Below are 119,625 nucleotides of genomic sequence, written 5' to 3'. Positions count from 1 at the left end.
GAGGGGCTCTGCTCCGCACAGCCACTCAGCGCCAATGGCAGCTCTACCATCTTCAGCACGTGGCTTCCAGGCACGCTGCTGTCACCAGTGAAGCCAGCAGGGAGGGGGGAAGGCCATGGAGGAGGCTGTGGCCCTCCAGGTCACTTCTGCTCCAGTTCCACTGGCTAGAAGTCAGCCCCGTGCCGGCACCTAACTGCAAAGGCAACTGGGAAATTTGCACATATCTGAAACATCAGGAAACATAGGATGGACGGACTTTACAGCAATATTTTAGATACATTTTCAAATCACATCCTCCATACGTTTTCTCCAACTTTTCTTGTGTGTGGCCATGGGCCCAGGAAGGAGCAGGTGGATTGTGGTGGTCTTCCTCATTCCTATTGCTAAAGATGACATTATTAGCCAAAAGTGCTTATAAAGCAACATTCCCTTGTTATCTCTTGTATCTTTCCTCCATTGGAAAGTGGAAGTGAGTCAGATGGGTATTCTTTTTCTTTAAGATTTGATTGATTGATTGATTGGTTGGTTGAGCACAAGCAGGGAAAGGGGCCAAGGGAGAGGGAGAATCCCAAGCAGAGTCGGCACCAAGCACAGAGCCCACTGCGGGGCTCGATCCCAGGACCCTGAGATCGTGACCGGAGCCGAAATCAAGAGTTGGATGCTCAACTGACTCAGCCACCCAGGTGTCCCCAGATGGGTGTTCTACAGGCATCTTTTGTCCCACCTGACTATCAAAAGCACTGAGTCATTGCTATAGAAGAGCAGTTTCAATCTACAACTTTGGTGGCTGAAAATTAGCAGGTGGAGATTTTAGCTGAGGCATACAAAGGACCTTGTCTCTCCAAGGACTCGGGCTGAGAGAGAGGGTCTACCTAATCTGAGGCTAAAAAAACGAAAGCAGAAACAGCCATATTCACCTGCTAGCACTGACAGGTAATATTACCTGTTTGATCAAACTACCCTTCTTTGGCTTCTCTGTCATCGTTTAAACATGGAGACTGTCCTGATCCCGACTACAGTGGTACGTCACCCAGCTCAGCACACCTGCTTGCCTAGGGTCCCAAGGGCCTGTGGCTTCCTCCACAGATCAGGTCAGCATGCATCCTGGATCCTGCAGCAGTGTGCCCACATTTCCTTCCCAGCTCTACGAGTTGTATTGTCCCCCGGAAGCAACTATAGTGAGTCAGAACTCACTGTCCCCCATCTTGCATACATCGGCCTGGGGTAGGCGGAATCCACGTGCCATGGTCTGCAACTTGGTTGGCTCTCCCAGCCCTTCCTGATCATCAGGAGACATGGCGCTCCCAGCAGGAGGAGCGGACCAGCAGGGTACACAGCAACGTGGGGGCCGGTCAGTACCAGATGGGAGCAGAGCCAAAGCAGGTGCAGGAAAGGGAACTCTAGAGGCATCAGATATAAATTACACTTCCCTTAAAATACTACCTAAGCCTGTCCCATCCTCACCAAGGGGCCATTTATTTGTTTTTGTAGTAAAAAAGGCTTTGATATATCGTGGGCTTTGGGTATGTTCACTTTGATTTACAAATTCCTGCCATCTAGTGGCTAAATTAAGAATACATCTTCTCTTTCGAACAGTGATCTGATCCCTGAAATGTGAGCTGGGTTGTTGGGGTTTTTTTGTTTTGTTTTAAGTGCCTAATGCAGAGTAGATGTTCAAAATTATTTGACGTAAAATGAAATGTGGTTCAACCAAAAGTTTCAAGATATGGTATATGAAACACACAAGGATGTGAAAGAAAACAGACAGAATTGATGGCTAAGCTCTTGTCTGTTCTAATCCAGTAAGAATCTCTCCTAGGAGAGGTTTGTCTAAAGAAGGGGGTAGAACTGGACTACCCCGATGGTTTTGACGTCTGTCTGGATATTAGCATCACCTGGGATCTTTTAAAAGATTTTATTTATTTATTTGACAGAGAGAGACACAGCAAGAGAGGGAACACAAGCAGGGGGAGTGGGAGAGGGAGAAGCAGGCTTCCCGCCGAGAAGGAACCCCGATGCGGGGCTCGATCCCAGGTCCCTGGGATCATGACCTGAGCCGAAGGCAGACGCCTAACGACTGAGCCACCCAGGCGCCCCTCACCTGGGATCTTTTAAAAATTCCACAGCCCAGGCCACAACCCAGACCAATGTCCTTCATTTCAACGTACTTTATTTAAAGCAAAACAAAGGCAGGAAAATCCAAATTTTTCAATTATATGGGATGATTATTTACTTCGTGAAAGGCTTCCTCTCTTTATGAAAAAAAAAAAAAAACTCACCACAGGATTTCTTAAGACAACTGACTCCTTTTCTAGAACTTAAATTAGTTAGTTAAAAAACCCGATTCTATATTCACCTACTTGGCAATCCTTTTTTTGGGTTAAAGCGAAGCACATCAAAATATTTGTCCAAGTCACTGGCTCTTTATTTTTGTACTTGTTCATCAGCAGACAGGAAAACAAAAAGAGGAACTTTCCCTCGGGTCTGTGGTGTATGGATACATAGGTTGTGCACTGCACAACTCCAGGAGGCCTGTGCCACGTGGCCAGTGACGTGAATCACAGCCCCTTGTTTGTGCAACATGGTGGGGCTGCTCTGACGCTAGGTATCACAGAAGGAAGAAAGGTGACTTGTGTTTCTACATAAGAGCTGGTGGCCCACCAGCTCAGTTTTGCAAGACCCCCCAGCCAAACCCAGTGGCTGTCACTTCAAGGCCAGTACTATTTCTCCTGGGATGGCTTCCTGCTGGTTCAGGTCATTTCTCCAGGTACATGTAGAACATCTCTCTCTCTCTCCTTTCTCCTTCTAAAAAATACTTTCTCTGAGAACGTTTTTGAAAAGACTTGCTCCAGCTCATCCATATTCAAGAGAACTTCACGCCTTGTACTCTAAACATGAAAAACTCAGCTAATAGAAAGATCTTGTTTACTCCCCTGAACACACACCATGACTCCTCGTCGACCTTCAGTGTCAATCTTGCCTCTATTCTTCTGAGCAAATACCAATTCCCCCCATATTCAAGTACAAGTTTAACCTCGTCTCAAAAATAGGATCAGTTTTGTGTTTCAAACGGCCTTTGAAATGTGTTTACCTGTGAGGGGAAGCCTCTCTCAGCTGGGAATCACAAAGCAGTTTCTGGGAGGGAAAGGGGTGAACCTCACTTGCTGGCTTGGATGGCTTGGCCTCACGTATAATAGAGGACTCGTAAAATTGATGTATTAAGAGCAGAGGTGCTGAGCTGCTTCAGCTTCTGGCCAGGGGTTCCTTTCATTTCTCCCTGCAACCGGATCTTTAGTAAATGTCAGAAGCTGTCTTGCAAAATCCTGAGTCGGGGGGTGCCCCCCATCTCCAACGTTGCTCCAGGAATCGTAGACTCTACTTTGCCTTCTTTGCCTCTCTCGGCTGCCTGGAAACTCAGAGCCATTTGGGGTTTCCAGTGTTCTCTATTAGCTTGGCTTTCTAATGGAGTTCTTCCAAACCCACTACGTCTTTTGAAGCTGTGTTAGTATGTTCAGCTTTATGATTTCTGTGCTTTTTCTCTTCAAGCGGCTCCAAAACCCTTTAGGAAGGGGACAAGAATAAACAAACACCTGACTTGGAAGTAAGCATCTCTAACTCCGAGCCTTTGCGATCTGGTTATGAGGCAGGCACTAGGGAAACGAGGGACCAGGAGACCCCTGGACCCCGCTTCCTGCTCACGGAGGTGGAAGGGGTGGCCAGGGACAGAAACACACTTTTGCTCTCCTTTTTCTTAACACACAGGAATCATGGAACAGAAAGCCTAAGCAGTAAGTGGGGACAGTGTGTACAGTAGCTCAGGTGACAGGCTCGGGAGATCGGATCCACCTGGGTTCAAACCCCAGCTCTGCTGCGTGCTATCACACGGCTTATTCTCTGTTCTTCAGTTTATTCATCTGTAAAATGAGGATAGTAATTCATACTCCTTTGGTTTTTGTGATGATTAATTGAAATAATAAACGCAGACACTTGGCACAGTCCTTGGAGAATGCATAATAGGGGCTTAATACATAGTATAGCCAAAGATGTAAGTATAGTTTTATCATTTTGTTTCCAGCAGAAAGCTGGACAACACTACGTGACTGGCTATGCTATTATTCATCATTCTAATAGTAGGAGCATTTAAAATTGTTCTCCTTTGTAAGAAGGCGTGGGGGCTATGGAAAGAAAAACTTCTAGGAAGACCTTCTTTCTCTCTTTAGAAGTTTCCCCAGTGTTTTTTTCTGAATTTTTATACCTGTAATGTAGCTGTAGTGAAATACTAGTTTAATAAGACAGTTAAAGGTTTGATTTGCATATGGTGATCTTTAATTCAAGATAATTAGATGCTTTCTTTGGAGTTTTCTTTTTCCCAAATTTAAAAATTAACAATATATGATCTCAAGACACATATAACCAAGAGGTAAAACATTCTTACATTTCCTTCACTTTTAGAAAAACAAGTTTGCTGGAAGTTGCTCTATTTCAGAAACCTCAAATTGAAAGTTCTGGTTCCTTCCCTTCTACAATGCCGAATTCACCGTGAGACCCACGCGTGCCATATTTTACTTTTCCCAAGTCAGAGAAAATGCCCAATAAAAAATGAAAATTCTTACCAAAACAATGATGATTCAATAAAAGCCTTTTTCTAGAAGACAATTAAAATATAAACACATTCCTAAAATAACTGCTGTTTGGGGAGTGAAGCTAAACGTGCAAATCTCAGTTAAGATAAACCTGCACATAATCCAAAAGGAAAGGAAAATTGCCAACCAACAGTATCTGAAACAAAAATCGAAAGGTAGACAATTCTACTGTTACTTGTTTTCTTAAGGATGCATTATTTATTTCATAATTGGGATTATATTTAATTCTCTAAAAGTACAAGGCAGCAGGGGAGGGAGGGGGCAGATCCTTTGCCATAAGGAGCACATATCCGTTAACAGTCTGGGTCTCTATTCCCCGACCTCAACCCTGCTGTCAGGCTCTGTTGGGGCCAGTGCAGAAGCACCTGCTTCATCGCCTCCATATTAAGGCAACATTTATACAGACGTATTCGATATGCTCTTTGTTTGTTTGTTTTTTTTTTTTCTTCAACAGTAAAAGCACACTCCCTCTCTAGGAGGATAATTAAATTTCTCCAGATGCGTGCATGTCCCAAGCTGCAGGCCCAGGATAATTGGAGCCAGGCAGCTATTTGTCCTTTAATTTAAATGGGTCCTAAGGCTTAGAGGTAGACAAGGAAAATCAGCCGCCTTCAAGAGCCAAGACGGTGATGGAAATGTGCGGTGAGGGCATGGCGTAACGACAAACAGAAGCACAATGTTGATGAGAAAGGACACTTGACATTTGACCTCCATGGGGATAAAATAGAGACTGCTGGGGCATGGCAGAGGGGAGACTGCTATCCCCCCAAAAGGGGACAGCCTTGACCACGGGGTAAACAATTGTGGCTCGATGCCAAAGCAGGACTAGTGTCCAGATCTTTGGATTCTTCAAGAGAAGTCCTAGATCTGGCTTTTCTAGGAACTGGTCTCTGTTTTAAAAGTTAGCAACTTGGGGTGCCTGGGTGGCTCAGTCGGTTAAGTGTCTGTCTGCCTTTGGCTCAGGTCGTGGTCCCGGGGTCCTGGGATCGAGCCCCGCATCGGGCTCCCTGCTCGGCGGGGAGTCTGCTTTTCCCTCTCCCTCTACTGCTCCCCCTGCTTGTGCTCTCTCTCTCTCTCCCTCTGTCAAATAAATAAATAAAATCTTGGGGCACCTGGGTGGCTCAGTTGGTTAAGCGGCTGCCTTCGGCTCAGGTCATGGTCCCAGGGTCCTGGGATCGAGCCCCGCCTCGGGCTCCCTGCTCGGCGGGAAGCCTGCTTCTCCCTCTCCCACTCCCCCTGCTTGTGTTCCCTCTCTCGCCGTGTCTCTCTCTGTCAAATAAATAAATAAAATCTTTAAAAAAAATAAAAGGAACTATATAAAATAACATGTGAAATATGTTCACTCAGTTAATTCATAAAACACATATTGAGGGCGCCTGGGTGGCTCAGTCGTTAAGCTTCTGCCTTCGGCTCAGGTCGTGATCCCAGGGTCCTGGGATCAAGCCCCACATCTGGCTCTTGGCTCGGCTGGGAGCCTGCTTCTCCCTCTTCCTCTGCCTCTCCCCTGCTCATGTGCGCTCTCTCTCTCTCTCTCTCTCTGTATCTCTCTGTCTCAAATGAAGAAATTAAAAAAACACACACACACATATTGAACAAGCAGGTTGTCCGTGAGCATCACCATGGTAAGTGTAGCAAGTAAGTAGAAAATAAGGGTGGGGCGCCTGGGTGGCTCAGTTGGTTAAGCGACTGCCCTCGGCTCAGGTCATGATCCCAGAGTCCCGGGATCGAGTCCCGCATCGGGCTCCCTGCTCAGCGAGGAACCTGCTTCTCCCTCCGGCCCTCCCTCCACTCATGTGCGTTCTCTCTCTCTCTCTCTCTCTCTCTCTCTCTCATTCTCACTCTCTCAAAATAAATAAATAAATCTTAAAAAAAAAAAAAAAGAAAAGAAGGGTGAAAACACAGCTGAGTTCCGGTATGGGTAAATGTAAAAATCCCAGAAAGAACAAGATATCTTAAGACAATTGGGTAAACCACTGTGGTTGAGGAAGAGGATCTGTTAGGGGAGGTTTTAGGTGAAAAGTCTGGAAAAAATGAGGGCCAGCTGCTATAGACCTGGACTCCCTGTAGGCAGTAGAGAACGGCATTACTCATTTGTTTTCTCTTTCTTTCTTTGTTTTGTTTTGTGGTCTGTTTTTTTAAGTAGGCTCCACACCCCACCTGGGCCTTGAACTCAAGACCTTGAGATCAAGCGTCACACAGTCTACCGACTGAGCCAGCCAGGTGTCCCAAAATGTTGTTTTATAATCACAGTAGGGTTGCTTTTTTTTTTTTTTTATCTGTGGTCTACCAGTTTCCTAGCTTCTGGTTTCCAATTGTTTTGTCTTTACCAAGTTAATGAAATACAAGTTGTGTACTAGTCGAGATTCAGCACAAAGGAAGGGCCCGAAGAAACTGAGTGATGTGAAATGCAAGCGAGGGCAGCACACCCAGGTGTGGCCAGCTAGTCGACAGATTAGCCTAGAGCGGGCTTTCTCAGCCTCAGCACTACCGGGGGAGTAAATTGCCCTGCTTGAGAACGACTGGCTGAGAAATAAGCATGTTTATCTCCATCGGGGAGCCGATTCCACAGGTATACCCCGTACCGCCATTCAAGTTGTTAGAACTGACAGGTGCAACCACACATTTCGAAATTGCTGTTTGGGCCGGTCAGAAATGGTTGACTGTCAGCCATTTCAGAAGTTTCAACCTGACATGGATATATGTCTGTGCTAATTGGTAAATAGCAACGTAGTGACTGCTAGCAGTAGTAAAACCACTGAAGAACTCGCCTTCTAATACAAACTTGTTAGTGGACGGTAACTGCCCTGTCATTGAACGTCATGATAACCAAGCGTTGTAGTGGCTGTGTGTCTCAGTAGGTTATAGAGATATTTTTTTTAAGATTTTATTTATTTATTTGACAGAGAGATAGACACAGCCAGAGAGGGAACACAAGCAGGGGGAGTGGGAGAGGGAGAAGCAGGCTTCCCGCCGAGCAGGGAGCCCGATGCGGGGCTCGATCCCAGGACCCTGGGACCATGACCTGAGCCAAAGGCAGACGCTTAACGACTGAGCCACCCAGGCGCCCCGGTTATACAGACATTAAATATATTAATATCCCAGCTAGGAAAAGCAGCTGAAAAATGTTTTCATCAATTGGCTGTGGGTTCATCAGAGGCCGAGAGTAAATTCATTGTCGAGAATAACATTGCCGTTAGCACATACTCTGCTGATTAGATAAGAAGTCACCAGATAATAGAGCTTACTGGCAGCTTCAAAGGCAGGCAATGGGATGTGGGGGTGGTGGGGTGGAGGGTACTTAGTGATGGCAATGGGGCGGGAGTGCCCAGCAGGCTGGGGCAAGGGGTGTCGGTGGCCTCCTGATCTGCAGAGCCATAGTTCTGGTCCGTGCTGTGCCAAAGAACGTCATGGTATTCACAGGCTCAGATCTGGGGCACCCAGGCTGCTGGTCCCTGGGCCGCAACAAATCCAAGATCTGGCATTGGGGCCCACATCCATTTAAGGGGACCATCACTGGAAGAGTTCGATGTGGTTCTTTGTGTTAAATCATGGCTCGGACAGAGGCACCATTTGGCTGATCATAGCTGCATCAATCAAAAGAGCACATCAACCAATTCTAAAAAATCAGAAATTATTTGGAAATTATTACGAATTCCAGTGAGCGATGTGCTACCACTTAGACTACTTGGCAAGCAGTTTGGGGCTGGTTTAGTTTCATTTATTTAGAGTATACAGGGAGCACACTTATAATTTTATGTGTGTATGGATTTTTATATTAATTTTATTCCCACTGCAGTTGTAAATATATTTATTTCACTGGCGGCTGTCATCAGGTGTCTAGAATCCCACTGGATCCCAAATCCAATACTGAAGAGTGAGCAATTAGATTCTGTGTTTCAACATATAAAAAAAATTGGAACATAGAAACAGAGAGGGGAGGGGCGCCTGGGTGGCTCAGTTGGTTAAGTGCCGGCCTTCGGCTCAGGTTATGATCTCAGGGTCCTGGGATCAAGCCCCACATGGGGCTCCCTGCTCGGCAGAGAATCTGCTTCTCCCTCATCCCTCTACTCCTCCCCCCTACTTGTGCTCTCTCTCGCTCTCTCACTCTCAAATAAATAATCTTAAAAAAAAAAAAAAGGAAGAAGAAACAGAGGGGAGTTCAAATGCTTGCCCACCACTCACCTTGAATGCCTCACTAACCTTCTCTGAGCCTCAGTTTTCAATAGCCCACGGGGTTGTGGGGACAACTGAACGTCTGTATGTGAAGGAGTGTGGCGCATACTAGGGACTCGTGCTCCCTCTGGGGCTTGTTTCCGTTAATGAAGGAATTCACGAGCAACCTTTTTCTATATTAAACTGAGATGATTTATACCCAATGCTTTGTATTTCACCCAGTAGGAGTGTTTATTAAATATATTCTATTGACTGAATTTAAAGCACCTGAAATTTAAAGGTCTAAGTATTCCGGAGGCGTGTTTGAACGAACATTCCTGATCTTGGCTACGGCCCTTCTCTTCCTTGTGCGAGCGTAACCTTGAAGGAGTGCCAGTGGGCTTAATAATTGACTAAGCCTGGCTTTTTCCCCAAAGACACTTGAGCTGAGACTTTTTCAAGCCTGAATAAGGTCACATTATTCTTCTTTTAAAAGATCAAGAAAATCACATCATGCTTTTGAGAACTGATATGTAGATCGTTGTCATAAATTGGCATTCAGAAAAAGGAACTTTTTTTTTTTGCTAAAAAGCTGTGCTTGTAAATCAGATTCTTATATATGATAAATCTTCAGAAAAGTACATTCTGAGCTCTTTCACCCCCTTTACAGCTCTATGCTGGAGGGAAAAAAAAAGTTTTCAAAAATTACTCATTTTCTTTTTTTCAAAAATTATTCATTTTCTTTATAGAAAGAAACTTTTTTAAAATAAAGGGGTTTTTTAAATAAACACGAGGAATCATTGATCTCAACACTTCCCCACTACCTTTGCTAAATTAATTATATGGCATAAACAGTCTCTTTTTAACAGACACCTCTGAGCCTGAGGAACAAAAGAGCTTTAGCGCAGGAGAACAAAGAGAAATCGTTTTACCATCACAGTTCTGATGACTTGAATGGCAGTGGGAACCGAGGGAGAACGGCTGGCGCTGGCGGTGTAAAGGACAGTGTCAAGAGTCAACAGAGCATGCGCATTGCTGACTTGGGTGCTGTTCTTGTGGTCAAGACCCGCTCCTCCAAGGAAAAGGGTCTCCGTGTTCTGGTGAAAGAGAAGAATAGGTTGGGGCAATTCAGAATCCAGAGGGACAAAAAGCCAATGGTAAAACTGGAAAGATTTGGGGTGTATGTGTGTGTGTGTGTGTGTGCGCGCGTGTGTGTGCGCGCGCGCGTGTGTGTGTCCCGTATTATATAATGATCAGATAGACATGTTTTGTTGAGTTATTCGTCATCTCTCTAAGAAGTTTCTAGGGGTCACTTGATATTAATTCCTATTTCATCACTGGAGTATTTACGAGAGTGGCCGTGTCTGCACAACACAGAGGGAAGTGGATCTTTCAGAAGCTGCCCAGCGATGAAGGGACTTTTGGCTGTGGTCTATATGGATCATGTCAATTGCAAAATAATCACATTTGTGTCTAACCATGCGTTGCATCCTCTCTGAATGCACATTTAAGGAGTATTGTTTGGAGAACGTTTCTCATTTTTAAGTTCTTCCCTGCATGTCTTCTCTATTTCCAAAAAAAGAAAGGAAAGAAAAAAATTGGGAGAATCTGCCAAGCAATGTGCTAGATGAGGGGCTGGCAAACTACTTATGGCCAAATGCTTCTGTACAGCCTTTGAGCTAAGAATGGTTTTTACAGTTTTAAGTGGTTGGAGGCAAAAAAAAAAAAAAAAAAAACACCAAAAGAATAATATTTCATGACACATTAAATAAAATGACAGTTACACTGCAGTGCCCATAAATAAAGTTCTACTGAAACACAGCCGTGTGCATTGGCTTCCCCGTGTGGCTGCTTTTGTGCTACAGCAGACTTGAGTATTTGTGGCAGGGACCCTATAGCTGGCAAAGCTGAAAATACTTACTCTCTGGCCAAACCCTGTGCTGGACTCTGAGGACAAAGCTGTGACCAAGACTGACCCAATCTCTGACTTTGTGCTACTTACGGTCTAGTTACTAATGGAACAGAGAGGCGATGTGCACATAAAAGCAGTAAGATGATAATTACAGATTAGGACAAATGCTATGATGGCAGCCCACGCAGGGAGCAATGAGAAAAAGAGAAACTGGAGTGGTGGTGGGAGAGGAAGGAGACCTGTAGTTTGAGGGGAGGTTAAAGAAATTACATTTATAAACTGAGACCAAGAGATCAAAGGAGTCAAGCCTGTGATGGAGGAGCCAGTGGAAAGAGCTTTGTGAGAGAGGAAGGCACATATTCAAAGGTCCTGTGGCCAGAAGACTTATACGAGTTTTAGTCAGGAGACTAGAGAAGCTGAAAGTCAGTGAGGGAAGGGCACATGAAGCTGGCAGATTAGACACAGCCCTGTTCTAAGTAGCATCGGAAGCCGTAGGTGGGTTTTAAGCAGGTGGGTGACATAATACAATTAGCTTTGATTTTAAAAAATCATTCTGATTTCTGTGTGGAAAGGGGCTGGAGGAGGCTAAGATATGAAAATACTGTGGAGGAGGTCCACGCTGGGGCTGGCTGGTGGCCATGGACATGGAGAGAAGTGAACAGGCTTGGATCGAGACTTTACAAACGGAATGGACAGTCTCAGCACATGAAAAGCAGGGGGAAGGTCAGGATCAAGGATGCTTCACATATTTTTGACTCGAGCAACTGGATGGTTAGTGGTGCTATGTAATGAGGGAAGAATGGGTTGTTAGGAGGAGAAGTATCAAATCAGCAGATGAATGAATAAAGATGTGTGGGGCACCTGGGTGGCTCAGATGGTTAAGTGTCTGCCTTCGGCTCAGGTCATGATCCCAGGGTCCTGGGATCGAGTCCCACATCCGGCTCCCTGCTCAGCGGGGGAGTCTGCTTCTCCCTCTCCCTCTCCCTCTGCCCCTACCCCCTGCTCATGCACGCGCTCTCTCTCGCTCTCTCTTGTTCTCTCTCAAATAAACAAAATCTTAAAAAAAAAAGAAAGAAAAAAGATGTGTGTGTGCTTGTGTGTGCACACACAGTGGAATATTATTCAGCCACGAGTAAGAAGGAAATCCTGCTGTTTTCAACAACATGGTTGGACCTTGAGGGCATTGTGCTAAGTGCAATAAGCCAGATTGAGAAAAACAAATACTGTATGGAATCTAAAAAAGTCAAAGGAGTGCTTGGCTGGCTCAGTCAGTGGAGCATGCAACTCTTGATCTCAGGGTTGTGAGTTCAAGCCCCACGTTGGGTGTAGGGATTACTAAACAAATTAAAAATAAATAAGCCAAACTCAGAACAACACAGAGCAGAGTGGTGGTTACCAGGGGCCGTGGGGTGGGGGAAACGGGGAGGTGTTGGTCAAAGGGTACAAACTTCCAGTTATAAGATTAACCAGCTCTGGGGAGCTGATCTACAGCATGGTGATTACAGTTAATAATACTGTCTTACCTACTTGAAAGTCGCTAAGAGAGTAGATCTTAATTGTTCTCACCACAAGACAGAAATGGTAATTAATGTGACATGATAGAGGAGTTAGCTAATGCCACGGTAGTCATCATTTTGCAATACATAAGTGTATCAGATCAACACTTTGTACACCTTAAACGTATATAAGTTACATGTCAATTTTATCTCAGTAAAGCTGGAGGAAAAAAAAAAAATACCTTTCATTGGAGAGGCCCGGCTTCTTCTGTAAAGGACCAAACAGTAAATATTGAGGCTTTAAAGCCGCATGATTTTTTTTTTTTTTAAGATTTTATTTATTTGACAGAGACACAGCGAGAGAGGGAACACAAGCAGGGGGAGTGGGAGAGGGAGAAGCAGGCCTCCCGCCGAGCAGGGAGCCCGAGGAGGGGCTCCATCCCAGGACCCTGGGATCATGACCCCAGCCGAAGGCAGACGCTTAACAACTGAGCCACGCAGGCACCCCTAATGCCACATGATTTCTGCCCCACCTCCTCAACTCTGTTCTTGTGGCCATAGACAATGACAGCCGGAGGCAATGGATAAGTGTGTGATTTTGTAACACTTTATTTACAAAACAGGCTGTGAACAGGATTTGGCCTTAGCTTGCGGAACCCTGTTGTAGAGTTGGATGTTCAAGTCTAGCCCTCGAGAGAGATCGGAGCTGGAGATATAAATGTGTATGTTAAGTCATTGGGATTCAGTCATGGGCCTCGATGACGGTAAGGAGAGCTTATAAAAAGAACAAAGAAGATAAGAAAGCCCAGGATCATGCTTGGCGTTATTCCAACAACATTCCAGAAAATGTTGGGTGGATGGGATAATCTTTATCAAAATTGTGTTACTGGGATTATTTAGGAGCAGGAAACACTATCATAAGGAAGAAGTACTCTTTTTATAAACCACATTGATCCAAAATTGCCAGCCTTCTTCAACTGCTCCCACTTACATAATGAAGAGGCAGTAGGTAAAGCTGCCTGGCTCCACTACGAAGCTGTGTGACCTTGGGTAAGTTACTTAACCTCTCTGTTCCTCAGTTTCTCTACCTGTGAAATGGGGGTGAGAGTAATAGGACTGATTACATAGGGTTGCTGTGAAGGTCTGCCATGTAGTAAGTGTTATATACAGGTCTAATATCATTATTCCTTCTCTCAATGGCTACCTTATTCTAGAAAGGATCTGCAGCAACTTGCTCTTATTGGTCCCTACTTAATTTAGACCCTCTACTCTGTCAGTTTGGCTCATGCTAAAATGAAGCTCAGTTTAACTGACCCTGTTGCTCCTCTCATCAGAACATTACCCCACCTTCTCACAACAATGCGAATGGTGTATCCATTGAAAAAGCTTCTAGCTCCACTGCTGTAAAACCTCCTCATATTCCTATCTACACACCCTGGTTGGGAATTCCATGCCTTTGACTCCTCTGATTGAATCATGTATGCTGTATCTAGCTCTCTTAAACCCACTGAGGGCACCAGAGCCTTTATCTTTGATCTAATTTCCAGAAGTGACTGATCTGACCTACATGGAAAGCATCAGATGATATGTAATTACCCAAGAAATCAGTTAATTCCAGCTGCACTTTGCCTCTCAAGAAAGCTTACTCTTTAATGGCCAATTTTCATGGAAAGGACTTATCTAATATTCATCTTCATTGGGTTCACGTAAGGTTTACTTCTCTTTGTTTTGTTCTGGTTCTCATTTAATTGAGTGTCATTGTAGACTCATTGATTTTAACATATTTGGTACATTTCAGGCAATTGTCATTCCACGAATTATTGCTCTTCACACTGTCCTACCTTTGATCAGTAGCAACTCCTTCAAGCTGGTTTCTTTATCCTCTGGACATACTCCTCCTTGTCTTTGATATAGCTGAGGCAGGATGTCCTGGCTTACATTGTCCCTTCCCTGCCGCAGACCTTGGATCTACCAAATCCACAAGGATCTCTGGTCCCTTTTAGTGCTAGGTAGCATTTAGACACCAAACTCCTTTCTCTGAAGATTGATAATTAAAGGGAAGAAAATGAAACTTTTGTCTTGCATTTCCTGTACGAACTCTATTTTGGGGTAACCAAGGAGCCCCAGAAGATGAAGGGAAGCTCTTCTGTTTTTGTTTTTTTTTTTTGTTTTTTAAGCTCTTCTTTGGAATTCCAGCTAGTGTTTGTAGATAGGAAGGAATGATAGAACTGGAAAACTAGCATTTTGCAGGGTAGAAAGCCTTATTGTGGAGAACTCAGGCCGTCACCACCTTAAACCAGTGATCGGCTTCAGTATCACTGATAGCAGGACAATGACTTTTTTTTTTTTTAAGATTTTATTTATTTGAGAGAGAGAATGAGAGATAGCACGAGAGGGAAGAGGGTCGGAGGGAGAAGCAGACTCCCCGCTGAGCAGGGAGCCCGATGCGGGACTCGATCCCGGGACTCCAGGATCATGACCTGAGCCGAAGGCAGTGGCTTAACCAACTGAGCCACCCAGGCGCCCAGGACAATGACATGTTAATATGTTAGATGTGATCGTAGTGTTGGAATCGTGAAGAAAAATGTCCTATAATTTATGTACCATTCAATTTGCCCATTTAAAGTGCAAAATTCAATGGCTCTTAGTATATTCACAGAGTTGTGCATCCATCTCTACAATCCATTTTAGAATTTTAGAATATTTTCATTACCCCCAAAAGAAACCCCATACCCCTTAACCATCACCTGCTAGTGCCCCCAGCCCCCAGCCCCTGGCGACACCTCATTTACTTTCTGTCTATAGACTAGCCTATTCTGAACATGAAATCAAGCAATATGTGGTCCTCTGTGGTAACTGGCTTCTTTCACTTAGCGTACTATTTTTAAGGTTCACCCATGTCATAGCATGTATCAGAATTTCCTTCCTTTTTAGGGCTGAATGATATTCCATTGTGTAGAGGCATCACATTTTGTTCAGCTACTCATCAGTTCATGGACATCTGGGTTGTTTTTATCTTTTGACTGTTGTGAATAGTACTGCTATGAACATTCATGTCAACTGTTTGAGCACCTGGTTTCAATTTTTGGCTATACACCTAAGAGTGAAATTGTGGGGTCATATGGTAATTCTGTGTTTAACTGTTTGAGGAACTGCCAGACTATTTTCCAAAGCAGTGGCACCATTTTCAATTCCCACCAGCAGTGAATGAGGGTTCTAATTTCTCCACATTCTCACCAACATTTGTCTTACCTGTCTTTTTGATTATGGATATCCGAGTGGATATGGAGTGGTGTCTCACTGTGGTTTTCATGTGCTTTTCCCCCGATGGCTAATGATGCTGATCAATCACCTTTTCATGTGTTTGTTAGCCCTTTGTATATCTTCTGTGGAGAAATAACTATTCAGATCCTTTGCTTCTTTTCTTTTTTTTATTTCTAAATGTACTTTGTTGGTGTTTTGTTTTTTAAAGAGCAGTTTTGGGGGGCGCCTGGGTGGCTCAGTCGTTAAGTGTCTGCCTTCGGCTCAGGTCATGATCCCAGGGTCCTGGGATCGAGCCCCGCATCGGGCGCCCTGCTCGGCGGGAGGCCTGCTTCTCCCTCTCCCACGCCCCTGCTTGTGTTCCCTCTCTCGCTGTCTCTCTCTCTGTCAAATATATAAATAAAATCTTAAAAAAAAAAAAGAGCAGTTTTGGGCTCACAGCAAAATCGAGTGGAAAGTACAGAGAGTTCCCATCCATATACCCCCTGCCTGCACACTCGGCACAGCTTCCCTGACCATCACCACCCTGTACCACATTTGTTACAAATGATGAACCAACAATGACACATTCTTATCAACCCAGATCCATAGTTTAAGTTAGGGTTCACTTGTGGTGTACGTTCTACGGGTTCGGATAAATGTGTAACAACATGTATCCAACATGTATCCACCACCATCCAGCAAGGTTGCGAAACCTGCTCTAGACCAAGATCTTGTCAGAACAACCTGGGTCCTCTGGGTAGCGTCATACAGGGTAATTTCACTGTGCTGAAAATCCCCTGTGCTTCGTCTCTTCATCCCTCCCCCCCCAACCCCCCCCCCCCGCAACCGCTGATCTTTTTTTTTTTTTTTTTTTTTACTGTTTCCTTAGTCTTGCCTTTTCCAGAACATCCGCGTAGTTGGAATCATACACTATGTAGCCTTTCCAGATTGGCTTCTTTTACTTAGTAATATACATTTGAGGTTCCTGTGTGTCTTTTTATGGCTTGATAGCACATTTTGTCTCAGCACTGAATAACATTCCATTGTCTGGATGTATCACAGTTTATCCATTCACCTACTGAAGGACATCTTGGTTGCTTACAGTTTTTGGCAATTATGTATAAAGATGCTATAAACATCCTTGTGCAGATTCCTTTGCCCATTTTATAAATTATTTGTCTTTCATTGGGTTGTGGCCATTTTTTATACATTCTAGATATAGTTCCCTCATCAGATCAGTTGCAAACATTTTCTCCCATGCTTTGGGTTGTCCTTACTTTCTTGATGGTATCCTTTGAAACACAAAAGTTTAAAAGTTTGACTTCTAGTTTATCTATTTATGTTGTTCCTGTTGCTTGTGCTTTTAGTGTCATATTAAAGAGATCGTTGCCTAACCCAAGGTCATGAAGAGTTACATTTTCTTCTGAGAATTTCACAGCTATAGCTCTTACATTTAGGGCTTTGGTCCATTTTGAGTTACTTTTTATATATGGTGTGATATCTTTATCTTTTTATAGACACAGACTAAAGAATTTAGAGGTGGGCGCCTGGGTGGCTCAGTTGGTTAGGCAACTGCCTTCGGCTCGGGTCATGATCCCGGAGTCCCGGGATCGAGTCCCACGTCGGGCTCCCTGCTCAGCAGGGAGTCGGCTTCTCCCTCTGACCCTCTTCCCTCTCGTGCTCTCTATCTCTCCTTCTCTCTCTCTCAAATAAATAAATAAAATCTTAAAAAAAGACTTAGAGGTGAATATACAATGACTGTAATTTAGTCAGACAAAACAGATGAGGCAAATATGGCAATTTTTTTTGGATTCATTTCATTTATTTAAGAGAGAGAGAATGCAAGTGGGGAGAGGGGCAGCAGGGGAGGGGGGAGGGGAAGCAGACTCCCCACTGAGCCCACTGAGTGGGGCTGGATATGGTGGGGGGTGGGATCCATGTGGGGGTCGATGTGGGGGTTGATACAGGGCTCCACAAGAGGCTCGATCTCGCCACCTTGAGATCATGACCTGAGCTGAAATCAAGAGTCGGGAGCTTAACTGACTGAGCTACCCAGGCACACCAAATCTGGCAAAATTTTGATAGCTGCTAAATCTAGGTGATAGGTTTATGGATGTTAATTCCACTCTTCTCTATTAAAATTTTTTTTCTTTAAATGATAGAAAATAAAAGGAAATGATATAGAAATAAAAATCAGAAAAAAACTTGATGAGTGAAAATGTCACTAATAAACTTGTATTTATTTTAACTTGCATTTTAAAGTAAATTATTTATAAACTCTAGCAGTTTATAATCAGTTAGAAATTATTTGCCACACTCCTAAGAAAAACACCCAATAGAATGGATGCATCAGGGTATCTTGGCACTGCTCTTAAGAACCAGTGTTCTGGAACTCCTTGCTCTTATAGCAACTGCTAGCCACATGTGGCTGTTGAGCCCTTGAAATACAGTGAGTCCAAATTGAGACGTGCTGTAGGTGAAAAGTATACACTGGATTTCAAAGACTTCATATGAGCAAAAAAAGAATGCAAAACATCTCATTATTTTTTTTTATATTGATTACATGTAGGAGTGATAACATTTGGGACGTATTAGGTTAAATAAAGTGTGTCATTAAAATAACATCACTGGTTTCTTTTTACTCTTTTTAAATATGGCTACAAAAAATGTAAAGTTTGTATGTGGCTTGCGTTATACTTCTTTTGGACAGCACCGTTCTGGAGAGAAAAGGACTGAGTTCAAAGGCCTGCATTCTGATTCCTTTGCTGCCTTTTATTAGCCATGTAACTTTGGGCCATTCCTTCCATTTCTCAGCCCTAGGATAGTTGGGAATAAATTCATTCTGCAAATATTGAGGGCTCTAACTATATACAAAGATCTTGGCTAAATGATGTGGGGAATACACGATGAGAAACTGTTCATGAACTCAAATCAGTGTTTTCTCATATTAGCCCTATTGATGAGTCAGTGAAGGTAGAAGCCAACAATGGAAATATCTTATTTTCTCCCCTAACATTTTATCTTCAAATAATGAATATTTTACAATATGTCCAAATTCTGAGATCACGTATACGTATGGCATATGTTCAATTCATCCTGAGTCTTGAATCTTTGTACGTGTGTTCCATTTTCCTGGAGGCTCTCTCAACTCCACATTCTGTCCAAGAAGTACACTGTGGTAGACCATTGGTGGACTAGCAGACCTAGTATTGACGCCCGTATGTGGTCCCATACCATACCGATGCTGGTTTTGCCACATAACTTGCTTTGACCAATGGGACATTGGCAAATTTGATAATACCAGAGGCTCGATAAATATTTGCTCATTGAGACTTATCTTCTTGGAACACTCCTTCTTGGAACCCTGCAGCCATTCTGTGAGGAAGCCCAAAGAGCCCTGAGGAAAGGTCCATGTGGAGGAAAGGGACAGGGGTTCGTTCAGACAAGTGGTTCTCAAGCTGGCATGATTTTACTCCTTAGGGGACATTTGGCGATGTCTGCAGAGACTCAGTTGTCACAACTGGTGGGAAGTGCTATTGGCATCTAGTGGGTAGAGGCCAGGGATGTTGCTAAACATCCTCCGATGAACAGGACAGCACCATTGCAAGGAATTACCTAGCCCAAATGTCAATAGTGGCAAGGTTGCGAAACCTGCTCTAGACCAAGATCTTGTCAGAACAACCTGGGTCCTCTGGGTCAAAGATAAAGGGCTTCAGAGAGAAAGTGTTTGCACTTAAATGAAATCACCTACAACTGTTCTTTAAAGCCTGCACATTTACCAGTGACAGCTTTCTGGGCAGTCTGCTACTCATGATGATTTTAGATGATCCCAGTGGTACATTTCTCCTTGTTTACCCTCAGCATTCAAGCCTAGTAATTCATCAAAGGGTTGAGCCAACAACCATTTTCTTAGTTGCCCCCACCTAGATCTTGCTTCTCCCTGGTAGTATGGAAGTCATGGTTTGTGAGGATTCAACCCTAGCTTCCAAATCCCTAACCATTAACATTCTCAGAGACCAGGGGCTTTAACTTCTACTGTATGACAGAGTCCATCAGTTTTGTTAGCGAAGAACCATGGCCCTGCCATGCTAACAAGAAACCACTTTCCCCCAGAAAAGAACATGTATATAGCTTGTCTATGAGAAAAATTTTAAGGACATAAAAATTACAGTAATATTGTTAGTAGAAAATTTTATTAGGAGAGTTTAAAAATAATTACATTAGCAGACTCATTCAATAAAAATTTTAGACATATGGTTGAGTATCAGTATAAATCTCATTGCTATGGTAATTAACTGTAAAACACATAGATAATAAATCATTGCAAGTAGGGTTGGGTTTTTTTTTTCTTTTTTAATAATAGAGCACATACACGTCTCCAGGAAGAATGAAAAAGGGGCAGAAATGCTGCCAGAATTGGTGCTTTTGGACAGCTTTTTGGTAGGCAGACCGATTGAGGAGTTTCAAGAAACACTTGATGTGCTAGGTAATCAAATTTGAAAAGTACATGGGCGCAGATGAAAAATCCCAATTACATGAATAATCCCAGGAATCCCCCAAATCCCAATAATAGGAAGTCAGTTTACAGTGGGCTACAAACCGCCTGCAAGTAGCCTTCTGTGTGGATGGAGGACCAATTCTTGGCAACGTTAGGTAAAACCCAGCCATTTATCTGACCTGTTTAATCTGTTGCCATTGAGAAGCATTAAATTGGCCCGCATCACTAACATGCGGGTCCTCCGTTGCCACATAATACATTCCTTTCCCCTACATTTGATTTGTGCCCAGGGGTTGGCTCCAGGACTGCATTTGCTTGAGAAAATCTTTTTTGCTCTGGTCTGCAGGGAGAGAGGGGAAGGCAGTCGGCTCCAGGGCTATGGAGAGCCGTGGGGGAGGGGGGGGTGGCGCGGGACCACCTGGTGGGAGTGGGGGCGCTGGGGGTGAGGTTCCCGGGGTCAGGCCTTTGAGAACTCAACAGGCAAGAAGTTTGCAAAACTGGCCTGATGACTACCTAAAAATGAGGAATCTGGAGGGGCCTTGGTTTGATCCAGTTCACCATCACCATGGAGAGCAACCTTGTCCCTCGATCTGTGCTCAGGGCTCAGATGGCCACCGGCATTGTGGCTTTTTCAAGGACACAGGGCCATTCTGTAGTTCAGGCACCAGCGAATTTTAGCTAAGGACTAGATAGTAAATAATTTAGGCTTTGTGAGCCACAAAGCAAAATGGAGAGGTTATTATGTGGGTACTTACATAACGAGAGAAAACAAATTTTCACAATATTTTTATTGACAAAACATAATAATTTAGTACAACTTTTTGCAGTACACACCTACTAATGAGAGGAAAGGGTTGTGTTTTGTTTTTTTTTTTGGAAAGGGATACTGTTTTTCTTAATTGGGTTGCGAACGTAGTACAGCTATGAGCACATAGATTGCAAATGTTCATGTGTAAAAACAGTGCTTAGGTCTCCGGTACAAAAAGGCAGCGCTGTGGATCTGGCCCGCGGGCCACAGTTTGAGAGACCCTTGTAGATGCACACCAGTCGTCTGCGGTGGGTTTGAGGGTATTCCGGAGTGTGGGGGGGGCAGCTCCTGGTTGCTAGACACGTCCGTCGCCTCTTCCTGCACCTCCCTCGGTGCCCAGTGAGGCTGGTCCATTGGCCCTCCCTCTCCAGGCAGGGCAGAAAGGTCAAGAATGGGGCCCAGAGCTCTCCCTCTTCAGCCCCTCCTCCCCCCAGCTCCGCCCCCTCCAGCTCCTCCTCCTCCCGGTCCCGCCGCGGCGCTTTCCCGCTCCTCCGCCCCCTCCAGCTCCACCCAGCCCCGCCCCCTCGAGCCCCGCCCCGACTCCGCCCCCTCAGCTCCCTTCCACTCCGCTCCTCCTTTGGTCGACAGCCGCGCTTTCCCGCTCGCGTCGCAGCCTCCGGTGCCACCGCCGCCTCCGCCATGCCCAACATCGTGCTCTTCAGCGGCAGCTCGCACCAGGACCTGTCCCAGCGCGTGGCCGACCGGCTGGGCCTGGAGCTGGGCAAGGTGGTCACTAAGAAGTTCAGCAACCAGGAGACCAGGTGGGGGCCGCGCCGGCGGCCGGGCCGGGCCGGGCCGGGAAGGGCGCTGGGCGCGCGGCTGGGGGCCGGGCGGGGACCGTCGCCCGCCCGGGACCACTCCGCGGCCGCCCGCTCCCCCTTCCGGGGCGGGACGGCCACGACGCGGCCTCCGCGCCACCGCTGCGGCGCCCGGGAGACGCGGAGGAGGGCGGCCCCTGGCCCGGAAGGGCGACCTCGGGGCGGTCACAGCGTCGAGGAGAGGTGGGCGCAGGCCGGCGGGAACCGCCTCGGTGCCGGGCACGCGGCGAGGGACGCCCCTGGCTGTGCTCGTCCGGTTTCCCCGTCCCTTCCAGGCTGGTCCCAAACCCCGGGCGTGCGAGGGACGTCTCCGCCCACGTCCCCAGCCCCGGCAGCGCACTGCATTCACCTGGGGTCGTTTAGAAAGCTGCTTCCCCTCCCTGCCCCGGAGCTTCGGATCCCGCGGGCAGGGCGGGGTGGGGGGGGGTGGAAATCTGCGTTTTCAAAGCTGGCAGATGACTCCCCAGCAGCCTGGGCGCGGACCTCTGGGTTGAGCAGAAGGGGGTGTTTGTGCGGAGGGTTTAAAGAGCGCGAGAGCACCAGAGCGCACGTGCTGGTTCCCGTGGGCTTCCTCTCATTTTTCTGCCTCAAGGCCCGGGCCCGGCGTAACTGCCACCCGGGAGCCGTGGTCATCTCGGTTCCGTTAGGTCAAGCCGGCGCCCCCTCCCCCCGACACGAGACAGGACTCCGTTTTCCACCTGCCCGAGTCCGCAAAGCTCTTTGACCAGTTTCAAGTGGGTCTCCTTTTTAGCTCTCTCCCGTAAGTGTCCAGCACTCTACGCAGTTACTGATCATTTCTGTATCTGGCACAAGTCCAAAGCAACCAACACTTTCAACAAGTGGTGCTAGAAGAAACGGTGTGAGCTGCCAAAACGGCAACAAAAACCAGATAGACTTCCCACCGTTTCAAAACTGAACTTGAAATGGATCGTAGACTTAAATGTAAAGCCTAGAACTAAACCTTTGTAGAAGAAAACCTCGATGACTTTTGGATTAGTCAAAAAAATTTCTTAGATACTGAGGAGTTAGATTCATACATATGGGGACGATGGTGTTTGTTGAGTCAGCTTTATAGGATCTGTGAAGCCCTTCTTCCAGGGGGGGAATCAGCATGCATACGTACCCCTGTTGCTAATGTAAGTGAAGAAACGTTTGTGAAGGAGTAATAGGTGCTATACCTGCCAGGAGTCCTTGAGCCAGACATTTCCGCTTTGCAGGGTTTAATACAGAAGTCTGGAGGCACGGTGGAGGGCTCTGGAAAAGGATAGTGTAGCTAGGTTCGAATGCTGTAATATCTTGCCAGTCCTAGTTAAGTTTGAGTAGCTGTTAAGAAGAGTGGGATAATGGTTTCTGTTCAGGAAGTGGCGTCGTGTAAGTAGAGGAGAAATTCTGGGTGAAGTGGATTTGAAAGCAAATACGTTGCCCTTCCATGTTCTCCCCGTGCAGCGCCATCCTTTACTGCTGGAGCATAGTTAATCTAGCTCAGAAGTCCTTTGCGAAGTCATTGTTGGATTTCTGCTCGAATGAAGTCTGGGAATTGCTTGCATAGTTACATTGTGTTTTTTTATTTTGTTTTTGTTTTTGTTTTTAATTTTTTTTTTAACAATTCACTCTTCAAAGATATTATGTATTTCGAGGGAGCTTAGAGCGTGCTCGAGAGCTCACGTGATCAGGGGGAGGGGCAGAGGGAGAAAGAATCTCAAGCCGACTCGGAGCTGAGAGCTGAGCCCAGAGCCCAATGCGGGGCTCAGTCCCAGGACCCTGAGATCATGACCTGAGCCGAAATTAAGGGTCGGACGCTTAACTGACTGAGCCACCTGGGCACCCCTGTTTTGTTTTTTAAGTAATCTCTGCACCCTCGGAAGGGCTTGAACTCAACGATCAAGACTCACATGCTCCCCGACTGAGCCAGCCAGGCGCCCCAACATTATATGTTTTTATTATTTAGAATATAACAGGTTAGCTTCCTGACTTTTCTTTCCCATGAACTGTCTAGGTCCAGAGGGTGATTTTTACAAGCCATCCTCTCTGTACTATGTATTGTACTTACGATCTGATTTGTACTGTGTGGTCCTAGAGATGAGAAACGGGGTAAAAGGAAGAGAAAATTGATTTAGTTCATTTAAGAGGCCCCTTCCTGAACCTCTCCCCTGAGCCAGAACCAGAACCAGAAATCTGCTTTGATGTCTCCTGGTCATCACTCCTTCCATTACCTTTTTTTTTTTTTTTAAAGGTTTGGATTTTTCAGTAATCTCTATACCCAACGTGGGGCTCAAACTAAGAACTCCAAGATCAAGAGTAGCATGCTTCTCCAACTGAGCCGGCCAGGCGCCCCTCCCCCCTCGTTCCCCATTTTTTTTTTTTTAAGATTTTATTTATTTGAGGGGCACCTGGGTGGCTCAGTTGGTTAAGCGACTGCCTTCGGCTCAGGTCATGATCCCGGAGTCCCGGGATCGAGTCCCGCATCGGGCTTCCTGCTCGGCGGGGAGTCTGCTTCTCCCTCTGACCCTCTTCCCTCTCGTGCTCCCTCTCATTCTCTCTCTCTCTCAAATAAATAAAATCTTAAAAAAAAATAATAAAATAAGATTTTATTTATTTGAGAGAGCACAAGCACAAGCAGGGGAAGTGGGAGAGGGAGAAGCAGACTCCCCACTGAGCAGGGAGCCCGATGCGGGGCTTGATCCCAGGACCCCAAAATCATGACCTGAGCCAAAGGTAGACACTTAACTGACTGAGCCACCCAGGTGTCCCTCATTCCCCACTTATTTTATTTTATTTTTTTAAAGATTTTATTTATTTGAGAGAGAGAGAGAGAGCACATGAGAGGGGGGAGGGTCAGAGGGAGAAGCAGACTCCCCGCCGAGCAGGGAGCCCGATGCGGGACTCGATCCCAGGACTCCAGGATCATGACCTGAGCCGAAGGCAGTCGCTTAACCAACTGAGCCACCCAGGCGTCCCCTCATTCCCCACTTTTATTTATTTATTTATTTTTAAAGATTTTATTTATTTCAGAGAGAGAGAGAGAATGAGAGATAGAAAGCATGAGAGGGAAGAGGGTCAGAGGGAGCAGCAGACTCCCCGCCGAGCAGGAAGCCCGATGCGGGACTCGATCCCGGGACTCCAGGATCATGACCTGAGCCGAAAGCAGCCGCCCAACCAACTGAGCCACCCAGGCGCCCTCATTCCCCACTTTTAAAACACCACTTAATCAGACACAGGGCCTCCTGATTTTCCCTTCCATCTCTGAATCATTTTACTGATTTATTTTGTTGGTTTTTAAGGATTTTATTTATTCATTTGAGAGAGAGAGGGAGCATGAGTGAGCACGAGTGGGGGGAGGGGGAGAGGGACAAGCAGACTCACCTCTCAGTGTGGAGCCTGACACAGGACTCCATCCCAGGACCCTGAGATCATAAGCTGAGCCACTCAGGCGCCCCTGTGAATCATTTTAGATACGCACAGGGATGTCTGCACCAGCTTCACTATAGACCACTGAAATCCCACCATGAAGGTGTCTGAAAGTCTGTTGTAACATTTTATTCTGGTCAGTTAACCTGCCCACAGAGTGGTTAGGTGTCCTGAAAGACCCAAAGTTTTGGTTTTCTGTTGTGTAACAAATCACCCCAGAATTTAACAGCTTAAAACAGCAATTGTTTGACTCACAAACCTACGGTTTGGCAGTGCCCTGTGTGATGGCATCTGGGACAGTTAACTGGGGCTGGAGGGTCTGCTTCTTAGATGGCTTGCTCACGTGGCTGGTAAGTCGGTGCTAGCTTTTGCCTGGCAGCATGGTCAGGAACCTCAGTACCTCTCCATGGGGCTGCTTGAGCTTCCTTATAGCATGGAAGACAGGAAGTGGAAGTTGCCAGTCTGGTGAGGTCTGGACCCTGAAGAAGTTGGTGCATTGTCACTTCCATTGTCAAGCAGAATCCTCCCAAATCCAAGGGAAGGGGAGTGTAGACTCCACTTTTTTTTTTTTTTAATTTATTTATTTTAGAAAGCTTGCTTCCCAGCAAGCAAGGGAAGGGCAGAGGCAGAAGGAGAGAGAGAAAATCTAAAGCAGACTCCTTACTGGGTGTGGAGCCCGACAATGGGGCTCGATCTCATGACCCTGAGATCATGATCTGAGCCGGAACCAAGAGTCGGATGCTTAACCTGCTTAACCAGACGAGTCACCTGGGTGCCCCTAGACTCCACTACTACTACTTTTTTTTTTTTTTTTTTTTTTTTTGAGATTTTATGTATTTACTTGAAGAGAGAGAGAGAGTGCGAGAAGCGGCCAGGAGCAGAGGGAGAGGCAGGCTCCACGCTGAGCAGGGAGCCTGATGTGGGACTCCATCCCAGGACCCTGGGATCGTGACCTGAGCTAAAGGCAGATGCTTAACCAGCTGAGCCACCCAGGTGCCCCTAGACTCCAGTTCTTGATGGGAAAAGTTTTAAAGTGTCTGCAGCCATCTTTTAATTACCACACCCGTTCATTGTTGGGTCACACAAACTCATCTGCCTTATTTTGGGATCTGTGGAGATTCTCCATCTGAACAGCAAAAGGATGCTGCCTTCTGGCCACAATTTTTAAGAGACCCTACAAGAAAGATCAGTCGTGATCATCTTTATGAGTAGAAGCAGGAATAGCTTTGGGGAGAAAAGTTGCCATGGTGATAGGACTTTTCCATCCTCTGCTGGACTGCTAATCATAGGGAGACTGAAGTTCCTGAAGAAAAATAGGCCAAAGAAGCAGGTCTTGGGGGATAAACAGTCATAACACCAGAGGCTGGCAAATTTCTCTGTAACAGGCCAGATAGTGAATAGTGCCGGCTTGGCAGGCCCCTGTCCTCCATGGTACTGCTGCATCTCAGCTGGGTCCGTTAGAAGTCTGTGGAGGGTTAGTGCATTCCTTTCTGGAGGCCCTAGGGGAGAAGCCATTCCCTGGCTTTTCTTGGCTTGGAGAAGCTGCCTGCAGTCCGTGGTCTCTTCTTCCAGCTTCAAAGCCAACAATGTAGCACCTCCCCGACCCTGCTTCAGACCTCATATCTCTTTCTCTGCCCTTTTCTGTCTTCCTCGCCCATTTTAAGGACCCTTGTGATTGCATCGGGCCAACTTGACTAATCCAGGGAAGTCTCCCCATTTTAAGGTCAGCTGATCAATAACCTTAATTCTGTCTGCCCACTTGTTTTCCCCTTTGTCATGTAACTAACATACTCAGACTTTCTGGGGCTTAGGACATAGACCTCTTTGTGGGGACCGTTCTCAGCTTGTTGGTTGCAGATTGCTGTATAATACTGAGATTTCCAGGTTGACTTTATTCCACAGTTGTTCCCAAGGGAATTACGTTTAGCTCCTTAGAACTCAAAATAGGAGGGAGCATATAGAATTCTGTCTGTCTCATCCTGAGGGTGGCATCGTTCTCCTTCCATTCATAACAGAGAACATAGAAAAATATGACCCACCGTTACCAAAACTCATTTTCAGATCAGTTCGCCTTGAAAAACTTCATTTTTGTGTTCTAATTCTAGTTGAAGTTGGTTAGAAGCTTCTGGTAATTCGGCATACTACTGCATAGTATCCAAAATGTCGACTCATTTTAAAGTTGTTCTAGAAATAATTGGCTCTGTTGATAAAACAGTATCATTGGGTATAATTGGCTTCTGATAGTAGAAGAGATAAGGGTAATTATTTATGTACCTATCTTGTAATTTTAAAATAAGATTCATTATATTTCTTTTTAGGGTGAGCCCATTTATAGTCTGTCTTACTGTAATGTGACATATGCTTTCCTAACAATCCTCATGCTTTGCAAAATCATACAATAAAAAGCATAGGGTTTATGGGAAAACTGGGGTTGGGGGCATAGCCCTCAGACTTCTTCAGTAACTTATTTTAAAAAGATGGGAATATAATAGAAATGGTAAAACACTACACGTATTATTACAGGTTTAAAAAAATAGTGGGGCGCCTGGGTGCCTCAGTCCGTTAAGCATCTGCCTTTGGCTTAGGTCATGATCCCAGGGTCCTGGGATCGAGCCTCACATCGGGCTCCCGTGCTCAGCAGAGAGTCTGCTTCTCCCTCTCCCTCTCCCTCTGTCCCTCCCCCCTGCTCGTTTTCTCTCTCTCTCAAATAAATAAATCCTTAAAAAAGATAACATAAACACTGTAGTAAGTATGGCACTTTTTTTTTTTTTTTAAGATTTTATTTACTTGACAGAGAGAGAGAGACAGTGAGAGAGGGAACATAAGCAGGGGGAGTGGGAAGGGAGAAGCAGGCTTCCCGCCGAGCAGGGAGCCCGATGCGGGGCTCGATCCCAGGACCCTGAGATCATGACCTGAGCCGAAGGCAGACGCTTAACCAACTGAGCCACCCAGGCGCCCCAGTATGGCACTTTCCATTGAAAAAGACCTACAGCTTCCTTGTGGGAAGTGGGTCTTGGAAGGGCTGTAGCTTTTGGGTTCTTGTGAGGCGATGGAGGGAGGGTGATCTGAAGTTGTGTGGAAAACGGTGATACCAGATGTGGATGGGTGTGGCTGTGGTGCTGGTGGGAAGAGTGTGTGCCCATGTGCCGAGTATTTCTAAGTGGCTCCATTCAGCTGGGTGCAGTGCAGTTTTCTGCATTCTTATCTCAGGATGAAAGGTGGTATGAAAGCAAATGCAGAATTCATACTATGCTCCAGTTGTTCCTAATATATCAGTCGGAACAACGTTGTAGCAGAGCTGAAGGTCTCCTTGGTTCTTGGTCATGCTCTGGGAAGGACCTGCCCCAGCACACAGCATTATTTCGCTTATCTTCCCCTGGAAGGCACACGGCCAGGGATGGGCTGGCTGGCTCCCATGTTGAACACTCAGCGTTCTCTGCCCAAAACACAGAAATTTTCCAGCGTGCCATTTTCAAAGACTTTTTTTTTTTTTAAAGATTTTATTTATTTATTTGAGAGAGAGAGAGAATGAGAGAGAAAGCACATGAGAGGGGGGAGGGTCAGAGGGAGAAGCAGACTCCCTGCTGAGCAGGGAGCCCGATGTGGGACTCGATCCCGGGACTCCAGGATCATGACCTGAGCCGAAGGCAGTTGCTTAACCAACTGAGCCACCCAGGCGCCCCATTTTCAAAGACTTTTGAAGCTCCTCTTTCTGTACTCTTTCTCCAGAAGCTACTGGAGGATGCCAACCAGCAAAACAAAGAAGTACAGCAAGAAGGAGAATACAGAAAGTGGGAAATTGAGTGCGGGGGAGGGGCGGTGGGCTTCCCCAGGGGGCACCTGTGCAGAGGCAGAAGGGGAACCCAGGTTAGGTAGCCAGCGACACGGGCAGGCCAGTGAGCTGGTGATCACACTGGGTGGCAATGTAGATTGTCAGCCCGGTGTTTAGGCTGGAATTTGTATTCACTGCTTAGAAAACTTAGCAGGTGAAAAGTTAGGATAATATACTCCGGGGAAAACAAATCACCAAAAGTTACGTGTAAGAGGGAAATCTAATCTTGGATTTAAGTTTGCTTTATGGCTCAGCTCTGAATAGCACATACGGTTAAAAGTGGCCGTCCTGTTTGGTTAGAAGAGTGATCTATGTTGGGACGGTGGGAGACCAGAAGGCTGCAGGGGATGCGGGCGATGGAGGGCGTGGTGTGGGGGTAGTTTTGTCCTAAGTTCATAGCAAGAAGTCAGCACTTGGTGCCTAAAATGAAAACTCAAGAAGAAGCAATAGAAACGTACCAGTTGGGAGACTTGAAGATAAATACCTGAGAACCATAGCAAAAGTTGGAATTGGTTGCCTCTGAAATGTTTGTTACAAGGTTTACAGACTGACTAGAATTTTTTAAGCAGTGTGTGTATGTAACTTTAATAAAAGTAAAACTCAGTATGCTGTTTAGCAGAAAGAAGTTAATATAGCGGGACTGAGACATTTCTGAGGAGCATATAAGGTCCCCTCCTATATGAAAAAGTTCAGCTTGCGAGGTAGTCCTCAGCTGGCCTTTGGGAACCTTGTGTTTGAAAGGCTTGCTCTACCTAACCGTACGGTGTGGTTAAGGGGGAACCCCTGGAGGTCTGGGATTTTGGTCCGTGCCAGGCAGATGGAGCCCAGGTGACCAGCCCGCCAGTAAGAGCCTGGGCACCAATGAGCTTCCCTTGTGGACAGCACTTAGGACATACTGTCACGTGCACGTGGCTGGGGAATGAAGCCCAACCCGTGCCACTCGACCGCAGGGTGACTCCTGGAAGCTTGCACCTGGTCGCCCACAGAGGTTGCTCCTCGCACCTTTTCCCTTCGCCCGTTTTGCTCGTGGGAAGTCATAGCCCCGAGCACCGCTGTATGGTGAATCCTCACCACCACCACCCCCCCCTCCCCCGTGGGGCTCCAGGGGGCCTCCAGGACGCAGACGTACCGTCAGCGGATGGCCCTTTTCTTTTCGTAGTGTTGAGATCGGTGAAAGCGTGAGGGGTGAAGATGTCTACATCATCCAGAGTGGCTGTGGGGAAATCAACGACAACCTGATGGAGCTCCTCATCATGATCAATGCCTGCAAGATCGCATCGTCATCCAGGGTGACCGCCGTGATCCCGTGTTTTCCGTACGCGCGACAGGATAAAAAGGACAAGGTAGGAGACTCGGGTCCTGTTGGCAGAACCTGCTCTGCGGTTTTCTCCCCCCCTCGCGTAATACCCCGGGATAATCTGGAAAATGTTTGCGGCCTATCTTAATGATCGAGGAAAGAAGCCTTGTCATCTTGGCTTTTCAAAGGTTTGCCTTTGAACCCGCCGTCATGTTCATACTTCTAGAAACAGACAAGGCATATGTTTGTAGGCATTAGGATAGCATATAGCCCTGGTGATGAAATTGTGTATCTTTATGGTGACGGATAGAACGGAAGGCACCCACACCCGCCCCTCCCCCCCGCACCCCCCAGGGAGTACGTCAGACTGGGGAAGTGGAATCCGATCACTGGACTGGATCGATGCCCGCACTTTGGTTGTGAGTCCGTACTCTAGTTTTGCAAATGTCACCACGAGGGGAAACTGGGTAGAGGGGGCAGCCGGATCTCTGAATTGTTTTCTTACAACTGCATATGAATCTGCGGGTTTCTCAAGGTAAACAATTTAATTTAAGAAATACACCATTACCTGTTTTTAACCTTTGCAGAAGAACAAAGTTGATATTGTTGACTTTTGCTTTGAGCCACACTAGCACTCTATGAGGCTGTGTAAGTTTCTAGAAGAAATTAAAATGGTCCTTGCCTTCGAGAAAGCTCAGAGAAGTTGGAATTTGAGGGGAACTTGGGAGGGGATTGTATTCATTCGTTCGCCAGGGCTGCTGTGACAAATCACCACAAACGGCGTGGCTGAAAACAACTGAAACGCGTTCTGTCACAAGTTGGGGGCCAGGCATCAGAAAACAAGGGTCGCGCTCCTTGTGAAGACTCTGGAGGGGAAGCCTTCTGCGCCTCTTCTGGTTTCCGGTGGCCCCTGGCATTCCTTGGCTTCTGGTGGCATCACTCCCACCCCTGCCTCTTTCTTCACATGGCTGCCTTCCCTTTGGCTCTGTGTGTGCTTCCCTCTTGTTAAAGGGGACAGTCATCGGATTAGGACCCATCCTAATGCAGAGTGGTCTCATTTTGATCTTTACCCTAGTTCTATCTGCAAACACCTTCTTTTTAAATGAGGTCACATTCCAAGGTTCTGGGTGGATGAGTTTTGGGGGGATATCACTCAAACCACAATAGGCATCAGCTCTTAAGCTGTTACCTGCTTTAGGTCTTATGGATAGACAGATGTTCATCGGGTTCTCCATGAATCCTTCAGCTGACAAGACACCTGGCTGTGCTGTGACGTGACTAATCATGACAGACGTTCCCCCGATACACCTCTGTTTATCTCCCTAGTTCACTTTCTGAGACGACAACACATTTCCAAACAGCACACAAGATTCCCTCCTATATGGAAAAAAAATCCCTTTATAAATTTGAATTCCTATACCAAGGCCCCCCCTAAGTTTTATTAAGCCTCTTCAAGTGTGGTTCCAGACCCCATGCTGAACACAGCTGTCGGTTCATTTCTCACTAGAAATTTGATCTCCAGAACTCCATTCTGCAACTGAGTTATGATTTACCCTGCATAGATTAGAAGGGGTCGGCCAACTTTTCTGTAAAGGGGTGTATGGTCTCTGAGTCCGGTGTATCTCAAAGACACGGACGATACGTAAATGACTGGTGTGGCTGTATGCCCATGAGACTTTTATGTGTGGACAGTGAAATGTGAATTTCATACCATTGTCACATGCCGTGGAGTGTTCTTCTTTTGATTGATTTCTTCCCCCAGCTTTCATGGAAAAACCATTATTAGCCCACAAGCAGTACAAAAACAAGTGGCTGGCTGGATTTTGTCCATAGGCCAGGTAGGCCACCCCTTGCGTTAGAGCACCGACTGGGTGTGCGTGCGTGTGAGTGTGTGTGACTCTGTGACTGTGTGTATGTATCACTTGGTGATTTAGCTAAGGGCAGCCCAAACCTTAGGTCACATAGACTGCTGTGAAGCGTATGACCTCCCCCTTGTTATTTATGGAGCATTTTTTATTCTAACTTGATTGGAAAGTTTTCTGTGCGTTTTTAGCTCCAAAATTTCCATTTATTTTTGTCCCGTCAGCACAGTCTGTTGTCCCGTTTGTGTCCTAGGATTGTGGAACATCTTCATTTTTGTCTGTGTCCTAAAGAAGCCGATGATGATTGTGCTCTTTTCTCTTCCGTGTAGCAAGAGGCTCAGCGAATTCTGTATTCTGTCATTTGCCATCAGGTTCTCCTTTTACTTCTCGTAACTTTTGCATTTGGTGCTCAGGTAGGCAGTGGATTATAGCTTCTTGAGTAACTGAATATCCTTTTACTGTTATATGGTCCCTGTCCCAGGCCCAGTGGCCTAGGGAGGGGAGCCCTAACTTCTCCTTAACTGATAACCAGTGGCGAGACTCGTACGGTTTTTGTTTGCAAGTGTCCAGTCTGCAGTTACCTCTGTTTCCAAGGTGGTATTTTCGAACTTTGTTGGCTCGTGTTTATTCCTAAGGAAGTCTTTGTGGTGCAGGGAAACTAGGCCTGCTTGGCCCTGGCCCTTCGTGCGGACCTGCCTCCCGCCAGCAGTGCCCCCTGCCGCTGTACAGAGGTCTTCTCCCGCGGGTGTACCTGCTCTGTGGGGCGCTGGCTTCTCACTAGCTCTGTGTCCTGCTTCCTCTTGTCAGCACACTTGGGCGGGTATTCCGTTCCGGCCGTTTTGAGCACCTGTCTCTCCCTTTCCTTTCGCTCTTTCTGAATCACTTTGTTCTAAGTGTGTTTCTTGGAAGCAACCTGGTAGCTGTTTTTAGTGTTTAACCCCCATCAGACAGTTCCAGACTTAACTGCTGATGGACGAGATAAGACGTTCATTGTCAACAACACAGAAGCAGGGAGGTGGACAAGGGGTTGAGAGGCCGCAGAGATAGCAGCAGAGGGAGGCCTGAGGGCAGAAATGGTGTGGCTTATTGTCAGAGAAAACCGATGAGCAGAGAAGGAATGGCAGAGGGCTGTGTCCCGCTTCTGTTGCTGCTTTTATAAATGACTAAACCGGGGGGCTTGGAACGACAGAAATGTCTCTCACCGTTCTGGAGGCCAGTGGTCAAAAATCGAGGTGTGGCAGAGCCAGGCGTGTCTGGAGGGTCCAGGGGAGGATCCTTCCTGCCTCTGCAGCTTCTGGAGGCTGCCTCGTCCCTTCGCTTGAGGCCACATCCCTCCAACCTCTGGTTGTGTCTTCGCTTCGCCTCTTACCTCCGTGAAATCTCCCTCTTGAAGTGAGTGTAACCAGGGATTAAGTAAGTGCTTAAGAGAAATGGCCTGAGCCTGTGAGCAAACTACGTTTATCAGTAACGGGGCTGAGGTGAGACCCAGAATGAGGGGAAAACCTTCCTTCCCCCTTTGTGCCCTGCTTAGGTAGGCTAAGGGCCATGTAGTGTTTGAATGTGACAGGAAGTCATGGGCCACACTTGCTCTCTGGGCTCAGAAAGAAAAGCCTCCGCAGCCACAGGAGGCACGCTGGGCGGCATCCCCCCCGCGCCTCGCCCCTAATGTTCTTCCCAGGTTTCTCTGGTCCTTTTCGTGCTGCCTATGATGTCTGAGACACAGTGAAATTCAGTGTTGTTGACCTATTCAGAGTTAGCTGCAAAGAAGCCCAGGAAAACCTAGAGCCTTTTAACGGTATTCAAAACCTGCTTCATTATTTTTATTTGACAGAGAGACACAGCGAGAGAAGGGAACACAAGCAGGGGGAGTGGGAGAGGAAGAAGCAGGCTCCCCGCCGAGCAGGGAGCCCGATGCGGGGCTCGATCCCAGGATCCCAGGACCATGACCTGAGCCCGAGGCAGACGCTTAACCGACTGAGCCACCCGGGTGCCCCATTATTTTCAATCTTACTGCTGCTTCTTAAGCAAGCCCCGTACATCTGTAAAATCTTATTTTTGGCTTCATTGGTATGTGCAAGAAACCAGGGACTGGTTCTGATGGTGAAGGAATGGCTTCCTAGGTCATGACACATCAGCACTTGTGGTCTGACCCGGAGAAAGGAAGATGATGTAGTATGAATCGTAAAACGCATGGTGTAGCGTCGTCTGAGCTCTGGGGTTACAACTTTGGGAACAAGTGGACTCAGGTTTGAATTTCCGCATCATGATTCACTCAGCTTGTGCTTTGTAACAGTAGCTTAAACTCTGTGTGTGTTTAGTTTTCTCATCTATAGATTTAATGATAACATTTGCTACTATTTCTAACGTGCTTCGCATATAATAAATACATGGGTATGCGGACCTTTTCCAAAAAGCCAGGTGTCAAATTTTTAGACTTGCTGGACCACCAGATCTCTTGCACTAGGTCAGCTCCACCATTTTGGCACAAAAGCAGCCGTATATGATATGCAAGTGAAGGGATGTCTGGCTGTGTTCCAATAAAATTTTATTTGTGGGCGCGGGAATAGGAATTTCTTTTTTCTTTCTTTTTTTAAGATTTTATTATTAGAAAGAGCACAAGCAGTGGGGGGGGGGGGGGGTGGCAGAGGCAGAGGAAGAAGCAGATTCCCTGCAGAGCAGGGAGCCCGATGGAGGGCTCGATCCCAGGACCCTGGGACCATGACCTGAGCCGAAGGCAGACGCTTAACTGACTGAGTCACCCAGGCGCCCCTGGAATGGCAATTTCGTATGCTTTTCAAATGTCACAAAACGTTCTTTGTTTGCTTTTCAGCCTCTGAAAAATGTAAAAAACCATTCTTAGCTCACAGGTTGTACAAAAACAGCACAGGCTGGATTTGTCTCCTGGGCCGCGGTTGGCTGACGCCTGCAATGGCACGGACTCCTTCCCTGGTACACAGAGTGTGACGTGGGCAGAGCTGGAAAGCATTACTTCCGTGGGGGTAGAGGAATTGTAGCTTTTTTTCACAATCATTTTCAAGGTTATGTTCTCTTTTCAGTTACCAAATTGTTTCTTTTTATTTTTTAACTGGAAACATTGAGAACATTTGTCCTGACATTGGTTTCTCCAATATTATAAGTTTGTAAAGCCCATCAAATTTACACTTTTAGCAGGGTGGCATCTGGTACATTGAATAAGGTCTGGACTATCCCGAGAGTCTTTATCATGATTGGCCTGGCTCGCCAAATGTTTGATCTTTCTCCGTGTTTCATCAGGGGAGTTGAACGTTTTACTTTTGGTTACTGTACCTTGATGCTACCTTTGTGGAAATGTCGTAATTATTCTCTTAGTGGCTGTAAAGTCAGTTAACTTGCAAATCACCTTTCCTGCAAGATTCAGTTGGGTCTTGAGCCAAATTCATAGTACAGAATGCAAATTTGTAAACAAGGTCTGGAGAAGAAAATCAGGAAGTGTGAGTTTAGACATTACCTGTGGTTTGGATCTCAGAAGCAGGAAATGCTGGATGCCATGGAGGAATGTTTTTGCCAGTTACAAAATTATAGGAAGAGCCCCACTTTGATGAGTGTTGAGAATCAGATTGTATTACAAAGAAGTCCCAGTGATCAATTTGTTCTTTTAATCATCCCTGAAATCGTGTTAGACTAAATAATTCTCACAGTCACTGAGGCAAATAACTAAGTCTTGAAAACTCGATGTGATTGAGATTCTGTTGTTAAGTATTTACCAAAGAGCTACGGTACGTAGGGTACAGAGCTGTGCGCTGCAGAGGATGTGAAAATCTCCAAAACCAATTCTTTGCCCTTGAGGGATGCCTAGTCCAGTTGTGAGCTATGATATCCATACATATCACATCTTCCAATGTCAGTCTTTCAGCGGATGGCATAAGGTGGTCCCCATTGGTAGTGGCCAAGTGCTCAGCCAATGCAGTGTTCCCTTTAGAATGGACAGACCATTTCTCTCTGGAGTTCCCAAAGCATCACAGCGTTTGGAGATTTGAACCAGACCTGGAGGGTCAAATGCAGTGGCCCAGCAGAGGCATGGGAGCGAGGCGGACATGTGTGTGTAGACAGCAAGGCTTAAATTGTTCTCTAGAAGAGGGAGAGAGTGGGCCCAGTGCAAATTGCAGGGAGGACCCTTGGAGCCAGGCTGGTCAGGGTCTTTCTTGTTTGTTTGTTTTGTTTTGTTGTTTTTTAAGTTTAGTTATTTGAGAGAGAGAGAGCAGGCGAGCGAGCATGAGTGGGGTGAAGGATAGAGGGAGAAGCAGACTCCCCGCTGAGCCGGGATCCTAATGCAGGGCTCCATCCCAGGACCCCCGGGATCATGACCTGAGCCGAAGGCAGATGCTTAACCAACTGAGTCCCCCAGGCGCCCCAAGGTCGGGGTCTTTTTATCCCAAAGGCAATGTGGAACAGAACAGGGAGTTAAACAATGAAAACATGAATTGTGGTATGTAGTTAGTTGAGAAAGTTGAAAAATGTAAAAGAATAGAATATTTTCCCATAATTTCACTTTCTGGAAACATCTACTGTTAACATTTCAGGGTGTTTCTTCTCATTCCTTGTGTGTTAGAAAAAGTGTGTGTGTGTGTTACATATGTATTGCTAACCTTAAAAGTAAAACTGCCAGTTATTTTACCAGCAAAAGGTAGGTTTATTCGAGAATTTAAAAAAACCATCGGCGGGGCACCTGGGTGGCTCAGGTCATGACCCTGGAGTCCCGCGATCGAGTCCCGCATCAGGCTCCCTGCTCGGCGGGGAGTCTGCTTCTCCCTCTGACCCTCTTCCCTCTCGTGCTCTCTGTCTCCCATTCTCTCTCTCTCGAATAAATAAATCTTTAAAAAGAAAAAAAAAACATCGGCAACTCTGGAGGACAAAGGAGAGGGACACTTCTGAAGGAGCAATGGGGGAAGTTGGGAGGGCTGTTACGAACCAAAAGGCTATGGGAGGAAACTGGGAGTTTGAAGTATAGTGGCTTTCCGTCAGCGGAGCTGTTGCCAAGAACGAGGAGAGTATTTCTTCCGCCTGCTGGAGTAGCGAAGTAGTAGAGTAGTGTCCACATGCAAGGTCAAGCCCCTCCCCCCCCTCCGCCCTTCCTGTTGGGTCTGCGATTGACTAGGAGTGGGAGGGCATGAGAGCTCCCCCTCCCAAAACCTCCTGACTCCATTTTAGTGAGGGTTCCATTACTAATGTTCTTATTTCCCCCTTTTGATCAAGATCTTTCCTTGGAAGCGTCACTGATCAGTAATCAGGTTCTCTATATTTAGTGTGTTTTCTCTCTGAGAGCCAGCAAGGACCTTTCCCGGCTGTGGGGTCTCCTGTGGAGGGAAAGTGTGCAGCAGTTGGAAAGCACTTAAGCCACACTGAGTCCGGGGAGCGTTAGAAGAGACAAAGTCTCAGGCATTTCCTATCTGAAGTCTGTCTCTTCTCCAGATTGTGAGCATGGAGAGACAATACCCAGTCCAAACTAACATGACAGAACCAACTGTATGTTGGTTCTAAACCAGAACCCTAGGTCTGAAAATATTCACTGGCTCTTACTTGGATTTGGGGAAGAAAGGTTTCTCCCTATGAAGGCCATCCCAAGTCACGTTCGCCTCCTGAAATGGCTATGACGTAAAAGGGAAATAGTGCGAGGAGAGTACAGTGTATGGAATACCCGAGCCCATTTGGGAGGCTCCAGTAGGCATACAAACATGAAGCAATAGTTAATGGACCCTTTTTGCAAGAACAGCAAAACTTCAAGGACATCTCAGAACAGTGTGGTTACCTCAAAAGAGCTGTTTAGAACCGTGTGCGTTATCAGTAATAGTCTCTAAAGTTGTGAATTCAGAAACTTACGAATTTGGATAAGAATCCAGGGTCAGTTCATAGTTTAGATAAAAGAAAGACTTGTGAATTCTGAGCCTTGTCACCCTTGGGAAAGGCTCACAGGATCCTAATGAGGCTGTTCGTGTTTCAAAAGGTTTCCCCTTTTTTGCAAGAGATTGGGAAATGCAGATCAAGGGCATTTTCTTGCCACAAAAGAGATAGAAGCGGCGACGGTGAGCATAGTGTCTACAGGCCTGGTCCGGACAGCTCGGGGAAGCGGGCTCTCCAGGTGTTGTCTGTTTCAGTTCCGGACAGTCTTGGCTTTCCCGTCATCAGAGGGCCTGCAGGTCCAGTCGGGCTGGTGCTTGCTTTAGATGGGTCACGTGGGTCCAGGAGTCTATTCCCTGCAGTGCGGCGGCACAGGGGTTGGCGAGCAGTCCCCGATGAGGGCCTTTCCGACGAGGCTGAAGAGTTGTTTTGGAGGTGTCCTTTCCAAGAGACGAATTCTCCAGGTTGTGAAGGGTGATGACATAAGATCGTTGTCTGCTGGGAGTGCACAGTGAAGACGTAACTAGACCTTTACGACACTGAAGATCTCCTTTCATCAGCTGTGGGTCCAAAGACGCAGGGGCCAAATGCACAGTCGTCCTAGGACTCTCTCCAAGGGCGGGAGTGCGTGAGTTCCAGAGGGGGAGAGGATCTGCAGTCTGGAAGGATTCATGGCAATGCCTTTGACCAAGGTATTTGGAGAGTCTATATAACATTTTGCCACTTGAGTCTTTTTTTTTTTTTTTAAAGATTTTATTTATTTATTTGAGAGAGAGAGAAACAGCATGAGAGGGGAAAGGGTCAGAGGGAGAAGCAGGCTCCCCGCTGAGCCGGGAGCCTGATGTGGGACTCCTCGATCCCAGGACTCCGGGATCCTGACCTGAGCCGAAGGCAGTCGCTTAACCAACTGAGCCACCCAGGCGCCCACCACTTGAGTCTTAACAGTGTCCTTAGTGCATTCGAGCAGCCCTGAGGATTGAGGACAGTATGGAAAACGTTTATGTAAAGCCAGCCACCGCGCCCAGACTCAAAGAAGCACCTGACCGGTAAAATGGGTGCCCTGGTTACTGTGTAGTTCAGGAGGGGTTCCCCGGGCAGGGCTCCTTTTTAATTTTAGCCACCGAAGAGGCACTGGCCTCGCTGCAAGGGAAGCTTCAGTCCAGTGAGAAAAGAGACAAACCATGACGAAAACACGCTTGTATCCATGAGATGGGGGGTGGGGGGGGAAGCTGCATGAAATCCTCAAATGGTCCATTGGGTGATTTAAGATGTTTTCCAGGATTGTATTTTGGACAAGTGGAACATGCAAAGTAGACATTTTTGCAACCTTTTTAATATTTTCCCGTCAACGTCTGTTCATGAATGCTCTCGTTTTGTCAGCAGACCCATGGTTTAATGCGTGTGCGGTTGGAAGTCGTGGGAATTGTGGAATCTCTGGTAGGACCAGATGGTTATTTGGTCGAAACCAGAGCTTGCTTTCTTTATCGAAGCAACAAGTTACTAGATTTCCAGTGTTGTTTCTCCTTTTCTGGGGCCAGTTGTTGGGCATCTCTGGTCAGTTTTTCTAGTTTGTCCTTTGAAAGAACATCCCTTTGGAACACGACAGGGGTCTGGCTGTCAGTCTCCTTGAGAGCACCTTTTTTTTTGGTGGAAATACCAGCAAGGTGGTGTCCGTTGGCCTGCCGGGAGTTGGGTCTGGAATATCTCGGAACCTTCATAGCCAGAGCTGCCGGCAAAAGTACGGCACCCAATAAATTTTGGACGTAGGAACCATTTTTAATCTTAGCCCCATTGGATGTTGCTGCCATAGCATTCCAAAATCATGAGCTACCCCAGAGGCATACTGACTATCAGTATAAATGTATGTGGTTTTGCCCTTGGTGAAAATACAGGCTTGAGTAAGAGTGTATAACCCAGCCTCCTTGCGCTGAAGTAGCTGAAGGTAAAGGTGACAAGCCTCAGTGACTTCAGAGGGAGTTGGAAGAGCATGCCCAGCACGGTGTTTACCATTTTTATTCATTAAGAACCATCAGGAAACCGTGAAAGATCTGCATCGGTCAGAGGAGTTTCCCGTGAATTGTCACGGGCAGTCAAAAGGAGATGTGCAGCATGAGGCAGTTGTGAGGGGTTTCCTCAGTGGAAGGGGGGAAGAGGGCGGCAGGGGTGGCGCTGTCGTGGTGAGAAAGTTACAAGAGGAGGAACCGTTAGCAGGAAGATGTCAGTGGGGTGAGGTGACTGGTTGCATGGAACCACGGGATGCTTCAGAGGGACCCGCGTGGCTGTTTCTTCGGTGGCCTAAACTGTGAGGGCAGTGGCAGGAATGGCTCTGAAGCCAGGGGGATATCCCGGAGCCACGGGGTCTGGCTGCTGGCTGCCTTCCCCCCTGGGGTGATGTTTGTGGCTGAGCACTCGAGGGCATTCCCTTACCTCTTGCATACAAAGAGGAAAAAGGCAGGTTGATAATTAGGATGTCTAGGGAGCAGGGGCTTTTGTTAGACTTTGCTTTCAAGTCCCAAAGGCTCTGTCATGCCCCTCTTTCCAAATAATAGGGTTAGGTTTGTCGGGTTTTAGTAAAGGGCGTAGAGGCTGAGCCAAGCCGTGTGAGAGAAGTTTGGAATCCCAGTTTCGACAAGAACCAGCCAGTCCAAGAAAGCCTCATAACTGACTCTTAGTTTTAGGTTCTGGGAAATTCAGGATGCCTCGGAGTCTACCCAGATCCAAATCTAGTCTGTGTTTCTGAGATCACGTACCCTAAAAACCAAACCCGAGTTTAAAGTGCAGTATTTCTTTGAAGACTTTGATGTCCCTTTAAGGCCGCAAGTTTTAACAGGTGGATGCCGTCTTCCTGTGAAGAAGCTTGAAAAGGGGGACAGAAGCAGATTGTCTGTGTATTGTGACAAAGTAGAGCCTGCAGAAAACTCTGTGTCCTCTCAATCAGCTTTTAAGGTTTGTAAAAAGTTAAGAAGGACTCTGTGTAACCCTGGGGCATTACTGTCCAGGTATATTGCCATTCTTCCCAAGTGATAAAGATACTGGCTGTCCTTATCAACTGGAATACTAAAAAATACACCGCATACGTCTGTTACAGTAAAGAATTTGCTTTCGGTGGGAATGGATGTCAGTAAAGCCACGTGGGTTGGGAACGACAGGGTGCCAAGGGATACCAGTGGTATTCATTGCTCGGCGGTGCCGGACACACCTCCATTCTCAGCTGCTGGGTTCTCTCACAGGTAAAATTGGGGTGTTACAGGGATAATGAGGCTCTGAGCCTTGTCATCTCTATATGAACTGTTTTAGTACTCCGAAGCGGGGGCCTGCTTCATAGCCGTGGCATCAGTGAGGACCGACACAGATTTATTCCCAATCTGGGTAGTAGTTTCTGCAAGCTGATTAGAGGGAGAATTGGGAAGAGCCCCTGTAGTTCCTGGTAGCCCCGTTGTAGAGAGTAAGATGGAGCCACTCATGTCAGGCTGGGGCACGTGTCAAGCAGTGGTACAGGCGGATAAGCATACTGCAGCTCCCAGATACCGCCGAGACCAGCACCAACCGATGACACCCCAGAACTCACAAGCAGAAGCAGAGAAGTCTTGCAGGGGCCCAGGACTGATTCGATCCCTTTAAAAAGGGGAGTATTTTTGCAGCAGACAGATGTCTCAGACATGACCCCTATATGTCTGACCACTTAAAAAAGGCACCTCCTGCCGAAAGCTGTGCCCGATGGATCTCTGAACCCGATGGATCTCTGAACAGCACTGAGATCCTCCGCTACTTGAATATCAGAAGTGAGTGCCGAGAGCGGACCTGGCCTGGCCTGACACCTTACCTCAACTACGCGCCCGTAGACTGATTATGTGTTTGGTTCCTTCACTTCCTGCCCCCTGTGTTATCTTCTTTGTTGTGTGGTTTGTCTTCTGTCCTGCTCTGTGTGAAAGGTAAGAAGCTAAGTTAACCACGTGGTGAAATGTCACTGAGCTGGGAACCCTGAACCTGTTCTGTAATTACGTTAATCTTGCTTTGGGACTGAATAGGGCTGACGCTGCGGAAAGGCAACACCTCGTGTGTGCGCCTTCACAGTGTGTTCATGACACTTGGCATGGCGGGCAGGATGCCATGTCATTGACCCGCTGTGTGGTAGAAGATTTAGAAGAATCAGAAAAGACCCCCAGACGCTTGCTTGACTTGACCATAACAGAACGAAAAATAATAAATTGGGGAATACATTTATGTGAATATAGACTTTTCCAGGCGTCTCACTGACGGTGAGACCCTAAGGTAGCAGCAAGGCAGGTGAAGCCAAGACCGGCGCTGTGCAGGGAGCAGTCGACAGCGGGAGCCCGTCCGGGGCGCACCCCTCTGCAGGCCGGGCACGAGGTGGAACTAGCCAGAGCTGAGACCAAGGGCGATGGCCTCAGAAAGGCACTTGGAGGGGCGCCTGGGTGGCTCAGTCGTTGGGTGTCTGCCTTTGGCTCAGGTCGTGATCCCAGGGTTGTGGAAGCCTGCCTCTCCCTCTCCCACTCCCCCTGCTTGTGTTCCCTCTCTCTCTCTCTCTCTCTCTGTCAAATAAATAAATCTTAAAAAAACAAAAACAAAAACAGGCGCTTGGAGGACTAAGAAGAGTTAAAGCACTTGGAGACATTGCAAAGATACATGCCACTCCTGGCCAAAGTAATCTATAACTTGGCAGAAAGATGTGAACAAAAATTGTGGAAAAATCTGTACAAATCTCCCAAGTGGGAAATAGACCTCTGCATAGTTAAGAAATTGTATATGGCAGCTGCTAGGTTACAAAAGAGGAAGAAAGATGCGGGCCCTACGTAAATGCCTAAAAAGGAAGGTGAAAAGAGCCAAGAGGCCTAACACCATACTTTGGGTAAAAGACCCCTGCTGCCCCACAGAGTTGGAAGTCAGAAAGCTCACAGCCAGGACCCTGGGAGGTATAATCATGGATCTGAAGGATCCTAAAAATGTAAAACCCTTAGGGTCCCGGGTGCCCGCTGTGGAGGTTCCCATCTTACTGATGAAAACCATCTCACAGACCAGGACCGGCAAAGAGCTAGCTAATAGAGTACTAAGGAAGGACAAATCAATGAATAATTTTAAGTTTAAAGGACAAAGCACCGTTGGGGACCCCAGGACACCCATCTTGAGGACCCAGGAGACTATGATAACTCCTAGGGGGTGACTATCAAAGCAGACCTCCTCTGCTTCTGCGTGTTACGGATTCTGGGGTGTCAGCTGATGCTGGTCTTGGCGATATCTTGTAGCTGCAGTGCCCTGAACTGCTTGCGTCACTGCTTGACACAGGCTCCTGCTTGACATGAGGGACTCCATCTTGCTCTCTACACCTGTCATTGGGAATTAGAACATTGGAAAGGTTGGCGAGAGGGCCAAAGGTGCCTGAAGCGCTTCCATTTGTAATAGTCTTCTCTGAATGTCCTGGTTCCTTGAAATAATAGCAGAAAGCACTCTTCCAGTTTTGTTTCGGGGCCTTCATTTGCTGGAGCTGAACATCGAAAATTTTAGCGATCTTTCCTCTAGGTGACTCACCTAGGGTGTGAGCAAGCTGGTTTGCCAGGTTAGTCAGATCTGAAGTGGACTTAATTTCTCATTCCATCCTGGTCCTTTTACCTAAAAGGGAAAGATCCTGGAGCAGTCATTAAATTAGCACAAAATTAAATGTTAACCCCGATGGATTCAGCATCTAAAGGAAGACCAGAATTTTCTTTAAAGACAGTTTGGAGTCAATTGTAATAACCATGAACAGATTCAGCAAGCTTTTGTGTGTAAGCCAGATTTTTGTTCCAGTCAACAGACTTAGGATAAGCCATTATAATTGTTCAGTGGAGATTTCCAGCAAGTTTTCTAGCATCTTGCCAAAAGATAGGGGTCCTGCTCGGGATTTTCCCATTGGGCTAGCTTCATCCAATGTTTGGCCTGGCCCTCACCAACAAGCATGTGCACTAATTGATAAAAATCTGAGAAACCAGGGGCGCCTGGGTGGCTCAGTCGTTAAGCGTCTGCCTTCGGCTCAGGTCATGGTCCCAGGGTCCTGGGATCGAGCCCCGCATCGGGCTCCCTGCTCGGCGGGAAGCCTGCTTCTCCCTCTCCCGCTCCCCCTGCTTGTGTTCCCTCTCTCGCTGTGTTTCCTCTCTCTGTCAAATAAATAAATAAAATCTTAAAAAAAAAAAAAATCTGAGAAACCAGGGTGGTAAGTTGGAATAATTATGTTAAATTCTTCAGCAAACCTATGGGGGTCCCAGTCATTTTAGGAAACTCTTTAATGATGGCTGGAAGTTCAGCCTTAGTTCAGGTAACATAAGAAACTTGGGGGTCTGTTTAGATCCTCAGAAGACTTAACATTAAAGGGGCAGTTTTTAACTGGTTCAGGAGAGGAGAGAGAGCGGAGGGAGCTTCTGAGGAAAGGAAGGTTCCGCTGAAGGATGAGGAGGAGAGCGCAGGAGATGAGAGAAAGAAGATGGCGCCGCAGGGGCGGGGCCGGAGCGCGAGGTAGCTGCCTCGGGTCTGGGGGGCAGGGTGGAGAAGAGGCTTCAGAAGCCCCCCCTTTTTTTTTAATTGTTGGCCTCACTTAGTTTGTAAAGTGTACCTTGGAAAGAGGCAGTTTTGGATTCCTGATCATGTTTGGAAGCTTCAAAATACCGCTTAAAATGGAAATCGCATTCAGTTTTAGAACCGTGGTTGTTGTCCAATTCAGCTTTGAGAAAATGAAGTTCGGAGAGATTGAAAGTTCCCCATAATGGCCATTGAAGTTCTAAATTACTTCTGGTTAAGTCAGTCCATTTATTTATAAATGTGCACGTGGAGGGGACCATAGATTTTAAACATAAAGCCGGCTGGAGTCCCATTGCGGGGGCGGGGGGAGGCGGGCAGCAACGTGCCCTCGGAGCATTTTGATGACCGGGATCCCATTTTTTAGAGGTTTTTCAGGAACGGCCTGGTTCCAGAAGGGATCAGAGGAAAGGCCAGCACAGTTCCTGGAGGAGCAGCCCAGCCCCAAAGGGGAATAGGACCGAAGGCCTTCACAGTCAGATTGGCACAGTTCCAGTTGGAACAGGCTGATTTTCGAAAAGACGTCAGACGGAAGGCCAGCCTAGTTCTGCAACAGGACTTCCATTGCCTCCATTCTGGCCTGAGTCTGTACTTTCTAATGAAGTTTCCCTTTCCAGCTTCCCTCTTAACTTCGGCCAAAGACCCTGAGGGCACAGCATCCCCTGAGAGGAACCAAAATCACCCCCTCAAGCAATGGCTGGCCCAAGCAGCGAGTGCCCCGCAATTGGCCCCAGGGCAAACGAGTCCTCGACCTGACCTTCACTGCCCACCTGCACGTCCCCACATACCCTTGTCCCACATTTTCCTCATATAAACCTAGAGGTCTTTCTGGCACTTGGGAGACCGTCTTGGAGACACTGGTTCCTGTCTTCCGGGTGTTGGTCTCACTGAAATAAGTTCCTTTCCTGTTGCACCCCACTCCTTTCTCTGCCTTTGGATTTTTGTCAGCAGCCGGTGGCCAAACCTGGTGTGTGGGGGACCCTCAAAGCCAGGTGCTCCTGCACCCTTGCGCCCCAGCTGCAGTTTCATTAGGAACGGTCCTGACAGGAATCAAACCGGAAGCTTAGCCCAGGTCCGTCAGGAACAGTCTGAATGGGCCAGAAGGCCAAATGAGTACTCAGAGGTGGAAACAAAAACAACCCCAAAACCGAGGGCTTACATAGATCCCGAGTAAAGCCCAGAAAGCTTAGACACAAGGCCTGAAGCTCAAAATCCAGGAAAAAACTTAACCTTAAAACCCCAGGCTCGTCGATAAAGCAGTGAGCCCCAGCAGCTCCGGGGGTACGGCACCTGTTTGCTCACCAGCCCCGGAGGCATTCGGGGTCCTCTCTTGGATCACCCCTCTGATCACCAAGTGATGCAAACCTGGAGAATACACTCTTGCCAGTTACTTTACCAGCAACAGGTGCGTTTATTTGGGAATGAAAGAATTGCAAACAAACAAGGCGGGGCAAGTCTGGAGGACAAAGGAGAGGTAGGCATTTGAAGGAGAGAAGGGGGAAGTTGGGAGGGCTGTTGTGAACTGCAAGTCCCTCAGAGGAACCTGGGAGTTCAAAGTGTGTGGGGCTTCTCACTGGCTGAGCTGTTCCCTGGGGCCCATGAAAGCATCTCTTCCTCCCGCCGGACTAGTAGCATAGTATCCCTGTGCACGGTCGAGTCCGCCTCTTCCTGTTGGGTCTGCAATTGACTAGGAGTTGGGAGGCTTGAAAGCACCCCATCCTGAAGCTCCACGTGCCATTGTAGTGAGGGTTCCTATAGCTAATGTTCACGTATATTACTATAAAGTAATAGGTTTCTTTTTTTTTTTTAAATAACTTATTTATTTGACAGAGAGACACAGCGAGAGAAGGAGCACAAGCAGGGGGAGTGGGAGAGGGAGAAGCGGGCTTCCCGCTGAGCAGGGAGCCCAACACCTGGCTCGATCCCAGGACCCCGGGATCATGACCTGAGCCGAAGGCAGACGCTTAACCGACTGAGCCACCCAGGCGCGGCCTCTTTTGATTTGTTTTGTTTTGGTTTTTTTTTTTAAGCATGGTGTGTTAAGAGAAACTAGAAATGATCTGTGAACATTATGATGTAGTTCCTTCCCGTGTATGTTTTACATGAATATATTCTTGTGTATTTTATAGGGATCGTTTATTATTATTGTGAATGAAATTTTGTTTCACTTTTGAGATGTAACTGACAACATTGTGTGATTCTCAATGAAATCTTTTAAGCTTACATGTATATTTTTGGGTTGGTGTATGAGAATATTACTGTTGACAGTAAAATGCTGACCTTTCCTAGGTTTAATCTGTGTCTGTGTAGTCTCTTAAATTTTTTTTTTTTTAATGTAGACACTTAACTGTCCAGGATTTATGATATAAAAGCTAAAGCTGTGGAGAAGTTAGGTAATTTTAGAGAGGATACAGTGTCAATAAATCACCTTGCATCCCTTCTTGAAACACCACATTCTTGATTTGGTGTTCTTTCTTCAGTGTGGCTTTTGTTTCATTTGTGACGGCATGGGCTTTCAGCTGCGATACATCAGCTCTTCTTGAGGAGTTGGCTTTGCCTCTGCCTCCCTTACGTGCACTCTCTCGGCCACGCTGGACTTCTTTCTGTCCCTGGGTGTGACCTCTTGGCCTCGGTGATCTCCCCCGTGCTGCTCTTTCCGGAACACTGGCTTCTCCCCTCTGCTGGCCACGCCGTAAAAGCTGTTTCCTCAGAGGGGCCTCTGAGTCCCAGTCTCTTTAGGCTTCATGCCGTCCTCTTGCTGGTACCCCTTGTTCTTCCCACTTGTCACTATTTAAATGATACACATTGTGATGTTACACGTCTATGTGTTTGTTTGCTTCTTTGAGATTTGTTCTCTCTATCCAGTGTCAAGCACCTTGTCTTGCAACAGTTATATGTAAATAGTCAATATTGGGCGAATAAAATGGAATGAATATCTTGTTGGGAGGTAATTTTCTTGTTAGTAATTCAATAATTTAAAGTATTAAATGACTTAATGTTGATTTTGTTACGGTATCTCTTCCCTTTTCCTGAAGTAAAATCTGTGTCTTTATTTTCTAGAGTCGTGCTCCGATTTCCGCGAAACTTGTAGCCAATATGCTCTCGGTCGCCGGGGCGGATCACATCATCACCATGGACCTGCATGCCTCTCAGATCCAGGTTCCAGCATTTTCTTTCTTGCCCTTGGTTGTGATCGGGGGCTTAATGCAAGTGGTTACAGCCTAACTCTGTTAAGTTAAATTGTTTTCGAAGTGGGTAACATGAACTCGCGTTTGAGTTTGTATGTGATTGCTCTCTTGGGTTTTCGTCTTTACTGGACTTGGGAATATGGTTTAATAGTTGTTACCGCTGTCTGCCACCAGCTTGCGTCCAAACGGTTTCAGAGGAGGGGGAATGGCTTCTTGGCAGTAAACTTTATAATTCCATCTCAATTTCTCAAAAGTAATTAGAATGGCAGGGTTGTAATGTATGTTTTTTTAACCTCCTTCGTAACTTAGTTCCTTCATCTATAAGACAGGCCCATACTGTGCCTGCTCTGTGATACAATGAATGCGAAGAAGCATTTGGCTTACAATAAGGTGCTTAAGACACAACAGACCTCTTTTCCCCCACTCCCCCGCAAAGCCATTCTCCTATTCCTTAGAATATAGGCAATCCTAAGAGAATCGAGTATGTCTCCAAAGATAATGGATTGCACTGACATAGGCCCCTGGAACATACCTGTCTTTTGATTTAATTCTGTTAAAATTAAGAAAAGGGAGTCTGTTGAAAAGGCTTCTTTTGAATAGGACTTCTCCCCTTAGGGATTCTTTGACATCCCGGTGGATAATTTGTACGCGGAGCCCGCAGTCCTGCAATGGATTCGGGAGAACATTGCCGAGTGGAGGAACTGTATCATTGTTTCACCTGACGCCGGGGGAGCCAAAAGGTAGCCAAAATGCACCGTGGTTTTCTTTTGTTCTTTTTTTTATGTGTTAGATAAGGAAGCATGTTTTAAATTACTTAACGCTCTTATTTTGTAAATGGACAAGTAAGGGCACTGCGTCTTCACCTGCAAGAAACACGGGCACGTATTTGTTTTCAGCGAATATGTTTTACTCGAGGTGGTGGTTTTGGGGGGTTTTTTTGTGTGTGTGTTTTTTTTAAGATTTTTATTTGTCAGAGAGCGAGAGCACACAGGCAGGGGGAGCGGCAGGCAGAGGGGAGGGAGAAGCAGGCTCCCAGCTGAGCAGGGAGCCCGATGCAGGACTCCGATCCCAGGACCTTGGAATCACGACCTGAGCTGAAGGCAGACATTTAACTAACTGAGCCACCCAGGCGTCCCTCGAGGTGTCTTTTCAGTTAACTCTTTTCTGATTTTAAAAGCAATGAGCCTAATTGGAAAATAAGGCTTTTAATTAACCAACACCATTGACTAAGCTAGTCCTTCCTACTACAAACTCCTGACAGTGGAAGCCAAAATAGAACAGAGTTTTCAAAAAGAAATCTCTGTCCGTAGGGCACCAAGGAAATGGGAAATATCCAGGGCCGAGAGCTAAAGAAGAGCTGAAAACCCTGCTTCAGTGGCCTCAGGGTTGGGTATCAGATCCAGGAAGAGGCTGGTGGCTTGGGTATTAACTGCCCACATAGAGGTCTCCAGAGAGAAGGGAGATGAAAGTTAGACCTCTCTCCAGCAGCACAGGGGGAAAGCCAGTCTTTACCCAGCCGTTTGGATGGGGGGACAAAGTAGCCACTCATGAGAAATCAAACCAAGAGCCTGTGCCATGTGCAGATGTGCGGTGAACTCTGCGTCCCCCTATGGTGCAGGCATCCCTACAAAAATTGGTCCCAAGCTAAAAAGCTACTGCAGTGGGAGAATTCCACAAGCCCAACTGCTGAGTAAGCACTCCCCACTGAAGACAGCCTCATGCCTGATGATCCCAGTTAGAACACCGAGAGGGCACAGCCCACCCAGAGCCAGCGTCTGCAGAGAACACGGCGGCAGGCGGCCCGCACCGTGGGGTGGCGGAACGATTACTGCACTGTAAAATTCCCGAGTTGGACAGAAATTGACATGGTACTGAAAGCATCAGGTTGCGGGCACACTGACTAGCCTAAGAAAATGGTACCAAGCCGCGAATCTAAAGGGCTTCGCAGACTTGGGGAATTAAGGAGCAATCACTACAGAGAGTAGAATGCAGGGCGAGGGTGATAGAAGACTGATTCGATAACGGGCCTGAGGCTTGCGGACTCGGCGTGACCTTATAGACCTGGGCAGCGGCCATCTGGGAAGGGAAGACAGGGTGGCATGGAGCTTTAGTGCCCAAGTGTAGGGGTCTCCATCAGGAAGGGAGAGGGACAAGAGACCTCTTGTCTGTCAGTCCAGTGCAAAAGCAGGGAAGCTGGTAAATATGCCATGAGGGTGTCCGGTGACCGTTGGGCTCCAGGACTTCTTTAAAATGCAGCTGCCTCATTTGGGTCCCTCGTCCGCCTGTAGCCTGGCTGAGGGGCTTAGAATCGAACTGAAAAGCTCAGGAGTAGCCCAGAAAGCGGTCGTTAAACCCACGCAGGGAAGCAGAGGTCCTGATTCTTAGAAGGGCCCCAGCGAGCGCTAAGCTGCTGTCTTGGTGGGTTTGCCCCCTGCACAGGGGAGGGTGATGAACAGGTGAGGCCGGGCCTCTGACAGTGGCAGGAAGTGGCCGTTGACAGGAAAGAGACACAAATAAATACATCAAAGACAGAAGCAGAAAATTAGGTTGCAAAGACACCAGCCGGGCAGTGGCAAAGCCCTCACCCAGGGCTTCCAGGTCAAAGCACATGGAGTGTTGTCTGTCCGCTGGAAATCCTTGTCGTTTACTTGGAAACTTCAGTAAGTCACACAGTGGAATCTGCATTCAGATACGGTGAACCCACTGGCCCGGTGGAAGCTCCGAGGCGAACAAGCAGGCCAGAGGTAGGTGAGTATAAGATGTAACTTGTTGGTAGTCACAGTTTTAGTGAGAGATGATGATTCACATCCAGCCCACCTGTTTACACTGCACAGCTCGGTGGGTTTCAGCTATTAGATAGTATTCACTATCTAGTTGCCGAACATTTTCATCACCCCAAAACAAACCTGTATCCGCTAGCCAAGTGCGCCCCAGCTCCCCAGCCCCTGGCCGCCACTAAGCTCTTTCCTGTCTCTCTGGGCAGTTCGAGTGGATGGGTCATGCAGTATACGGTCCTTTGTTTTTAACCAGGAAAAATTACTTTGGCAGCTAATAAGCCAAAAGAATAATAGATTCCACAAGCTCGTGTGGCCTTTTTTTTCCCCCCAACCCTGTTGTTTCGATATAGTCTAAAAATACACATCCTGTTCGCAGAACTTCAAATTGGGTCATGTCCCCCATTTCCCTCTTTAGAGACCTCCGTTCTTCCCAGCATCAGAATTAACATTATTCAGACACGTCTCCCTTTTTAGTTCACACACACAGTAATCTGCTGCACACACCTCTTCACTGTGATTTTTAAAAAACGTGTCCTCATTCCATCTTAGCAGTGATTCCGCAGCTGTGCAGTAGATCTGCTTTATTGCTCTTTACAGCTGAGTGCTAATTCCATTGTCTGCATACATCCATCCTGATGCCTGTCACGAGTTCCCCCATTCCTCACTTGGGACATACTGTGGCGCGTACTCTTAAGCACGGTCCCGCAGCACTGGACTGTGACTGCATCTTGTGTGCATTTGCAAACAGGATCTATTCCTAGAAGGGCAGTTGCCAAGTCCTCTAGGGCGAGAGCCATTTTGGTTTGCATGGACAGGGACAAAATTGGGTGTTTGGAAAAGATAGACCAGTTGACCATCCCAAGTATGAATGCCGGTGACTTTCTGCCCAGGCCTGCGGCCACAGCAGTTGAGCAGACACTTTTCTTACTTTATAAACCACGTAGTGACGGTACGGTATCTTTTCCTGGTAATTCCAGTTGCCGTGGACAAGGTCCGGCACCCTCTCCGGCCTGTGGCATTTCCATGAGGCCCTGGTCATGCCTTTGCCTGTTGTCACATTGGCTGGAGGCCTTCTCCTTTGGATCATTAGGAGTTTTTTGTGTTGTTGTTGTTGTTGTTGTTTTAAGATTTATTTATTTGACAGAGTATAAGCAGGGGGAGTGGCAGGGAGAGGGAGACGCAGATGCCTGCCCAGCAGGGAGCCCGACGCGGGGCTCGATCCCAGGACCCCTGGGATCATGACCCAAGCCAAAGGCAGCTGTTTTATCGACTGAGCCCCCCAGGCGCCCCAGATCGTAAGGAGTTCTTTGCAGGCAGGAGGTTGCACCTTTGTTTCCTGTGGGTGTAGTACAGGTACTTGCCCAAGTTTTTCCATTTCTTCTCATTGTGTATTTTTATGCTCTGCAGGACTTCTAGAACATTTCTTCTGTCGTCATTTATCTCTTCATGTTCCGGCTTCTGGGCTTAGGAAGGATTCACCCATCTCTCACTTTTTCTTCTCCCATGATTTCATATATTTCAAGACAAATTGCCTTTTTCCTTTTTAATGTTCCAATTTTTCTTCCATCTGATAGTTGTTTTGGAATAGAGCGAAGAAGAATCCAGCCCTTTCTCCCCCCGGCTATCTAGTTGTTCCAAAACTATTTATTAAATAATCCATCTTTTCTCTTTTGATTTGAAACACCATCTTACATACCAAATTCCCCCATCTACTTGCCAACCCTTGCTTTTTTTTTTTTTTTTTTTAAGTTTTATTTATTTTGTGGGGGCGGGGGAGAGGGAGGGGAGGGGCAGAGGAAGACAGAAGAGAATTCCAAGCAGACTCCCCGCTGAGCCAGGACCCTGAGATCATGACCTGAGCCTTAACCAAGAGTCAGAGGCTTAACCAAGTGAGCCACCCAGGTGCCCCAACCCTTGATTTTAAAAATGCACAATCACCTGACCAGCGCTGAGATGCTATTTTTTTCAGATCCCCTTCAAGGCTGTCCCACTCAACCACCCCTGCTCCCTCTGCCAGCAAAGTCAAGATTTTTAGGACCGTCTATTTTCGATTTTATGGCCACCTCCTTTCCTTTTCCCCAAAGTTTCTGCTGCACATCATTATCTTCTTCCTATTCTGGAGTAAGCTGTTCCCCAACCGACACAACCGCCACACAGGTACCACAGTGATACATGCAGTTGACATCAATGGCATCTTTGTTCCATGCAAAAAAAAAAAAAAAAGTCATCTCATCAAAGAAAATAGGTATCTGACCAATTGGAACCTACTGCCTTTATAAAAGCTTTGAAGCTTGATTGTTGCAGGTAAAAATATTGCCACCAGAGGTCACTCTTGGGTAGTCTTTGAAGCTCAATTGGGTTGCCCGCTCAAGGAAAAGTAACCCTTAGAAGGAAGCTCACCCGACACTCTTGACACCGTCAGTATGAACGCGCGAAACTGGTGTGGGAAGTTGGTGAAACTAATTCAGATTTAACTTTTATTGTTTTTCTCCTGGAAAGAATGTAAACACATGTTTAGAAAAAATGGAAATGAAACTATATGTCTTGTTCTAGCTTTTTCCGTGTGAGACTTTTGTGTGATACATTGTCTCAACAATCATTTGCTAGGAATATACCTATTAAGTCTTGTGTGCTGGAAAAGAAGAGTTGTAGCCAGATGCCCAGGGCTCACTGATAATGTCTGGCCTGCCACTTTCTCTTTCTGTTGCCAGCCCAGCCCTTTCTGAGTAGGTGACTTTTGAGCATTTGCCGTGAATGAGTAGAGACACTCAACGTTTTACAAGTCCCAAGGCCTCCGGTGCAGTGAAGCCCGTTTTCCTACGCCCTGTGTTACGTGGATTTGTGAGCCGGGACTTTTGTCCCCACTGGCTGCGCCACAAACTGAGCAAGTCATAGTTTCTACGTTAACTTGATTTAAATTGTGTTGGTGATTTCTTTTTTCTTACTGATTTTTCACATACACTGTATTTTCATGCTGTTAAGCATAGGGCTCTTTCCTTATGCTTCTTTTTTAAGTTTTTATTTAAATTCCAGGTAGTTAACATGCAGTGTAATACTAGTTTTAAGATGGACAATATGGTGATTCAGCACGTGCCCGTGATTTTTTTAAAAAGTCCACACAAACACTTAACAGATGGTGTATCCATTTCTCATTCAGTGGTTTTATCCAGTGGTCCAGGCACCTGGCATTCATCACCAGCTGCCACGAATGCAAGGCCACATCAGCACGTCTCTCCCCATGGCGCGCTTACTGTGCAGCCCAGGCCAGGCCTGGCTTTACAAGTGAGACCTGATGACCTCCTTACCTTGATTGTGGTTGGTTAACTGCCTTCCTAAAATACCACTGTATAACGACAGGAGCTTTTCTTCATGTTGACGGGATTTTACATGTCTATCTGTGTCTTCGAGCAGGGTCACATCAATTGCAGACAGGCTGAATGTGGAATTTGCCTTGATTCACAAAGAGAGGAAGAAAGCAAACGAAGTGGACCGGATGGTTCTGGTGGGCGACGTGAAGGACCGCGTGGCTATCCTTGTGGACGACATGGCTGACACGTGTGGTACCATCTGCCACGCCGCGGACAAGTATGAGGGATGGTTTGGGCAAGTGTGAGGGCATCTCATTAAGAAAGGAGAAATGTCAGCTTCTGAAAAATTGGGCTTGTTTTTCCTAATTATCACTGATTGCTTGGTGGTAGGCCTTTCAGACCAAAGGATGGTCTAGGCGCATTTCTTTTTTCTTGGTTAGAAAAGACCCCATGGGCCTTTATGGCCTGGTTTTCATTTTCAAGGATGAGCTTTCAGTGTATTTAAAATAAAGGGTCAGAGAAGGTGCGCCCCCTAAAACTGAGCACAGAAGAGAAGAGACCGTCTTGCAGGCTCCCTTGAGGCTTTTCTTCCTTCTGTTCGGCCTTCCCTCGAGCCGCCTCAGCCCCTGGCTCCTCCCGAAGGATTGAGAGCCAGGCTGTCGGGAGTGGGAGCCGCCACCCAGCCCGGCTGTGGCCGGCCTGATTTGAGACGTGCTGAGGACAGACGGTGCACACTGGGTTTCAAAGACAGTGTGAAACAAAAAATGCAAACTATGTCAGTAATCGTTCTACGCTGAATATAGCTCAAAATGATGGTAGTCTGGCTTTATTAGTTTAACCCCGTGGTTCTCAACCAAGGGCTGTTTTGCTCCCCGGGAGACATTCGACGGTATCTGGAGACCTCTTCAGTTGTCACAAGTGAGGGAGGGGAAGGGTGTTGCTAGTGGAGAGGCCAGGGATGCTGCTCAGCAAAGAATTAGTAGGCCCAAGGCCATGGTTGATAATCCCTATTTCATGGAATACAAAGAGTTTTGCCAATACATACCTTAAAAGATTCTTCTTTAGGCTAATAAACGTGAGTGGAATTGGTTTTCAGTTTTTCTTTATGGAACACACTTTTTGCTTTCTAATTCACACTAAGGGGAGAATATTTCAAGGATATGGGCGTACGCTTCTTGTTTTTGTTTTCTCTTGTATAGGCTGCTCTCAGCCGGAGCCACCAAAGTTTATGCTATCCTTACACACGGGATCTTCTCGGGGCCAGCCATTTCCAGAATAAATAATGCTGCCTTTGAGGCCGTTGTTGTCACAAATACCATTCCGCAAGAGGACAAAATGAGACACTGTCCCAAGATTCAGGTACTTCTACACGGCAGGCAGAACCAAGTAGCGAGGAACCTCCCTCCAGTGCCGAAAAATAGCCCTGAGTCTTCTGTGTGTGACTGTTGCCAAGGGCGAGCTGGGGGAGAGCGTGGCTTCTCATAACGAAGGGTGTGACTCACGCTAGGTCTGAGAAAGCCTGGGGCCGGAGGAGGTCAGAGTTAGAAACAGTAAGCCAATCAAACCGCACTAGAAAAGTAGTTAAAAACAGGCTGGGCTAAAGCTAAAGAGAATTACCATATGACCCAGGAAGTCCACCACGGGCTGTGTACCCCCAGACTTGAAAACGGGTGTGTAAAAAAAACCTTGCTATTTGCAGTAGCCAAAAGGTGGAAACGGCCGGATGTCCATGCACAGGTGAGTCGACAACCAGGGTGTGTGGTTCAGCCAGTGGACCCATTACTCACCCTTGGAAAGGAAGGACACTCTGACATAGGCGACAATATGGAGGACCTTGAAAACATGATGCTAAGCGAAAGCAGCCAGACGCAGAAGGACAGACGTTGTATGATCCCACTTCTCTGAGGGGCCCAGAGTAGTCCAGTCGAGAGACGGAAACTGGAGTGGTCGCCAGGGGCTGGGGGGCAGGGATGGGGAGCTGGTGCTTAACGCAGACAGAGTTGCTGGCTGGGATGATGAAAACGTTTTGGAAACGGGCAACAGCGATGGCCACACAGCATTGAGAATGCAGTTAATGCCACTGAATTGTGTGGTTAAGAAGGCGATTTTTGCATTGTATGTATTTTACCACAGTTTTTTAAAAACGGAGGGGAAAAAACCCACAGGCCATGGTAAGGATCTTTAGAGCTTTGCCCCTTCCTGCCCTGCCTGCCTTGGGAGGCCACTAGAGGATTGCTGATAATCACCTTATACCCACCGCCCTGAACTGTGTCAAAGGGATTTGCGTCCCCGTTTTGGCTGTATGTCGCAGTGAACCTTGGCGAGTCATTTCCTCGCTAAAAGCCTCCATTCTCACCAGTAGAGCGCGAAGGTGGAGCCGGGTGACCCGCTTCATGATTTCTAATCCATCCAACAGCGACGAGGTTCATGGTGGCACAAGGGGGCGAGCATTTGAAAATGGTCCAAACAGCTTTGCACAGTAGTTGAGGGTCCGCAGACTACAGCCCCCAGGCCCAGTCTGGCCCACCAGCTGGTTTTGTACGTGAAGTCTTGTTGGCACATAGCCACATTCATTCGTTGACGTGTTGTCTGTGGCTGGTCTCAGGCTACAAGGACGGAGTTGAGTCTGGCCTGCAAAGCCGGGAACAAACTCTTGGGCCCTTCACGGGAAAGCTAGTTTGCTGACCCCTGAGTGACATGATCGCAGATGTGCCCCTAAGTGACGCAGTCACTGCGTTTTTGGAAAGCAAGAGAGACCTTCCATGTCGTGATTGAGTAAAATTAAACCAGACACCCCAAGAAAAGGAGATTTCTGGCTCATAGGGACCCTGAAAAGCCTCTGAGTGTCCGCACTGAAAGTCTCACTTCCCCGATCCCATGCGTGTTTGTGATTCGAAGACAGAAAAGGGGTGTGGGAGGTTCTAGTGCCCGCACGTCTCTGTGTGCTGGAGAAACCGTTCCTGGGCTCTCTGGCTTCTACGTTTTTCATTAAATACGACTGAGGTGTGCCCCACTGTCCTCTCCCCCCTTTCTTTCGGCCTTCAGGTTATCGACATCTCGATGATCTTGGCAGAGGCGATCCGAAGAACACACAACGGTGAATCTGTGTCCTACCTGTTCAGCCACGTGCCGCTCTAGACCCCGGACAGGGAGTGTGGGGCCAGCCTGCTCTGACTGCTCGCTTGTGTGCGCTCACCTGACTTCTTAGCTCTAGGACTCAGCGATTCTAGGATAATGCAAAAGCATCCGATCTTTGTATCCTCCAAGATGCATTGTTTCCCCCTTCTCAAGCTCAAGACCATTTATTTCCAGTTTTGGGGGGGCGGGTGGTGGTTATTTGATCTTTGTAAGTGAACTGTCGTTAATGAGATAGGTTTCGTCATCCTGACTGGTTCTGACAGGTGACCCTTTTCTTTGTTTTGCCAGTACTTTGAGGCCACAACTTTCAAGTATGGAATTCTGCAGAAGTTCATAGATGATATGTTTCAAGGTTGCCAAAGGTGACTTCAGATTAAAGCCTTTTGTGTAAATAATGATAATGCCTATGGACATTTGGGTAAAACCCTGTATACAGAATTAGCCTTTTGCTTCCGAGTGAACCTTAGAAAATTTATAATACCCCGAGTCTGGTTTTATTTTACTTTTTTCTTTTTAGCAACCAGGATTCAAATAAACCATTGTGGGTTTGGGGCTTAATTTGACCAAATTTTATGCAGCCTAAGATGGCCACTGACACATTTACTTTCTGATAAACGTGAGACCTATCCGAGGCAATCAGTATTTTTTTTTTTTTATTGTCACTTCTGGAAAACACATAACTATATCACTTACCTGAAATGTCGTGTTCTAAAATTCCAAAATTATGTTCAGCAATAGATCTGATTGAAGAAGTGTCAAGATAGACCCTGCAGGATCACCGGGGCCACTCACACTGTGCTCTGGCCATCCTGGGCGCCTCCTGGCCCGCCATCGTGTTTTATGGCCTCTTGTTAGCGCTAGCTTTTACTTTGCCTTTTTTCCAATAATTTCACGTTGTGGGTTTCCACCAAAACAAAGACTCCCCTAAGTCCCCTCAGATTTACTAGTCTGTTCATTGTTTTTGACATAATAAAAAGGTGAATTTTTGTGAGTACCACCAAATGCATATTTAAATATTACCTCCTTTGTTTTAATATTCTTTTGCCTTTTGTAATCAGAAGTAGCAAGTCTATTAGACTACTGATGATTTTAACTAAAGCCGTTCCATGAAAAATGTGGGTAAGCAAGGCTACAGAGAAAGTACAAATAAGTAAGCCTTCATTGTTTTGTGAAGATAATGTTCAAATGGTGGCCCAAGAGCGACCGTGGAGGCAAAGCTTGCTTTATCCACACATGGCCCTCGACAGCATCCCCCTCGGTGAGGTGCCTCCCGGCCTGTGGCAAAAGGCAAGCATCGAGTCCCTGTGAGTTTTGCTGTATGCACATGGGTGCATAACCGAATGAATTCTTCAGCCCTGAGGAGAATTTGCCTGCATAGCCAGAGCCTGGGGATAGTAACAGCCCCTCCCTTCTGCTGAATCTTAAAACTTGGGAAATTGTCTGATCTAAATTTTGCAGGTGGCAAAACCAAATCTTTTAAGTCGTTAACAAACTTGAACCACAATCTTTAAGGTTTCAAACTTCACCACGGCAGAGGCTGAAGTTAAAAAGTATCGTGTGGGTCATTGCAGAGACTAGCATTTTCCTGTTCCTTAAAATGGTTTTTGAGAAAGACAATGGTATTGGGCGCCTGGGTGGCTCAGTTGGTTAAGCAACTGCCTTCGGCTCAGGTCATGATCCTGGAGTCCCGGGATCGAGTCCCACATCGGGCTCCCTTCTCGGCAGGGAGTCCGCTTCTCTCTCTGACCCTCCCGCCTCTCATGTGCTCTCTCTCTCAAATAAATAAATAAAATCTTTAAAAAAAAAAAAAAAAAAAGACAATGGTATTTTAGCCTGGTAGAGTCAGCTGTGCAATGTGGATTGACTCTATCTAGGAAGAGTTGACTTGAGATGATGTAAAGAGCCTACTTAGATGTATGTAATTTTTAGTTTTGATAAGTGAGGGATATCTATTTCTTGGGATTTCAGTGCATAGACCAATGAAAATGTAGTTACAAACATGCACAGGTAGACAGCCTTGGCTTACAAGCGTAGACACCGGGCCTTGACTGAAAAATTGATTTAAATGTAGTCATTTGATTTAACGTAATCATTTCCTCTTAAGATTGAGACTAAGAGAGCTAATTTCAAAATAATCTTCAGCTAAAAATTTGCATTATCATAGTTACAAACACACACAGGTTAGACAGCCTCGGCATACAAGCGTAGACAGCTTGACATGACTGAAAAAGTTGATTTAAATGTATCATTTCCTCTTAAGGTTGAGTCTAAGAGAGCTAGTTTCAAAAATAATCTTTAGATAAAAATTTGCATTATCATTATTAACAGCTGATTCTCTCTTTTAGCCTCACTTTTTGTTTTCAAGTGTTCTGTTAGGTTGACTAATTTGACTAGACTTGGCCATACACAGTGGCAGTGTAGACCTCAACTGTGTGATGGTTTCAGTTGAAGAAAGATGAAGGTGGCCTCAGGAGTGGCCCGATCCCAGAACTTCCATAGCCTGTGCTGCTTGTGTGCAAACATTAAGCGAAACCACCAAATGTCTCATTTCTGTCCAGCTCTGCTGAATGGGGGCTGGACTCGACGTGTATCGAGCTGAAAAGGAGAGCCACAGAAATACACATACACCAAAGCTGCTCATCCTCCAACTGAAAGTGTATTCAGCAACTTGCAGATAACTCCTATTAGAACCTGCCTTTGTTTAGATGCCCACTAGATTCGGGAATGTATCATTTGCAGTGCTTGTATTGGTTTAGAATATAGGATTTTAAGATCGTCCAACACTGTACTAAAACATTTCAATAAAATCATGCTACTTCTTTCTATTACATTGCGGAGTGCTGCGTTTTGAAGGAGTCAGTGTGTTTTGATGGGGTTCCTGAACATGTTTGCTACTTCATGATTCTAGCCCGGCATATAGAATTACAGAGAAGGCAGAAGTTAATTGAAGTCAGCTCTTCTCCTTTGTGAAGGTATTTCCTTCGGGACTGACCAGCAGTCTCCTTGTCCCAAAGTGTAACAGTTGTGCCACATGAGATATCCAAGTTGATAATTCTAGATGTTGCCTATAAAATTGCAAATGGCACAGTGCACTTAACACGTTAAAGTAGTAATGTTCAATGTCCGTATATTGGAGCAGACCAAACCTCAGTGGAGGTCCCATTGAGGCTTTTCATCTGCTTTGATTTCAGAAGCACCAAGAAGAGTGTCCTGCTCTCATAAAGCAACTACCTCTTCAGTGATGCTTTAAGTTACTCTTGTGGGACAAAGTAAATTTATAATTACGTTCTCCCGCTAAAGCTCGGCTTTCAAGTGTGGCTAGTGCCGAGAGGGGCAGCATTTTGTCTCAAAAGTTTGAGTAAAATACAAAGAACTAAAACAGCCTGCCAGAGAAGATCACAGCTTAAGACATAACATGATGGAATGTACTAGAAGGGAGGAAGAAAATGAAGGAGAGCTGGAATCCAAAAACTTCAACTTCACAATTACACCTAATAATGCTGTCACCCCTCTTCAGAAGTGCTTCATTTCATCTCCGCAGATCCTAGCAAATCTACCGGCTGACCTACAGGGTGGACAGGCTAAGTGTCAGAAGGGAAATACTAAGGGGTTCGGAGGATCGAATCGGGCTGCGGAGATCAGAAAGGGCTTTGTGAAGGGACTGCCATTATAGATGATAATTCGTGGCAGAATTTTCCAGAACCAGATGGCTGTATTCCAGCAGTGACTGAAGCAGGACAGCATAGGGCATTTGGTACGTGATGCGTTTGAGTGAGGATGGCCAGTGACGATGGCAGCTAAGGGCTGAAGCATGTCACCATATTGTTCAGATAATATTGTGTGGAGAGGTAAACAGAATCCCTCCTTTTTACTCCAAATCTTCACCTTGCTGATTTATTTCCCTGTAGCCCAGGAACACGCCCCTCCACCTCCCTGCCCTCGCTTTCCAGAGCTGCGTTCTGAATTGGTTTGCTTTACTGTAGTCTCTGAACTCTTGTTTTCCCCTCTGAGAGCAAAGCGCATGACGCTCAGGAGCAGACTTCATCACTTAGTACAGTTAAACAACAACAGAAACTCTTTGGGAGTGTTGCTTCACCTTTCGTGCCTCAGTTTCCAGAGATGAGAAATGGGGTAATAGTACTTCTGTCCGGAGGTGGTGAGGACTGAATGAGATCTCCGTACAGGGCTTAGAACTGAGCGTTCTGTACACTAATTTCACCTTTTAGAGCGGGCATCTTAAATCTTCCCTTCGAAGGAATGTAAGTAGATGTGAAGCAGCAAGATTTTCATGGATTTTCTAGATATTAAGCCGTGTGCCTGTGTGGTCTAGTCACAAGCACCACCCCTCACCCAAGGGCACGTTGTCCTGGCGTGTGACCGTCTGTCCACGGCAGCGTTTGGTGGCAACAAATGGTTGCGTGTTGAAAATATTTCCAGTGGCTGTAGAATTGATGGGGAAGAATTGGCTATGGTAACAGAGACCGTGATCAAGGCCATTCACAGCAACCCGATTCGATTCTCCTTCCCAGCATAAAGCCAACCAAAAAGTGGTGCCCAATATAAACAGTAAGGGCAGTTGATACTTTTTTTTTCCCCCCAGCTGAGGATTCATTGGCATAAATGCCACCAAAAGAGAATGTCAGTTACGGAAAACACATTTCATGTTGTGCTCTCCCCAGCCCAGGCCCCTAGGACCCCTTCTGAAGGAGGGAAGGAGAGGAGGGGGAGCCCCCAGGCCCATACGGCGCCAGCCCTGCCGGGGTGGGAGAAGCCGGTGCCCCCTCGGCACGTCCAGTAGTCGGTGGAGCAGGACAGCTCACACAGCTGGCCCGTGAAGTCCGTGTCGTCGTCATTCTCGGCACTGGGCCATATGCCAATGGTGCCAAAGATCTCGCCCGTCTTTGCTGTCAGGTGGTCCTCCGCGCAGAACATAGTCTGCTTCAGGTGCGTGTCAGGGCGGGGGGCTCGGAGCTGGTGGAGAAGCCGGTGCTCTTGCTACAGCAGGTGTCCTCGATGTTGAAGTAGGCCACCGGTGCATGCACGTCGTTATTCCGCATCTTGCAGCAGAAGAGGGAGGTGAAGGTCGGGTCTTCCACCTTGACCATGTAGATGTCCACCTCCTTTATGAGGCAGGCGTTGGTGAGCAGCTACATGGGGTCCATGTAGCCCACATCCACCAGGGGGTCCCTGATGGCCACATCTTTGATGCAAGACACATGAAAGCCATATACATTCTCCCACCAGTGGCTCTTGTCATCTTTGTACCGCCAGTCTTCAGTGGCTGTCACGTACCGTGTGGCTCGGTCTAGGAAGATGAGGCCCATCAGGTGCCAACCACTTGTCACGGGCATAGAGCACGGTGTTGAGCATTGACCCGTCGGAGAGGCAGTAGCCCATCCACTCGCTGATGCTGAGGTCTACGTTCTCCACGGACGCTCCACCTCCTTCACCTTCCCCTTGATGATGGTCACCACGTGGTCTAACTTGTTGGCTTCGGCAATCTTCACCGTATAATCAGAGATACTGGAACACTTGATCCCAGTGACCTTGTGGGCTCCAGCCTTGGCAGCCAACATACAGAGGATCCCTGTGCCTGAGCCCACATCCGGCACCACCTTGTCCTTGAAGAGATGCGGGTTGTGAAACCTGGGAGTTTTGGTACCTGAGGGCTCGCACCTTATCTTTCAGCATCTCCTCGTGAATGCCGAAGTGAGCACAGGAATAAAGTAGTCATCTTTGGACGTTGTGTCCTCGGCCTCGGGCTTCTCGCTGCTTTCTGCCTGGCCACGGGAGACCTCCATGATGCAGTTCGTGGCCTCCGCTGCCACCATCCTCACCCGCCCCCACTCCTCGCCGCCGCCCCCCACCCCCCGCCCCTGCCCCGGTTTACACTGTTCTAATGGCAGAGTCCCACGGTCAAAAGAAAAACCAGCAGAAATCATTTTACATTTTCTTTTATTTTTCCATTTACATTTTAAAAGAGCGATAAAAAGAGACTGGGAGAGCGAAAGATGGCATGCCGTGGACAGTGTCCTAAATCAGGAGTGTGGCACCCTAGAGTCTGGTTCCTGATATACCACTAGCAAGCTGTGTGACCTTGGGAAAATGTCTACACCACGCTGAGTCTGAGTATCTCTGCAAAACTGAGAGGGTGGATGATTGCTGAAGTGCCCTTTAATAGGGGGTTTTAATAGTCTTCATAGGCTATGCTATCTAGTCTAGATTCGGTGGGAATAGCTAGTAACTAAAGGTTGTGGTTCCAAAGAGGCCAAGACGGTTACGTCCCCATCAGGTGAACCACTTCTGTTGTCTGGCCGGGAACTTTCTCAATTTTAGCACCGGAAGCCCCGCGTTCCAGGAAGCCCCTCAGTCCTGAGCAAACCAGCATGCTTGGTCACCCTCATTCTGTCTTCTAAGGTAGATGGTTCTGGATCCCCGGTGCCTGCCTCAGCCAAAAAAAAAAAAAAAAATCGGGCGCCTGGGTGGCTCAGTTGGTTAAGCGACTGCCTTCGGCTCAGGTCATGATCCTGGAGTCCCGGGATCCAGTCCCACATCGGGCTCCCTGCTCAGCGGGGGATCTGCTTCTCCCTCTGACCCTCTTCCCTCTCGTGCTCTCTGGCTCTCATTCTCTCTCTCTCAAATAAATAAATAAAATCTTTAAAAAAAAAAAAAAAACCTTGTCAAGTAACTGTAGAAGCCGAAGGGCTGTAGTCACGAATAAAGGAGGAAAAAGGGAGGCACTTTTAGAAAATGCATTTGAGACCCGGCAAGACTGCCAGTCCTTGGCACAGCTGCCCTCGGTGCCGTAAGTGGTCTTCAGAAACCCCGGGGCAGGCTGTCCCGAAGAACGTTCACTGATGGGCATGGCCCTTCTGAGCATTGAGGAGGGGTCATGGATCTGTGAGCACTTGGCCCTCGTGTCTGAGGATGTATAATTCTCTGATTTGCCCTAGACAAGGGAGCATGAAATCCAGTACCTCCTTACATTGACGCCAAGACTATGAACCACAGAAAAAAATTGAGGACTCGAGCGTGTCACTCTTTAAAACCATCAGGTTGATTCCCCGGGGGGCACATTTTGATGTATATTTGCTGTACAATGAACTCAGGAAGTGCCACTGACAGGTACTCACCTGAGGGACCAAGAAACAAACCCTAAATTTCTTCAAGCCCCACAATATCCTCTGTTTAGGACCTGGGCTACTGAGCAGTCTCCAAGTATTGAAAAGGGGACAGACCCCTGTCCTCAGCAATGTGCATTCATTTCCCCCACTGACTGCATTCAGAGCCCTCAAAGGGCAACACTGGGTGAAGACAAAATTCACAGACAACATCCTATGAATTAAAGAGCGGGCGGAGAAAAACCAGATGGCACAAGAAGACTAGTTTTTGATGAGTCACTAATTCCTTCCGAATTTGCATCTGTGCAGTCATGAACGACCCTGGTCATTTGAAGCTGTTCTGTTATATGCACACAAGTTAGGCACTGTAATCGGTCTGAGAAATGCCACTTGCTTCCATGGACTTTGATTGGATGTGATCATTTATTGGGGGCCAGGGCCGCCACAGCGGTGGGTGGTCGGAAAGAGCTGATCACAATGCTTTCTCCCTCTCCCCGCTCTCTGCTATATCCTGCTTTGGTTTTGTGTGCGTTTGATGGTGTTAAAAAAAAAAAAAAAATCTGAAATCAGAATCATTTCTATCTTGAGCTTACCGAGGCAGTCACACTCAGCATTAAATGTAAAATAGAACAAAAGTGCACCTGTTTAAAAAGTGCCAGCACATCTCTTCCAGGTTAAAAACCTGCTTTAAGTTGCTTTATTGTTTTAATAGCCATTTCTGCTGCGCTACCGATGTTAAGCACTTTTTCCTACATTTACTAGCTTCTTCTGTTTATCACATATTTTCCCCAGAGCCAGTTTTATCCCCAAGAAATGTCTCAGGGTCCCCGATGGAGGCATTTCAGAGTGGGGGCAGGGAAGGCCTGAGGTGAGGAAGGAAAACAGGGGGAGGAGGGGAGTTGCTGAGGGAAAGGGAGGGAAGCTGGATGAGCTAATGAGGACCAGCCTTTCCCTGGGCTCAGATGCCTCTCCCCGGGGACAGATCCCCTCTGCTCCCTCTTCTTTGTCCCTCTGGCCATTTTCTTTTGGTTCCCCCGCCCCAGGAGAATTGTGTCAGGGTTTCTCAACCTCAGCACTATTGGTGTTTTGGGCTGGGTCATCCTTTGCCGTGGGGGCTGCCCTGTGAGCTCTAGGAGATTTAGCAGCCTCCCTGGCCTCTACAGAAGAGACGTAGGTAGTAATGCCTCCCCCCAACCCCCCACCACACACACACATATGTAACAACGAAAAGCCTGTCTCCAGACATTGCCACATTTTCCCCGGGAGGCGGGGTGGGGGGGCAAACTTGCTCCTGGTCGAGAACCACTGATGGATTCTAACCAGGACCTTCTTCCTTGATCCTCTTTCCTGACATTCATTCAGGTCAGAATTCCAGAGCAGATCCATCCTGGCTTCTGGACCAATTTCAAGTGAAAAAAGCGTTCTGGAACAAAGTGAAGAAGGCAATGGCGATCATCAACCACTGAAAAAAATTAAGCGGCATTGTTTTGGTAGGACTTGAAATTAATACCGAAATAATGACATTATCCTTTTGATGCAGGGCTACACACACTGATCCCTACATCTGGCAGGAGTTGGGTGAGATTTGAGTAGGTCACTAAGTTATTTGTTTTCTCAGTTTCCTCTAGGAATGGTTCCAGCCTCAGAGTGGGTCATGAGGTGTGGGGTTTTTTTGGTTTCGTTTTAATCACGAAACTGATTAAAACAGCAACCGTCAAAGAGGTGACTGAATTTGAGTCTGACTTCAGGTGACCTCTGGAGAGCAGAGTTTTCGGTGCACTGGGCAGGTGGCAGGTTTCCTGGCCCTTTGGTGATTTTTCACCCTGCTGTGAGAAGCCAGCGCGAAGACTAATGGTGATGCCCAAGGCCATCGAACTCCTGGGCGCTGAAATGGCCAAAGTCTTCCGTGCTCAAACCATAGACTCCATCACCTCTCTTGTCAAATGTCATGGAATTGATTGGATTTTGGAGTGTGATGGAACATTCGAGACCAAATGAGTCCCCTCTCATTTTACAGGTGAGGAAACTAAGTTAAGGCTCAAAGGGATGAAGTGACTGGCTCAGTAAGGCCACACAGTTCCTTAGAGGAAACAGGACCTCTTCCTGCTTCAACCAGAGATGTTTGCTGGAACCCAGGCAACCTCTGATGACTAACCACTGTATCATGAAGGTGCACTTTATCATTAAGCCTCAGGGCAGTGAGGAAAAGCACAAAATGTGCTGTGCTAACTTCCATCAACCTGAATGCTTGCTCCTGTAGATTTGGTTGTTCACCTTCTTTCTTCCAGAAAGTGCCAATTGCACTCCCACCATTGCCTGGTCCTTTTTCAGCGTCATACCAACATGGGGAGATTCAAAATAACAGCACTGGGTCGTGGATGGTTCTCAGATAATGGTAATTTTGTAGGACAGTGGTTCTCAAAGTTTGGTCCTGGATGAGCAGCATCTGCATCACTGGGGAACTTAGGAAAAAGGCAAATTCTCAGACCCCATCCAGCCGTATTGTATCAGGAACTCTGAGTATGGGGGTGTGGCATGCACGGGGAGGAGGGGCAGCCGCAGGGTTCCGTACACCAAGGTTTGAGAACTACTCTGCAAGGCGAAGTTTTCTAGTATAGTAGTTGGCAAACTTGGTTGCACATTGGAACCACCTAAGGAGCTTCCAAAAAATACTGGTTAAAATGAAATTGATTTAAAAAAATTTGTAGCTGTGTGTGGTGGGGGAGGTTACGTAGACTTATTGTGGTGATCATTTCTCAATATATACAGATATCAAATCATCACGTTGTAACACCTAAAACTAATATAATGTTATATGTCAATTATATCTCAATTTAAAAAACAATGAAATTGGGGCGCCTGGGTGTCACTGTTGGTTAAACGTCTGCCTTCGGCTCAGCTCATGATCCCAGGGTCCTGGGGTCGAGCCCTGCGTCCAGCTCCCTGCTCAGTGGGGCGTCCGCTTCTCCCTCTGCCTCTGCCACTCCCCCTGCTTGTGCTCTCTCTCTCTCTCTCTCTGACAAATAAATAAATATTTTTAAACAACAACAACAGCAACAAAAACAATGAAATTGTTGCCTGGCCCTTGCCAAGGTGGTGATCGCTGTGTGTCATGTAGGAGAAGATCCTTTCCTGCTTTAATAAAAATGCCTCTGACTCTGGTAAGTTATAGTCACATTTCATTGTGCATAATTGTAACTATTGTATTCAACCCAAAAGTTAGGCCTGCATTGTGGACATTTGGAGAGAATAATGGTTTTCAACTTATTTGACCATTCAAATGTACCTAGAATAGAAGTTTCTGATATTTGTGTTCATTTAACTATCATTGCCAGATACTTAGTTGCTTGGGGTATTTGAGTTGTTTCTAATGCTTTTATTTTATTTACTTTTTAATTTTTTTTTAAGATTTATTTATTTATTTTGAGAGAGTGAGAATGAGAGAGAGAGAGAGAGAGAGAGAGAGCACATGAGACGGGGGATGGTCCGAGGGAGAAGCAGACTCCCTGCCGAGCAGGGAGCCCGATGTGGGACTCGATCCCGGGACTCCAGGATCATGACCTGAGCCGAAAGCAGTCGCCCAACCAACTGAGCCACCCAGGCGCCCCTTACTTTTTAAATTTTTTTTAAGATTTTATTTTATTTGAAAAAGCATGAGAGAGAGAGAGCATGGGTGAGGGGGAAGGGACAGAGGGAGGAGAGGGAGAAGCAGGCTTCCCGCAGAGCTGGGAGCCTGATGCGGGGCCCGACCACAGGACCCCGAGGCCATGACCTGAGCCGAAGGCAGACGCTTAACGACTGAGCCACCAGGCGCCCCTCTAATGCTTTGATTTTATGAAGAAAAAAAGACAATGCTGGTTTTTTAGGAACACAAAGTATAAGATAATGCTCTTATATTAATATTCCATTGGTGCAAATATAGTTATTACCAAAAAATATTAAGACAAATATTACTTAATCATTTGTAATAAGGGGTTCAACACACACTGCTTAATATCTAAGTAATTTCCAATGGTTTTATTAATATGAGACTCTCCTTTAATAAGTAGGAGGGAAGCTAGAACCAAGAGAAAAATTACTGAAGTTTTATTTGACACCATTTTTTTCAGTATCATTGGTTAGGTAAAGAACAATAAAAAGTCAATGAAATCATGGTTACTTTTTCAAATCTGAATTCTGTAGGGCAGGCCGCAGGCTGGAAAGTCAAGCAGGATTTCTATGTTACAGTCTTAGGGCGGAATTCCTAGTCCTGTGGGAAATCAGTTTTTGCTTTTAAGGCCTTCAACTAATTTGGTGAGGCCCACCCACGCACGTTATCAAGGGCAATCTCCTTTGCTTAAAGTTAACTGATTATGTAAAGGTTAATCACATCCACCAAATACCGTCACAGCAACATCTCAAGTGTTGTGAATGATGGTGCCTCTAACTCAACGGAATCATCAACAGGGTGAAGGAATGTGTGCTTGTGAGTTAACGTTTTTTATGAGATAGTCTTGTCCCTCAAATCCCAAGCGAGTGTCTTTCCACCGTGCCTCGCTACTAACAAATCCACTCTTGGGGCTATGGAGACCAGACGATGAGAAAGCCCGCTGCTTGGAGACCATTACATCCATAAATAGTCTTTTCTCTTTTTAACCACATCATCTACGCCATTATTTGCATCTGGGGCCTTTTTTCAAAGCATCCGACCCTTTGGAGTCATCTGGTGAACACTAATACTGGGGACCAGACCTCGATGCGAAGGAAGGGTTTTGTTATACGGATTTGCATATCCTGTCGAGGGCATCTTCAGAACACTTTCATTTCAAGGTGAAATGAAACTTACAGGACTAAGCAGAGAGGCACTTGGTATTTCAGTTTATGGGGTGGGGGGAGAGAAGCAAAAGACAAGGTTAATGATGATACTGGGGCTTGACAATGGATTCTGTAGGCTGTGTTCTGCTTCCGCCTCCCACAGAGAGCTGGCTCACGGTATCTGCAAATTTCTAACAAAGAATATTATTTGAAAACGGTCATGGCTGTATCTAACTGAAGGGGTTAAAAGTTCAGACTCGTTATAAAAATACCATGATGCTTGCCATTAAAGTCCTCTCTTCCTTTCATCAAGCAGACCCTGACAGCCAGCATCTGCGAGTGGGAACAGCAGAAATCGGGGAATGGGAGATGGGGTTAATACCTACCCCTTGCTCGCGTGCTCACCCAAATTAAGCAACTCACAAAGAGAAACATAAGACGTCATACTTCCCCGTGCTGGGGACTCAGCATTCGGTGGACTGGAGCAATTTGTGTAAAGGGACTTAATTTAGGTTCCCATCAGCTTTAGGAGAGGATGCATGATGCGAAGTTTCTGCGGAACTACTCTGGTGTCCGTGTTGGAGTCAAATGGCAGGATAGGGACTGCCACGTGGGGCTTCTGTCCCCAGCTGAGTGCTTGCTCAGCTGCCACGCTGGATGTCAGCTTTCAATGGCAGAGACCTAATCCCGGGAGTTTTGCAATGTTTAAGTCGCTAGATTAAAAATATGACACTAAACCAGGGCTGCCAGATAAAAATCCAGGATACCCAATTAAATTTGAATTTCAGATAAACAAGAAATAATTGTTTAGTATAAGCCTGTGCCAATTTGCTACATTTAGCAGCCCTGCACGACACCTTAACAACCCACCAAGGGCCATGCCTGATCCTCTTTATTTCCACCGAAAAGGAAAAAAGAAATACAGTCAGGCTTAGAAAACCAAGTACGAGGCATCCAGCCAATGAGAGGCCTGTTCTCACGGGAGAACTTGAAGCAGTCTATCTTCAACATCCAGTAATTTCTCTTGAGCTAACGAAGCCGCAGGGGACTGGGCCGACAACGTGGCCATCTCTGTGTCGTCACTCAGCCTGCGGGGTAGCTGACAATGAACTCTTCAGCAGAAGGTCCTTCATAGTTCAAGGTTAGTCGTTGCACTACTGCTTGTAATAGCGAAGCTCTGGAACAAGCCACATGTCCATCGATAGAGAGATGGTTAGACAACTTGGGGAATATCCAGAAGCGGAGGATGCTGCCTATACATCCTCAGGGGTCTGGCGTAGAACTCTGAATGGAAAAAGCAACAGGGGAACAAAGTATTTGCTAACAAAGTGTACTGTGACCCAACCCAAATTTGGCTGGTCTTCATCCCGAAAGGCCATCACTCAAGAGACCAGTTTTGACCGGCAGGGAATAGGAGCTTTATTCAGGAGGCCAGCCACCTGGGGAGAAGGCAGGCTCTTGTTCGAAGGCCAACTCCGAGGTTTCTGCCTGGCCCAGGGGTTTTGAAAGGGGTTCAGGGTGGCTCACCAGCGCAGCGAGTGCAGTGGCCTGCAACGTTTCCTGATGCCGGGCCGACTGGATGGTGCCAGCTACAAACCTTACGTTGGTGCTCGGGCTGGAGCCGGGGGCGTCCGGTTTCTGTTTCGTGACGTGTGGGAGGACTCGGTTCTTTCTGCAAAGGAGGGCAAGGTCTACAGATACACCAAGGGAGGTTAGGAAAATCCTTTGTGTGACCTAGAAAAAGAAAAACATTTTGCTAAAAAAGTAGCTAGGCTAATCAGAAAGCCAAGGTCGCTTCCGACAGACCGGCTGGCTTCTGGGGCCTGGGAAAGTCTGGTCCTTCACTCCCCGAGGCCAGTGGTCTGCAGATATAAAGAAACTTGGGGAAGACGAGTAAGGATAAACCACAGACAATGACTCCTTGTGGAGATGGGGGTAGGGGTGGGATGGAAGTGGGTGGATGGTGAGTGAGGAGAGCGGACCATCTTTCCCTCCGTACCCATCTGTGCATGGGTGTCTCTGGGTATCGTACAGAAGAGACAACAGAGCAGGCTGCAGACTGCTCTCCTCAGAAAGCTTTGAAGGTTGGCCTTTGGAATCTGGGGACTGGGATTTCTAGTAGTTTCTCACCATTCCCAGAACTGATAAGAGTGACTCACTGCAACTCAACTGTTTTTGTAAACACTATGATGTACGTAGAACACCAGCTGTCTGTCCGGGAGCCTGGAATTTTGGCACATGCTAGGTAGAGGGTGCCTACGTGACCAGTCCCCCACAAAAAACCCTGGGTGCTTCGTCTCTAAAATGAGTTTCCCTGGTAGACAACATTTTACATGTGTCTTGTCAACTGGTTGCTGGGGGAATTAAGTGCTTCCTGTGGGCCTCCCCTGGGAGAAGATTCTGGAAGCTTATGCCTGGCTTCCTCTGGTCATTGCCCCATACACCTTTTCTCTTTACTGATTTTGGTTTGTGTCCTTTCACTATAAAGAATCATAGCTGTGGGTAAACTATAGGCTGAGTCCCATGGACCTTCAAACCTGGGGGTGGTCTTGGGGACCCCAAGCACAATTTCTCCCCCTCTATTTATAAAAGTTCTATACCATATAAATGTATACTATTAAAATACAAAACAGAAGTCCTTTATATATATATATATAATTTTTTTAAGATTTCATTTATTTATTTGACAGAGAGAGAGAGACAGCGAGAGAGGGAACACAAGCAGGGGGAGTGGCAGAGGGAGAAGCAGGGAGCCCGATGTGGGACTCGATCCCAGGACCCTGGGATCATGACCTGAGCCGAAGGCAGACGCTTAACGACTGAGCCACCCAGGCACCCTCTTGTAGCTTTTAAATGGCAGTGTTCTTTTTGTTTGTTTGTTTTTGTAAAAAAAAAAAACAAAACAACTTTTTTCCAGCTTTTACACCTTAATGTTTCAAAATCTTAGGGCTTTGTTCCAGAAGAATTTGTCCCTCTTTGTATATATGAAACCGTCCAGCACATAACTGGAAATATAGGTCTGCCATTCAGGAGAACATTTTTGTCACAGAGCTTAAAGTTACCTTTGGGGGTGACATCCGTTAAAAAAAATGTTTTGGGCGCGCCTGGGTGGCTCAGATGGTTAAGCGTCTGCCTTTGGCTCAGGTGGTGGTCTCAGGGTCCTGGGATCGAGTCCCGCATCGGGCTCCCTGCTCCTTGGGAGCCTGCTTCTCCCTCTGCTTCTCTCTCTCTCTCTCTCTCTGTCTCTCTCTCCCTCTGTCTGTCATGAATAAATAAATAAAATCTTTAAAAAAATGTTTTGCATAAAGAAAGTGTAAAAAGTTTACAGAGACATAACCAAACTCACTGTGTGAACACTTGAGCGTCTCCTGAATCAGGGGGAAAAAAAAAAAGCTAATAAAAGATGGTTTGGGGACACACTGGAGACGTGAATATAGAATCAACATGAGATAGGATTATGGGATTATTGTTAACTCTTAGTTGTCATCCTTATTTTAGAAGATACAGGCTTACGTGCTTAGGGTAAAATATCATGTTGTTCGCAACTTTCAAATGATTAAGAAAACAAATACAGGGGCGCCTGGGTGGCTCAGTTGTTAAGCGTCTGCCTTCGGCTCAGGTCATGGTCCAGGGTCCTGGGATCGAGCCCCGCATCGGGCTCCCTGCTCCGCGGGAAGCCTGCTTCTCCCTCTCCCTCTGCCTGCTGCTCCCCCTGCTTGTGCTCTCTCTCTGGCAAATAAATAAACAAATAAAATCTTAAAAAAAAAACAAATACATACATATATATCCACAAACAAAGAGAGAAAACCAACGGGGCTCACTCTTAACTTTTGCAGTCAGGCTGCAGGCCTCCAGGCTGGGTTGTGTAATTCCTTCCGCTCTTCTATAGAGTGGAAAGTTTTCAAGATCAGGTTGGGCAGAAAAAGGAAGATTTTATTTAAACAACCAGGCCACTGATATAATTGAAGTTAAAGTAGAATGACATTATCGATTATTAGAAAGTCAATAACCATTCTGCTACTGAATTCACAACATTGATTTAAGGAGGACTTAGGATCTTTTGAATAAAAAAAAAATAGGCTTTCTTTATGCTCGACTACTAGACAAGTGACACTTGACCGAACTGGTTAATTTAAGCAGCTAGTGAAACTCATCAGATGACTGGTCACTTCAATTGACTGATTTGTGTAACCATCTTCCTCTCAAGATTGACCTAACTGATTGAATTGTTCTTGTTTTCAAGATCACTTTCCTTTCTTTTTTTAAAGATTTTATTTATTTATTTGAGAGAGAGAATGAGATAGAGAGAGAGAGAGCACGAGAGGGGGGAGGGTCCGAGGGAGAAGCAGACTCCCCGCTAAGCAGAGAGCCTGATGCGGGACTCAATCCCAGGACTCCAGGATCGTGACTTGAGCCGAAGGCAGTCGCTTAACCAACTGAGCCACCCAGGCGCCCTCAAGATCACTTTCATCTTTATCATCATGAAGCTTGATTTCTTCACTACCTGCTGAGGACAGGGTGCTGGGGACATCGCATTCCTAACTCTCGGGGTCTGCAGTATCATTGGGGAACTAGGAGATACGAATCTAGGATCAATAACAAGACAAGAAAGCATAGTCAATACGCCATGTACAGAGTATCATCATTTCTCAGGATCTTACCGTATGAAACATGGATGTGTCTTTACTGATCACAAAGCCTCATCCCTCCCTGGCAGATGAGAGACTAGATTTATTTTTATGTAGTCAAATATTTCCGTGTTTCCCTTTAGACTCTGAGGTTGCTGCTGTTGGGGTTTTGTTTGTTTGTTGTTGTCTTCATATGTGGAGCGGCTTTCTCACTTTAAGATTGTAAAAATATCTCTCTATGGTTTCTCCTGGTACTTTTAACGTTCAAGGTTTTACATTAAATTTTTGAACCATTTGAAATTAATTTTGGTGTAAGAAACGAGGTAAGACTATAGCTGAATTTTTTCTAAACTTTAAGCCAGCTGCCCAACATTATTTTAATAATTTCTTTTGTCATTGATGGGACTTTAAGCTAATGTCCCATATGTGCCTTTGCTTAATTCTGGTATCTCCTCTCTTTCATTGACGTGCTGGGACCGTGCCGTAGGCAATGCATCGTTATAATGCGTTTATAGATCTGGAAGCGAAATCCTCCCTTTGGTACTTTTCCATTTAGAAGTTACCTGGCTTGGGTGCCTGGGTGGCTCAGTCGGTTAAGCGACTGCCTGCGGCTCGGGTCATGATCCTGGAGTCCCGGGATCGAGTCCCGCATCGGGCTCCCTGCTAGGCGAGGAGACTGCTTCTCCCTCCAACCCTCCCCCCTCCCATGTACTCTCTCTCTCATTCTCACTCTCTCAAAATAAATAAATAAATCTTAAAAAAAAAAAAAGAATATAAGTTACCTGGCTATTCTCACATGTGGTCTTTTTTTTTTTTAAGGATTTTATTTATTTATTTGAGAAAGAGCACAAGCGGAGGAGGATCAGAGAGAGAGGGAGAGGCCGACTCCCCGCTGAGCAGAGAGCCCCACACAGGGCTCGATCCCAGGACCCCGAGATCACGACCCGAGCCGAAGGCAGACGCTCAACCCACTGAGCCACCCAGGCGCCCCCTCACATGTGGTCTTAACCCAGTCAGATCCGGTGCCTCATTTCTATAACAAATATTTTCTCTATTAAAGGAGACAACACTGGGGACAAACTGGGCAAATTTGAATACAAAATCAACATTGAGTTATTATGGGGTTATTGTTCATTCTTGTAGGTGTCATCATTATTTTAGGAGATAACCCTAATCTTTGGGATAAACAAAAATGCTCAACTGATTTCCAAAATGCCTCCCCATTTAGAGTCAATCTGGCAAGTTACTCATGAAATCCTCTTGGTATTTGGTTGGGGTTGCACAGCATTTATAAATCAATTTAAGCAAGGTTTCCTTTTTTTACAGTGTTGTGGACTCTAGCCCTAACGGTGCCTTACTTCTCTTCATTTATTTACATCTCCTTCACCGACTCCTGGGTCCTGGCCAGCAACAGGTCGCACGCTCAAAGGAAGAAATTGATGAATTTAGCAAAGTGCCTTTTTTTTCCTACTAAAAAGTGAATTTATTTTCTAGTTACAGAAGTGGGTGCACTGAGGAAAAAATAAAACAAACAAACAAAAACACATATAAATTTGTAGATACCGTAGTAAGGAACTGACCTCCTAATCTTTTTTTATTATGTTATGTTAATCACCATACAGTACATCATTAGTTCTTGACGTAGTGTTCCATGATTCATTGTTTGCATATAACACCCAGTGCTCCACGCAGGACGTGCCCTCCTTAATACCCATCACCGGGCTAACCCATCCCCCACCCCCCTCCCCTCTAGAACCCTCAGTTTGTTTTTCAGAGTCCATCGTCTCTCATGGTTCATCTCCCCCTCCGATTTCTTTTAAAGACAGTTTGGACAGGATTCAGGGAAATCAGGAGAGTAGGGCGCTTCAGGGCAGGTCTTCACAACCCCAGGCCTCCAAAGGCAAGGGGAAGGAACAATCAGTGCAATTGGGGAAGAGTGGTCTCAAGGAGAGCATCACCTGACGAAAGCGTCATTAGAGGGTTGCAGCCCTACCCCCAGCCTTGCAAAGGGAGGGAGCCACGGGGATAAATACCCTGACCCCTTTCCACATTGGCTAAAGCCACCAAGCAGCCTTTAGCACCAACCAGTTGATGAAGTTCATATAGCTCAGCCTCCCGGGACACGGAGCGGGATGGAAAGGCGTGCAGAGTGGACCTGGGGGCAGGTGGAAAGCCAGCAGCCCGCGAGGTAGAGCATTCTAGTCTCCTGCCTTCCTCCCTACCTCCTTCGTTCCTGAACGTTCTGTGCTGGTTTTCTTCCCAAGTAGTTCATATTTTTGTTACTGTTTTCAATGGGATCTCTTCTCCTATTGCCACTCTGGATCGGTCATTGTTTATATGTGAGACAATGACCGATTTGTACATAATGTTTGCATAGCAATTTGGTCTGATAAGAAGGTATTTGATGTTTCCTGCCTGTGTAACTATCACTTACCTGGTATGTGCGTCAATTCCAGTACTTGTAAAAAAAAAAAAAAAAAAAATATATATATATATATATGTTTACCTCTTTTTTTTTTTTTTTTTTTTAGTATTTGACGAGTTAATACATACAAAGCAGTTAAAACAGTGTCTGGCTCGTAACAACCCCTCCGGAAGGGTATCTATTTTTATCGCATCTAGTCATTTTTCACCTGATCCGGGGCACCGGTGACTTTTCAGTATATTAACCCTGATCGTTATCAGCTGATCTCTCCACGCCAACCTGCATTTTTCAAATTCTCTCCAGGTCGTTGAGGTGGACTCAAGACCTTTTAAACATAACTACCGATATTTTGCCTCTCCCTGCGAAAGGACCCAATCGTCAGTGAAGAAGGGAACAGTTCTCACGAAGACCCCACTTCGAGAAGCAAGGCTTTATGTGACACCAGACTACAAGTGCAGCTGACCTCTTTTACTGAAGTGAGTCAACCAGCTGGAAGCTCTGCCACTGCTCACAAACCAAAGGGGCCCTTTCAAAAAGGGGGGTGGCAAAGACAGAGCAAGGTCAATTTAGGCCTGCCTCTTCGATATCTATAGAACCGTGGCTCTCAACCTGGGGCGCTTCGGCCCCCCAGGGGATATTTTGCAATGTCTGGAGACATCTGTGGTTGTCACAACTGGAAGGGCAGTGTTTCTGGCATTTCGTGGGGAGTGGTCAGGGATGCTGCTCAACATCTTACAAGGCGATAAAGAATTATCTCACCAAAAAGATCCATAGAGCTGAGGTTGAGAAAGTCGCCCATTAAAAAAAGATGGAAGGTCAGCCTACCGGGTTGTTTGGACTTAGACAAGACATTGCCCCAGTTATGGTGGTAGAAATAAGAGGAACCTGGTGCTTCTGCAAACCTCCTGTCTGGGGTGGTTTTAACAGTCATGCTCCTCCCCTACACCCCCCCCCCAACCTTGTCTTCACACTTGGAAACCCTCGCGCTGGTAGCCTGGAGTCTCTGGGACTCCATGCTTCCTGAGCACCATCTCTTCATCTCCGAAGACTCCAGACATAGAATCACTCCATGCAACCCAGAAAGGTATTTTTCCACCCGGGGACAAATTTGGGTAGTTTAACCAATTAGGTGTGTAAGCCATTCTCAGGGAGTGGGGAGGAGAGGAGAGGGAACCCAAATTATATGCCCCCCCAAATAATAATAATAATAATAATAATAATAAAACAATTTTTTTAATCTAAAGAAAAATTTTGGTAGTCTAAAATGTCAATTCTCTGAAGATAAAGCCAGATGCTTAACAGTATTAGAGATGGTTTCCTGGAGTGTATCTCTAGTTTACATAACTTTGAGGAAGTAAATACTATTTTTTTTTAAAGATTTTATTTATTTGACAGAGAGAGACACAGCGAGAGAGGGAACACAAGCAGGGGGAGTGGGGGAGGGAGAAGCGGGCTTCCCGCGAAGCGGGGAGCCCGATGCGGGGCTCGATGCGGGGCCCGATGCGGGGCTCGATGCGGGGCCCGATGCGGGGCTCGATCCCAGGACCCTGGGACCATGCCCTGAGCACAAGGCAGACGCTCAACGACTGAGCCACCCAGGTGCCCCGGAAGTAAATACTATTAATGGCTGTTTTCAAGAGCACATTTTCGAGCACGTTCCCAGCTTTTGGAGCTACAGTCCTTTAACCTCTTTGAAATGTAAAATGCGGTGTTTTCTCTTTATCTTAGTTGAAGCTTTTGGATCCATCTCAGGCTGATCTTGACATCTTTCTGGCTCTGCTCTCTTCAACCAGACTTCTATATTTCTCTGTGGAAGAAGACTAAAAATGGTAAGGACAGCCAAGAGATTCCCTAAAAAATCGTTCTCTGTCCTCTTGGTGGGAAGAACTGAACCCAGCTGGCAAGAGAGATGTTTAAGAATTTGTCGTTTCGTTATTTGCGGGGGTGGGAGGGGAACTTCTTTGTGATTGATATTTCATAATCCAGATTAATCATGGCAGTGTTACATAAATTCAGAGTAATCAACGCTTGTGCTGTCCAGCTGCCTGCAAGAGTTAATGCGATCTGTAGTGAGGAGGAACGGATGTTCAAATTGGGGAAATTGCTTCTATGGGTCTAATTTGTCCATCCTATGTTTTGGGGGAAAAGAAGCCTCGGTAGAGAACTGGGTTCTGTGGCCTGCACGGAAGGGACTCGTGGGGATTTATAGCCAAGGAGCAGGGTGGGGGTAGGTGGATGGAAAATGACTAAGGTGAAACATCAGGGGTGGGGGTGACTTCTGGATAAACCGACTTGACAGGATTCTTGCTGCAAGCAGGCCAAGGAGATCAGCTATCACCTAGAGGATGGGAGGGGCTGAGGGATTGGAGCAGATACCAAGGATGATCAGAGATCAATGGTGAGGGAGTCTGTATAAACTGACCTAACCAGACTTCGCTAAAACTGGGAAGACCGATACGGAAACCCAACAGTCAAGGCCTAGTGACTGCGAGCAGCCTGAGTACCCAGCCTCACCTTCTCTGTCGAGGCAGAACATTCTAATACTTCTCCAGGTGCCTTCCAGGGCCACCGTGAGGCTCAAGTCACAGAATATGTGTTCAAGTTCTTTGCGAGCAGTGTGAACTATTAGGGATGCCGAAAACTAGTCAGAAAAAGATATCAGTGGCCTTTTTCTGAAATTATTTTGTCACCCAAATGAGCCATGCTGGAGTACATTCAGTGGGAACGCATCCCGATTTCTAGATCTGAATGTGGGCACCATGGCTCATTTTGTGCCTAAGGTCTAATGAGGAGTTAACCCCGAGGGGACTGTGTTACAAAGGAAACAACTGCGTATAGTTTCATTTCCTAGAAACTCAGATGTCTATTTTTATGCAAACCCATGCCCACATCTGCCTTTGCCCCTTGAGGGATGGAATGAGGGCACTGGTAATAATCAAGACCGCTCAGATTTATTGACCACTTGCTATATAGGTCACGCGTCATGCTAAGGGCTTGATGTCTAGGGTTCTGTTTCAGTTTCAAAGCAGCCCCGTGAAGCCCCGATGAGGGAGCTGGGGCTTCAGGAGGTTAAGGAGCCCGAGTGGTCTTGACTGGGCAGCCTGACTCCGGGAGCCGTGCTCGGGCCCCCCTGCTCTCTGCACCTAGACCAAGCCCAACACACACCGTCGCCCCAGAGACACTCAGAACCTGTGAACTTCCATTATGATACCTTACTCCTGACGAGAAAAGGAGCACTTGGTAGATCTTTTATAAGAAAAGACTTGGAAACAATTTTCAAAAGAAGAGATACAAGAGGCCAGGAAGCACAGGGAAATTATTCGACCATATTAATAGTTATATGTCCTCTCCTTCGATATGGAAACTCCACTTCTAGAGGCTCTCTTAAGACATGATCAAGGATGTAGCAAATTATTTATCAAGGTTGTCTGTTCGGCATGGCAAACAGAGAATCTCATGTCGAATGTTGGGGAGGGATTACTTAATTGTGGTCCCCCATTAAATGATATGTTAACACAACCATCAAATCATGTTTTAATTAATTAATTCGTTTTTAAATATTTATTTTAGAGAGTGCGTGCAAGCTGGGGGTGGTGGTGGTGGGAGGAGCAGAAGGGAGGGAGAGGGAAAGAGTCTCAAGTAGACTGAGTGCAGAGCCCAACATGGGGCTCGATCTTATGACCCTGAGATCATGACCTGAGCGAAAACCAAGAGTCGGACGCTCAACCGACCGAGCCACCCAGGCGCTCCTCAAATCGTGTTTTTTAAAAGAACACCGAGACACATAAGCACTTATAATATAGTGGTAAGTGAAAACAGCAAGCTAGAAATTGATAAGTATCGTATATTCCTGGTGATTTTAATGTGCCCATGCTAGATGCTTACTTGGTGTTGGTTAATCTGGGAGGATGGTTTACATGAACACATGTGTTACCTATTTTTCTTAATAGTTTCGCAAAATGCATTCTAACCATTTTACAGTTGAGAAATGAAAATTCTCATGAGGTCAAGTGATTCGCCAAAGTCAGAGAGCTCTTATGTGGCAGAATAAGAATTGTTCTGGGACACCTGGGTGGTTCAGTCGGCTGAATGACTGACTCTTGATTTCGGCTCAGGTCATGATCTCAGGGTCATGAGATCAAGCCCTGTGTCAGGCTCCACACTCAGCGGGGAGTCGGCTTGAGATTCTCTCTCTCTCCCTCTGCTCCTCCCTGCTCCTCCCGCTTGTGCTTGCTCTCTTTCTCTTTCTAAAATAAATAAATCTTTAACAAATAAAATAAAATGAAATCTTTCCATCGACAAAGCCCTAGCTAAGACTGGAATGCTTCTCACTATGCGAAATAGACACAGAAATGCGGAGATCAGTATTTGAAAGAAACATGCCAATGTGTAACCGTGGCTAAGCGGTTTTAAAAGTAAAACCATTATTCTGCTCTTAACTATAGCAGATTTCTCCGTGGCCAAGCAAAGAGGTAATGAGAAATTTATTTACTAAATGAATCAAACCTGATCATTTAAACATTTGAAAGACTGTGCTAAAATTAAAAACCATCATTACAGATGAACCAACCAGTGTCTTTGCACGCCAAGAGCAGATCCCTTCTATCTCAGAAGCTTGCCAAAGCTTAGCGCTGAGCGGCATGTTGTGGCCACGGCCCATACCCCGCTTGCCGCCTATGTTTGCACAGCCTACAAGCTAAGAAAGTTTTTAATGTTTTTATGTTTGAAAAAGTCAGAGGAAGGGGGCGCCCAGGTGGCTCAGTCCGTTAAGCGTCTGCCTTCGGCTCAGGTGGTGATCTCCAGGGTCCTGGGATCGAGCCCCGCATCGGGCTCCCTGCTCCGCAGGGCGCCTGCTTCTCCCTCTCCCTCTGCCCCTCCCTCCCTTGCGTGTTCTCTCTCTCAAATAAATAAAATCTTAAAACAAAAAAAAAGAAAAAGAGGAAGAATACTATATCCCAGTTACATTAAATGCAAATTTCAGTGCCCGCAAATAGTTTTGTTTGTGTAGATTTGTCTCTAACCGCCTTTGTACTACATGGCAACCTCCTCGCTGGTTGAGTAGTCGGGACAGAGCCTAGATGGCCTGCAAAACATAAAATACTAACTGGCCCCTTACAGAAACGTGTGCCGATGGTTTGGTGGTGGTTTATGGGAAGCAAGCAGACAGGGTGTAAGGTCGAATGAGATTTAATATCTTCTGGTCTTTGGTGCCTGTTGTGATGCGTAATAGCTGTCGAGTTGCTAATTTATAGAAAGACTACTTTATATCATTTCATTCTTTTATTTTGAAAACTGGGTCTGTTGGGCTAAAATGGTAGGAGATAAATGATAAAAAGTCTCTATTTTTAGAGTAAGTCGGTTGTATCCTTATACTTTTTTTTGGTTATATAATGAGACTTTGCCATTTGTGGTAATTACACTTTACAGAGATTAGCCTATAATTAGAAATCTTCCAAATTTGCCAAAAAAAAGGGAGGGGCTGCTATTTTGTCATAAATTTATTAGGGAAATTCCAAGTGGAGTCTCAGTCTATAAAGCAAACAGAAAAAGAAGGAAATCAGAGGCTCATGAGGTAAAGTGATTCACCAAAGTAAAGTAACTTCCTTATTCCCGGGGCTTGGTTAGCCCCTAGGGTGATGTCCACATCACTACCTCATTATCAAACAATTTGGTGTCCTGCTGAGTTGATGGGAGTTCCCTCGGAGAGCTCCAGATAGAGAGCACATCAAGGAGGGTGGTCCCGCACAGGAAACTTTATTTGAAGCAAATAAGGAGACCTTGGGGAATCACTTCCAAAGCCCCTGAGCAGATGTGACTGGGTTCCTTTTATTTATGGTTAAGAGAAACGGGAGCTTTGTCATCCACCATCAAGGTGGGCGTTGGGCTGCGCAGTACTTAGCCAACGGCATAAGTACTACATGCCCTACAGGCATCTTATGTTAATGAAGCCTGTGCAGGAATATAGGACCTTGCTGGTTTACAGGCTGGAACCACCATCAGTCGACCTTGAGGGGAAAAGGGTCGGCTGAAAAACAAGCTTTCAGCTTTCTGGTAGTTTCAACCTCATTAACCCCATGGGGCACAGTTTCAATATCAACGTGGCAAAAGGTGAGCAAATTCAAGTTCACGGGTTTCCAGCAGTTGCTCCCCGACTCCTAGCCTCTTCTGTGGCCCTTTGTGATTCTTTTCCAGCCGGGCCTCACCTCTGGTTCAACCCAGCCCAGCCATTCGCAGGATCCCCACCGGGAGGTGAGACCCCTTGCTTCCCAAGCTTGCCTGAAGCGGTTCCCGCCACCAGAAATACATCAATACCCTTTTCACCCTGCGACTTGGCTTTTTGTGTGCTGTGTGATCTTGCCCGGAGCTGTCACCCCCTGAAGCCTGGCACACAGTAGCCCCAGGGGGTGCCCCGTCTGTTGGCCTCCTGACCGGTTGGCTGGGTAAAGGACTGGCGGTGAGCATGGCGGTCATTGTTCTAGGCCACCAGTATCCCCATCTCAAGATGAATTTCCCTCCGTGAGGGATGTGGCTGAGAGGAATGAAACGGAGGCAGAGTGTAGCTCTGCAAAGCCTGTGTGAGAAAGAGCCCAAGGGGAAGGCAAATTACCTACAGAAAGGTGAGGGGCTTGGGGGGGGCGTTCCTTGTTGCCACTGGGTAATCGCAGATTTCCTCGCGTGCCCCCTCCAGGAGGGCCCTCTCCCCCTCCTCCCCTCTCTTCCACCCCTGCCCTCTCCTCACTTCCCTGCTCCCCCGAGCACGCTGCAGCCACGGGCAGAGGACCTCCGCGGGCCCCCTTCTCCCTGTGCGCCTACCCGGCCTTCTGTGCCCACACGCGGTGCCTGGACGCACGCCTCACGGGTGGCCCCGGAGTGCCTGGGCTTACAACTGCAACAATCCTCTACTCTTCTGTGTCCTGGGTTCGAGGGTCAGCTGCGCTCCGGGAGGCAGCTCTGGTGCTCGGTGTCTCAGGCCCTGGCAGTCAGTTCCCCGGGGCTGGACTCCGCTGAAAACTGCCTCCCTCACGGGTGTGGTGGGGCCGGGAGCTCGGCCCGGGGCCGGGAGCTCGGCCCGAGCCCGGGGCGGCTCGGGTGTCTGCGGCGCCCTGCGGCTCCAGCGTGGCCTCTCTTCCGAGGCTGGTGGCTCAGGGCTCTAAAGAAAGCGGGGAGACAGAGAGCTCAGGAGAGAACGAGCGCGGGGCGCCTGGGTGGCTCAGTTGTTGGGCGTCTGACTTCAGCTCACGTCATGATCCCAGGGTCCTGGGATCGGGTCCCGCATGGGGCTCCCTGCTCCGCGGGAAGCCTGCTTACTTGTGGTGCTGCTCCCCGTGGAAACACTCACAAAGCCCTGCCTGGGTTCCAAGGAGGATGGGAGATGTGTCATCAAATGCGTGGACTGTTAACACCAAGCATGAGACTTCTCTGCTCCTGGCTAGACCCGGTCTCCCTGCTGGTGCACTAGGGCTCTCCTCCCTGCTCTCCTGCTCAGGCTCAACGTTCCATTTTCTGTCCTTTACATTGTCATCGTCATCCTCTCCTCCTCCTCCTCATCATGAATGCTTTTTGGTGGGTTTTTTTTTTTTTCTTGCTCTTCCGTTCTCACCAGCATTACAACATGCTGTTCTTTCTCTCCTCCTAAAATAAATTCTTTTGACCCTACCGGCCCTGTGAACGCCTGCCAGTGTCTTTGTTCCCCTTTGTAGGAAATTTCCCAGAAATGTTTGCTGTTTCTTTCTTTATTTTTTTAAAGATTTTATTTATTTATTTGACAGAGAGAGACACAGCGAGAGAGGGAACACGAGCGGGGGAGTGGGAGAGGGAGAAGCAGGCTTCCCGCCGAGCGGGGAGCCCGATGCGGGGCTCGATCCCAGGACCCTGGGACCATGACCTGAGCCGAAGGCAGCCGCTTAACGACTGAGCCACCCAGGCGCCCCTGTTTGCTGTTTCCAATCCCTCGTTCTTCCAAGAACTTTCAAGTCCTATTTTATTTGGCTTCATCTCCAAGTTCTCGTCACCTGCACCCTCGCCAGCTGGGTCTGTTACTTGAAATCCTGCAATAGCCTCTTGACTGCCCTCTGTCCTTCTGCCTTTGCCCCTCATTGTCTCTTCCCAACACAGCACCCGGCATGAGCCTTCTAAAATGTAGGTCAGGCCGTGTCCCTCTTTAGCGTTCCACTCAGTAGAAACCACCATCCTTCCTTGGAATGCTTGGCAGGGCCCGGCATGCGTGATGCAGGGCTGGGCCCCCCCGCCTTGACTTCATCTCCTACCCTCCTCCCCCCCTTGTTCCAGGCACACCAGTCTTGTTACCATCTTTGCGAATATTCCAGCATGTTTTCCTCCTTTGCATGAGACTCGTCCCTCTGCCTGGAATGCTTTTCCCCTGGATAGAGCTGCATGGTCAACTTCCTACTTCCCTTGAGATCTTTGCTCAAATGTCTACTTCTCAGTGATGTCCACCCAAACCACCCCATTTATGGTCACAAGCCCGCCTCACATGCCTGACCCCCTTCACCCTGCCCTGCGTTTTCTTTCTAACCCTTATCACCTCACATTGATATGATTATTACAGTTCTATATTTTCAGTTGATTATTTAGAGAATGTAAGCTTCAGAAACAGCAGGAATCTCTTCTGTTTGGTTCACTGATATATGACCCAACACTTAGAAGTGGATACCTGGCATGTAGCAGGTATCAATCAATACTTGTTGAAATGTTCATTTTTCACAATTTCCTTCCACATTGTTATGCTAAGGTTTTATTACTTGCTCCGTAATGTTTAAAATTTTTTTTTTTTTAAGATTTTATTTATTTGACACAGAGAGACACAGCGAGAGAGGGAACACAAGCAGGGGGACTGGGAGAGGGAGAAGCAGGCTTCCCGCGGAGCAGGGAGCCCAATGCGGGGCTCGATCCCAGGACCCAGGGACCGTGACCTGAGCCGAAGGCAGACGCTTAACGACTGAGCCACCCAGGCGCCCCTAAAATGTTTTTAAGATAAAAGCAACACATGTTCCTTATGAAGAAAAAAACCTCGAGGAATAGAGGATATCACATGTTCTTGCACTCTCTCAAATCAATCAATCAATCAATCAATCAATCTTTTTTTAAAAAACGTCTGGGGCGCCTGGGTGACTCAGTCGGTTAAGCGGCTGCCTTTGGCTCAGATCATGATCTCAGGATCCTGAGATCAAGCTCCCTGTTGGGCTCCCTGCTCAGCAGGGAGTCTGCTTCTCTCTCTCTCTCTCCCTCTCTCCCTCTCTCTCTCCCCCCCCGCCCCTCTTCCCTGCTCGTTCTCTCTCTCTCTAATAAATAAAATCTTTAAGAAAAACTCTAAATAGCACAATCTGGAGACATTACAATGCTCAGAATCCTTGAACTGAAATGGAAATAAATCAAGACATAGGCAAACATGCCATGTGCATTTGCTATAACTATATGAGGTAACTTGAAGAGGATTGGTCAGCATGGAGTTGGACTCTTAGTTCAGTTGCCTCTCTGATCACTACCTCTTCATCAGTGAAATGGGAATATTTATATGTCCTTTCAGTTTCACTGTCAGGGCTCAGTAAGATCAATACTGTGTCTTCTTTAGCATCTGACGTGTAATAAGCACGTGATAAAAGGCAGCCGTTATAAAAAAACAAAAATGACTGATGACTATTCAATGTGAATTCTACATTTTCCATTTTAACAAAAAGAGGTGATTTACTGAGAGAGGAGAACACCTGTGCTTAGAGTCAAACACTCTCATTTTAACCATAGATAGCTTGCTAATCCAGCATCCAAGTTTACCCAGTGTATTTGCCTGTGTAATTAGCTGTGATCCACAACCAAAGCTGAGCTTCTGTCATGGTGTCTTCTGTTACTTTACAAATCAAAGTACTGAAGGGCACGTGTCTTTAGGCAGTTGTTGCCAAAACAAGCAAAACAAAATAATGTGGATTCTTTGTATCAGATGAGAAAACAGGTCTGGCTCAACACCGAGTGAACTCTTTTTAAAGACTTTTATTTATTCATATATTTTAAGTAATCTCTACACCCAACATGGGGCTCAAACTCAACCCCAAGATCAAGAGTTAGATGCGCTACCGACCGAGCCAGCCAGGCACCCCTTTGGCATCAAGTGAAGTCTTACATTACCATTAGTTGAAGCTAACTAAGGTCCCCACTTTAGTCCGAAGCAGGTAGTTCCCAGTGGTCTGAAAGGGGACATTTCCACACTTAAGGAATAAAAGAAAACTTCACATCTAAGACTTTATTTATTTATTTATTTTAGAGAGAGCGAGAGAGAGAGAGAGAGAGAGAGAGAGAGAGAGAACGAGCAAGGGGAGGAGCAGAGGGGGAAGGAGAGGGAGAGAATCTCCAGCAGACTCCGAGTTGAACATGGAGCCCGATGTGGGGCTCAGTCTCACAACCCTGAGATCATGACCCGAGCTGAAACCCAAGTGTCAGACACTCGACCGACTGAGCCACCCAGGCACCCCAAAACTTCACATTTTCAGTCATCTTCTCAAGAATATCTTTTAAATTTGGAAGCCTCGAAAGGCTTTAAAATTTTTTTAATTTAAAATTTAAATAAAAATTTTAAAATTTTTCTTTAAAAAATTTAGAAAGGTTTTGTTGAGTCCATTTTTCTTTCCTCCTTTGCTTGATCAGAACCCAACCTCTCGGGGCACTTGCGTGGCTCAGTCCTTAAGCATCTGCCTTCGGCTCAGGTCATGATCCCAGGGTCCTGGGATCGAGCCCCGCATTGGGCTCCCTGCTCGGTGGGAGGCCTGCTTCTCCCTCTCCCACTGCCCCTGCTTGTGTTCCCTCTCTCACTGTGTCTCTGTTAAATAAATAAAATCTTAAAAAAAAAAAAAGAACCCAACCTTTCATTGCAGTTAATTTTCCCTTTGGCACCGATCGCAGAATGCGAACTCACTGGCACCTCTGAGTTCCAGGCTCCTGGTGCAGCGGCAGGAGACCTGCCGCCTGCCAAAGAGCATCACAAGGGCCAGCTGGGCTGGGGCTCAACTATGGAGCATAGGGTGTGCCTGTTCCCAGGAGAGACAAAGGATCAAGTAGGGGACCTTCTGCAGTTTCACTTCCCACGGACTTCCTCTGACACTGCCCCCTTTCCTTCTGTGGCACTTTTCCCACTTTACCCCTTCCTTTTAGAGGTCCCAAGCCCTCCTGGTGTCTCCTCACTTCTTGCCAACAATCTGACCTTTGGAATATTTTACTATTTATGATCATTCAATAAGTGTCTTCTATGGGATTTTAAGAAAGTTCAAAGCCTTGATTTATTCAGCAGATATTGATCTCATGCTCACTATGTGGCAGGCATCGTAATGATAGAGTGTGTGTAAAGACAAGCAAGGTTCTGGACTTAAGAGCGTTCACCACCCGGAGGGAGGAATGGTGTGTTGACATGGAGCCTTCTAGAAAGGTGGTATAACAGAGCAGCCAAGAGTGCAAGCTCTGTGTCTGGATTGCTCGAGTCTTAACTTTGGGCCGGTTCTGTAGGCTCTGCATTTCACTCACCTCATTGCGAACAAACCTATTTCTTAGAATCACAGTGATGATGAAATCATTTGCTAAAGGCTTTTGGTTGAAATTGGCGACGTGTGAACAGACTTACAGGCTTTGTAGGCAATATAATTTCTTCTCATATTTCGCAGTCTTAGGTTGGATTTGCTTAGAGTTGATTCTGTGCACAAGTTTAATACAGCCTAAGATTTTGTCTAGACCAGGGGTTTGCAAACTACTGCCTGTGGGCCAGATCTGTCTAGCCACCTGTGTTTATACGGTTCATGAGCTAAGGATGGTCTTTACAACTTTAATGAGTTACATTTTTTTTTAAAGATTTTATTTATTTATTTGACAGAGAGAGACACAGCGAGAGAGGGAACACAAGCAGGGGGAGTGGGAGAGGGAGAAGCGGGCTTCCCCGCGGAGCAGGGAGCCCGATGTGAGGCTCGATCCCGATCATGACCCGAACTGAAGGCAGACGCTTAACGACTGAGCCACCCAGGCGCCCCAATGAGTTACATTTTAAATGGTAATTTACATACCCACATAATCGTCTCAATTTTGCCTAAAATATTTACTCTCTAGCTCTTCACAGAAAAGGTCTGCCATTCCTTGGTCTAGACCAATGTTCTCTAATAGAACTTTCTGCAATATATCTGCATGCTCGAATACTGTAGCCTAGTGCCTACTATGGCTCTTGAGCACCTGAAATATGGTTAGTATAACTGAGAAACCAAATTTTAAAATCGCATTTAATTTTAATTAATTTAAATAGCCACATGTGACAGGTGTCTATCATATTAGAGCAGCTCCAGACCATTTTAAGTGTAAAGATTCTGTATTCTGTCAGTGTTCCTCAGTCTCAATGTAATCAACTCCCCAGAGGCTGTATGAGTCAAGGGCAAGGCAGCATTCCTAATCAGATTCTTTGCGCTAGACGGCTTCCATTGTCTGCTGGGAAATACTTAATGGAAAATGCTTGAAAAATGCATGTGAGCACACACTTATGTTCTCTTAAGGCTGCTGTTGACTCTCTCTATTCATCTGCTTTCATTTGGGGTAAAGCAGGAGGCTTTTTCAGCCCTGCAAGGCCCCAGATTAAGGAAGTCTTAATCAACTTTAGAGTTCCAGCTGCAGGCAGACGAAACCTCACTTGGTAGAGCTGCACTTCCTTCCATCCCTGCTTGCAGATGGCTGACTTAAGCCACGGCTCAGGCCTCTCCTAAGACTGCTTAAAAACAGTCAGAAGCCCTCAACAGGCATCATCGTTCCCAATCTTGCCAAACCATTTCCCCTAAGAGTAAAGTCACAAGTCACGGTTGGCCTTCTGAGGCTGTCCTGTGCAGCATGGTGACTAGTTAACAATATTGTGTATTTGAAGGTTGCTAAGGGAGTAGATCTTAAAAGCTCTCACCGCCACAAAAACAGTTGTAACAATGTGAGGTGATGGCTGTTAACTAGACTTTTGATCATTTTACCATGTATGCGTTTATCAAATCATTATGTTGAATACCTTAAACCAATACGATGTTATATGTTAATTATATCTCCAAAAAACTGGGAAAACAAAACAAAAGTCACAGTTGATGCATGTTCTGCCTTCCAAGATGGCGTAGGTGATAGTTGCATCAGGTGTTTTGCTATGGTGTGACATGGGTTGCTAGCTTTCCAGCCTCCGACGTCTGAATCTGTCTTGGCCATGGCCTAATAACATCGATGTCACATATCTTTGGTTCTCTCACGAGCCGCAGTTTACTTCCAAGTTCTAAATTCTACACTGGCTAAAAGTAGGTTTGCATTTGTACACTAGAAAGTCCAATTAACCCTGGCTTAGTATAACAGCTTTATGATTTCTCATAAACTCCTAGAGGTCAGCAGTTCTGAGCCATTATTTATACTCTGCTCTATGAGATCATGCAAGGATCTGGGTGCTCTGGCTCATCTACCTTGTTGCTGCATCATCCCTAGCACATTTTCCTCATTTGCAAAATTCAAGATAGGTGACTACCACACCTATATTACAAGAAGCCAGATGGAAGTAGACAGGAAGAAAGGGAACAGCCCCACCATTTAAGGACATATCCTAGAAACTGCACATCTTGCTTCTTCCTCTCACATCACATTGGTGTTAACTTAGTCACGAGGCCATGCTTAGCTGCAAGGGAGTCTGGCATATAGCCCCCTTTTTCAGAGTGGTGCATGTCCAACTATTAATGGAGACTCTATCACTATGAGATGAAAGAAAGGGGACAAAGATATGGGGAGATGTTTAACAATCTCTAGCTCTGATGAGGATGATAAAAATAGCCAAAGTGTCAGAAAATACTGCGTGGAATAAGAACAACATACAATTAAGCTCCACATAAGTGTCAGCATCTTGTCTGGAAAGAACTAATGGTCTTTCCACATTTTTAGTTTAAATCCATATATATTTTTTTCTCTCCTTGGCTGTGTTTTGAACTCTTTAAGGGCAGAGGCTGTGTGTTTACTGCCCCTAGTAGGTATTCAATAAATATTTGTCAAATGAAAGAACGAATATGTCAGTGGAATTCTGTTATATTTTTTTTATAAATTTTTTCTCACCAGTTACTTCGTGCAATTCCTCACTAAGGAATTGTTGGGGAATTTTCTGGTCCAGGTCCGCTGTCTTGGTCCTGGGCAGTTGTCTGGGTCCTTGGTGTGTCTTGTATTGTTGTTTCCATGTCTGCCATTCTCTTGGAGGGGGCTCTTCTGCTGAGCACAGTGGCTGCCTCACAAGGGGACGTGGGTAGTGGAATACCAAGCCAGGACCGGGAGCCAGTTCTTCCAACCCTCAGTCCGGAGCGGTGTTTCACAGCCTCATGTATAATCAGGGCAGTAGAAGATGAGAAGAGGGAGTGACTACTTCTGTCTGGGTCGATCCCAGAGAGTGTCTTGAAGAAGTCGGGTTCGAACTGGGCAGTAGAAAACAAGAGCTCCTGAAACCTTTCTCCCCAAGGAATCCTCAGGCAAATAGACGAGATAGAATGTTATCTCTCGGCAAGTACGGGGGCTGTAGCCTAAAGCGATCTACTCCAAGGAGAAATTTGTTGGAAGCATTTTGCTTTATTTCATTCATGCACACATTCATTCTTCTAGTCATGTATTTAGCAAACATAATACAACACGAATTAACTGCCGGGCATTGTTTTACACAAGAACACACAAAGCCCTGCTCTCTCAGAGCTTATCTTCTCATGCAGGGTAGACATTAAACAAATAAGCACACACGGGGCGCCTGGGTGGCTCAGTCGTTAAGCGTCTGCCTTCGGCTCAGGTCATGGTCCCAGGGTCCTGGGATCGAGCCCCGCATCGGGCTCCCTGCTCGGCGGGAAGCCTGCTTCTCCCTCTCCCACTCCCCCTGCTTGTGTTCCCTCTCTCGCTGTGTCTCTCTCTGTCAAATAAATAAATAAAATCTTTAAAGAAAAACAACAACAACAACAAAAAACAAATAAGCACACAAGTCATAAGCACGTAAACTACTGGCAAGATAATTTCTGATGGTGCTAAGGGCCATGAAGGAAATAAAGCAGGGTGATCTAGTACAGAGTACATATACCTCTCTGTACCTCAGTGGACTCATCTGTAAAATGGAAATTAATAATAGAGGTCCACAGTTCCAAAATCCCCAGCCTGAAAGCTTTGTCCTAACTCGGTCGATGGCAAACACATGACCTGAATTCATTCGGAGGTGAATCTTGATCTGAACTGAACAAGCTAGTTCTTTTCTTGCTTGGGTGCTTGTGTGCTTGCGTGCTTGCTTTTCTTGATTTCCCTCTCTCCCTTCTTTCCTCACTTAGTGTGGAGAATTCTTTGTTTCACTGCACAAATTTTTGTGTGTTTGATTATGGGATGCTGCCCTGGGCCCCAGTAAGGATATTATATAATATGTGGATACATATATCATATTACCTTCTAAGATCTGAAAAATTCTTAGTTCCAAAACACATCTAGCCCCAAAGGTTTTGGGAAAGGATTGAGGATCTGTAGTACCACTCACATGTGGTTATTAAGAGGATTGAATGAGTTAATATATTTAAACACTGAAAATGATGCTCAGAATATAGCAAGTGCTACCTAAGTTAACAAATGCTACTGTCACTATCACTAGTATTACACGGGAGGGTATTGGATGAGTTGGCCACAGAAGGTCTCTCCGAATATGTGTTGTTTGTGCTGACACCTAAGGGATGAGAATGACCTGGCTACGGGAAGAGGAGGAGAAAGATAATTTCAGGAAGAGGGAACAGCAAGTGCTAAGACTGGCTCGAATGCAGAACAGAAAACAGGCCAGATGTCTGGCATGTGGTCAAAGTAGGAGAAGGATGGTTCAAGGTCATGAAACTAGGCTTGAGTCCGAACATGCATGATATAAGCAATAGTAAAGATTCAAAGTGTAATAGGAAGTCATTGCAGTTGGTGTGATTCGTGTTTATAAAGACTATTCTCATGCCATTTGATGAATGAATTGTAGAGGAGAAGGAGAATTGGGTGGACCAGTTAGGAGTCTCTGGCGGTAGTCCAGGTAAGACCTGACGGCTAATGGCAGGAAGGAGGTGCTAGTAGACAAGGGGAAAGGTGGACAGGTGCCAGACAAAGTTTAGAAATAAGGGAGAAAAAAAGACTTTCTGATTAATTTTTCCTTCCAGTTCATACTATGTCCATATGTAGAGGCTAAAAATTTCACAGTCATTGTCGCAGGTGTGTTAACGGGCAGGGTTTGCTGGACCCAGCTCCTACAGGCTTGCCAGAGCAGTTCTGCACGTCTCTCCCCACCTCTGCATTCAGTGACATCACAATGGCAGTGCACACTATGGGAACTGGCAGATGCTATAAATCAGGACTTCACGAATCAGAGATGTGGGTTGGGGAAGGACAGCCGGTTGTTAAACATTTACTAACACACCGCTGTTATTTTTTCTATAACTGAACTGCCTTCATCTTAGAGCATCTATTTCCCCCCATCATAGAAATACTTAAACTATTCTGGAAACTCTGTGTGGTGATTGCTGTCACTTCGTGTTTTTACCTCCCCTAATTCAGGGATCCTCCCAGTTCTTCCCAGGAGCTCATCTAGGTTCGTGGGAGTGGGATCAGAAGAGGGCACCTGGTTCACAATTTGTCCTTTATTTATTTTGGCCCCCCTTTGGAATACAGCACACCTCCCAGGTCCACAGTAACACCCTTAGCAGCATTCCTTATTACCTTTTGAGACTGGGATTCATGAACCCATCATGTCCTCTGACAGAAGCATAGCTGGAGATGGGGTCCAGGGTCTGGGATCCTATAATCAGGGACCATAAAAATAGCTCACTCTACTTCTCTCCTTTTTCCATCTTGGCTCAACCCCTCTTCCCTGAGTGATGAACATTTCTCCTGAATCTTTTTTTTTCTTTTAAATTAATTTATTTGACAGAGAGAGACACAGCGAGAGAGGGAACACAAGCAGGGGGAGTGGGAGAGGGAGAAACAGGCTTCCCGTGGAGCAGGGAGCCCGATGTGGGGCCCGATCCCAGGACCCTGGGACCATGACGCGAGGCAAAGGCAGACGCCTAACCAACTGAGCCACCCAGGCGCCCCTTTTCTCCTAAATCTTTGAGTAAAGTTGATGCTCAAGGGAGATAGACCATATTTATCTAAGGGCCTCCTGTACACCCTGGCCTAGTGCCGTATCTTCCCAGGGATCTGAATGCTCTAGATTGGGAGGTAAAGCCTTAAAGCATAACTAGAATTCTGGTGGGTGGAAATGGCAGAAAAGAGTAGTCCCGGTAAAAGGACTTGCAAGTAAGGGAGCTGCAAACTGGGCTTGGGTTAGTGACTAGAGAAGCTGGTAGGGGCAGTGTATCAGGGAAGCCTGGACAAGTAGATAGGGGACAAAGTATGTAAGACTTTGGATGCCATGATAAAAAGTTAGGGCTCGGGCGCCTGGGTGGCTCAGATGGTTAAGCATCTGCCTTCGGCTCAGGTCATGATCCTGGAGTCCCGGGATTGAGTCCCGCATCGGGCTCCCTGCTCAGCGGGGGGTCTGTTTCTCCCCCTGAACCTCCCCCCTCTCATGCTCTCTCTCTCTCTCTCTATCTCATTCTCTCTCTCAAATAAATAAATAAATAAAATCTTAAAAAAAAAGTTAGGGCTCATTCTTTAAAAAAAAAAGAAAAAAATCATTTTAAAGACTTCAGAGTAATGTCATTTGATTAATGTTTGGGAAGTTTACTGGTTCGGGTGCATTCGAAGAGTGAGAGCCTGAAGACAAGGATGAGGTTTTAGAGCGGATCGAGGGTGCGATCATCTCAGCTGAAATGGTGTCAGCTAAAATGGCAAAGCAAGGAGGATGTCAAGAAGGTCAATGAAGAATGTCAGCTGGACTCAGTGAATGGTTTTGATGACGAGGAGAAGACAAGGTGGTGAAAGAGAAAAAAAAGAAAAAGACAGTGTTGCACTTCTAATCTCAACAAACTTTAGGCACATAAAGATGTATGAAGAAGCTCTTGAGATCCTTCTGAACCATCTTGCATTAGAGAAAAAGAAAGCTGAGGGAAAATTTGCTTATTTACCTTTCTGTTAGAGGAATTAAGGAAAGTAGGCATTTGGTTTATTAGATATCAACACAATTGGCTGATTCAGTCAATTGGGATGACAAAAACATTAATTGATCTAGAAGCCTGTTGTAGAGACACAGGCTAGATCATTCCATGGATTAGCACCAGTTAAACTAAAACCAGTGTTCTGGAGTAAAATACTGATAGAAATCCTGAAACTTGAGGGCAAGTCCCTGGTGAAACCAGCCTCTAAGGCAGGGCCAGTTCAAGTTAATATGGTGACTAGCAAAGCTCTTCAGTACTCCGCATACCACCTTCTAAGGTCTTTCTCCCCAGGGTCCCATTGTCTCTGACGCTAAACCTGGTTGCCCAAGAACCACCATTATGGGTAGGTTTCTATATGTCCCAGTTTGCCTGAGAGAGTCTTGGTTTTCTGCCTATAGTCTTAGCATTGTTATTACTAGGTCCCCCTTCTTTCACTCCCATAAGTATTGTCGTTGATCAATCAGGACACACTGAGGCAATGCCCTGACTCTCTGCTCTCTCCTTTCCAAATGTACGTAACGTAAAGCCAATGTGTAGGGGAAGTGTTCGTCCTCAAATCATCTTGGATTTCCAAAAACAATCCAAGAGGAAAACAAGCTCACAAAATGGCAGTGCCAAAATGGGAGTTGAGTGTCCTGGGGCAAATCAGCTACTATATATTGCTGAGCTAGGTCTTCATCTATAAGATGGGGATAATGGATCTCTTAATTTTTCTACTTAGAATATTAAGAAGCTTGAATATTGTGAAAGCCTCTTGTAAAAGAGCAGGCTTACTAGCAAGCAAACAGTAACTGCACTAAAGTCTTTTTTTTTTTAAGATTTTATTTATTTATTTGAGAGAGAGAGTGTGCACAAGCAGGGGGAGGGGCAGAGGGAGAGGGAGAAGCGGGCTCTCCGCTGAAGACAGAGCCTGACGTGGGGCTCGATCGCAGGACCCTGGGATCACAACCAGCTGAAGGCTGACGCTCAACCCCCTGAGCCACCCAGGTGCCCTGCACTAAAGTCTTAAAATGTGTCATTCTTCCCAATATATTTTTGTTTTAATATTCCTTCACCTGCAAATTTCAGACTTCGGCAGCTAGTTGATAGCTCCTCTGTTGTACTATTTTAAATAACAGTGAATAGGAAAATGCTGCTTCTACCACCTTCAAAGCTATGGAATCGAAAAGCTAACGTGCTAAAAGCTAAATGTGTAACTCAATTATTATGAACCTCCGTAGTAGGGCAAGTACAGTCATGGGGGGTGGGGAGATGCCGTTTAGGCAATTGAGAATAAGACCTGGGTTGTTTACTTTAAACTGTAGCAAAAGAGAGGCAGCAGATGGGAAATTTCAAATCTGATTCTTGGTATATTTTAGAATGACTTTGAATGATGATGATTTGGTCTTTCTTATGCTTTCAGGTGTTTCCAATGTGGACATTGAAGAGACAGTTACTTATCTTTTTAAACATAATCCTAATTTCCAAACTCCTTGGAGCTAGATGGTTTCCTAAAACTCTGCCCTGTGATGTCAGTCTGGATGTTCCAAAGGCCCATGTGATTGTGGACTGCACGGACAAGCATTTGACGGAAATCCCTGGAGGTATTCCCACCAATGCCACCAACCTCACCCTCACCATTAACCACATACCCAGCATCTCTCCAGCCTCCTTCCACCAGCTGGACTATCTGGTAGAGATCGATTTCAGATGCAACTGTATACCTATTCGACTAGGGCCCAAAGACCATCTGTGCACCAGGAGGCCACAGATTAAACCCAGAAGCTTTAGTAGACTCACTTATTTGAAATCCCTTTATCTGGATGGAAACCAGCTTCTAGAAATACCTGAGGGTCTTCCTCCCAACCTGCAGCTGCTGAGCCTTGAGGCCAACAGTATCTTTTCTATCATGAAAAATAACCTAACAGAACTGACCAATATAGAAAAGCTCTACTTGGGCCAAAACTGCTATTTTCGCAACCCTTGTAACGTTTCGTTTTTCATCGAAAAAGATGCTTTCCTAAGTCTGAAAAATCTAAAATTGCTCTCCCTAAAAGATAACAATATCACATATGTCCCTACTACTTTGCCATCTACTTTAACAGAACTCTATCTTTATAACAACGCCATTGCAAAAATCCAAGAAGAGGACTTTAATAACCTCCATCAACTGCAGCTTCTTGACCTAAGTGGAAATTGCCCTCGTTGTTACAATGTCCCATTTCCTTGTACGCCCTGTGAAAATAATTCTCCCCTACAGATCCACCCGTCGGCGTTCGATGCACTGACAGAATTACAAGTGTTACGTCTGCACAGTAACTCTCTTCAGCATGTGCCCCAAAGATGGTTTAAAAACATTAAAAAACTGAAGGAGCTAGATCTTTCCCAAAACTTCTTGGCCAAAGAAATTGAGGATGCCAAATTTTTGTATCTTCTTCACGACCTTGTCCAGTTGGATCTGTCTTTCAATTATGAACTTCAGGTCTATCGTGCAGCTCTGAATCTGTCAGATGCATTTTCTTCACTGAAAAATCTGAAAGTGTTGCGGATCAAAGGATACGTTTTTAAGGAGCTGAGCAGCCATAATCTGTCCCCGTTATGGAGTCTTTCCAATCTTGAAGTTCTTGATCTCGGCACTAACTTCATAAAAATTGCAGACCTCAGCCTATTTGAACAATTCAAAACATTGAAAGTCATAGATCTTTCAATGAATAAAATATCACCTTCAGGAGATTCAAGTGAAGTTGGCTTCTGCTCTAGCACCAGAACTTCTGTAGAAGGTCATGCTCCTCAGGTCCTCGAAACATTACATTATTTCAGATATGACGAGTACGCAAGGAGTTGCAGGGTCAAAAACAAAGAGACTCCTTCTTTCTTGCCTTTTAATAAAGATTGTTACAGATATGGGCAGACCTTGGACCTAAGTAGAAACAATATATTTTTTATCAAGTCCTCTGATTTTCGGCATCTTTCTTTCCTCAAATGCCTAAATTTGTCAGGAAATACCATTGGCCAAACTCTCAATGGCAGTGAATTTCAGCCTTTAGTGGACTTGAAATACTTGGACTTCTCGAACAACCGGCTTGATTTACTCTACTCAACAGCATTTGAGGAGCTACGCAACCTGGAAGTTCTAGATATTAGCAGTAACAGCCATTACTTTCAATCAGAAGGAATTACTCACATGTTAAACTTCACCAAGAATCTGAAAGTTCTGAAGAAACTGATGATGAACAACAATGACATTGCTACCTCCACCAGCAGGACCATGGAGAGCGAGTCTCTTAGAATCCTGGAATTCAGAGGAAATCATTTGGATGTTTTATGGAGAGATGGTGATAACAGATACTTAAAATTCTTCAAGAATCTGCTGAACCTAGAGGAATTAGACATCTCTGAAAATTCCCTGACTTTCTTGCCTTCTGAAGTTTTTGATGGCATGCCTCCGAATCTAAAGACCCTCTCCTTGGTCAAAAATGGGCTCACGTCCTTCACCTGGGAAAGACTCCAGTATCTGAAGAGTCTAGAAACTTTGGACCTCAGCCACAACAAGCTGAAGACTGTCCCTGACAGATTATACAACTGTTCCAGGAGCCTCAAGAAACTGATTCTTAAGTATAATCAAATCAGGCATCTGACAAAGTATTTTCTACAAGATGCTTTCCAGTTGCGGTATCTGGACCTCAGCTCAAATAAAATCCAGATTATCCAAAAGACTAGCTTTCCAGAAAATGTCCTCAACAATCTGGAGATGTTACTTTTGCATCACAATCAATTTCTGTGCACCTGTGATGCTGTGTGGTTTGTCTGGTGGGTTAACCATACAGAGGTGATCATTCCTTACTTGGCCACGGATGTGACTTGTGTGGGGCCAGGAGCACACAAGGGCCAGAGTGTAGTCTCTCTGGATCTGTATACCTGTGAGTTAGATCTGACTAATCTGATTCTGTTCTCACTTTCCCTGTCCGTGGCTCTTTCTCTGATGGTGATTACAACAGCAAACCACCTCTACTTCTGGGATGTGTGGTATAGCTACCATTTCTGTAAGGCCAAAATAAAGGGGTATCGGCGTCTGACATCCCTGGATTCTTGCTATGATGCTTTTGTTGTGTATGACACTAAAGATCCCGCGGTGACAGAATGGGTTTTGGATGAGCTGGTGGCCAAGTTGGAAGACCCGAGAGAGAAACATTTTAATTTATGTCTTGAGGAAAGGGATTGGTTACCAGGGCAGCCAGTTTTGGAAAACCTTTCCCAGAGCATACAGCTTAGCAAAAAGACGGTGTTTGTGATGACAAACAAGTACGCAAAGACTGAGAACTTTAAGATAGCATTTTACTTGTCCCATCAGAGGCTCATGGATGAAAAATTGGATGTCATTATCTTGATATTCCTTGAGAAGCCCCTTCAGAAATCCAAGTTCCTCCAGCTCCGGAAAAGGCTCTGTAAGAGCTCTGTCCTTGAGTGGCCAACAAACCCACAGGCTCACCCATATTTCTGGCAGTGTCTGAAAAATGCCCTGGCCACAGACAATCATGTGACCTATAGTCAGGTGTTCAAAGAGACAGTCTAGCCCTTCTTTGCAAAATGGGACTGCCTAACTTAACCAGGAGAAGGTTGGCTGCCTAGATTTTCCAATAAATGGCTCACTAGAAGGGTGTTTTCTAATTCTCTTAAGACCGGGATGGTCCGTTATCAGAGAGGAGAGTCACAGTGACAAAGAAATTGGAACAATGGACTTTATATAATGCACCGAGTCATCTTTCTTATCTCTCTGTGACTCCATTTGCACTTGAGCCTCTCCTTTCCGTTCCTGGATAGGTACTATTGGGGGAAGCCCGGCAAGGAGAGGACACGAGGCTCTGATTGTCCCATAACTCTCTTGTGATTATGAAATATACACACAATCTCGAAATACTGAGAGGAATTGTACTTCTACCCATAACAAGTACTGGTATGTCTAGAAATGGGTAAAAGATGCTCAGGGTCTGCGTCTGTGACATTACAATGTACCAGAGTTAGTGAAATGAAAACAGTCAACTCCTGGGCGCCTGGGTGGCTCAGTTGGTTAAGCGACTGCCTTTGGCTCAGGTCATGATCCCGGAGTCCCGGGATCGAGTCCCACATCGGGCTCCCTGCTCAGTAAGGGAGCCTGCTTCTCCCTCTGACCCTCCCCCCCTCATGTACTCTCTCTCTCTCTCATTCTCTCTCTCTCAAGTAAATAAATACATCTTTAAAAAAAAAACAAAACAGTCAACTCCTCAACCGATGGCTTCTGTATCACCCAGCGCCCCCTTCTGTGTAGACTGAGAGTTGGCTTCCGACGGGTTGTTGCCTAGGTGCCACTCTCTCTCTGCCGTTGGGCCTGTTGCAGGGTTCCGTGTGGAAATAGTGAAAAACATCTATACCACTGATGGACATAGTGCACTTACACATGGAAAAAATTAAAGTGATCTGCCTTTATACAAAGTGAGGCTCTTTCCCTTTGATGATAATTTACCTGCTTAAATATTGCTATGGACTGAATGTTCCCTCCCAAATTCAGATGCTGAAATCCTAACCGCCCAGTGTGATGGTTTCAGGAGGTGGGGCCTTTGGGAAGTGATCAGGTCATGAGGGTGCAGCCCTCAGGAATGGGATCAGTGCCTTATAAGAGAACAGCAGAGACCTAGCTTGCTGTGTTCCCACCGTGCCCGTGTGAGGCTACAAAGAGAGGTCAACAGCCCGCAGCTCGGAAGAGGGCCCTCCCCAGAACCAGACAGTGCTGGTACTCTGAGCCAGGAGTTCTGTCCTTCAGAACTGTGAGAAACAAGTTTGTGTTGTTCAAGTCACCCGGTTTATGATGTTTCCTTATGTAGCAGCCTCAGCGGACTCAAACCAATATTTTTATCTGCCTTGCGAAGTTCTGTGTCCAAAGTAACATTGTCTCATGCAATGGTTCTTTCAGACTGCTTTGCTAGCTAATATGGTGTATCTGTAATTATCTGCCAACTTGATCTGTCACCATTAGATGGTTTTGATAGTAAACTCTGCAGGAGGACCCCGAGAACATTTATTTATTTACAGTTAATCGGGCAGGGATGACAATTATATGGATTCCTTTACATTGCAGGGAGGAGGAAGGGAGAGGAGAAACCGAGGTTTACAGACCTCAACGCTCAGAAGGCTTCAGTCTTGAACGCCAACTTTCCTACCCAAAGGCAGCAACAGAAAGGACCAAGACATACTGAAGACACACATACTTCCAACTGGGTCTAAAGTCACAGGAGTTCAACGTTTGAAACCCAATCGCTTGGCTTTATCTCATGAGAGTGATTATCTACAGAGGTGTCCGTGCCCTTTGGAAAAGAGTGTGCGTGGGTTCAAATCTCAGAGCATTCGTTGGGAGATAACTATGTATGTATGAAATGCCAAAGGTTTGACTTTAAGTATAGTTGTAAATACACAGTATATGCATTCTTTCCAAAGGACTTGTAATCAGTAAGGATTACAAATTCCCAAATCAGTCTCTCAAATGAATAAAGACATAAGCTGCTAGAACCATTTGACAACGTCTTTAAAGCTTTATTGTACTTAATAGACGCCTTTCTTCTTCTTCAGTGAAAACAAAGATGTCATAAAACTTGGCTCTTGGCCATCTTAAAGCTTCTTCAATTAAAACATCAACACATAAGGTTGAATCGGTTTTGGTGATTTATAAACCATAAAGCACTTCAAGACAGCTTAAACATCTTGAGAAATGGACTAAGAGGAAGGGAAACTGAAAATAATGCATCTCAGAAACCACAGCATATTTTGACAATGAGGTTAGGTACAGGCTTTGTCGTAGGAAACAACCAAAAGCACATCGGCAGATAGTTTTCATCTTAAATTCTTTGTAATCTTGGGTAGTCACTCTTTGAACCTTCAGAGGGCCCTCTGTGGACTTCTCTACGACTGGAGCTACTAACTCAGGCTACCAGGAGCGCGTGACTGCCAGGTCCTCTCCAAAGCCCTGAATGTCTTGATGCTTGACTGACCCGCCTCCAGTGGGCTCCACCCCAGAAGGGACTCTCGACTGTCCATGAATCCCACTCTGCTGTCCAGGCTTGGCCCCCAGCTCCTTTCCCCCCTGGACTTGCGAGGTTGTGTCCTTCTTCCTCAGACACATCCTGTGCCTCAGCAAGACTTGGGATCCAAGTCTTTGTGGGATCCAAGCCAAGTGGTGAGGGGGGCATTTGGCAGGGCAAGTGTTATAGCGGAGAAAAGAGGCAAAGCAGGCGTCTGCCGTCTCTAGAGGGGAGAGGGGCTCGGGGTGATCATGGCCCTGCTCTGCGTCGGGGTCTCCTGGCCCCATCCTCACATCTGTTTCCAGCTCTGGACACTCCTAGGGCTAGATGGTCTCTTAAATGTAAACAGAAAGTATAGAGCATGTTGGGGGCGGGTATGGTGACCTGAGAACCTGGGCGTGTCGTTCCCCAGGCTCCCAGGAAACTAAAAGCATAACAAGGACACATTGCTTTCCTTGTGGAAACACGCTTTTATGTACTCCCATCTTCTCCTCCTAACCAGGATGAATGGCAGAAACAGGTCGTACATCTGGCTGAATTTTAAAATGGGGCTGGGGATAAGGTTTGATTTGTCCGCCGCCTCTTCTGCCCCTGCTAAAGTGAGCAGATTTATGAGACAGGCCGTGGGGGTGCATCCCTCCTTGAAGCTTTGGGTGCCCGTACTCAGGAGCAGTTGGCATGGGACACACCGCCAGTCGCCTCTGCTGAAGATTGAGCCCTTGGCCCTAAGGAACGCTGGGGACCACTTGTAGCTTCTGAGGCGCAAACAGCAGTGTGGGAGGGGAAGTCAAAAAGGGCTGTGCTTCGGAGAGCCCCAGGACCGAAAATTAACCCCTTCCACTGAGTTAATGTGATGCAGGAGAACAGGAGACCACGCCACCACCCAGCCAACCAACAGAGTGAAAGGGAAGGGTAGAAGAGAAAGAGTCCCCAGGTCACGATGCGCTCGTGTGGACACGGGCCGTGGGTGTGCCACGCTGGCCATGCTGGTGGCAGTGCACGGACAGCAGGGCGGGCTCACGCTGCCTTAGCTTTTTCCTTCTTTTGCCTCCCCCTGCCTCTCAGTTTCCTCTTTGGCTTTAGGCACCCACAGCGAGCCTCGGGTAATGCACAAGAGTGAAGAGAGAGAGAGCAGTGGCTGCAGGTGGGATCCTTCTGTCTGGAAGCGGTGGTTTGGTGTGTAGTGTTGGGTTAAAACGGATCTCTGCGGGGCGCCTGGGTGGCTCAGTCGTTAAGCGTCTGCCTTCGGCTCAGGTCATGATCCCGGGGTCCTGGGATCGAGCCCCGCATCGGGCTCCCTGCTCCGCGGGAAGCCCGCTTCTCCCTCTCCCGCTCCCCCTGCTTGTGTTCCCTCTCTCGCTGTGTCTCTCTCTGTCAAATAAATGAATGAATGAATAAATAAATAAATATCTTAAAAAAAGAAATGGATCTCTTTGCCACGCACCCAGAGTAAATCCCCACCTGCCTCGGTGAGCGCGACCTTGTACAATCAGCTCGGTGAGACCTTCTCCAGGGGACACTGGCCGGACTCTCTGCCCCATTCAAATTCATTTTCTCCTTATCTCAAATATTAACCGTTGAGGTAAGAAACCGGAGAAGATCTGGTCCTCTGCCTTTAAGATTACCTTCATCTTGGATGGTAGTCACTGTCTAACAGGTTTGCCATAGGCTTCCGTGGTTGTGTTTCTCCACATTTATATGGATCCCTTCTCCCTCTTGGAGAATTATGTTAACTGTTTTGGAAGAGCCCCAGCTCACACTGGCTGAGGAGGTCTGAGTTCCGGTGTCTCATGAGGAGCGTGGTCCAGCAACAGTCTGGTAGGATCTGGAAGGAGAGAGGAAGTCCTGGTGGCCGCGTGGCCGTTTCCTGACCGCCCTAGAGCCCCCCAGTGGGGCAGGGTGAGGCGGGCAGCTGCTTCCACACAACACCAAACGGCTCTGAATGGGGCAAGCCCTGAGGGCCGAGGCCAGACTGCCCAGCCAGCTAGGAAGCCCCATCTGTCTTGTATGATACACATGACCGCTTCCCTTCTCATGGGCCGACGGGACGCACTGGGCTGTAGATTCTAGGCGCTTCCATCATGGTGAATTGCATGAGTCGACATCTTGAGCAGAAGTGTAGTAACACCTCCATGAACCCGTAACTGAGGCTCATTGTCTAGGGACCACACCGCTCAGCAGAGTACTTGGGCTATTTTGGAAATTAGAACCAGTTCCCTGACCTGTAACGCCCCCGGGACGGGGGGTAAGCCCCCCCCCCACCCAGGGCCAGGTCCATATGGGAGCCCGCCAAGCGGGCCTCCGTCACCCTAAGTACAAGGGTTTGCAGCGCCCACCTCCCTGTCCTGGGTCTGCATTTCCCACGATTCCGTTGCCTTTCGAGTGAACCACGGGAACTGAAATACCCGGCTAGTTTATAACCTGCCAGTTATTGTTTTAGCACACAATTCTTCTCCATTAACACATCATGATGGATTAATCTGTGAGATAATCAACTGCCCAGAGCTGGCCGCCTCAGTTGACAGAACACAGGAAACGTGTTCTGAATGGAGAGAATGAATCTGAAACAATCTCGAGTTTGGCTCCCATTCCCAAGGGCAAGGCCCCCAAGAGGAATGACAGGGCAAGGAGGGAGTGAGGGGGATCTTAGGAAGAACAGTATAAGATGAAGTTACTGGTACCCGGACAGTGTTATGAAACGGGGTGTGGCGGAAGGAAGGAATTCACATTTCTTAAGCAGTGAATGCAAATTAATGCTTCATTTACTCCATTAAATCTTCACATCGCCTCTGTGAGGCTAGTATTAGGAGCTCCATCTTAAAGATGATGGGTTAACGCAGAGATACAGGTGAGATCAGAGGGGTTAAGCCAGCTACCCAAGGTCACCGAGGACAGACATTGTCCCACCCCAAACGGACCCAGCTCTGTCCCACCAGTTCAATTGGTTTTCCAGTTGTACTGGGGACCAGAATCGCCTACGGCGCTTGGAAACCATGTGGATTCCAGGCCTCCACACCGGAGAGCCTGATCCCTGGGGCCCAGGGATCTACGTTTCTAAAACTAGCCCAGGTGCCTCTGGCGCAGCTGGTCCGCAGAGCCCAGTTTGGGAAGGACCGAAGCTTCCTCTGGGACACCCGGGACGGTTAATAGAGGGGTCACTTCAGCAAGGAAAGCCCGCGGGCTCTCCCTCTGTGTCTAACCCTCAGAGCTCCTACCCGGCTGCTAGGGTCCCCCTAGGCACTTGTTTTGGAGGGATATAATTTACATTGGATTGGTAGCTCTGTTCGAGGCTAAAACGTGAAGACAATTTGGACAAGAACAGGGGACAGATTTAGGTAGAGACGGGTAAGTGGCCAACTGGATTCACAGTCCCTTAAGTCCTGACAGAGCTGCTTATATTCACAATTTTTTTTAAAGATTTTATTTATTTATTCATGAGAGAGAGAGCGAGAGAGGCAGAGGGAGAAGCAGGCTCCCAAGAAGCAGGGAGCCTGATGTGGGACTCGATCCCAGGACTCCGGGATCATGACCTGAGCCGAAGGCAGACGCTTAACCATCTGAGCCACCCAGGCGCCCCTTATATTCACAACTTAAAGGGCGCCTTTGCTATAATTTCCCTACTATCTGACCGAATTCGTGGTTCTATGTATACGGTGCAGAGCGCCACCTAGCAGAACCTCATGGCCGTTGCTGTTCATTTCCTGCCACCCCCGGCTGGGTCTCCAAAGTGAGGTGTGGGAAGAAAATATAAAAATAGGTATCATCTTGGAGCTTGGGGCGCAGGGGAGTTTCGGAACTATGGCGAAGTCCGGGAAGGAGCTAGATGGTCAGAGCGTGGCTGCACTCACGGCGTTGAAGCGGGCGGTGGAACTAGACTCGGAGTCCCGGTACCAGCAGGCTCTGGTGTGTTACCAGGAGGGGATAGACCTGCTCATGCAGGTTCTGAGAGGTACCAAAGATGATACAAAGAAATGGAATCTCAGAAAACAAATTACGGGCTACATGGATAGAGCAGAAATAGTGAAGAAATACTTGGATCAAGAAAAAGAAGATGGAAAATATCACAAGCAGATTAAAATAGAAGAGAATGCAACAGGTTTCAGTTATGAGTCACTTTTTCAAAAACACCTTAATGAAACACTTACAGAAGTTTGGGTGCAAGATCCTTATATTAGACAGATTCATCAGCTATATAACTTTCTTCGATTTTGTGAGATGCTTATTAAGAAACCATGTAAAGTAAAAACTATTCATCTTCTCACCTCTCTGGATGTAGGTAGTGGGAAACAGCAGCAAAGTAGTGGCCTGCAAGAAATAAAAGAGTCACTCCAGAATCACGGTGTGCTATTGGAATTAGAATATTCTTCTTCAGTACGTGACCGAGAAATTAGGTTTAACAATGGATGGATGTTTAAGATTGGAAGAGGACTTGATTATTTTAAGAAACCACAGAGTCGTTTTTCCCTTGGATATTATGATTTTGATTTAAGACCATGTCATGAAACAACAGTGGACATTTTTCATAATAAGCACACACAAAAAATATGATGGGTAGTAGCTTACTTTGCATTATATATTTCTATTTTAAGTGAATATTGATTTTGTTGTTATTTGGATAGATCATTCCTATAATTACAAATTTTACAATAAATTTTTACATGTCTACTAAAAAAAATAGGTATCATCTTTTCAAAAGTGTGTTCGTGGCTATTTCATCATATACCCATTGGATTAATACAGAAATATGTAGGGATGTATGTTAAATGTTGTTTATTGATGAGAGGACAATATAAAACAATGTTAAAGACCATAGATTAACCAATCTTGGTTTTGAGCATTTATTTCCCTTGCTTTGGCTTGGTGTCTCAAGTTGGGGGGGGGGTCATGCATTTCCCTTTGCAAGTGCAGGTGTCGATGAAAAACCTGAGCAGCCCTCTTTCCCTATGACACATTTCTGTTTTTCATAGATGATGGCCCCCAATGTTTCACTGTGGTTTAAGCAAAAATGGAATCCCTCTTAGTATGTCCCTGGCTCTCCGACTCTCAACCTCTCTTGCTGAGCACCCCCCACTCATATTTCTGAATAATCTAACCACTAACCATTCTCTCCTGCCACCACTCTCATCCCACCGGTCCATCAGTGGCATCTTTGAAGCCTGCTGAGACTTGATAGTTTAGTTTGAGGGTTAGTGGTCCTTTTCATCCTACTGACCCGTGGGTTCAGGAGCACTGTCCCTGGGTGGGCATGATGCTTGGGTGCTCCATGCCCGCTTCCCACAAAGTTAACCAAGTCAAAGATGATGGAGTGCTCACATGCTTGTCTATATATGTGTATAGATACCCACTCATATGTACGTGCGGTTCTGTGTGTATATACATACATATATACGCATGGGTGTATATATTTGTGTTTATGTGTATGTATGTGTGTTATTAGAATTGCTAAGTCTAACTTCTACATGGGTTAGTTGTAGAACTAAGTGATATAGTCCACGAAGAGTACTCAGCAGGGGGTGTGATATCTACCAAGCGCTCCATAAATATTAGCTTATATTATTATTTTTATTTTATTACTTTAGATATATGATCGACTTTATATTCTTGAACGGTGAATAGGTTTAATGTTTTTTTTTAAGCACACAGTATCTGAGAATTTTCTTCTACTAATCATTTCTGCTATGTATAAAGTTTATGCTCCACATTTCATGTACTGTATTCATATACTGTTAAAATTTTTTCATGTAAGGAATGACAGTCAATTTGTTAGCTCTTCCCTTCATTACCTATTCTCAATCACTGTTTGGTCTACTCTTGTTTTCTTTGGCTGTAAATCTATCAAACTTTCCAGAAATGTCTCAGATACCCAGAGCTCATTTCTGTAGGCTTTTTTTAAATATAATTTTTTATTTTCCCTAATCTTCTCTCTAACCATGAGAATGCTGACCACTTCCTGCTTAAAATTTATTTGAGGAAAGTCCCTTTTTGTTGATCCAAGTTCCTATATTTCCCCAGTTCTGCTTTTTCCTATGATCCTACAAGAAGAAAAATAAGAAAATCCAAACATTCGAAGTAGTGCCAAATGTTGGTTTGCACGAAACCCTGTGATGGTTCTTTTTTTTCTATTTTAAAGATTTTATTTATTTATTTATTTATTTATTTATTTATTTATTTGAGAGAAAGAGCAGGAGCAGAGGGAGGGGCGGAGGCGGAGGGGCAGAGGCAGAGGGAGAAGCAGGCTTCCCGCCGAGCAGGGAGCCCGATGCGGGGCTCGATCCCAGGACCCTGGGACCATGACCTGAGCCGAAGGCAGCCGCGTCACCGACCGAGCCACCCAGGCGCCCCAACCCTGTGATGGTCCTTTATCTGTAAGAATCAGAATTGAATTCTGATATTTGCCCTAACTCTGGGTATAATTGGTCTTCACGGTCACATGGGAGTTTACATTTTTCCTGATACAGCCTGTTTTCATGAAAGTTCATTCAAAAAGCCTCCTTGAGAGAGACCATATCAAGGTTTATATCCAAAAATATAAAGTGCTTTCTTCGGAGACAGTGATGTGCAGGGTTTAATCTCTCCCTAAGAGGGGCTGGTCGCCCAAGTTGAACCACGCCCAGCCTTGGTGAAGCTCACTTGGCCGTTTCGAATTCCACTCAGAAAGTCTGCAGGTTTCAGAATTGCTGGTGTCTGAGGGACCAGGTCACTTACATCTCTCGGCAGCTGAGCAAGACACACCGGCGCCAGGTGGGGCTCAGATCCAGCATTGGCCAAATGTGATGCCCAGAGCTTGGACTTGCCATCTTGTGACCCTCCAATACTCCGACTCAGCTGAGTTGACCCACCCAGGCATAGGTCGAGAAACAGAAATGCAAACCTTCAATCCAGAGTGAGGACTCCCTGCCATACAGAGCTAACTTAGGGCAGCGGAAGCAAAGACAGGGTACACTGTGCTTATGGGCAGACGGTCCCAAGAGAAGAAGAGCTGGGAGACAGGAGCAAACAGGAGCAGAGACCATTTCCCCACTGTGGCCGACATGACAAGTCACTCTGACTGCCGTGAGAAGCACAGGAAGGGGTGAAGGCCAAAAAGGACATGTCTCCGTCCTTCACTGTGATTTTGTTTTTTTGTTTTTTTGTTTTTTGTTTTTTTTTAAGATTTTATTTATTTATTAGAGAGAATGAGAGATAGAAAGCAGGAGAGGGAAGAGGGTCAGAGGGAGAAGCAGACTTCCTGCTGAGCAGGGAGCCCGATGTGGGACTCGATCCCGGGACTCCAGGATCATGATCTGAGCCGAAGGCAGTCGCTTAACCGACTGAGCCACCCAGGTGCCCCTTCACTGTGATTTTGATTTGCATTTCTCTGGTGATTAGTGATGTTGGGCACCTCTCCATATATATGTTGGCTGGTTGTGTATCTTCTTTGGAAACATGTCTATTCAGTTCCTTTGCCCATTTTTGAAATTGGGTTTTTTTGTTTTGTTGTGTTGTGGGGTTTTTGCTTGTTTTTTGTTTTGTTTTGTTTTTTGCTGTTGAGCTCTACGAGTTCCTTTGTATTTTATTGTATTTTTAAAGATCTTATTTATTTATTTGAGAGAGAGAGAATGAGAGATAGAGAGCACGAGAGGGAAGAGGGTCAGAGGGCGAAGCAGACTCCCCGCCGAGCAGGGAGCCCGATGCAGGACTCGATCCCGGGATCATGACCTGAGCCGAAGGCAGTCGCTTAACCAACTGAGCCACCCAGGCGCCCGAGTTCCTTTGTATTTTAAATATTGACCCCTAATCAGACTTGTGGTTTGCAAAAGTTTTCTCCCCTTCTGTAGGCTGCCTTTTTCATTTCGTTGATGGTTTCCTTTGCTGGGCAGAAGCTTTTTCATTTGATGTGCTCCTACTTGTTGATTTCTGTTTTTGTTGCCTGTGATTTTGGCTAAAAAAAAAAAAAAAAAAAAAATCATTGTCAAGACCAATGTCAAAGAGCCTTCCCCCTATGTTTCCTTTAAGGAGTTTTACGGTTTCGGTTCCTACGTTTAAGCCTTTAGTCCACGCAAACACACAGGTGGGAGATGACTCTGTCCCATGAATCGCAAGGTTTGTAACCGCAGAGATTCTCAGGCTGGGGATAATACCAGGGTATCTCAGCAGGGAGGACATATTTATTGTGAGACAGTCACAGAGATTTAGATATCAACTCACCCACCTGTCCTAGTAGGTTCTTAACCTTGGTTGCACCTTGAAATTACCCAGGGAGCTTTTAAAAATCCCCATATGCCTGGGCCCCACGTACGCAGACTCTGGTTGAACTGGTCTGGGGGATGGCCAGGCCTTGTGGTTGTGAAAGCTTACAGGTGGTTCCAGGACGCAGGCAAAGTTGAGAACGGCGGCTTTAGGATAACTACTCTCTGACACCCTGTTCTCAGACTGGAGCACGCATCAGAGTCACCTGAGGGCCTGATTAAAACTCAGTGCTGGTGGATCCCACGCCAGTTTCTGATTCAGTAGCGTCTGGAGCTGAGCCCGAGAATTTGCATCTCTAACAAGCCGGGCCCACGGGATGCTGATGCTGCTGGGCCGGGGACCACACTTTGAAAACCCGTGCTCTCCTGAGTGGTCCCCAAACTTCACTGGCTTCGGGGGCCCGGCCCCGGAGCTCCTGGGTCCATACATTTGAGTCCTGATGGCTGCATTTTATTTTATTTTAGTTTTTGTTTTATTTATTTATTCATGAGAGTCAGAGAGAGAGAGAGAGGCAAAGGCAGAGGGAGAAGCAGCCTCCCCACCCAGCAGGGAGCCCGATGCGGGACTCGATCCCGGGACCCTGGGACCATGACCTGAGCTGAGGGCAGACGCTTAACCATCTGAGCCACCCAGGCGCCCCTGATGGCTGCATTTTTTTTAAAAGATTTTATTTATTTATTTGACAGAGAGAGAGAGACAGCGAGAGAAGGAACACAAGCAGGGGGAGTGGGAGAGGGAGAAGCAGGCTTCCCGCCGAGCAGGGAGCCCGATGGGGGACTCGATCCCAGGACCCTGGGATCCTGACCTGAGCCGAAGGCCGACGCTTAACGACTGAGCCACCCAGGCGCCCCATGATGGCTGCATTTTAAATAAGAGCCTGGTGATCCCCTACCAAGTGATCTAAAGACCAGTCTTTACAGAACTGTCCCCTGGGCACCGTTTATATGAACCACTTTAGGTGCTGAGATGACACTGGGTAGACAGGAATTGAGAACGTCACCTTTTCTTTCTCTTTGCCCCTCTTCCTTTGTTCCCATCCAAGCTGACCTTCGGCTTTGTGCACGTTGCCTTGGGGGACACGTGCGGGGTAAGTTATTTGGATTTTGTCTTCTAGAGGCCTACTGGTCTTAGGGGATCATAGAGGGGGTTGGGGAGGTAAGGCGACGCGAGGACATCTGGGTCTCCAGGAAGGGCAAGGGGAGAAAGCTGCCTCTCCACCCATTTTGAAGAGGGAAGGGAAGAGGCGGGCCAGGGAGGCCCGTTGTTCATTCTGAGAAAAGAGGGAATGTGCCAACTTTATGTGCATAATGATTATGAAATGGATGGTGCATGCACACACGCGCGCGCACACACCACTCTGAAACTACTACATCACACCCGGGACCTGCGCGCAAGCCCTGGGAGGCAAGGCTCCCCCCAGGCCTCCCCAAGGCTGACTTAGGCTTCGGGAGAGTCGCGTAGAGTGAAGCTCAGAGATGGAAAAGAAACCGAGTCCTAGAAAATCAGTGTTTCTGCACATCGCAGGGGGTAGACTGACATTCACACCACATACACTAGCCACGCGTTCAACTACTTGAGCGTTCTCCACCTGGCTACATTTCCTATCTAAATCTGGTTTTGTTTTCTCAAAATCAAACTCAGTAAGTGGACTTAGAATATGCACTGGGAAGTCTGAGCTTGATTTCCTATCACTTAAAATTTATAAAATGAAGCCTCCTCTAGCTCATCGCTTAGTTAAAATTCTCTACCTATTCCCAAACGGGGGAGCAAAAGTTTATTGTTTTGCCGTGTTTGCTTTTCTTAAATCTTAAATCCTTTTGAGACCCATGGGCCAAATCGTGAGTAACAATTCTTTTTATTTAGAAACTTGCACTGCCTTCACTGAAACTGCCCCCAAACTAGGAATAAAGCCTTTATACACGTACAGATTTGTATTAACTTTTACAGTGATTTAAATTTTCATACTCCTGTATACATCATCACACACAAATGACTGGTCCTGCTAGTCAGGAAATCCGAAATATTGGGCTGGGAGCGCCACCTGGTGGCACGGTGGTTATTAACACCTTTGCCCTTGGCTGGATCGTCCAGAAGTAATTTCTGACCTTGAAGGCCTTTCTGCAGTCCCCTGGGGGTGCAGATGCAGAAAGGAAGAAGCAAAAATGGTTTTCTCCAACTCTAAGAACACCACTGTGAGAGAGCTGGAGACTGGAAAAAGCGAATTCGAAGGAAAGAGAAAAGAAAACATGTTGGGGGTGGGGGGAGGGGAAGAGGTACTTGAGATGGTGAGGAATCAGGTGAAGACTTTACGGAGTCTTCCTCTCCACTGGAGCCCTGGGCCTCCAACCTAATGGACTGTTCTCCGGGTTTCAGAGTGCCCTCCTATTTGAATTAATTGACTGTTCCCCAAATCTTCCCGCATGTTTTCAGGCTCTGGTATTGACCCCCTCCCCCCAGCAGACGCTCTCGCCCCCAAGAATCCAACCTGACCCCCTACATCCCAAAGACACCGGAGGCTCCCCGACATGCACTTTGTCCAGTGCCCTCCCCTCCGCACCAGAACGTTTGGTGTCACGGTCTTCCGCACCATGGCACAAAAATGAGATTCTTCGCCCAAAGAGCCCGTCCACCGAGATGCCTAACCCATTCCTCAAGGAGAGGTGGGTCTCCCAACGGGGTTCCTTCCCCTTGGAAAGTGAAAACCCCGCCCAGCCTGCTCTGGGCTCGATGACTTTTGCCGACGTGGAAAACCTGTTCCATCAGGTATAGCCCGTGTGTTGTACAAACACGCTTTTCCGTTCCGCAGGCGTTTCGTCTTCCCGGAACATGGTTCTGTTACTTTCCTTACAAAGACGTGTGTTGTGGCATTGTTTGTAATTAAAAAAAAAAAAAAAAAAGGCAAAATCCAAATGTCAATCAATGGGAGATTCATTAAGTAAAATGTTACATCCATACACTGTGCACCGCAGAGACATTAAAAATAATAAGAACTACAAATTCAAAACAAGGCAAGGTGGAAAAAATGGTACAGAGTAGTACTCGTCGTCTGATCCCAGTTTTGCAAAAGAATTGCCTGTAACGCGGGGCACCTGGGTGGCTCAGTCGTTAAGCGTCTGCCTTGGGCTCAGGTCATGGTCCCAGGGTCCTGGGATCGAGCCCCACATCGGGCTCCCCGCTCTGCGGGGAGCCTGCTTCTCCCCCTCCCACTCCTGCTTGTGTTCCTGCTCTCACTATTTCTCTGTCGAATACATAAATAAAATCTTAAAACAAAAAAAAAAAGGAATTGCTTGTAATGCCAGGTCAGTATACACAGAGGGAGTATCTTCAAGATCATACACCAAATTGTTAATACTGGTTTTCTTTGATGGGTGGAATTTGGAGGGCTCTCAGCTTCTATGTTATACATTCCTGAATTTGAATGTTTAGAACTCTGTGGTAATATTATAATCAGGAAAAATATATATATATATATATAAATGTGTGTGTGTGTGTGTGTGTGTGTATAACTTCCTTTAATTTTACCGATCTAATCCTGTGTCTCCCTTCCATTTTTCCCAACATTTATCAACTGATACGGGCACTGGGGCTGTGCTGGCTGAATAAAACAGCTCTTGGACTCAAAAGGTTTACAGTCTGGCAGAGTGGAAAATGGACCCGGGCACATCGAGTGTAGGGCAGGATGTGACAAGCGCCGCAGAGCTGTCGGTTCATGTGGGCAAATTACTGAACCTTTGCAAGCCTGCTTCCTCCTCTGAAAGTGGAAACCGTAAGCCCCACCAAAGCTGAATGTGGGCCGTAGATGGGGAGAGCCTTGGAGGGGTGCCTGGGAAGTCAGGAGGGGTGTGGAGGACGCCTACCTGCTGTGCGGGCCGGCAGAGTGGGGGGCCAAGACCGCACCGGCTCACCGAAGGCAAGCTCCCGGGACCCTCTGAAGTGGGGCGCAGGGGGGCCGGTGAAGAAGACTGCAGAGTCAGGACCAGGGGAGGGCGGTCGCGTGAACTCAGGAGCAGGGCTGAGGTCTGAGAATACGGAGAGGGAGGGTTGGGAAGAGCTGGCCTCTAGATTGCAGAGAGGCTCACATCGCCGCCCTCTGGGGCCCTGCTGATGATGGGCGCTCTGGCCGAGATGCTGGTAGCCCGTGCCCTCCTTCGGGAAGCTTCCGCGGTGTGCCGGGCTCGCTGCTGCGCGGGCCCGGTGACGGGGGTCTGATCGCCTCGCCCGCTACTGTGAAACCCCTTCTAACCTGGCTTTTGACTTCTTCTGCTCTCAAAACGACTTCGTCGAATGTCGCGGGTCAGCTTCTGTTTGCCAAATTAGGTGACTTTTTATAGGTCCCCGGGATCCTTTCTTTTTTTTTTTTTTTAAAGATTTTATTTATTTATTTGAGACAGAGAGAATGAGAGAGAGAGCACATGAGAGGGGGGAGGGTCAGAGGGAGAAGCAGACTCCCCGCTGAGCGGGGAGCCCGATGCGGGACTCGATCCAGGGACTCCAGGATCATGACCTGAGCCGAAGGCAGTCACTTAACCAACTGAGCCACCCAGGCGCCCCTCCCCGGGATCCTTTCTGTTGGTGGAATATCCGGTGGTGGTCAAGGGCACAATTCTGGAGCCGGAGTAACCTGACTTTTGTAACCTCTCTGTGCTTTAGTTCCCTCCCTCCTATAAGAACTGAGCACAACCACAGCCCCTCCATCAAGGGCTCCTGGGGGAGGCGAGCAAGTTCGGAAGGGCCAATCTACTGAGGCTCAGCTACGGCTGGGGAGCCCTTCCTTTCTTCGCCGACTCTCCCTCCCTCCCTCCCTTTATTCTGGAAACATCGACTGAGCTTGCCACTATGCTACAGCCCCTGGGCTGGGCACATGAGGCTACAGGGATGAAGTCCCTGCCCTCAGGGACACACACTGGTCAGTGGACGTCCGCTAAGAGTTTGGGAAAAGGGAAATCGAGGAAGGACTTGGCCCTTCGGGAGGGCAGAGCAGGACACCCCGCTGGCTGGGGTTGGGGGGTGCAGTTTAGCCGAGGCCGCTCGGAGTTGATGGGAGTCCAAACTGAGTCTTGGAGGAGTCCCAGAAGGGAGCCAAGTTTGGGTGGAGGGGTGACACGGGGGCACTGTGCGTGGCACTTGGGAGGGGAGACGGAGGTCTGCGTCGGAAGGGGGCTTGCCCTTGGGGAGCTGGCACGGTCTTGTTTATCCACCCAGCCGTCTGTTTTGGATCTGTGGATCTGCCCTCAGCTTCCCCTCCCCGCCCCCACCCCACAGCACTCGTTGTGCGGATGTAACGTTTTACGTAATGAGGCGCCTATTGATCGACGTTTGGGTTTGTCCTAATTTTTTTTTTTTTTCTAAATTACAAAGTCACAACAAGTATCTTTGGAGGGGAAACAACACATCACGAATGTCCACACCTTCTGCCTGTGCTTTTCTTTGGAAAAAGCTTTGTTTGTCTTCTTGTATTGTTTTAAGTGGGAACGTTCACCTTTGATTTTTACATATCTTTATGCCCATATGCATGTACAGAGAATCTTAACCTAGCTCAGTTTCTGTAGTCATTTTTCTTTTTAGTGTTTAAATAAATCTCTTCTTTTAGACTGGTTGTAGATTTACAAAACATTTGCGAAGAGCCGGCACCCAGTCTCCCCTGTTGTTAGCATCTTCTATTACTATTGCTACATTTGTTGATACGTTATTATTAGTTAAACCCCGTACTTCCTTTGGGTTTCATGAGTTTTCCCCTAACGCTCAGAATACCTTATTACATGTAGTCAGCACGTCTCCTTAGTGACAGTCACTCAGATTTTCCTTGTTTTTGATGACCTTGACAGTTTTGAGGATTACTGGTCAGGGATTTTGTAGAGTACCCCATAATTTGGGTTTTTCCGATGTTTTTCTCATGATGAGACCGGGGTTATGGGTTTTGAGGAGGAAGAGCCACAGAGGTGAAGTGCCATTCTTGACACATCATATCAGGGATACCTGTTAGCAACAAAATTCTTTTTCCCTTTGCCCATCAGTATCTATTAAGCTAAATATGGGTTCCCACTGACGTCTCCAACCAACCCATTGCCGCGTGGTTCATTCTGTCCTCGCCCCACCCCCCTGCCCCCAGCCACAAATTCTATTTTTGACCGAGCCCCTTTATATCTTAACTTTCTAAAGACCCCCCTCACCCCCTAGCCACCCCCCTCTTTAGTCATGGACAAGGATGGCTAAGGCCTAAAGCTTTACAAGCTATAAACACCTTTCCATGTGACTGCAGGCTCAATGGAACAATCACACAGGATGGTCTCGCTTCATCACCCAACTCCTTCAACTGTGGCCCCTCCTTCGCTCTGTCCCCACCACCTGACCTTGAAAGCCTCCCGCTGTGTCAGCCAGCTTTCACTCCCCTCTCGGAAGCCTTTCCCTCCACGATGCTGTGGGGTTTAGAGCAAACCAGGTCGCCGCCGTGTCAGGCCTCCTTTGCCTCCATGCTCCCCACCGCTCTCAGGTCTAGGCTAGTGAGGAAAATTCCAGACACTGCTTCCCCTGCTCCTGATTCCCAAAACTTATCTGCGGCTTCTGAGTTTCCTCTCGAACTTAGCACAGGCCAGGCCCTTGTCTGAGACCCAACTGGCATGTCCCTCTCTCTCTCTCTCTCTGTCAGGCTCCTCTCTGACCATGCCCTCCTCTTCAGGCTGGATAAATTAAACCTTGTCCAGGAAAAGGAAATACCGTTTTATGTGTGGTTTCATATATTTCAAACATTTAGAACTCGACTGCAACTTTTGCAACTGCTCTTTCCTCGGGTCCTGTGGCGCCGACCCTTCCCTGAAGCAGTGACCGCCTCAGAGCCCCCTTCCCACCGGAGGGAGGGCGGGGAGTTGGGGGGAGGGCTCTCACTGGGAAATGTATTACGAGGCCTTTCTGTCTCACTAAGCCCTTTTGGCCTGGGAACCCCTGTCAACGCCTGAACTGGCTTTGGCGGACCGGGAACAGCCAGAAGGGACGTCAGCACACACGCAGTGCGTCACCGGAGAGAGAAGTTTTATGATGATGATGAGCTGTTAGCAGAAGAGGTAGGGAGTAAGAACACAGAGTTGGTGGGAGCCAGAAAACTCACCCTCATCCTCTTCTCAAAACGTGGGTGGGAGGCTTGATGCTGTCTGGCTTTTCACTTAGGGCATTCCTGAAGGGAGAAGCTGAAAGCACACAGAGCAGAAGTGGGGTGGTGGGTTCCCATACTCTTTCCTACCGCTACTGCCCTCCTGACCTTTGCCTTCAGTTCCCACAGCCCTGAAATAAGGTGGCCCTTCCAGCTGTCAAGGGCGATGACTTTTTGTGGTGCTTTGGCCCGTTATTTGAGACACTGGCTTCAGGAAACACAGGAATGCGTCGCAACGGATGATGGGAAGACCCAGATTTTCAGATAATTGGTCGGCAACCTGGGACTGCCTCAAGAAGGGAATTTGTGGAGGATTTCAAGACCTTGCCTTGGCCCTGCTTGTGCGGTCGGATGTGCTGTTGAAAGGAGACAGTCCTATTTATGATGCTGAAATAGGCTTCAATTTGGTTTAGCTGAGCCACCATGCACAGTTGCGCAGGTCGTCCACTGCTCAAGAGTAGTTGGCCATACGACCAAGTGAGGCTGTAATCCAGCCCTCCCTCTTCATACCTAGCTCTGTGCCCTGATCTGGGGCTATAGAGGCCATAGGAAGAGTGCCTTTAGCTAACTTTTTCATCCAGAGTGCTGCCATTCTCTGATGGGTATTGAGGTATTGTATAGACAAGCACTTCGAGCTTTTGTTTGAAATGAGAAATAATAGTACAAATGGAGAAGAACTGGTTGGGAATGAGCATAATGGAGCAGGTGTAAGTCTGAGTGCTAACGGAGTGCTCTGGAGGGTGGGTTAAGGGACTCGGGAGGGAGGGAGGGAGGGGGAGTAGGGGAAAAGCTATGGAATTGTGGGAACAGGTGCGGGAGGACCATGAGATGGACAGTAGCGGCTACATGCGGCCCACGTCACCTGTGTGTGCGCTGACCAGGGAGGGGCCGCGGGCCTGGAGGCGCCCTGAGAAGCTGCAGTGGGGCTCCCAGACGTGGGCCCATGGCAGCCGTGCCCTCAGGAGCTCTGCACCTCAATTTCAAGCCAGGATGGACTCATATCAGATCCGGCGTTTGTGCAGAGGAATCCTCTTGTGCATGTCTTCATCCAAATCCGTTGCTTTTAAAGGGTTCTTTCCCATGACTCCTTCCACTGTAGCCTTTACTATGTTCCATGTTGATTTTTTTTTCGGACATACAACTGATGGCAGGTACCTGGTGCTGTCCTAGGTCTTGAGCCTTCTCCAGGGCTCCATGGGATTTCCCTGTGTGGCGCTTCGCTGTGGTCCGGATGTGGAGAAGCCATCCGCTGCCCTGGGACTGCCCGGGTGCCCAATGACGCCAGAGGGAGGGGGGCGCGGCCAGCACCCCGACCGTGGGTCCCTTGGCCCGCTGTGGGCAACAGCGCAGGGGAGCGAGAAGCCCAGGACGAAGGAGTAGTGATAATACTAGCTCTGCATGTGGAGTGTTTACTCTGTGCCAGGTACTGTCCTAAGGGTTCCGCAAGGCTGGCTTAATCCTCAAAGCCACCATAGGAAGAAGATACCGGTGTTTTTATCCCCATTTGAGAGACGGGAAAACTGAGGCTCAGAGAGGTTCATCTGGGATGTGCTGTTGCCTGACTGGAGCACTCAAAGACAGATCATCTCCATTTTGAAATAAAGACCTGTGTCAGCATGGGGGGCGAGGGGAAGAACAAGGAAGGGGGTAGCCGAGACTTTGGATCCACACAGGGCAGGGCAGGGAAGGCGGGCCTGGCCACTGAGGGCCAGGTCTGGGGCTCAGGCAGAGGGCCGGCTCCTCTGGCCGCTTTCCACATGGGACTAAGCTTCCGGTCTGCGGTGACTGTCCTGCCCTGGTGTCAATGTCATTGTCCTCTTTCATGGTTACTGGTTGGGTGGAAACACCTGTGAAGGCTCACTTGATTTGAGTAAGTGGCCCATGTTCCCAAGCTTGCCTGGCACGGGCACTGACCAGACTGTGCGTGGGTATCACCCAACCGTGCGCCGTGCATGACGGGAGCCGAGTTGACTGGTCTGTGATCGGCTGACACTTTGCGGCCGGGGAGCCAGGGCATGTGTGTCCGGCTTTTCTAGAAAGGCTGGCCAGCAATCCAGCCTGAAGTTCAGCCCACTACTGGCAATCATTTTTACTTCTTCTTCTTCTTCTTTTTTTTTTTTTTTAAAGATTTTATTGATTTATTTGAGAGAGAGAGTGACTGATAGAGCACAATTAGGGGAGAGGGGGCAGAGGGAGAGGGAGAAGCCGACGCCCCACTGAGCAGGGAGCCTGAAACAAAGTGATCCCAGGACCCTGGGATCATGACCTGAGCCAAAGGCAGATGCTTACCCAACTGAGCCACCCAGGCGCCCCTTTATTTACTTTTTAAAACTTTATTTTGGAGCAAATGGTTCAAGGGAAACCAAGAGACTGGTGGCAGGTAGATGAGATCTCTGAGCTCACTATCATGAAGGCTTCGGGGGAGCCCATGAAGCCACAGTCTGAGTTCCCTGGTGTCATGGGAACCCTGGGAAGGGGGGAATAATAATGGTACAATGTGTGTATCATGCGCGTGCACGCATGCATGAAAATGTCACCCCCGCCCCACCCCATCCCCAGTGTCAGGCAAGATGAAGTACATGCTATCCCATTCCAAATGACTCTCTTGGTCAGGGGTCAGCCAATGCTTTCGGGGAAGTAAATATTTTAGACTCTTGTGGGCCAAGAGGCACATTAAAGACACGATGTAGGTACTTACATAGTAGGAGAAAAACACATTGCACTATTATTTAATTGATAAAATGCAAAATATAATAATCGAGTGCACTTTTTTGTAACATAGGCCTAATAATGACAACAATGGAATTCTTTTGGGGGATGATCACATTCTGTGTAATTGAAGTTTAAGGCTATTGTTCCTTATCATCAGATTGATTGCAAATGTTTATTTCTGAAAATTATTCTTCACCCCCATCCCCCCCACCCCGGGGCTGGATTTGGCCAACATGCTGCAGTTTGCTGGCCCCTGTGCATAGTTAGACCTCTGGAGGAGCTCTGAGAGCCCCAAATCCTGTTCACTTATCTGACCGAATCAGGAAATTAACGTTTCCTGCCTCATGAATGCCCATGCTCATCCAGTCACTCACTCACTCACTCACTCACTCACTCACTCACTCACTCACTCATTCACTTGATGTTTATTGAGCTTCTACCATGGGCCAGGTCCTGGCTGAACTGCAGGGACACTGGGGGGTGAGACTCCCTCCCTGCGCCACGCCTGGTGGGGGACCCACACCCACCTTAGTCTGTGCTGTCTTGGAAACGTGTGGAACACAGATGAAGCAATGCTAATGTTATTTCGCTGCATTATATACCAAAA

The 119,625-nt window shown here is 46.8% G+C and overlaps 2 protein-coding genes and 2 pseudogenes across 4 annotated transcripts; 3 read left to right on the top strand and 1 right to left on the bottom strand.

Moving 5' to 3' along the window:
- Positions 1–21,317: 21,317 nt before the first annotated feature.
- On the top strand, positions 21,318–59,649 carry PRPS2 (phosphoribosyl pyrophosphate synthetase 2). Of its 2 annotated transcripts, XM_028115019.2 has the most exons (7): positions 21,318–21,513; positions 29,970–30,153; positions 47,471–47,569; positions 48,214–48,338; positions 53,787–53,960; positions 54,883–55,042; positions 56,729–59,649. In XM_028115019.2, exons 1-7 carry the CDS (start codon positions 21,392–21,394, stop codon positions 56,819–56,821), a joined length of 957 nt encoding a protein of 318 aa, XP_027970820.1. In that variant the 5' UTR covers positions 21,318–21,391; the 3' UTR covers positions 56,822–59,649. The 2 variants fall into 2 exon arrangements, with proteins under 2 accessions (XP_027970820.1, XP_027970821.1); XM_028115020.2 differs by lacking the exons at positions 21,318–21,513; positions 29,970–30,153; positions 47,471–47,569; positions 48,214–48,338 and adding an exon at positions 50,101–50,346.
- Positions 59,650–61,480: 1,831 nt separating this feature from the next.
- On the bottom strand, positions 61,481–62,652 carry LOC114218053 (protein arginine N-methyltransferase 1 pseudogene; annotated as a pseudogene).
- A 14,117-nt stretch (positions 62,653–76,769) lies between these two features.
- On the top strand, positions 76,770–101,461 carry TLR7 (toll like receptor 7). Of its 2 annotated transcripts, XR_003611123.2 has the most exons (4): positions 76,770–76,873; positions 77,518–77,618; positions 95,308–98,838; positions 99,997–101,461. XR_003611123.2 is itself a non-coding variant. In XM_028115092.2 (3 exons), the coding sequence occupies exons 2-3, from the start codon at positions 77,616–77,618 to the stop codon at positions 98,455–98,457; spliced, it is 3,153 nt and encodes a 1,050-aa protein (XP_027970893.1). In that variant the 5' UTR covers positions 76,770–76,873; positions 77,518–77,615; the 3' UTR covers positions 98,458–101,461. The 2 variants fall into 2 exon arrangements, 1 of the variants encoding a protein (XP_027970893.1); XM_028115092.2 differs by having other exon boundaries at positions 95,308–101,461.
- Positions 101,462–104,719: 3,258 nt separating this feature from the next.
- LOC114218088 (MIT domain-containing protein 1 pseudogene) lies at positions 104,720–105,481 on the top strand (annotated as a pseudogene).
- Positions 105,482–119,625: the final 14,144 nt, after the last annotated feature.

This window comes from Eumetopias jubatus, unplaced genomic scaffold, assembly GCF_037043125.1.
Source record: "Eumetopias jubatus isolate StellerSeaLion01/CBP00866 unplaced genomic scaffold, mEumJub1_p1.0 scaffold_11, whole genome shotgun sequence".
In the NCBI taxonomy this organism is placed as follows: Eukaryota; Metazoa; Chordata; class Mammalia; order Carnivora; family Otariidae; genus Eumetopias; species Eumetopias jubatus.
The sequence above is the reverse complement of the archived record's forward strand: the minus strand, read 5'-3'. Positions and strand labels throughout refer to the sequence as shown.

What these genes read in the sequence shown, in the direction of transcription:
- PRPS2 (XM_028115019.2), top strand. Translation starts at nt 21,392, where the DNA reads ATGCCCAACATCGTGCTCTTCAGCGGCAGCTCGCACCAGGACCTGTCC. An exon ending in GACGCCGGGGGAGCCAAAAG is followed by an intron (nt 48,339 to 53,786) that starts GTAGCCAAAATG and finishes GTCTTCGAGCAG; the next exon opens with GGTCACATCAATTGCAGACA. An exon ending in GACACTGTCCCAAGATTCAG is followed by an intron (nt 55,043 to 56,728) that starts GTACTTCTACAC and finishes TTCGGCCTTCAG; the next exon opens with GTTATCGACATCTCGATGAT.